Here is a 144,179-nt window from a genome sequence, read left to right on the forward strand (position 1 = left end):
CCCTACCTCTTTGGAGCAGTTTGTTTTGAACTACTCACTGAGAGGCTATCTCCCAGGTTTAGTCATCAGTAAGTCCCTGATCTCACAACTCTCATGTTGTGCATTTTTCTTTAAGTTGACAGAGGAGCTGCACATTTTTTTCAACCACTTTGTCATCTGTCTTTTAATTTTGCGCAGTTTTTTTGTTTTGACACGCAAAAGGTTTTGATGTTTATGTTGTCAAAATTATCAACCTTTCTTTGATTGATGCCTTCCAGCTTTAAATTAGGATGACCTTCCTTACTCTAATAAAGGGATTTACCTATGTTTATTTTTAGAATTTTATGCATTCTATTTTTACATTTAATCTGAGTTTTTATATAGGCTAAAGATAACAGATGCATGAACAAAATTTTTCTTCTAAGTCCTTTTTGACTTAATAAGTCCAAAAAGCTCATATGATTCCAGAGCTAGATAATTAGAGTGCTCACTCTTGGTAAGCACATTTTGATGGTATTTTTAATGTCCTCTTGCAATGAAGCAACTTTACAGATCAAGGAAAGGTAAAATAATATTATGTTATAATTAAATGTGAAATGTTAAAAAAAAAAAGACAACAGGCCCCAAATGGAATCACTTGTGCTAAGCCCACATCACCAAACCAGACGTAATACCTAAATTAATTAGTTTCAACTCTTCCCAGGAGTGGAATCTTAGACCAGTCAATCTGGAATTACCTGGTCAGCACTAGTGAGGTCATCTGCTTGACAGACCCTGCTGTCCCCTAAAGGAAGGTGACTTTGTCCCAATCATCTCCCTGCTAGCAACTTTCTAGTCCCACCCCCTCCTGCCTAGAAGTCTTTTATTTTGTATAGCTCTTTGGAGCTTCCCTCTGTTTACTAGACGGAATGCTGCCCAATTCATGAACTGTTGAATAAAGCCAATAAAATCTTTAAAATTTATTCAGCTGAATTTTGTTGTTTTAACAGTAGGATACTCAAAGAAGGATCTTGTAGCTCAAATAACCATTCTCCAAGTTGGTGGAAACTAAAGAATATTTTTAAATTAAATTAACACAGTGAGATATAATTACACACCTATCAGAATGGCTAAAACAAAAAAATTACCGACAATGCCAACTGCCGGCAAGGATGAGGAGAAACTGGATCTCTCATACACTGCTGATAGGAATGTAAAATGGTAGGGGGTCATGTTGGAAAACAGTTTCGTGGTTTCCTATAAAAATTCAGTTATCATATGACCCAGTAATTGTACTCCTGGGTATTATCCTAGAGAAACGAAAGCTTAAGTTCAAATAAAAACCTGCACACAAATGTTCATAGCAGCTTTATTCACAATAGTCAAAAACTGGAGACAATCTGGATGTCTTTCAATAGGTGAATGGTTAAGCAACCATGGCATGTCCCTATCATGGTATGGGGACCCACGTGGAACCTCAGATTCCAATAAAGATTATTCCAAGCCGAAGACATCTGAGATTCAACAGATGCAGAAAAAAGTCTTCTTATCTGACTAAAAGAAGCAACACTGGGAAATGAGGCTACTGTAAATCCCCTCCTGGGGGACTTTATGGAAAAGACCACTCATACTTAAACACTGTTATCATCTTTCTTACCTCATATCTGTTCAAAAATCTGTTTGGTCTTTCCTAAAGAACTCTATTTGTTTTTCCCATAGAATCAATTTCTCCCCCCTCCCATTTCCCTACTAAGTATATAATAAACCTTTAACTTTATTTAATGAAGCTACTTCTTTTGTTGGCTTCCCTATGCATATCAAGTAAACCTTTTCCCCAGGTTAATCTGTCTTCTGTCAATTTAATTTGCAGGCTCCACACGCTAAACCCAAGAGAGAAGTTTTTTCCTCCTTTACAATGGAATACTACTCAGCAATAGAAAGGAACCAAGTATGATTCAGGCAACAACTTGTTTGAATGTCATGATAATTATGTTGAATGTAAAAAGCCAATTCCAAAAGGTTACAAATACATGACTCCATTTACCTAATAATCTTGAAATTATACAGGTGGGGAACAGATCAGTGGTTATCAAGGGTTAGAAACAGGTGGGGTGGCGGAGTAGGGATGTTGTGTAGTTATAAAAGGGTAAAACAGGGCTTCCCTGGTGGTGCAGTGGTTGAGAGTCCACCTGCCGATACAGGGGACACGGGTTCGTGCCCCGGTCCGGGAGGATCCCACATGCCGCGGAGAAGCTGGGCCCCTGAGCCATGGCTGCTGAGCCTGCGCTCCACAACGGGAGAGGCCACAACAGTGAGAGGCCTGCGTACAGCAAAAAAAAAAAAAAAAAAAAAAAAGGGTAAAACAAGGGCTCCTTGTGCTGACAGAACTGTCCTGTAGTTTGACTGTGGTGGTGCATACATGTGATAAAACTGCACAGAAGTGTACAAATTTATGTGTAAAACTGGAGATAACTGAAAAAGATTGATGGTTTGCATCAATGTCAATTTCCTGGTTGTGATACTGTACGATTTTGTACGATGTTACCTTTGGGGCAAATTGGATAAAGGGTGTGCAGGATCTCTTTGTATTAGGTCTTATAACTGCATGAGATTCTACAATTATCTACTGAAAATAAATACTTTTAAAGAATTGTATCACTCCTCCCCCACACCCAAAAAAGTAAATTAAATTACTTTAAAATTAGAGAAACCAAATGTTGTAGCTTTAAAATTATAGGAATTGGTATGGCTTATGAGAATTATATCAATGATTTAGAAGAATTAATGAATAAACATTTTATTTCTTATGCCAAATACTGTGTACTGGTTGTTTAAAAGACATATTTAGGAGGTATTCCAAAAAGGAAGTAGTAGTAGAAAGAAGGTCCTTCATGTCAAGTTTTTATATAATAAATACGAGATTAAACACCAATGTGCTTAATTATGCTCATCGCTTGTTACCGCTTTAGGGTAATTAACCTAAGCAAAATGAGAACAGTGATTTTCTGATGCTTTTATGCTCCGTGGATGTAAGGGTTAACATTGCATATAAACAGTTCTGCAATAGGCCAATATTTAATACAGAATTTAGATTTGACAGCTATGGCTCACTGTGTAATCAGTAGATGTCAGAACTACACTGGACACACTTTCTCCTACTGCCTTAGGTGCTGAGGTAGGCAGTCATGCCGAGGCAAATTTCCCTTATATCAAAGAATGATGATGAGGAGGTGTGATGAGGATTTGCTTATAAAGGGGAGCAGAATATGCCACCCCCAAATATGCCACTTTGGCACACTGATCATTTTTTTAAAATAATTATTTATTTATTTTTGGCTGCGTTGAGTCTTCGTTGCTGTGAGCGGGCTTTCTCTCTAGTTGCAGCGGGCGGGGGCTACTCTTCATTGCCATGTGAGGGCTTCTCATTGTGGTGGCTTCTCTTGTTGCAGAGCACAGGCTCTAGGCACGCAGGCTTTGGTAGCTGTGGTGTGTAGGCTCCAGAGCGCAGGCTCAGTAGTTGTGGCGCACAGCTTAGCTGCTCCGTGGCACATGGGATCTTCCTGGACCAGGGCTCGAACCCGAGTCCCCTGCACTGGCAGGCGGATTCTTAAAACACGGCGCCATCAGGAAAGTCCCCACACTGATCATTTTGAATTAAAGATACTTAAGAAATAGCAGTGCAAGAAGGATACTGACCTCCTCTGTCCCCCCTGAAAACAGGAAATAATCTCTCCTGTGAAAGGTACTCTCCCTGCACCAGGAGGGTAGAGGGCATCCTCATCAGCAGGACAGGGAACTGAGGGCAGAGGAGGCTGTATGAACAAAGCTTGTTACTTCCTCGCTAATTAGCTACCCCAAGCCCAAACCTCTTTTTCTTGTCAATTCTTCACAAATGTACCAAAAGAAATGTTTCTTTGTCTAAAGAGCATAAAAGCTGCAGGTTTTGGTCACTTCTTTGAGTCTCATATTTTTTATGGGCTCCTTTAAGTACAAAATTTGTTTTTCTCCTGTTAATCTGTCATGCCAATTTAATTATCAGACCAGCTAAAGAACCTAGAAGGGAAAAGGGGAACAGTTTTCCTCCCCTATGCTTATTAATGCTGTTTTATCCTTCAGGGTTTATATGTTCTTTTGTTCAGTAAATTACACAATACTTATTTCTCTATGCCCTAATAGTTCAAGGACTTCCAGTCTTCTACTAAGCAACACTTTACTGAATTCTGACTAAACCTAGGATGTCCATTTTAAGATCTGACTTAAGTACTGCATACCTGACTTTAGATTTTAAAAGTTGATCCTGGGGCTTCCCTGGGGGCACAGTGGTTAAGAATCCGCCTGCCAAAGCAGGGGACACGGGTTCAAGCCCTGGTCCAGGAAGATGCCATATGACGCGGAGCAACTAAGCCTGTGCACCACAACTACTGAGCCTGCGCTCTAGAGCCCGCGAGCCACAACTACTGAAGCCCGCGTGCCTAGATCCCGACCTCCGCAAAAGAGAAGCCACCGCAATGAGAAGCCCGCGCACCGCAACCAAAAGTAGCCCCCGCTCTCCGCAACTAGAGAAAGCCCGTGTGCAGCAATGAAGACCCAACGCAGCCCACCCGCCCCCCAACCAAAAAAAAGAGTTTGATCGTTTCTGTTTTCATATGCCCAAGCCAAAACTTTGGCACCAGAATCCCTCTAATCCCTGCTTGCTTCCTCCCGAAACAGTAGCTTCTGTTCTCAGGTGTTCTCGAAAACTACTAAACAGGTAACCTTTCCCTTCCATCAGTCTCAGGCTCCTCATTCCAGCCCCTAGTAGTTCCTAACAGTATCACCACCTTCTAGAAGAAGAGTAGACTGCCTCGGGAGTGGGCTAAATAAACCAAGACAGGGTACAGTGCCAGGAACCAGCATAAAGGAGACCTGTTTGCCTTCCGTGTGACCTTAGCCAAGTCAGCAAGTTCTCTTTCCCAAACTACCAGTGTACAAAAACGAAACCAGAGACTAACTTCCCTTTATTTCCAGAGGCATCTTAAAAGGTGGGATTATTAATGAACTTTTTTTTTTTAATTGTGCAATTAACTTGGGTCCAATACCTTACCAGGTACTGGGAATTTCTTTGACCCACCCTCCTTTTCAGGGAAACCAGGCTGGTAGCAGAAAGAACAGTTAAGATAGAAGTAAGGACACCTGAGCTCCAGACCAGGTGTGGCATATTCCAGTGCCCCCAGGTGAACACCAAACTGAGTCAAGGGAGCACCAGAACCTCAAGCAGTTCTTCATGGTTCAATGGACCAAGTTCATGTGCTGCCTCAATTGTGAATCCGTATCTCCATAAATTGACCCTGGGTTACGGGGCTGTACTTTGAACTTCTCAAAAAACACTTGCCTCTGCTTTCCTTGGGTTGTTTCCTTTACATGGCACAAACTCTGCTTGTACTTTGGCTCTTAAGAAAGGACTGAAATATCCCTCTACTTCTTTTGCTCCAATTCTGAATAAAGCATGTTTGTCACAAAGCCTCCTCTGATATCCTACATTTATTCTCCTTTTGCTTTGCCTTTCTTCACCATTTACCCAGAATGGTCTGTAATGTACTCCAAAGGCTGACTTGTACCCTCCTGTGCTTCCATTCCCTCAGACGCCCCATCCCTCATCTGTGGCTTTGCCTCTCTCCTACTTCTCTAGCTCTTATTTTTCTGCTGGTCTCCAGATCCTCCTCCTGTCCAGCTTCCAAAACTCTCCAGGGGTACATTTTACTGACACTTTTTAAAGTCTAAAAGAGAATTAATTAATTTTCCTTCTGTTCCCCCTAAACTACGTTTTCTCCAGACATCCCAATCTTTGCCCACCACTAAGCCACTCCATTTAGAAAATGTGGAGTCCATCTAATTCCTCCATCTCAAGATAATTATCAGCTCTTCTCAAGTCTATTGATGTATCTTCCTCGCTAACCGTCAGTGGTATCGCCCTAGCTGAGGGCCTCATTACACCACAGGTGAACTTTTGAAATGGGTCTAAGTGGTAGCTGTGCTTTTGAGTTCCTTCTGCAAGCTACTGACCATTTAGCTTGTAAAACTCTTTGGCAAACAGCACCTCAGAATCTCAACCGCTCCTGTTGGAATCTTGAAGATCGATTCGTATAGTCAACAAACTGGGTACAGCAAATAGGTTGAGAGTTTTTTACCAGGTTGTAAGGAGAATGGTCCCTTCTTCCCACCTTTCTGGAGCACACAATAGTACAGGTCTACACCAGCTGGTACTCAATCAGGGGCAATTTTGCCTTTGGTTGTCACAACTCCGGGGTGCTAAACATCCTACAGTGCACAGGACAGCCTCCCACAATTGAGAATTATTTGGCCTCAAATGTCAACAGTACCAAAGTTGAGAAACCCTGGTCTAGCACTTAGGAAAAAAGGAATCAAGACAAATAGGAAATGTAATCATTGGGGAAAAGCGACATCAGAGAAATGACATCTCTACAAAATGCCTCGAAAGATTCAAGACTCGGTAGCTTTCAGGACCCAATGGCCTGCAAAAGATATCTTGCAGCTGTGTCTCTCCGACTCCATACAAGGTGATTGCTCCGTCAAAGAAGCTTCTAGACCAGCCCCTAGCCCCCTTCTCATCAGCTGCCACTCCCAGCCCTCCTTACAGAAACTGAGGCCGCCTCGGCTAGAGCCGGAGAGAGGTCGGGGTCGTGGCCGGCCCGCGGTGAGGGGTCTGAGAGAGACCCGGCGGAGGGAGGGAAGCGCGGGCCCGGGACGTGGACCGGGCGCCCCAGTCCCGTCAGGGGAAGACCCCGCTGCCGGGGCCAAGGTTATTCGGGGCCCCCAAGACGCCCGCTGCGAGCGCACTTACCAGCGCGCCGCCGCGCAGCAGCCGAACCGCGGCTCCCTCCATCTGCGCCCCAGGACAAGCGCCGTCAAGGATCCCGGGAAACGGCTCCGGCGGGCCTCCGGGCCGCACACCAATGCCTGGGGGCGGGTGGAGCCAGAGCCCCGCCCACAAACTCCCTTGTCCCGCCCCCTAGCCCTTACGGAAAGCCGAGATAGACAAACAGCTCCCTCTCCGCTTTCGCCCTGCTCACGCGAGAGTTAGGAAAGGCCGTGGGGCGGTAAGGGAACAGGAGACACAACAAACATGGCGGCGGTGACGAAGACGGAGGGGGCGACGGCGACAGCAGCGGCGTTGAACAAGGCGGTAGGGGTTACTCGGTGCGGCTGTCAGGAGGTAAGTAGCTGGTTACCGGCTCGGACGGCGGTGACACGGCTGAGGAGAGCGGTTAAAGAGGAGAGCGGTTAAGAAGGAGCGGCGGGAGGAGAGAGCAGGGTGTTCGCGAGGGGCTGACTCCGCCCTGAACTCAGCCTCAGGGAAGGGGCGGGCGTGGTCGGTTGTTCGGCTGGGGTCACGATCCAGGACCTTCCTGGCCCGAGCGCGGAGGGTGCGGTGTCTGGCCGCGGGAGCCCCGAGGAAGCGAGCGGTCCCTGCGGTGGCGTCGCCGTCTGGCAGGGGCTTGGCGGCTCCTGGGTAGGGAGCTGTCTCTCGCTCTGACAGGTGGTCGTGGTGGTGGTGGTGGGGCGCCCCGAGGTTTGCGTCTTCACCGGGTCCCGGGGCCAGGGGATCAGCCGAGGTGCGGGTCTCCTAGGTGTTCCCAATCCTGGTGAGGATGCCGCCCCGACGCCAGTTCTGGGCTGCTCGTTGGGAGGACTTTTTAGAGCCTCCGTCTTTTATCTGACGGTGGTCCTTCCTAGATCCGTTTCTACTGCTTGTGCACTTTAATTTTGGGGAGATGTGAGGTTTGGGGAGGATTTTTCAGCGAAGAACTGTTGAAGTTCGTGCAGGATTTGTCTTTTAATAAACTGTCCGGCGTGCGAGTAGTCAAGCCATGCATCTAGTAAGTGCTGGGTAAATTGAATCTAAATAGAAGTTAAACCGGTTCCAGCTGCCACTAACCACGTGGCCCATTTAGTGTCCCCTTAGTGTGCTGTTTAGGCCCGAAGAGGAGTGACAAGTGGGAGAAGTAAAGCCGTTTTAAATTGTGAGCTCTACAGAACTTCAGTTTGGAAGAAGCACAACTTCCTTAGAACAACTTTTTAAACGTCTGGACTCACAATTTTAGTCCCTAAAATCCCGTTTAATTTTGATTTATGTCGTGCATTCAGCACAGCTACAGGTTAATACAAGTTTGGGAGTTTGTTGCAGAGAATTGAGACGTTTTGTGTTTTTTGCCCCCAGGGGTCCCAAGTGTTTCCCAAGAAAACCCTAAGTGTTTTGAGTTGCGATAGAGAGGATAATAAAGATGGGAATCAGATGGGCTGTTATTGGGCGTGCCTGGTGGGTTTTCTTTTCTAAACCTTTTCTCACAAATGTTTCCCTGTGGGGCTAGGCTAGTACCTTGTTTTTATGCAATTGTAACTGTTCAGCAGTACTAAGCCTGAGCCCCTGAGCCTCTTAGAAGTGTACTACAAACAAATGAAGTTTATAACTTAATTTGGAAAGACAGTAACATTTTTGCCAAAAAATGAAATCCACCAGTGGAAAAAAAAACGATAGTCGCACTGATGCATGTTACTCTTTGGTGATTACTTGGAGCTTTTGCTGAAGTGAACCTGCTGCTTTGTTGTTTGTCTGTTAGCTTAGTTTTCTTTTCTGGTAGTGGTAAAATTGGCACAAGTTATTTTGTTAGCTTATTAAACCCGTAGATCCTAATTTTTTGTCACAAAGGTTTTGATTTGTGGTGTATTTTTCTTTGCAGACCTCTGTATGGCTTTTCAATTTTAGTTGAAATTCCCTCCATGGCCTTTTGGAGTCCTTTGGTGTATCTCCAGAGTAAATTTCGATTACTCTACATTTCATCCATGTTGGAGTGGCAAGAAAAAGGAGGAACTGATTTGGGGTGAAAAGGTTAGATTGTGTAACTCCTCTTTTTTATTTTTCCCAGCTTGTATTTATTTAAGTTTTGCTTTTATATTATGTTTTCTGATTTCTCAGCACCTCATAATGTCCCTTTTTGCCTTCAGAGAATTGATTTTTTGATGGTTATGTAATCAGAGGAAATGTGTTCTAATTCTTTTTGAAGTCCATGTTATTCTCTGTACAAACGAAACCTCATTTGTTAGACTTCTCCATTGATACGTATTCTATGGCAGAGTAAATCTTTCAGTGACCATAATTATTAAGCTATAAAAGTAAACACATTCAGGGGCTTCCCTGGTGGCGCATGGTTGAGAGTCCGCCTGCCGATGCAGGGGACACAGGTTCGTGCCCCGGTCCGGGAAGATCCCACATGCGGTGGAGCTGCTGGGCCCGTGAGCCATGGCCGCTGAGCCTGCGCGTCCGGAGCCTGTGCTCCGCAACGGGAGAGACTACAACACTGAGAGTCTCGCGTACTGCAAAAAAAAAAAAAAAAAGTAAACACATTCAATAGAACTGCAGTCACTTAATGTGTATAGGCCTGCCTAAACCCCAAATTAAGTTACTGTATAAGGAAGTTAGTTGTTAGTTACCTTATGTTTAATAACCCTACCAGAAATGGTAGATGAATAATAAAATAGATCCTACTATTGCCTAATCATGTTGTTCTCAAAATCTAGAGTTTGGGAGGAGGGTAGGTTAAAGAGCCCTTTCTGGTTCTTATATCACCTCTACTTCATAGTTGTGGTTGTCTTCTAATTTGCATCATGATGCCTCTGTTTTACATTGTTTGCTCCTGCTTAGGAGGGGTTGGTTGTGTGTGTATTGATGGACAACTTGCCTTTTATGAAACTGAAGATCAGAGGACTTGAATATCAGAACCCAACGAAGGTCAAGAATAGTTTGTTACCTGCTTAAAGATAAAGAAGTTTTTGTATTCTTTGTTCTTTGGGGATATCAAAGCTTATTTCTCAAATGCTTCTTTCTTCACTAGCATGGGTAGTCTCTGGTTGTTTTCTAAGAACCTTATTTGTGAGTTTTGAATGGATAGTTTGGGAGAGCTATTGGCATAAAAATAATTTAGGTGCATTCTAGCCAGTTTCTTTATAGACATGTATCTATACCCCATGGAATACCATACCAACTTAACTTTAATCAGAGGGATCACAGGGAAGACTCAGAAATTTTGCTGTATCATAAGAAATGATAATCATAAAGTATGGGAATGAGAGTATTATAGTTTGCTGATTCCTAACGTAGATTTTTATGTTACATTCACAAAGGTTTTAAAATTTATCACTGTCTTAGATGCATCTCTAGATACCAGTTAATTTATGGAGTTCTTAGATTAAACATTTGGTCCTAAGACTGATGATTACTTTATTAAAGACAGGAAGATGGTTTGGATACAAAACTTTTTTTTTTTGATATCAAGAAGTCTTCTGTAGTTTCAGAATTATTCTTTTTCTATTTATTGTGCTTAGAAATACTGACTTGAGATGGAGAAAGCTGGGGTTTGAACCATAGAGTCCATCCGGATTTAGGCATCTTTCATGCATACTCATCTCTTCTGCAGACTTGAGCACTGCAAGCGCCTGTAATGCTGCATGGCGGGGAGGTGATGTAGGTCAAGTGGGCACAAAAATGCTTAGGGATGGAAAGACAAATTTTAAATCATTGCAGAATGTCTACAACTATAAACCATATCAGTATATTTAAAATTCTTAAGAATAGAGTTTCTCTCAAGTTTACAATGTATCTTCCCTTTTTTCATTGGCATGCTTTATTGTTGTTTTTTTTAAGTCCATCATGCATTTTGATTGAAAATCGGCATGCAATTTTTGGCGGGGAACACAGTGAAACTTATAATGTGACAATGTGATAATAGCCAAGACTGTCAAAATATGCCAGTCGTTCTCTGTGATTAGGCTTATTTGAGTTTTTAAAACTTGAGATGCATGTATAAAAATATCATTTTCTTCTTAATGGCAGTCCTGTGCCCTTTTTTTCTGCATTATCACACGTACCTTAGCAGTGTTATGCTTTCTAATCAGGATTTGGTAAGATTGATCTTGCTTATTGAAGCCTATCAAAGTATGTTCAGATATTTTCCAGTGGCAACATCAGTTTTCATGTGAACTGATTGGCAAGAGGTGATGCAAAGTTGCAATGAAATACCAGGATTTCTTTCTAAATTATAGGTTTTATAATTAGAACACAGACAATCTGTAGGGCCTTACAGCTTTTACAATTTAAAAAACAACTTCCCACATCTTATTCTTTTCTTTTTTGGGGGGGCGGAGGGAGAGGTATCTCCCTGTCCTTACACCTTTTATTACTTTTTTCTTTTTTATATTGTGGGGTCTTTACCTGCTGCAGTACTGTGTTGAATAGCTGTAGTGATGCAAGCATGCTTGCCTTCTTGATTCTAAAGGGAATGCATCTAAATTTTCTCCATTGTGATGTAGATTTTTGGAAGTTAGCCTTTAGCAGCTTGAGAAAGTGAAAACATTCTAAGTTGGAGTAAATTGCTCTGTTGTTTCCTTGCACCCAGTGTTGCCTTTGATACTCAATATCCGATTGTTTTTCTTATGTGGGTGGGCTGCTCTTCCTCACTAGAAAGTTTCATATTATTCTCTTTGACCTTGAGATTTTAAAATTTCACAATAATGTGTCTAAGTGTTATTTATTGTTATATAATCTATTTTGCACTCTATGAACCCTTTCAGATTGAATTGAAAGGAATCTTTAATTCTGGAAATTTCCTGACCATTTTTTTAAAAAGCATTTCTCTTCTTTATTTTCTCTGTCTTTTCGGAACTCATTCTTCATCTTTATCTGCTATATTTCTTACCTTTTTATGTATACTTTTACGTTGCTCCCCATTCCTGTATGTTTTGAGGTGTGGGTTTTCTTTTTCAGTTTTGTTGAGATATAATCTTATTATAGATTATTTTTTAATTTTATCCCCCCCGCCAGCAGTACATGGGCCTCTCTGTGTTGTGGCCTCTCCCGTTGCGGAGCACAGGCTCCGGACGCGCGCAGGCTCAGCGGCCATGGCTCATGGGCCCAGCCGCTACGCGGCATGTGGGATCTTCCCGGACCGGGGCACAAACCTTATTCTTGGTAATCTTTTTCATTGGAGCCGACTGGCCCACTTTTTTTCCCCCTAACCAGAGGGCAAATTTTAAAGGACAGATAATCAGCAGAATCAAGTATAGTCATAAAACGAATACTAATCAGTGATTAGATAACAGAGGAGCAGTTCAAGTCAACAAAGTAAGATGGGAAAAGAAGCAACTGAAACAAACTTGTTCAGAAACCAGTAGTAATCCTTAAGATTGAGAAAGCAGAGCCAGACTAAAGCAAGTGATTTAAAGAGGTGGCCTCAGAAGAGTTTGGGAAATTGCAAATTGCCATATGTGAATAATTGAGACTAAGGTGGACCATACCATGTTTGTTTCATTGTAACTGAAAAAGAGATATATACAATGGTAACATAAGACACTTGGAATCTGGGACAGTGAGGAATTTCTTAATCCAAGGTATAACCATTTTTGGCTGCAGAAATAGCTACTGTCGTCTGAGAACATGCCATAAACTACACATCTTGCGAGATACTTTACACGTATCTGTAAAACTTAAAACAGCGCTGCAAATTGGTATTATTATCTCATTTTACGAAGTGGGAAACTAAGGCTAGAGAAGACCCTGTTCAGAGTCTTTAAGCTAGTAAGTTTGACCTAATAACATACTATTCTGTTGATGCAGAGGACAGATTTTCAGTAGCTTCAACTTTCTAGAAAACAGTGAAAAGAGATAGTAATAATAATAAACCCCTAGGCATCTTCTAAGAAGGGAGGAAAGGAACTATTCATACGTGTTGCATCAAGAAAAGTGAGAATTTGGTCACCTGCAGGTTCTTATTTGGCTAAATGTGTTCAGAGTAAAGAACAAATTAAATATAAGAAGAGAGGAAGACAAGAAATACAAAAGTAAAATATATCAGTCTGGGGCCAGTAAACAAGGGAAACCAAAGTAGTCCTGTGTTCCTTATTAGTTCCTAATAAGGAACTAATTGTTATACAGTTCAATGATCTATAGTAGCAACACAGTCAAGGTAGTCTGTTTCCAGTAGATTTCTAGTTAAGTCAATTAAAATAGAAGTCTTAGTTCTTAAAATGTTGCTCAAGATTTTGTTAATTAGAAAATGTGCTTTTATCTCATTTCCACAACCCCACATTTCTTGCCACTAAAAAACTTAGGCTGAAAAGGACTCAGAGTAGTCCAAATATTCTTGAAGAAGAAAAACAACTGGTGGACTTAAATTACTGAGATATTAAGGTTTTTATTATTAAGACTGTGTGGTGTTAGTGTGAGGATAGACAAAAATAGACCAGTGGAACAGAACAGAGAATCCAGAAGTAGAATCACATATGTAATCACCTGATTAGAAAGGTGATAAAAGAGTCTAGTGGAGAAAGGCTGGTCTATTAAATGCATGTTGTTAGGACAGTTGGATATCTCATTGGGGAAAAAATATATTTTGATTCTTACTTCACCATACACAAAGCCCAATTCCAGATAAAAATATGAAAGGTAAAAAAAAATAATAAAATTTTTAGAAGAAAATACAGGAGAACATCTGCATGTAAAATATAGGCAAGGACACCAACAACTAACTGTAAAGGGTGGTGGTGGGGAAATGGGTAAATTGGACTATATTAAGAACGTCTGTTCATCAAAAATTACCATTAAAATGAAAAGGAGGCAACCACAGAGTGGGAGAAGTACTTAACATATACATATCTAATAAAGAACCCATATCCAGAATATTTGATGAACTCTTACATATTACTTAGAAAAAGATGGACAACCTAATAGAAAAATGAACGTGAACAGATACTTCACTGGGTATGAAATAGAGGTTATCTAAGTGGGTAATTGAAGTACACAGCTTAATTAATTGTCAAGCCATACAAATTAAAACCAGTGCGATACCACTGTACACCCACCAGAGTGGCTAAAATGAAAAAGGCAAAAAAATACCTGAGTGTTGGTGAGGACGTGTAGCAACAAAACTCTTGTCCCCCACTGGTGGGAGTGTAAATTGGTACAGTCACTTTGAAAAACTATTTGGCATTATCTAAAGCTGAATATATGCATACCTGGTGGCCCAGCAATTTCAGAAGTCAGGGTTGTGGAGCCCTTGCTGGTGCACGGGGGCGGATTAGTACTGGAAGGGTGCACAGGGGGGCTCCTGGGATGCTGGTAGCCTTCTGTTTCTTGACATTGGTGCTGATTTTAGGGATGTGTTCATTTTGTGATGATTCACCGAGCTCTACCTTTAGGATTGATGTGCTTTTCTGTGTGTATGTTATGCCTTGAGAAAAGGTTAAGCATATATACAGAGAAGTGACTAATTTTTAGCTTTAAATGCCTGCTACTGGCTATTAAAGATGAGAACTTGGGCTTCCCTGGTGGCGAATGGTTGAGAGTCCGCCTGCCGATGCAGGGGACACGGGTTCGTGCCCCGGTCCGGGAAGATCCCACATGCTGTGGAGCAGCTGGGCCCGTGAGCCATAGCCGCTGGGCCTGCGCGTCCGGAGCCTGTGCTCCGCAACAGGAAAGGCCACAACGGTGAGAGGCCCGCGTACCACAAAAAAAAAAAAAAAAAAAAGATGAGAACTTTTTTAGACAGTAAATTACTCGTTAAATAGTTGGGTTTAGGGAAAGAAATTTTTAGCATATGGCATATTTAAGAAGACCATATACATTTACATAAATATATTTTTATTGGAAGAAAAAGACCTGTTGTCTCCTAGGTGCTAGACTTCCTCAGCTTGCTCTTACTAGAAAACTTTTTGGTTATTTGATTTGCGAATTTGGGCTATAAACCTATGTGAGGACCAGTTTAGTTTATGACTGCAAAATCTGACATGAGGCTTATTCTCTGTACATCAGCATCAGGGATATTTTTGTTTAATTTTTTTTTTTCCTTATTGTCAGAATGAGTAGGATGATGGGTGGTGGCAGAGGTAGTGATTTGGATTTCTAGGGCAGGGGTCAGGAAACTGGAGCCCATAGGCCAAACCTGGCTCTGTTCCTGTTTTTGTAAAGCTTTATTGGAACACGGTCACACTTATTCCTTTACATATTGTCTATGGCTGCTTTTAACTATAATGACAGTTGAGTGGTTGCAGCTGAGACCGCATGACCTGCAAAGGCTAAAATATTTACTGTGTGGTCTTTTACAGAAAGTTTGCCACCCCCTGTTGTAGATCACCTACTTCTAGAGTACTCATTCATGTGAACCCTATGTTTTAAGAGCCTTTGCTGTCCGATATGATAGTCACTAGCCACGTGTGGCTATTTCACTTTTAAATTAATAAAATAAGAAACTCAAGTCATTTGTATTAGCGACATTTAAGCCCTCAGTAGCTACATGTGGCTGGTAGCGACCGGATTGGACACGCAGGTATGCTCCATATCCATCATCCACAAATGCTCTGCCACAGCCCCGATTGAGCCACTTGGTTTCTCTGCTGTCTCATTCATTGATAATCCCTGCTGATATTCCTTTTTATTTCTTCTGAATTTTTCTTTTTTCCGCTCTTTGTAATTTCTTTCTATCCTCTAAAAACTAAGTTTGAATCCCAGTTTATTTAAATATTAAATATATTAATTGTTCACCATTTTGTGTTTCTTTAGTTCATCAGGAAGATTATAAGATACTTAAAGGCGGGGACTGTGTTCTCTGTGGCTTTGTAGTGCCTGGCACATAATAATCTTTGTCACTGTTGTTGTTTTAATATGTACTATATCTCCCTAAATAACGTAAAATTATTTCATTTTTTTCCCCCGTAGGTATAACGAACTGTAAACTAAAAAAAAATCAAAAGCAAAGATGGGTGAAAAGAAACCAGAGCCTTTGGACTTTGTGAAAGATTTCCAGGAATACCTGACTCAGCAGACCCATCATGTCAACATGATTTCTGGATCAGTTAGTGGGGACAAAGAAGCAGAGGCTCTTCAGGGAGGTAGACTTATCTTAATACTATTAAATAATTCACTTTTTATAAATATATTAGTGTTTGTGTGTCATTACCCATAGTATGAAGCCCACTACTGTTCACTGATGTGAATCATTCCGTTTTTCCTAGAAAGATAGGGGCAGTTTTTTTCCCCTTCTTGAAACATGTCAAGTTTTTGCTGAGGGACAGTAAAGCTCCAGCAGGGCTTACCGTGGCCCAGAGATGCATTATGGTCTTGTGGGAAGGTTAGGGGTTCTAAATTCCCTTCCCATTCTCCTGGTTCTGTTAACTAACAGCAGACACAAGGAACCAAAAGGGGGTCCAGCTTCATTACACAAGGGGTTTGGCCATTAGGAAATCTGGGTTAGACCTGAGACAAAATAGGGGTTTCTGTTTCTTCTCTTAAAATGAAGAGAAGGCCAACCGTGTATACCCACCTAGGAGGAGAAATCAGAGTAGAGAAAGCAGTGACCTACTTGAGCCTATTCTACCTGACCTACAGATAGACTGTCTGGTTTGCTTACTACACGAAGACTGGAATCTATTTGTGAACTTAGCTCAGGAGGTAGCAAACTACAGGCAGTGGGCCCCATCTGGACTGCTGTTTTTACACGACCTGCAAGCTAAGAGTGGTTTCTACATTTTTAAATGGTTGGGGTGTGGGGGAAACAAAAGAAAAATAATGTCATGATGTGAAAATTATATGAAATTCCAACTTTAGCATCCATAAATAAAGTCTTATTGAAACATTGCCATGCTTGCTTGTTTACCTGTTTTCTATAGCTGTTTTTGAGTTAGAACAGCAGAGTTGAGTAGCTGTGATAGAGATCATGTGGCCCACAAAGCCTAAAGTATTTGCTATCTGACCTTTATAGGAAAAATTTGCTAACCCTTGACCTAGGTGGTCTAGGGCCTTGTAATCCAGGGACCAGCAACAGCAGAGACCGGGCATCACCTGGGAGCTTGTGAGAGGTACAAAACGTCAAGTGCCACCCCAAATCTCCTGAATCAGAAGCTGTATTTTAATACGATCCCCAAGTGATTTCGTATACATATTCTGTTTCAGGAGTTACTGGCTTGGGAAAGCAATGGGAGAAGGGGGGACACTGAGCCTTGCTGTCCCTCCAATGCAACGGACCTGTTGGATGTTGGACTTGCACCAACTAGCAAAGTCACTTCTCTTCTCCTAGTGAAGGATAGAGGAAACAGAGCAAAGGGCTTGAATTGTCTGCACCTGCACTGCTACCTCCTGCAGATGGAGTAGAAATGCTTTTCCCGTGAAGCTGTAGGAACAAACATTTCCCTCTTAATACTTTAGTGTACAATTCTTGGACTGAGATCCAAGAGAGCAGGGTTGTGGTCCCCCGTGTGTTGGTTTTCCAGATTATGAGCACTTGCCCCTTCAGTTTCTTTATCTATACAAAGAAGTAGTTTGACTAGGTTAAAAGCAAACAGCCAGACATCTCTTAACTCTGAAATTCTTACAGATCATAACATTCAGAGGTATCAGATACAATATTTCCCTATATGTGCTTAATTAGAATTTTAAGATCCTAAATGCACCCCAGAATCTAGAACATATGTGTAAGCTGAGTGGAACCGCAAAACTCAACATTAATTGTTTTAGATGAAATAGATTAGGATTTGGGGAGATGATCATGACTGCCCATTGTATTTGTAGAAGTGGCTAGAATCTTAAACATGTGTAACTGCCATCACTGTTTACCCCCCTCTGTCTCCTTATCTGTCAAATAAATACCATACCTTGTTACCTTACTCAAAAGTATGTTGAGGACTGATATAATTTATGTGTTAGTAATTTGAAATCCCCCAATAGAATACTGCTTTTGTATAAAGTTAACCTCAGTTCAGAAAGACTGATTTTTGTGAATTTAACTTTTGTGCTAAGCAAACTGTCAATTTATGAAAGATTTTCTACCACTGCACGCTGCTAAATCGCTGAATCGCTAAATTGAGTTGGTTCTCAGATGCATAATTTCTTCTGCTATATTTGTTTATAGCTGGAACAGATGGTGATCAAAATGGACTTGATCACCCATCTGTTGAAGTTTCCCTGGATGAAAACTCAGGAATGTTAGTAGACGGGTTTGAAAGGACCTTTGATGGGAAGCTCAAGTGTCGGTACTGCAACTATGCCAGCAAAGGCACCGCACGGCTCATTGAACACATTAGAATCCACACAGGTAACGGAGAAGTGGCTGGAGAGGGCATTTCTTTACGGGCAGGTTGATCTATCATATAAATAGTTGTGATAGTTTGAAAATGAAGGTGGATGTAAGGTTTGAATAAATGGAGAAGTGACTCCATTTTTGCACAGCAATAGCATGCAGCATCCAAGGAAGTGAGGCCCCTTGTACAGCTTCCCCTTCCTTAGCCATCTTCCTTCTGAATCTAAATAATCTCAGCATCTGTCTGCTTCTCAGGTTGGGCAGGTTAATGCTGAGGACAGCATGAAGTGATAAAATGTTTTTATCTTTATCCTTACTAAGTACGTTTCCTTTGCAGACCAGGGAAAAGGTTTCTGTACGGTTGCAGGCTACACTGCTAACCCTCAGATGTCACCTTAGCCATCCCTTCTGTGAAAGGGATTCATTCCACTAGTCCGTATAGTATAAAGGTTTATTAATAAATTTTAATAATTTTTTGCAAATGTGTCATTCTGAAAAGCATTTTATTTTTTGATCAATTTCTAAATCTAATGAATGGACAAAATATGAAACTTTTCATAAATGAGCTACTCGTGCAGTTTCTCCCCCATTTTTCTTTTTAAACAGGTGAGAAACCTCATAGATGTCACTTATGTCCATTTGCATCTGCTTATGAGCGTCATCTGGAAGCCCATATGCGTTCCCATACAGGAGAAAAACCATATAAATGTGAATTGTGTTCCTTCCGCTGCAGTGATCGAAGTAACCTGTCCCATCATCGAAGGCGCAAGCATAAAATGGTACCAATTAAAGGTACTAGGTCTTCCTTAAGCAGCAAGAAGATGTGGGGGGTTTTACAGAAGAAAACAAGCAATCTGGGCTATAGCAGACGAGCACTAATCAACTTAAGCCCACCTTCCATGGTGGTTCAGAAGCCAGACTACCTTAATGACTTTACCCATGAAATCCCGAATATCCAGACTGACTCCTATGAAAGTATGGCAAAACCCACACCAGCTGGTGGCCTGCCAAGGGACCCCCAAGAACTCATGGTTGACAACCCTTTAAACCAGCTGTCAACTCTAGCAGGACAGTTGTCCAGTTTGCCACCTGAAAACCAAAACCCCGCATCCCCTGATGTAGTTCCCTGCCCTGATGAGAAGCCTTTCATGATGCAGCAGCCCTCTGCTCAAGCAGTAGTTTCTGCCGTGTCAGCCAGTATTCCTCAGAGCTCCTCTCCCACTAGCCCTGAAGCTCGGCCATCACATAGTCAGAGGAACTATAGTCCGGTGGCAGGTCCGAGCAGTGAACCAAGTGCTCACACGAGTACTCCCAGCATGGGAAACAGTCAGCCAAGCACTCCAGCTCCGACCCTGCCGGTCCAGGACCCTCAGCTTCTACACCACTGCCAGCACTGTGACATGTACTTTGCCGACAATATCCTTTACACTATTCATATGGGATGTCATGGGTATGAAAATCCTTTTCAGTGTAACATATGTGGATGCAAATGTAAAAACAAGTATGATTTTGCCTGTCATTTTGCAAGAGGGCAACATAACCAACACTGATGGGAAACAATCACGTTATGCTTTACTTGGTTTGCCTTTTTGTGTTTTGTAGTTTACTGTTGTTTTCTGCAGGGGAGGGGTGGGGGGTGTCGTCCCTATTAAGGTGTTGCTAATTTAAAGTCTTATACATACAGAGTATAAATCTGACAGTGGAAACAAAATTTTTTTCTTTTTTTTTTTCTTCCGTAAAAACCTCATCAGGGTCATTTATGTATTAGAACAGTTGGACACGTTGGTGTCTGTTTTTTCCTTTCATTTAGACATTTGAGAATTGGAGTGCAATGATAATCTTACAAGCGGTCATTTAAATTTCTCATATTTATGGTCCATAAAAACTTCAAGGCTGATAGATACCCTTGATTTCAACATCTACACTGCAGCTAGATGTTATTTCTGCCATAATTTCAAAATGGTAAATTACTTTCTCTTACAAAATCTGTCACAATTTATTTCAACGTTTAGTGGAGGAATTGCCTTTAAAATTGCCATTAATTAAAAACTATTTAGTAAACATAGCTTAGTTGAATCAGTAGTTTAATTTCAACTGATAATAGTAAAGCAATTTCAGTGTAGTAAATCTTTCTTTTTTCCATAAGGGAAAATATAAAACACTTAATTCTTTTAAAATTAAAGTTATAAAAATAGGTAAAAGTTCTGAAAAGAAATGAAACTTAAGACTTTAAATTGAAAATGGAGTTTAATATTTAAAATACCTGCCTATTCAACTTGTAGTTTAAACACACAGCAATTTTCCATTGGATTCTTTTTATCATACTTGTAATTTATTTTAAAAACTACAGGTAAATACATGAGAACGCTAGAAATATCAGAGGATTATCTATGAAGATGCCTTTTTTCCTTTTAATCTGAACTGTTCATTTAAATCTTCATTCTGATGTTACACGGGAGGTTGATAACGATACTGAGAATCTGTTATTCCTTCTATTCCTTTGATGACCAAAGAGGTACAGTGGAAGTCATCCGTCTTATTCCTAGGAAATGCGGTCCTTCCCGCCAAAATCTGAAGTTTCCTTTTCCTGCCTTCTATCCATATATTGCCCCATAATTTTCAAGAAAAGGTAGGTATAGAAACACATGGGAAAGTGTGATGGTGAAGTGATATTTACAAAAATGAGAACATATGTCCAAAATGAATTCTGGACTCCTCTTCAGAATTGGCCGTTTAAGATATTTTCTGTGAATTCAAGTTGTAATGCTTATTTGCAGTTTTACCAGTCTTTAATGTACAGCAAGAAAACTATATAAAACTGTGAATTGAATCATCATTAGTAGAAGAGGATAAAAAAAAGTATGGAAATAGATATAAAAATGAATTTAAACATGATAATTTGTTTACAAAAATAAAACTTGCTATATAAATCCACAGTAATTAATTTTGATTAGGAGGCTGTTTTTGTGTAATAACTAGCGTACTCTGAGGACAGCTTGGTCAAACAATAAAATATATTGTTACTAACTGTTGGTTTCTGTGTACTTTGCAAAATTTTTATTTTTAATTTGGTTCAAATCTTGAAAGTTACTAATTGGCTTCTTAAGCAAGTATTCTAACTATTAAGCATTATAACTAAGAAGGACTTCTACACTTAATAGTAAGTGAAAGGGTAATGTTGATGGTATAAGTCCACAAAAACCCCCCAGTGCCAAGTTAATGCATCTTCTGCCCTCCCTTCCAAATGCTAGAAAGCCATTAAAATGAGTTCTGTGGTTTAATATCCAATCTAAACGAATCTCCATCGCATTGTTGAAAAAGCAGCATCAAGGAGTTTCTGCAAACAAATCTTGTCGATCTGAGGCTTGTGAATCTAAAGTCTGCAGCCTGTTCTGCTCTGTTGCTTGGAGCGCTCGCTGCTCAGATCACTTTTAGTGCGGCCATTTCCCAATGTGTAACTTGGCCCTCATATGTATATATTGTCAGAAACAAGTTGCTGTCATTTGGAAGCTTTTGTGGTTATTTTTTTCTTCTATTTTATTCTTCATATAAAAGCAATACCACAAAATAGAAAATGAAAGTTTTCATTAAACAAAAAAGAACTCTCATGTTAAAACCAGTCTATTAACTGTATATTCTGGGCCAAATAGTGACAAATACATTTTTTTTCTGACAACTAAAGAGAGATGTTTTGAAAGTACATTTTCAAACAGATTTTTTTTCACAATTGCAAACTAGAATGTATAATTTTAAAATTCCTAGGACTTAAAGAGCACAGTTGTATTCCAAAGGTATCGATGCTTGAAAGCTGTAGTTAATTCTAAATGCACTAAAGTTTTTGAAGCAGATCTACCTTAGAAACTTTTTTAGTATTGTATTTTAAAAAATATTTAGGATTTTATTTAAATTTTTTGTGAGTTAAATTCTGTATTGGAAAGATGTTAGTATCTTCTATTAAGTATTGAATATGTTTCTCCCATTTTATTTTTAATCAAATATTTTATAGAAATGAGTTCAGAAAAGTTTAACATGCACTATTTATAATACTTTGCTGTTAACAGGCAATGTTCTGAAACTAAATTTATTTTTGTTCAGTGAACATAAGTTTAGATTTTTAAAGTTGGTAGATACTTTATCTCCACTAATATTTTTTTAAGAAACTGTGAAGAGATTAACAGGGAGTAATTTTATTTCAGATTTTATGAATATAGTATGTAGCTACAACTTCTTGAAATTCAAGTAAAGGTTAGACTTTTACTTTGAAAAAATTTCACTGGATATTTTCCAGTGCTATTTCATTTTAGAAATAAGTGTTTGCCATTCATCTGCAGAACTGTTTGACAAAGGGAATATTACTAAAAGATGTTCAGAGATAAACCTCATTTAAGTTCTACAAAAATATTTATCAAATGGATGTATTATTTTTTTTAAAATTCCCTGCTAAGGACTTTTCATTAAGTAGTCTTAGAGGGTATATGGTTTCTAGAACTTGGTTTTGTTAATATGTACTTTGATGTCAAGAACGTATTTTGTATGTAAAACATAAAACTTGAGTATGGTTGCAAAACACACTATTGTTTAGGGATTCCAGAAAGCAGTTTAATGCTGAAATAACTCTATCTAGTATGTAGTTCATAATGTGAATGAAGCTTTGCTTTTGTAATATATGAATAAAAAATAACACTTTCTAATGACCTCGATTTTTCTTTTTTGAAAACTAGGATCCAATTAGTTTTTTAAATAATTTTCCAGTGTGTAAAATGTTAATTTTTTTTGATTTTATGGCTACCTTGGTTTGGATTTGTAGAGTGCCTTACCCATGAGAAGATGTTGCATGAGTTAAAAGCAAAAACAGTTCAATAGTGAGCATCTTGTCTCCTTCCTAATTTCTTCTCTTTATTTAAGGTGTGACCCCTGCCCCCGCAACTGTTTTGGCACATAAATGAGGAAGGCTTCATGCTTCCTGATGCTTAATTATCCATGTCACATCTGACAAGTGACTGACTGAAGTAGTTTCTGTTATGACAAATGGATCTTTTAGAATGGACTGATTTTTTTCCCCCCTCTTTGGCAATTCACATCATTGGCCTAGAAAACACCCAGTAATACAGAATTGTTTAAATTAGTTTGCAAAATCGTAACCAAAATGGCTTTGATTGGAAATCAAGTTTTAATGCTGCTTTGAAAAATACTTCCGTACAATGTTATCTTTCTCATAATGAAAAAAAGAAATAACATCTGATAAGTCCATGGTTTGTTGAAAGCACAGGTATTTTTTGTTTCCTTGTCTTAGGTCTTCCAAAAACTCTGCTTTGAGCTTGTTAAGTTCTTCGGCTAGAAGTTTCAAGTTGTACGGAAACACCTGTTCACCTAAAATAAAGATATTCTCAAATTATTTGTGTAAATTAAATCAAGCTGGACTGATGACAGCAGGAAATTAATTTGATTACTTCAGACAAACCATTCAGATTCTTCTATAAATCATAATTGAGTTGGTGTAATATATAGACAAAGGTCACATTAATGTGATACAGGCAGATCATTTAAATAACTTGCTATGACATGGCACGAGCAGAAAAGACAAACCTGAAAGGGACTTTTGACAAAATAACTTGACTTAGTCTTATTGAATTAACAGGTAGGAAGGCAAAAAAGCAGAGCTAGAAAATGACAATTTGGCTTTGAAGCTCTGATAGACAATACCTAGAACAGTTGTCCAATATAATTTTCTACAATGATGGAAGTACTCTATATCTGCCCTATTCTATCCAGCAGCCACTAGCCATGTGGGTAGTGTGACTGAGAAATGATTTTTTTGTTGAACAGCTTTACAGAGATATAAGTCACATAACATACAGTTTACCCATTTAAACTACAATTTAGTGGTTTTAGTATATTCACAGATATAAGCAACTATCACCACAGTCAATCTTTGAACATGTTATCATCTGTACTCTTAGGTATAACCCTCTTAACTCCATTCCCCCTCTCTCTGCCCTCAATCCCTAAGCAACTGTTAATTTACTTGGGGTCTCTAGATTTCCCCATTGTGGACATTTCACATGACTGGACTCATAATGTGTGGCCTTTTGTGACTGGCTTCTTGTACTTTGCATAATGTTTTTAAGGTTCATCCATGTTGTAGTACTTCATTCCTTTTTGTGGCTGAATAATCCATTGTATGGATAGACCACATTTTGTTTGTCAGCCGATGGACATTTGGGTTGCTTCTACCTTTTGGCTATTAGGAATAATGCTGCTATAAGCACTTGTGTGCAGATTTTTATAGGAACATACGTTTTCATTTCTAGGTCCCGTGGTAATTGCATTTAATTGTCTGAGGATCCGCTAGGCTGTTTTCCAAAGCGGCTGCAGCACTTTACATTCCCAGCAATGGCGTAGGTGGGTTCTGAGTTCTCCGCATCCTACCTCTTGGACTTTTGGATGCTAGCTGTCCTAGTGGGTGTGCAGTGGTGTCTCACTGTGGTTTTGATTAGCATTTCCCTGATGACTGATGATGTTTTCATGTGGTTACTGGTCATTTGTATATCTTCCCTGAAGAAATTTCAGATTCTTTGCCCATTTAAAAAATGGGGTTATTTTTATTACTGAGTTGTGAGAGTCCTTTATGTATTTCGGATATAAGTCCCTTATGAGATGTGATTTGCAAATATTTTCTCCAATTCTGTGGGTTGTCCCTTCACTTCCTTGATGGAAGGAGAACTGAATTTCTTTTCCGTTTTTTTTTTTTTTTTTTTTTTTTTGTGATACGCGGGCCTCTCACTGTTGTGGCCTCTCCCATGGGCCCAGCTGCTCCGCGGCATGTGGGATCTTACCGGACCGGGGCATGAACCTATGTCCCCTGCATCGGCAGGCGGACTCTCAACCACTGCACCACCAGGGAAGCCCAGGAGAACTGAATTTTTAAATTTTATTTAAGCACAGTTCTAGAAGCTAGTACCACCTCCTTCACACACACACAAAAAATTAACGGGTAGGAACAGAGTCAAGAGTAATTTGGGCATAACCCTATTCCCCCTTCCCTTCATTTTATGGACAGGCAAATAGTTGAAAGAACTACAACTATTTTTGTTTTCATTCTGATCCGATGCCATTTTTGTTCCAGCTCTCTTTTTCAAACTTTGGATTGCAACGCATACTAAGATGGAATCAAATAGAACACAGTTCATTAAACATGTGAAGGTTTTGTGAAACTTGTTTCTATGCAGGAGAGTGTCTGTGTACTGGGCTACACACTAGGTTACAGTATTAAAACCTGCTTATGGATCATGGTTCAAAAAAAGTCTGAAAAACAATATGGTTAGTATATTGTTTATTTTTCCAACGTTCTAAGTTTTTGCAAAGGTATTAATAATAAATGTTGGTGACGTGGGGGAACATGACCGAAAGCGCCAACGAGAACCAGACTTAGCTCAGCAACAGGTTGCCCAGGTACAGTATTTAGCAGGTGTTAACTTCAGCCTTGGGCAAGTTACTCATCCTCTCAGACCTTCCATTTCCCCATTTGTAAAGTTACACTTACTTCATAGGATTCTAAAGACTAGAAACAGTATTTATAAGGCACTTAGCATATAAAAGAAGTTCAAGAAATGTTAAGCTGCTGTTATTTTTTAAATCAAATTTTAAATATAGCAAAGAGTTCAATATTTAAAACCTGAAGGAGGGCTTCCCTGGTGGCGCAGTGGTTGAGAGTCCGCCTGCCGATGCAGGGGACAGGGGTTCGTGCCCCGGTCCGGGAAGATCCCACATGCCGCGGAGCCTGTGCTCCGCAACGGGAGAGACCGCAGCAGTGAGGGGCCCGCGTACCGCAAAAAAAAAAAAAAAGAAAAAACAGAAAGGAATTATTTTATAAAACTATAATTATCACATATTTCATCTAAGTTCAGACTGACAGTGCACTAAGCCTGTTCAAACTCCATGCTGACTTTACACCTGGTCCCTGACTACCTCTCCCCATCCCTTCACCCCAGACTCAATGGCTTTTTTTCTGTTCTAGAACATACCAACTTTACCTGCAGGAGGTAAAGGCTCCACTGCACTTGATGTGTCCACAGCCTAAAATGATCCTGCAGGCATCAGCATGGCTTGCTCTTTCCTTTCATTCACATCTTTGCTTCAATGCCATTTCCTCTGAGAAGCCTTCCTGATTACCCTTTTAAAAATAAATCCTCCCATCACTACCTTGCCTTACCCTACTTTACTTTTCTTCAGAGCACCGGCATATATTCACGTATTTATTTTTTGTCATGTCTCCTCACTATGATGTTCTGCTCCCTCTCAACTCCCCAGTATCCAAAGTAAAGCCTAGTACAGAGTAGCCACTCAATAAAAACCTATTGGATGGATGAATGCCTGGTTCCAGAGGTAGAAGTTTTAGCTTAATATAACCAAGTTGCATGTTTAAACTGAAAACATGATGTAAACTTTATGAATGAAAGCAAATAAACTACCCACATCCACGGAACAAGAGTAGCAGGAAAGAATAGTCTCAACTAAATAGAATCTTAACCACTCAACACACCTTTCGCTTCCTTCATTGTCTGAGAGACAATTCTTCGGAGGGTCTGATCAGCTTGATGAAGAATGTTAGTTGAACAAATAATTCTGTCTGTTTCCTAGGTAAGAGACATTGTTATTGGAACAGTTATCTTGTTTTACAAAAGAAATAACTGAAGTGTAGGGGATGCATAGGTGAAGAGATACAGAAAAGGAAACGTGACTCTTCTGTTCCAGTTATTCTTCCCTAGGAGAGGGTCTAAACGAAATACATCCAGTTGTAAACTGGGTTCCACGTAGGCAGTATGCTGGTAAATGTCTAAGAATGGGCTCTCAAAGAGAAAAACACAAACCTATCCATAGCATTTTGTCTATTTCTACGATGTAAATATTCCCATCCATGCCCACTTCGAGCTACCAACATGTCAACAGGTTCCAACGTTTCTGAAGATTAAACAGTCGTCTTTGACCAGGCAGTGCGAGCTCCCTCCAGAGTACCACTGCATCCAGGTGTCAGGAGCTGAATGCTGGTAAGAAGATGCCAAGGCAGGGACAAAGTGTCTCCCATGTGTTATTCATGTTTTACACTCAGGTCAAAAAGATCTTCCTACAAAAAGTTCCTTCTCATTTATACTAAATCTAAACTGGAAGACTTACCTTTTGTTCCACATTCTCCTCCACGTATTTTATTGGATTTTCCAAAGCAGTAAGCAGTAAATCAGTCAATTTCAGTCTATAAGAGAAGGTAGGACAAAATAAATCCTTATATCAAACACCTGTTTTTAAAGAACTTGTGTTTATGGGTACTAAGCTGAATTCTAGAGGAATGAAAGCGGTATATCCAAACTCCTGGACAAAAGGGGAAAGCAAAGTGATTTGGGAGCTACCTTCTACTTGCAAAATTAAAATGAGAAGCTCAAAACAAGTCATAAGTCCCCCAAATCCCCTCATGTAAAAAATGTTAATTTCCTAAGACTCCTATCAATAAGGTTTTAAAAGACATTCTCTCTTTTCCCTCATTAACTGCTGAACTTTAGGCTCCTAGAACTTTATATTCCCTAAAGAAGGAGGCTTAGTCTTTATTTTCTGGCTTCTGCTCATTTACTGGATGTGAATTTGCCAAGTTCCCCACAGGACAAGAGGTCATCGAGGGTTGCAGTAGAATTCATTTATTCATTTAACAAATATTTATTGAGCATCTTCATATATGAAAAATGTTGTACAACTATGTATGTGAAACTATGTGCTAACCTGGGGGTGTAGCAAGATCCCTACCCTCTCTAAGCCTGATAACGTAATGGAGAGAGAGAATAAATAAATAAGCAAAAAATAATAGTTTCAGACAGTGACAAGTGGAGAAGTGAGTGAAGATAATGAACAAAATGATCGTAAGAGAGTGACTGGCTAGCCTACTTAACACCCTTCCCGCCGGGTAGGACGGTCAGGGAAGCCAGTGAAGCTTACATACGTGGGAAGGGTAGAGGGGACGGCAAGCACTATGGCCCCGAGACAAGAACAAGCTTCTCGTGTTCCGGGGACAGAAAATCGACACATACACACTACCACATATAAAATAGGTAACTAACAGGGACCTACTGTAGAGCACAGGGAACTCTACTCAGTACTCTGTAATGGCCCAGATCGGAAAAGAATCTAAAAAAGAGTGGATAATATATATTATTAAGTGAGTCAGGTATAACTGACTCATTTTGCTGTCACCTGAAACTAACACAACATTGTAAAGCAACTCTACTCCAATAAAAATTAAAAGCAAACAAATTTAGGGATCAGATTTAAAATTCCAAAAAAAGGAAAAAAGAAAGTACTGAATGTCATGTCTCTGAGAATATAAATTATGAAGTCTGTCACTCAAACATCATGTACATGACAGGCAGATTTTCGTCTGATGAGATTTTTAATTATACGAAGTGAAAACTTTTAATGCAATCATGAGAGAGTTACATGTCAAAGTAAAGCTCTAATTTAAGTTTTCCAGAATAGTCTCATCTTAAAACACAAGATTCTTTTCCCCCCAGCGTTCCACTCTCTATTTTTGCTGACCTAAACTTTTCCCCCTATGAGTCACCCAACTAGAAAAACAAAACACCTTCCTTGAATGGACATATTTTTAGTAAAAGAATAGAACGTTAAAAAAAAAAAAGAAATCAGGGTTAGAGTGTGCAGGTTATGGTAAGGAGTTTAAATTTTACTCAGATACAAGGAGTAGCACTGAAGAAACGTAAGCCAGTGAAGTCACTGAATTAAACCTTCACCTCAACGTGATCTTTCTCACAAAAGAGCCCAGGTTCTGGAATGAGTGAGACTGCAATGGGTCCAAATCTTGGCTCTGCCATTTACTATCTGCATATGTTACTTTACTTACCTGGGCCTCAGTTGTCCCATCATGAAAGGGGGATAATTGTATCTGCCCTCAAAGGGTTGTTGTGAGGACTGAATCAGAGTATACGTATAAAGTGTCCAGAATTTGCCCAGGACATAGTATCTGCTCGACAGCTATTCCTGCTAATAGTAGTACTAGTAGTAGCATTAGTAGTGGTAATAGTAGGGGTAGTGGTAACAGTAATAGTAGTGGTAATAGCAGTAGTGGTGATAGCAGTATAGTAGTGGTAGTGGTAACAGTAATAGTAGTGGTAATAGCAGTAGTGGTGATAGCAGTATAGTAGTGGTAGTGGTAATAGTAATAGTAGTGGTAATAGCAGTAGTGGTGATAGCAGTATAGTAGTGGTAGTGGTAACAGTAATAGTAGTGGTAATAGCAGTAGTGGTGATAGCAGTATAGTAGTGGTAGTGGTAATAGTAATAGTAGTGGTAATAGCAGTAGTGGTGATAGCAGTATAGTAGTAGTAGTGGTAATAGTAATAGTAGTAGCAGCAGCAGTAGTAGTATTTCACAGAAGCCTGGGAAAGGTATATTTGTCACATCATCTTTCAACTTCCAATTCAGGGCCACCAGACTTCAGACTTCAGTCATAGCCATGCTATGACTATTTTGGACCATATTCTTAAGACCCAAGACAAAACTGCAGATTATGTTCAGGGTTGGTACTGACACTGGCAAAGCTCACACTCTTCCTTGCTTCTAGCAAGAACTGGCCCCCCAGAGCAGTGATGCTAACCTTAGACTGCTCTCATGGGGGTAAAATGGGGTATCTCAATGCCTCAACCAGCCATTCACTTGCAAAGGAAAACATCTTCGGTACTCCAGAAAGAGTAGCCATCAACTGGCTACATGCTCGCCTTCTCAAAGTTTCAAGATATCATGAGAAGTTAAAATTAGAAATCTCAGCCATAGCTTATTTCATTAACCCTATAAACAACAGTTACTTAAATCGAACTTTTCCTTAGAATGTTAGAGTATTACAAAATCCATGGAAACTGTATCCTGGGAACAAAACATTTTGAGGAATGAGTTTAAAAAATTAGCCTTTTAAAAACTGCTGATCCCCTCTGGACAACAGTCAGGCAGGAACTAAGGAACTGCGGGCAATATACCTCTCGAACTGCGCTGTCCCATGCAGCAGCCGCGGGCCACATGCAGCCAGTTAAGTTTAAAGTGATTAAAATAACATTTAAAATTCAGGTAGTAAGTTGCACTGGCTACACTTCAAGTGCTCAATGGTCAGTCGCATGTGGCTAGCAGCTACCACACTGGGCAGGGCAAACAGAGAACATTTCTATCATCAGTGAAACTTCTATCAGAAATGTGCTGAACTAGAACTCTCCAGAACTCTAGAACTCTCAAGACCTACTTTAGGAATGAAATGCATTAGACACCATAGCCACAAGCCTCATATCTACACAAGCAGTGTAACTGGAGTGAGGTTTTAGGCAAATTAGGATTTAGTACCAGTTCCACTCCTTTTCTCTCTATAAGAAGACTACAGGGCAATCTATTTAGACTATGCTACTTCAGCAAGAGTATCAGAGATGTGCCCTACTCTGAGCTCCCTGCCCTGACCTCTGGGAAACAATATAATTTTAACAAGAGTACACATTTGCAAACAAACCTGGGTTCACGGCTCAGCTGTAACTTACAATCTCAGTGACTCTGGGCAAACTAAACTTCCTCACTCAGTTCCCTCTTCTAAAGAAAGGGGAAATAATGTCCTTCTCCAAGGCTTGTGTGAAGAGTAACCGGGTGGATACAGGGAAAGCATTCAGCACAGTGCCTGGCTCAGCAAAGCAGCTAGTGAAGGACACCTTTGAGTAGGCTACCTGGCCTCTGAAGTACACGCTGGGCTCTGAATTGTGAGGCTGTTGTGTTCCCAAGCATTTTTCTCAGGGTTGGGCTTTTCTATCTTGCTTCCCATCAGGTGGATGGTCTTGGCAGGCACTGGAAGTGGTCTCTGGCCATTCCTCTGTAGACAGGTCTCGAGAGAACACTCTAAAAAGAGCTGGCAAAAGCCTAATGAATCTGAAAACCATTCAAAAACCACAAAATTACTAGGGTACTATTTTTCCAAAATGTGAAATAAACGTACTTAGACAAGTTATCCCACCTGCAGCAGGAAAGACCATTTGCAATACTGAATGTGTAGCTTTGAAAATTAAGTAAATCCATATAAACCTCCTAATCCAATCAAGTTCTCACTAAAGACAGTAGTGATTTTGATATGCGAATAAATGTCTCTGAGTGTAAGAAAAAAATGTGTTAATTACATTTCCGAGCCAGCTGATAGACTTCATATCTCATACTTTGATAATAAAAGTTGTCGTCTAAAATCAAAAGCAGAGGTCTGGAAACAGCAGTCTTCGTTACGAGATAGTGAGACTGGGCCTCGAGTGCTGAAGCAGATATCAGATCTTGATCCTTCAAGCAGGTTAGAAAATCCTCCCACATGGCTTCAGTCCTGCTGGGCGGGGCAGACATCTGACACCCGTTAATGACAGCCAGAAAGAAGTATTCAAGGTACTTCAACAGTTCCTGGCGATGCGATTTCCACTGGGATGGCTGCAAAATACCGCAGAATTGCAATTTATATTAGGCTTTGGCCAGCAGGGTGGTCATGCCTCGACAACCCCCTGCTCCATGTGATAATTTCTGAACCATTTGGAGTTCTCTAGACAAAACTTGCTTTCTCATCCTCATGTCTTCATATACGCTGTTCCCTCTGCCTGAAAAACTACTCAGTGATGTTAGTGCTCTGTGAACTCTTCTCAGACTCAACCATGCAGAGGGCAGCTCAGATCGTCCCTTGCCTATCATGACACCCTGTTCTGTGCATACTGGGTCTCCACTCTAACAGGGTTTACATTGTTTAGGTATCTCTATGTCCCTGCTAGATCAATAGTCTACTGTATACCCAGGCTTCAGCAGAGGGTCAGACACCTAATAGATGCTCCAGAAATGTATATGAAATGACTGAATGAATAAGTGAATAGATGAAAGAATGAAAAGCTGTTACCATCCAGGAGAAAGGAGGAACCAAAATCAATACCTGGGACTTCCCTGGTGGCACAGTGGTTAAGAATCCACCCGCCAATGCAAGGGACACGCGTTCGATCCCTAGTCCAGGAAGATCCCACATGCTGCGGAGCAACTAAGTCCGTGCGCCATAACTACTGAGCCTGCGCTCTAGGGCCCGTGAGCCACAACTACTGAAGCCCACGCGCCTAGAGCCCGTACTCCGCAGCAAGAGAAGCTACCGCAATAAGAAGCTCTCGCACCGCAATGAAGAGTAGCCCCCGCTCGTGGCAACTAGTGAAAGCCTGCATGCAGCAACGAAGACCCAACGCAGCCCCCCCCCCAAAAAAAAAATCAATATCCTGCCAAGATAAAATAGTCTAGCTAAGATATAGCAATGCTCATTTGCCCTTGAAATAAGAAAAGTTGTAGATAGAAAGAGGATCAGCTGAAAGGTCCCTGGGTCCAGATGAAAAGACCTCAGGCTAACAACAGGATTGGAATGGGATCGGGAAAGATAGAGGAAGCAGACTGAGGAGAAGAGAATAAATAGCTTGAAAATATAAGTAGTCTTGCGCTACTCAAAGGCTCTGGTGAACACTGACATAGTTATGAGGTCAAGGCTGGAGGGAAAACACAAGGACAGGAGATCAGGATCCCTCTCCTGTCTGTCCATGCTCTACCACATCACTGAGATTATGGCACATAAAACAAATACATCAGCAAAACCCACTCAAAAGGAAACAGAAACACGATCACTTCCTAAAAGGTGAGATATCCTACTCGTGGTGACTGGATGAGCTCCATGGCCTTGGTCTGTAGGGGGAGAGTGGAAAAAAGATAATAAGAAAAGTGAGGGAAAACCCCAGCAGATACAACAATCCCTATCAACAACTTCCAGCTTTCTCCATAGTGGTAAAAATACTATTACTTAAGTAAATCCGGTGCTACCAGGGGCCTGATACTGTATTTACCTCACAATTAACCAAGAATGAGGAAGTATATAACTTTGGTGGAGAAGTTCAAAATTCTTCTATGTGCCAAATGTACTGTATTTTTGCATATATACTTAGAGTGGAATCACACCATATGTGAATTTTATTTATGTGAATTCATCTACATTCGGCACTAAATGACAAAAATAACTTTAAAATTTTCAGAATATGTTAATCAAAGAGTATTTTCTCTAGAGTGAGCATGAGATGGGTGACGTGAATCTACTCTTCCCCGCGGAAGTCTCAGTTTTCACATGCTTCTCAAGAGGATGCATCTCACAGCGCTGAGGGTGATCGGAGGGCTTAAAGAGAAGTATGTACTAGGAACCCAAGCTGACCCCTAAATACAAGCCTATTACTTCATCTGATGGTCAACTAAGAAACAGCCATCTTTTCCTATTCTGGCAGAAGCAGGTTTACCCTCAGTTGAATGAAGATCCAGCTTCAGAGGCCAAGTCCTTCATTTGTACAGAATCTATTGTCACAGGAGGGGCCCTAGTAAGTACCCTGTCACTTATAATTTTGTACCCTTTTTCTTTAAAAGGGTTTCCCCAAACCGCATAACTTAAAGCCCCACAATACCTGGGTTCGCCTGGCTGAATGTTAAATTGGCTGTGCTGGAATTTTTGAGAGATTCTGTCCTTCTTTTCAGAACAACCTTCCCAAAGGACTTTCAGGAGGATATTTGATTATGGGGGACTTCCACCTTGCACGCTGACTTTAGACCCTAACCTTATGCTGGTGGCTGTTTGCATCGTTTTCTATTTCTAGTCAACTCATTCTATGTTAAGCCAGCTCCCCATTCCTCGAACTCCTGTCTTTCCTCTATCAGAGATCCACCTCCCACACCAGGTATTACCCAGTACAAGTATCGTGGAGTTTGTAGATTTCCCTCCGCTACAGCAGTCTAGGCCCCGCCCCCTCCGTACTGACCAATGGGCGAGCGCTCGCCTCCTCTAGGAACGAGTCCGGCATGACGTCATCATAGGCGACGACGCCCACGGCCCAGCTACTCTCCTGCCGTAGACGGTGGCTGAGGGCACGCGCGAAGGTCGACTTTCCTGCTGCGGGAAGTCCGCAGAGGACGCAGAGACCTAGCTTCTTCGGCTTCTCACTGCGCGCTCCTCTGGCGTCTTCGCCTGCCTTCATGCTGTCGCGAGAGACCCGAGGTGGCTGTGAGCGTTGTCTGCGGAAATGTCCGCCAACTGCGCATGCACACTCCCACCGCCCTCTTGCGCCGCCTGTTGGCGCAGTGGAGGAATGGGCGAGCCTTCGGCTCCAAACACCATGCGTGGTCGCGGTTGTATCTGAGGTCGTCCCCTTGGTCGCCTGAACCCCTGGTACTGAGCTTTCTGTGAGGCGAGTCCTCTAGTCTGGTAAGTCCACGGGGATGCGTTTCGTAAAACCTGGACGTTTCCTAAAGGGTCATAAAGTTAGACAAACTTCAGTTAGAATCATCCTTCCTTCCGGAAACTTGCAAACCATTAGGATCTGCGCCTCGGGTTTTTGTTTGTTGGCTTTTACGATGAAGTCCCTTGTCTGGGAAAATCGCTGAAGGGACTTCGAGTCTTTTCCTCCAGCAGTCTTTGGAAGGTCAATTACTGGAAATCAAAAAATAGGAGTCGAATCTGGGTCCGACGACTGTGCTCCGCTGCCCCTCACAGATGTGATAGGTGGAAGGGCGAAGTAAATAGTAGTCATTGCATCCTAACGCCGCCAGTCGGCAGCAAGTGTGAGGAAATAAAGGCAGGAAAGGAACATCCCCAGACTTCAAGTCCAGTGCATTCATGCAGAGCACCCTAGGTATTTTAGTGTTAAAAAAGAAATGCTAAGCTGTGAAGAAGCATACAACAAATTCCCTCTGTGGGGATGTGGTGGAGAAAAATTGAATTCATGTTCTAGCTTTCACCTCATTTTAGGAGATTACTTCTTAGTCATATGAAGTTATGTTTAAAATGTGAACAAGTGAGTGAAAATCAGTGTATACTGGGACAAAATATAATCAGTAACCCAATGCTAAATCTGATATATTTGTGATTAGAGAGCACGTACACATACATTATCTCATTTTCTTTCTCTTGGATCGAAGGTGAGCATTGAATTAAACATACTTTTCATTTCATGACATTTTATTGTCATAGGCCCAGTGCAAGATCCCTCTCCTTAATTTATTATTTTTCATCACTTACCCACACTCACACTCATTTCCTCCCCTTTTCCTAGGCAACCTTTTTTTTTTTCTCGTTTAAACATGGTTATTGTTTGTTTACTTAAGGTAGACTTTTTAAAGAGCAGTTTTGGGTTCATAGCAAAATTGAGCAGAAAGTACAGAGAGTTCACATATACCTCCCGCCGCCCCCAGTCTCTCTGGCTATCAACATCCAGTGTGGTACAGTTGTTACAATCGATGAACCTACACATACTATCGCCCAAAGTCCACAGTTTAGACAGGGTTTACTCTTGGTGTTATACATTCTATGAGTTTTGGCAAATGTATGATGATATGTATCCATTATTATAGTGTCATACAGAATAGGTTCACTGCCCTAAAAATCCTCTGTGCTCTACTTATTCATCTCTCCCTACCTCAGCAGCTGGTTATCTTTTTGCTGCCTGCATAGTTTTGCCTTTTCCAGAAAGTTATATAGTTGGAATCATACAGCCTTTTCATATTTGCTTCTTTCACATCTTTCATGGCTTGATTGCTTGTATCTTTTTAAGCACTGAATGATATTCCACTGTCCGGATGAATCACAGTTTATCCATTCACCTACAAAGGTTACCTTGGTTGCTTCCAAGTTTTGGCAATTGTGAATAAAGCTACTATAAACATCTGTGTGCAGATTTTTGCATGGACATAAATTTTCAACTTATGGTATCTGGGTAAATACCAAGGAGCGTGATTACTGGATCTTGTGGTAAGAGTATGTTAGTTTTGTAAGAAAGTGACAGACTGTCTTCCAAAGTGGCTGTATCATTTTGCATTCCCACTGCAATGAATGAGAGTTCTTGTTGCTTCATATCTTTGTCAGCACTTGGTGTTGTCAGGGTTTAAAATATTCTAATAGGTGGGTAGTGTAACCAAACAGGACCCTATGGGGCCTTCCCAGAACAGACCCCGCCCCCCCGCCATGTCCTCCGCCTGCCTCTTGTCTGTAGAAACACTTTAGCCTCCTAGGCCTTCCCCAGGTTCCAAACAGTAAATTTAATCAGAGAAGTGAGAAAATGCAGAAAGAAAGGAAAACAGTCAAGCAAGACAAAATAATAATAGTTTAGTCATTAAACAAAGTCAAGGACCTTTAGTTCCTCCTCAAGGGTTATAGATAATATTCTGAGCCAAGTCCTTTGAGCTGTTTTGCAGATACTGAAATCCCCACCAGGTGGAAGAAGTTAACTCTATGCTGCTAACAAGCACGTATGCATGGGGGTCCTGGAAGCAATCTCCAGCAGACACTGACGGATGACTATCTTCTCTGGTGAGGTTTTTGTTCATATCTTTTACCCATTTTTAAACTGGGTTGTTCATTTTCTTACTGTTGAGTTGTAAGTGCTGTTTGTATCTTTCGGATAACAGTCCTTTATATGTCTTTGCAAATATTTTCTCCCAGTCTGTGGCTTGTCTTCTTGTTCTCTTGACACTATCTTTGGCAGAGTGGAAGTTTTTCATTTTAATGAATTCCAGCTTACCAATTACTTCTTTCATGGATCGTGTCTTTAAAGTATCTAAAATGTCATCACCAAACCCAAAGTCATCTAGATCTTTTTTCTATGTTATCTTCTATAAGTTTTATAGTTTTGCATTTAGCATTTAGGTCTATGATTACATTTGAATTAATTTTTGTGAAAGATAAAAGTCCTGTATCACATTTTTTTTTTTACATGTAGTTGTTTGTTCTACCTCCATTTTGTTGAAGACTGTTTTTCCTCCATTGCATTGTCTTTGCTTCTTTGTCAAAGATCAATTGACTATACTTGTGTGAGTCTATTTCTGGGCTCTGTATTCTGCCCACTGATCTGTCTGTTCTTTTTGCCAATACCACACTGTCTTGATTACTATAGCAGTAAAGTTGGGTAGTGTCAGTCCTCTGACTTTGTTCTTCTCCTTCAATACTGTGTTGGCTATTCTGGGTCTTTTGCCTCTCCATATAAACTTTAGAATAATTTTGTTGATATCCACAAAAGAACTTACTGGACTTTTGACTGAGATTGTGTTGAATCTATAGATCAAACTGGGAAGAACTGACCTCTTGACAATATTAAGGCTTTCTATCCATGAACATGGAATATCTCCTTTCATTGAATCCTTCTTTGGTTTCTGTCATCAGAGTTTTGCAGTTTTCCTCACATAGACCTTGCACAAATGTTGTTAGGTTATACGAAGTATTTCATTTTTAGGGTGTAATGTAAATCATGTTGTTTTAAATGTGAAATTCCACTTGTTCGTTGCTAATGTTATGAAAGCAGTTGACTTTTGTATGTTAATCTTGTGTCCTGCAACCTTTCCAATAATCACTTATTAGTTCCAGAAGTTTTTGGTTGATTCTTTGGGATTTTCTACATAGACAGTCAGGTCATCAAAGACAGTTTTCTTTCTTCCTTCTCAATCTGTATACTTTTCATTTCCTTTTTCTTATTACATTAGCTAGAGCTTCCAGTATGATGTTGAATAGGAGTGGTGAGACATTCTTGCCTCGCTCCTGATCTTTGTGGGAAAGCATCTTGTTTCTCACCATTAAGTATGATGTTAGCTGTAGGTTTTTTTGTAGATGTTCTTTTTTGAAATTTTATTTATTTATTTTTGGCTGCGTTGGGTCTTCGTTGCTGCCCATGGGCTTTCTTTAGTTGCAGCGAGCGGGGGCTACTCGTTGCAGTGCACGGGCTTCTCACTGTGGTGGCTTCTCTTGTTGCAGAGCACAGGCTCTAGGCACGCAGGCTTCCGTAGTTGTGGCACGCGGGCTCAGTAGTTGTGGCCCACAGGCTTAGTTGCTCTGTGGAATGTGGGATCTTCCTGGACCAGGGCTCGAACCCACGTCCCCTGCATTGGCAGGTGGATTCTTAACACTGCTCCACCAGGGAAGTCCCTGTAGATGTTCTTTAGCAAGCGGTAGTTTCCCTCTATTCCTAGTTTGCTGAGAGGTTTTTTTTTTTTATCATGATGAAAATGTAGGATTTTGTCAAATGCTTTTTCTGCATCTATTGATATGATTGTGACTTTTCTTCTTTAACCTGTTGATATATTACATTAATCAATTTTCAAATGTTCAGCCAGCTTTGCATGCCTAGAATAAACCCCACTTGGTTATGGTGTCTAATCCTTTCTATACATCGCTGGATTTAATTTGCTAATATTTGGTTGAGGATTTTTGCATATGTATTTATGAGAGATATTGGTCGTTGGTGTTTTTTTCTTGTAATATCTTGTAATGTCTGGTTTTGGTATTAGGGTAATGCCGGTCTCATAGAATGAGTTAGGAAGTATTCCCTCGGTTTCTATCTTCTCAGAGATTGAAAAGAACTGCTATAATTTCCTCTTTGAATGTTTGGTAGAATTGACCAGTTATTATGGACCAGTTATCTTTTTTAACAACCTGTTTTGGAACAAAATGATTTTTTTAAATTTTTATAAAAATTGTTTTATATTCCAGAACATCAAAATGAACTATTATGACTTCAAGTTTAGGTGTCCACTGTCTAAAAAGACATGCTTTTCAAGGACAGGTTCAAAAATAAGCATGTGATGTTGGCATAGAGCCATAATTAGAGTACAACCCTGAATTTGTAAAGCTTTCTTCACAGACCTCACTCCCACCTGAGACCCAGAAAAGGACAATCATGTGATGAGATACTTACTGAATATGTGGTCTCCTAAATTAGCAGGGTGCCAGCATGGTAACATTGCATTTAGTACCAGAGACAGAATATTTGAGAGTCCGGGTGGGTGAATTTTTGGGTCAAATAATGGGGCCCAGACCACTTGGGTATGTGAACTATGTCCTGCTTCACACACTCCCTTCTTCCCTCAGCCCCAGGACTGACCACTTTGCTCTAGGGAAGGGAGCTACTCTTGGCTGTACTTCAGTGGAGGAAATACTACACACCTCTGAGAGTGTAAAGGTGTGCCGTAAAACCATTCTCTTCTTGAGAATGATCTTAAGAATATAGTATCTCCTTATCAAAGAAAGCAAGTGATAACTCACATATATCTAACTCAGAGTTGCTGCCTTTCCTCCAGAATTTATATAGTCAAGTGACCCATCCTCAAGAGACATCTGTGACCCATTTTCCCTCACATATAAACACATAACGTGAAGGCACACAGGTCACTCCTGTTTAGGATTTATTGTTAAACTTGATTTAAATCACTGTTAGATTGGTTATGTCACATGGGCAGTGTTAGCTGTCATCATCCTGTTTCTTCTGATCCTCAGAAGAGAATGGAGGCTGGTCAGTAATCCTTCCTGCTGGAGCAGTCACTCTGCTTTGAACCTGGGGTGAGACTGCTTGACTGACCTTACTTTGCTGGTTCTCTTCTATCAGTTCTGCCACTCACAGCCACAGGCACTGCATGGGACTCTTGCCTCACCTAGACGACCACATGGGCTATAGGAGGTACCCAGCACCCAGTTCCAATTTTAGCTTTAGCTAAATCTTCCCATGTTGGGGGTGTTCATTCTGTTCTTCTCATGAGAGCTTTCAATTCGCTGTGAGCCAGCTGCCTGTTCCAAACATGTTAGTTGACCTTAAGGGGAAGTGTATTCATCTGAGAGAAATTGAGCAGAAAAAGCAAATGTGTGACGACTCTGGGTTTAAGTTTCCGATCTGTATAATGAATGAAGTCCTCTTAAGGGGACTTAGAAAATCTGAGATTCCACCTTCTGACATCCCCAGTATCTTCAGAAGCAGATTTTCTCCTCTGGTTACTTTTAACACTGTTTCCTACCAACTCAGCACTCAAGTTCTTTAATCACTAACAGAAATTGCTAACAGTCTAACTGCCAAAGCCCAGGTTTATTTAAACATAGCAAGAGCCATAAGACCTCATCCCTCACCACTTTTGTCCATCTTCTCTTTTCTTTACTGATCCTTAGAGCTAAGCCTTCTGGAACCCCTTTCTAGTCACAAACAGATTTTTACTATTAAAAAGACCTTGAACTGCTTTACCTTAACCTCAAAATGACTCTGATAGCATGGCATCGTTCACAAACTCTCCAAAATCTCACTTGTAGTTGCTGAGAAGATTAACTAATACGTGTTTACTTTGTGGCCTAGGAGACACTTAGTAAATGCTGGTCTCCTTGGCTGCCACCCGCTTATAGGTCCGTGAAAATGAACTTCCTTACTTTACTCTCCAATGAGGTATTACTCATACCCATTTCAACAACTCCTCCTCTGAAGTTTATGCCAAAGTAAAATTATAAGCTTATTTGCTCCTTTTCTATAATCACCATCAATGTCATTTCCAGTTGAATCATGTCACCAGTCTTATCTTCCTTCTTAGCTTCTTTAAAAAAGCCTAACAAAGATGGCCTAAAGTGTGGGCTAGATACTCAAATGTTACCAAATCTTGAACTAATTTTACAGTATCTAGCGTTTTTCTGATTTCCCAAAGACCACTTTGCTCCTGGTATTGTTAGGATGAAAGCAAAGTAAATGACCTAATATGCTGAAAGTGGGTACTTAGACCCAGAATAATCATCAATCTCACTAACGCTACGAACCACCAAAGTGTCTGAGAAAAGATCAAAGGCACAAGAAGCAGTTCTGCTAAGAAGAATCTGAATGCTACCAACCTCTGGCTCACAGATGAAACAGATGTCAATTCCTTGGTTTCTTAAGCTTCCAAAATAATTTTCACAGAAGAAAGCAATTCCTAGAGATTTCCAACAGAGATTTTCACTGTTTCCTTACTTCCATCATGGTGTCATATGTTTAAAATTATTATAAAGATGTTTAAAACAATCAGCCCCCTCGAAAGCCTAATAAATGAGCCTCGTATTTTAACACTGCAAAAGTTAACCATTCATCGTTCACTTGATATTTGTGTACCAAATACTGCCTTAAATGCTGGGGATTCACACATAAATAAAGACATCGTCTGGTGTTAAAAACAAAGCTCATAATTTATTTGAGGAGAGAAAGTGAGAAAAAATGTGCACAGCACAGAGATAAACATAACTACAAATTTTAAAAATTTACATTGGCTGTTCACATTACGTTGTATATAAAAGCACAACTCTCAAAGGTAAAACTGGTAAAAAGGATTCTATAGCTTCCCCTTAACCTGCAATCTAATAGTACAACATATCCCTGGAAGGACTTTAATAAACATACCTCAAAATTCTACAATTATACATAAAGACAGGTAATTTTTATAAAAAATACACAATATTCAAAATGAGTTGTGAACATACTATGTAGAATTTTTGCTCAGTTACTTCTTCACAATGTACAAGTGTCACAAAAACATAACAAAAAATAATAAAACACATCCAGGGCTTCCCTGGTGGTGCAGTGGTTGAGAGTCCGCCTGCCGGTGCACGGGACACGGGTTCGTGCCCCGGTCCGGGAGGATCCCACATGCCGCAGAGCGGCTGGGCCCGTGAGCCATGGCCGCTGAGCCTGCGTGTCTGGAGCCTGTGCTCCGCGACGGGAGAGGCCAACAACAGTGAGAGGCCCGTGTACCACAAAAAAAAAAATAAAATAAAATAAAAAAATAATAAAACACATCCAATAGTTGATTTAGCTTGGATACTATTTTGTTTCATTATTAACTTACCAAAAGAAGAGTTAGTTCACGTAGATCTTAAAACTCTAGGTAAGCAGTCTAAGACCCCAAGAATGCAGGATAAAACAATCCCATGAAATGGGTTCATTATGAAAGTTCTTTTTAAGCCAGGTATTCTGAAGCTGGAGCGGATTTTTCCGTAGATGATACCATGTTATTCATGCTGGTTACTTTTCAAGCCACTCTTTTTTCTGGATTCGTTCACATTAGTGTACATTGCTGTAGATCCAAGCAGAATAAGGTTGTTAATATTTTTTAATGTAGAAGATAAAACCCACTTAAACAAAAGCTCTTTGCAGTTTTCAACAGTTTAAGGATATAAAGAGGTTCTGAAACCCAGAGTGTTTAAGAATCTGTTATAAGGCATGTACAGTTAGCAGTAAAACATGGTTATGTGATTACCACCTACCTTATCCCCAATACCTATATGTGTATCTTTAAAGAAATCTTTTCCCCAATTTTAATCCTTCTCTTTACTAAGACTCTAGGGTAGTGACAGTGGGCACAGACAGTGAAGCGAGAAAAGCATGTAACAGTAGTGCAGGGCTCTTTTTTAAAGCTGCACACACTATCTCCAAATAAAACTCTACTACTTTCCCCACTTATAATTAACTGCTGTTACTAATGGAAGAATGCACGATTCTTCACGTCTTGTTGTTGTTTGTGCCTTACAACAGATTCTTAAACAGGAAAGGATACAGACTAAAATTAGCAAAGCAAAGGCACATGGAGCAGAGTCCAAGAGAAACCAGGTGCAAACATCCAGCAATGATGTGTGACAGCACAAGCAGAGTATTGCCAACCAAGGAAGCTCACCTGAGTCTTGGTGTTCAAGGTTTTTATTGGGGGTCAATCAGGTAGGCATGGAGCATCAATGTGCTGACATTAGTTTCTCAGTCTTTACCCTCTTCAGAGGCCAAACTAAAAGAGTATAGCCCTGGGGGCTTCTCTGATGGCGCAGTGGCTAAGAATCCACCTGCCCAGGCAGGGGACACAGGTTCAAGCCTAGGTCCGGGAAGTTGCCACATGCTGCGGAGCAACTAAGCCCGTGTGCCACAACTACTGAGCCCACGTGCCACAACTACTGAAGCCCATGTGCCCTAGAGCCCATGCTTTGCAACAAGAGAAGCCACCGCAATGAGAAGCCCACATGCCACAACGAAGAGTAGCCCCCACTTGCCGCAACTAGAGAAAGCCCGTGCCCAGCAACAAAGACCCAAAGCAGCCAAAAATAAGTAAATAAATTTATATTTAAAAAAAAAAGGGTATAGCCCTCACCACACATCACACTGTTAGCACAACCTAGCTGGTGGGGCTGAGGCCCATAGTTAAAAAGACAATTTTATTAAGCAGATATTCCAGCAGCTTAGAGAATAAGACAGGAGTTGGTCAGGAACCAGGTCTTTCTTTGGAATGTGGGCAAGTTTTGACCATCCCACGCTTCACAGGTTAACCCTTTACTACAAAAACAGCTTTAGGATAAGAAGGTGCCACACAGGTGATAATCATGGATGTAGGCAGATTTAGCTACACATCAAGAGCTTCCCCATAATTTCTACATGTCTTCAGAAAGGCTGAAGCCAGGCTGTACTGAAAACTGTATACAGTCCAGCAATGTTGGACTAACCAGAACAGAGGTTATAAATGATGTGGCGGTAGCGAGCAGCTATAAATGAAGTTGGGGAAAAAGGGGTAGGAAGGTTACTCTTTCTTTCCCGCTTCTAACTTAATTGCAGGTCCAGCATTGAGGCAGGGTGAGAAGAAGGAACTCCAGGCAACCATAGGGCCTGCAGGGACCAGAAAGAACAGGAAGGGCGGAGAAGAGGTACAACTCAAGTGGTACCAGCTGGGAGGAAAGTTAAGTTCCTATAACCACCTTGCTGGGAAGTATACTCCTGGGTAAAAGGCAGGGCAAATACAGTAAGAACTCACTCTACTTAAAATTAAGATGGTCAATACCTCAACCGTCATATTACTAAATGAATGGGCCCAAGAAAATTAATACCACAAGTCACTTCTTTCTAAAATGTACCTTTCAAATATGCATTGGTTCATATCCTGAAAACAGATTGGAAATATGCCTCTAAAGAGCATATTGAGTTCTTACACATTAAGCTGTAATAAACTTTAAAATAAGTGAGTGAAAGAATTGCATAGTACATGCTAGTGATATTGGTGGTAAGTTTCCAACATCTATTTTATGATTTATTTCAAGGGGAAAAATAGGGCCAAAATATCAGTTGCAATTCATGATGAGAGCAATTTATCGTATTAAGAGTGAGGTCAGTTCTGAACAACCACCACCCTGGCTGTGAAGAAAAAAGCATAAGCTTGAATTTACTATTTTTGCCTTTTTCTGCATCTCTTATTTTGTGATAAAGCTGCCAGCCAACTCTCACCAATCTATCAATTCCATACAACAAACCTGTACTCAACCCCTTTACCAGGCATAAAATAATTACTAACCTCAGCAAGCCTACATAGTAGGGAACACAAATATGTAAACTGATAAAGTCGGAAACCATAAGAGAATCATAAGAGGTACTATGGTACCTGACAAAGATTCTTGCCTGGCCAAACTTTATTCAGGCTCCTGAACCTTCTCCTAGGCTCATCTGGGCATTTCCTTGTAAAATCTAGTTTTAGCAAGAACACTGCTAAGTCAATTTAGTCAACTTATTTTAATTCCAAATCCCCCATCCTCCATATCTGACCACCCTTGATAGCTAATCAGGTTCCTCATCTTCCATCATCCCCTGGGTGATGTCTAATAACCCTGGCCTCTCACCAGCAAGAATTCTGTTAGGTTCAGGCACAATCATCTTGACCCTTGAGGTTTCTCATTAGTAATTTTCTATCCACTGACCCCCCTACCCTGCTCCTTGGCTTTAAATTCTTACTTGTCCATGCTGTGTTCAGAATTGATCCTGGTCCTACACTGAGGTCTTTTCCCCTATTATATAGTTCTGAATAAAATCTGCTTTTACTGTCCAGTTTGGGTTTTTCTTTGACATAAATTAAAAGTATAAGGGTAGTACAGAGAAATGGGTTTAATTCTATAGCAGAGTGGGGATCTGCTTCATTTTGAACGATGCACAGGATTTTCCCCGTTCCAAAAGAACAGGCGTTCCAGAGGGAAAAGGCTGTGCAAAGGTGGGGGAGATGGGAGGGCAGGGAGGCAGGTGGGAGCAGCAAGCACCGGAAGGAAAAGAGGGCAGTGCAGAGGATGGAGTGGAAGTGGTTGAGAACGAAGGCTGATGACAGTAAAGAAGCTCCCGGAACTGTTCAAATGAAAGCTAGTGTTTGAAAACAGAAGAAGCAGAGATGAAGAAAGATAGAACAGGTTTCCCCTAAGAAAACCAAGATTTGGTGATTTACTGGCTGTGCGGAAAAAAAAGGGGAGACAATAGGAGTGTAGTTTCCTGACTCTTGGTCCTTCAGCCTTATTCAAGAAAGTCAAAGTCCAGGTGATAGTACTGACCTGGCTCCTTAAAGTGGAGATGGGTGTTTCTGATAAAGAGCCTATTTTCTTTGGGCTGTCCAAAGCTGGTCCTGTGAATTAAAGTTAATATATAGGAAGCAGGAACTATAAGACAAAAATACTGATGTAGACAACCGAGAATGCGTCGGCAGTATTAAAACACCTTTGCAAATTAGGCCCTTTACACTCAAGGCCTTTGGAACTCTGACATTCCACTTTTCTATATTCTAACTCCCTTTTTTCTTTCAAAAGGTGGAAAACTCACCTGCACAGGCCTCTTCAGGAAGGGGACAGATAGTGGTGGTGGGGAGGGACCATCTACCTTCCTATCCAGGGGGCATCTGGGAAGAGCCACCCGCTCCCACTTCCCCGGACCCAAAGCTTCAGGGTCTTTCAGCTCCAGCTCGCATTCTGCTCCACCGCAGACCCGAGGCCGCCGTCCTGCTCGCTCTTCCCGGGGCCGGGAGAGCAGACCCCACCCCCCTTCGGGCCCAGGCCTTTCTCCACCTTCCACCCAGCCCGGGGGACACGAGGACGGCCCAGGCCAACTGACAGGGCGAAGCGCCAGGGCCACAGACCTTCCTCAGACGCCACCCGCCCCGGCCCCACACCAAGGGCGACACCGTCCCAACCTCCTCCTCAGCTAAAGCCGAACGACCGGCACCCACCTGACACCCTCGGAGGAGAGAGCGCGTGTGCGGAGCGGGCTGAGGACTTTCTGAAAAGGCGACTCCACTGCCCGGCCGCCGCGTCCCCAGCCCCCCGCACCCCACCGCAGTCCGCGGAAAGGCTCGGCGTCCGCGACACAGACAGCAAGGGTCGGGACGAGGTCCTTCAGGTCTCGAGAGCCACGACACCACACCTACCTCACGACGTACTCTCCTCACCGGACCGACCCTGCGGGTAGGTCCAGACACCGGCATCCACACGACATCTCCGGGTCCAACGTCAAACTACCACTGGGTTCCCACGCGCACCGCATGGCGCCTGCGCACAGCCCAGCAGCTGGACCAGGCTGTCAGTGCGCATGCGCCTGACTCCAGCTCTGCCGCCGCAGATTTTGCATCATCTGCCCAAACGGGCCGTCGCGCGCATGCGCGTTTACGGTAGCTGGTCTCTCCCCACCCCGGCGAGAAGCTGCGGCTCTGGGGTTTGCAGCCGGACGAGGGGGAAGTCGCTCCGTTCCTTTACAGTCCCTCAGTCTGGCGGAAATTAAAGAGCTGTAAGAGAGGTTCCGGAGCTGGCCTGGCGTGTAGGTGGCCAGATGGAGACCGAGACCGCACACCCGCCACTGACCCGCCCTCCGCCGCTGGCCTCTTCCTGGGATGCCGCGTGCGGAGCCCTGGCCCAGAGTCTCCATCTCACCCGGTCTGATCTCGGCGCCCGGGACGCCGACTGGGAGGAGCTGCTGGCGCCGCCTGCCACCGGGTGCGCCGGGCCGGCGGGGACTGGGATTGTGCTCGGTGCCAGCCACGCTCCTGGGGGAGCCTGGAGGGGAGGCGGGGGCCGTGAGGGGAGAGGGTTTGGGCCCGGAGCCGAGCCGGTGACGGGTCTGTGCGGGCGGCGAGGGCGAGGGGGCAGGTCCCGGGTGGCGGGCCCGCGGGAAAGAGGAGGCGACTCTGGCGTGGGCGTCGGGCGCAGGGGACGGGGGGCAGGTGACCTGAAGACTCGGCGTTTCACCCCCTTCCCCCTTGCGTCCGTCACGTCGGCTCCTGAGGCCCCCTGTCGGGATCAGAACCGCCTTTCTGTCCCGAAACAAAAATCTCCTGTCGACCAAAAGAGGCATTAAAAAAAAATCCAGATGTCGAAAATCTTCCTCAGCTTAGTTTTGAAAATGGCACACTTTGGTCCTTTATTCCATTCTGCACCCCGCCCCACCCCCACTTCTGAACTGTTTTTTAATTTACACTAGCTGCCCAGTACATATATTTCATTAACTGGACAGGCAATTATAGGAGGTCGCTTAGAATGTATTACAGAAGTCGAGGGAAAAGAGAGTGGAGAGCCCTCACCTATAAAGCATCATTTCCTTGAGAATTCTGTATTGAGCATTTCGTCAGTGCTTTGCAAGGCGCTTGGACTCCAAATGCAAATGTAAATGAATAGGATAACATGTCAACCCCTGTGGCCCATTAAGTGGGAATGACAGTGTTCAGAGAACTGTATAATATTCTTCATTTTCTTTTCAGCCAGGATCTGGTGATTTTGAAAAGGAACGTGAACAGCCAAGATGAAAACCCCTGCTTCCTTTACCTGAGATGTGACCCTCCTGGAGGTGAAGAAATCGTTTCTATTGGCATTTTAAGTTCAGCAAGAAATATGGAAGTATACTCAGGAGAGGAGTACTGTGGAACCAGTAGGGGCAAGAATGTTTGTAATGTTCTGGATAACAGGTTTGTGACGTATGCGTGTGGAAGTGTTCTTCTGAAGTAGTGTTTTATTTTCTTGAGCTTTTGTGATATTTATTGATTCTCTGACATTGTATCTGACATTGGTGCCAGATACTAGGGGAGAGAAGATAAAAACATAACAGCAGACATAAATGTTTAGACCTTTAGGGATCTTAAAGACAGTCTAGATCAGCCTAGTTGTTCTTATAAACGTGAAAATTGAAGCTAGTGGAAGAGAGTAGTTGGTAAAAGATCATAGCTAGTTAGTGGAAGACTGTGATCAGATGAAGTTCTGGTAAGTGTTTCTTGTCTGTTTTCTTTAACTCACAGCGATCTGTTTTCCAACAATTAAGTTGTCTATCAGTCTGGAACTTTGAACATTTTCCTGTAGGAAACGCTTTACACATAGTGCGTGAGCCCAACACTGTGCCATACCCGTATAGTTATTTAACCCATTTTTATACTTCTTGATTTTTTTTTCTGATTTCTTACAAAGATTCTGACCTAATCTCTCCTTAATATGAATCAAAATACGAAGTGTTTTATATACCGTGCATGTTGGACATAATGGGTATGTTATTGAGCTTTACAGTGTGCTCTGTGCCACGTAAGTATACATTTGATATCTAATTTCATTTTCTTATACAGCTAGTAAGTGGCAGATGTTTTCTTTGTAGTCAGTGCACTTCAGTAGGAAGTCCCAGCTATTTATGCCTCACCAGGAAAACTGAATCCAAGGATTTAAATATTGTCCTGGAAACTTTTAATTTTAAATGTAACCGTTAAAAGTGATAATATGTAAATTTTTTTAATAAATTAAATCTTTTTTATTTTTAGTGAACATGAAAAGATTATTTTGTACAAAAAATATCTAAAATTGGAGTCTTCCACACATGCTTGTAAAATAAAGGTAAGTCATTGCTAAATTTTAACTAATTTGAAAACTACAGTTGTTTTTCTACTATATATACTTATTATCTGTAGGTTTGGTAATGTAGTTAGTCCAGCTTGGTCCCTGGTTTTAGTTCAGAAATACTTAGTAAACATGTAAAAAGAAATTCTTTTCTAAATAATTGTCTACCTCTTTCAAAATTTGAACATTTATTATTTACAGCAATGTCATTACATGTACGATTGATAATACAGTGGTATTGTACTTTTAAGCCTTGAAAAACTGTGATAAAAAATATTTTTAAATCGAGGTATAGTTTATTTACAATAATACATACGTTTAAAAGATTTTTTGTCTTTATATAAAACTTAGGTGCCAAAAAAAAAGCACAAGCAGTTTTGGTCCCAAAATATGGAGAAAGATAGAATATAGTTAGAGAAGTTTCGGACAAGGGCACCACAAAGTTAAAGGAATTTGGACTGCTGTCTTCAGCATGAAAAATATTGTTAAGGTGAACTTTCCTGATGTTATCAGATCTAGGGAAAGGGTATGGAGCTGGAAATCATAAGCCCTGACTATTAAGTGAGCTCTTTTGCTGACTAGCAGAATAACCTTGGGCAAGTTTCTTCACCTGTTTGGACCTACTTCATGGGTAATATTAGGGGACTAAGGAAAATAAATCTTGGATTATTTTTATCTCTAAAATTCTATGCTGATTATTACTTAGAGAAGAGCACAGAACTGATTATCCCAAGATGTTGTTTTAGGTGTATATACTAATAGCTTCTGAAGTCATTTAAATAAGGTGATTCATTCATCCAACAAATACTGGAGTGCCTATTGATGCCAGATACTGTACTTGGCATTCAGGAATTGGCAGTTATGAAATAAATTGGAATGGAGCCCTCACATTGCTAATATTATAGTGGGCAAGACAGATAATAGGTTGACTCAGTGTGTAAAATAGGTACTACATTCGCTAGTGAGAAGGGCTTGGGGGTTAAAAAGCAGAACAGGGATAATATGGAGGTTGGAATGTGGGTGTTTACATTTCATGAGGTATTTACTTACTTGTTGATGACAGTCACATCTTTGGTGCCACACTGAGTTTTTAGATCATGGGTCTGTGTTCGCCTGTGTCTTTGTGTGATATATGGGTTTGTTATGTCTGTGAAGGTGAATGGTATTTGAAACTGTGCTGTGGAAGTACCAGGGAGTGAAAGAGTGTTTCATTTAGGGAAATCCTTGGGTTTGTATGAAGGCTTCTTCTGGGCCAATAGTATATGTAAGTTAAAAGTAATAGTAATTGATGCATATGTTTGAGCACTTACTCAATGATATATACTGGAAATTTTAACACATAATCCTCATAACAACCATGTGAACTCATGTTACTCCTGACTCAAGTTTGGCATTTGCCCGTGGTCACCCGGGCAGAGCCATCACTGAACACAGGTCTCTCTGATTCTAAATGCTGTGTTTGTTCCACTTTGCTACTTTGTTGTCCTACACCACACATGAAATGTCTTTTGGTTTAGAAGCATGGACAACGTGAAGAAGCATAAAGTATTGGAAAAGCTACTGGGATAGAAGCCAGATGAGCTAGGGTCAAAGCTTGACCTTTATTTACTCTTTTCACAAGTTAGAAAATCATCGTGAACTCATCTTTTCTATATGTAAACCATTGCGCTCTCTTAAGTCATCTGGACATTCTCTTAGAATTCCTTTAGAATTCATTTTAAGTTCTAAAATACTGACTTATGTTTAGTATTTCAGCAAATACTTGCATGGGTTTCTAGAGAGTCTTATTTTGTATTAAATAGTATTATAGCAAGTTTCAGTATGTTAAGGTTTCAGATTGGTATAGTTTATCCTTAATTCCTCAAATTATTAAGTAAAACATTATTTACACTTAATTTTTTAGTTGCAGTAAGACTTTTTAAATTCATGTAGTACTTTTTAGCCTTTTTCTGACTATGACTAGAGAAAACTTAAAAATGTACTTGAAGTTAATTTTCAGATTCTTGAATGCTTCAGTCTTACCGCAGTATTAACAAGAAGTGACCTTAAATAATGATTGTTTTTATTAGCATTATTAATTTTCCTGAACTTTTGTTTTATATTAGTTGCTCTCCTTTGGTGAAAAGCAGTGTGTGTTTATCAGTAAAGTTGTGGTACACATGAGGCCAGTTTCGGCAAATTCTTCAGCAGGCTGTCCTGCTCTAGGATCAAGGATAGACCTGGAGAGGGTCCAAACCATCATGGAGTCCTTGGGGTCAAAGTTATCACCTGGAGCTCAGCAACTGATGAATATGGTTAGATTCCAACAGCAGGTGAGTAGAAATGGATTTCTTTCCAAATACCATTAACATTCTTTAAACAATGGATTCTTACAAAGACGTGTGGTGACATAAATTTTTTCCTTTCAACTTTTATTATTTTTTTTAACAATTTATTTTGGTTCAGAATTCTTTTTTTTTTTTTTTTAGTTTTTAAATTTTGTATTTTTTTAAATAAGTTATTTAATTAATTAATTTTGGCTGTGTTGGGTCTTCGTTAGTGTGCGTGGGCTTTCTCTAGTTGCAGCAAGCACGGGCCACTCTTTATTGCGGTGCTCAGCCTCTCATTGTGGTGGCCTCTCTTGTTGCAGAGTGCGGGCTCTAGGCGTGGGGGCTTCAGTAGTTGTGGCATGCGGGCTCAATAGTTGTGGTTTGTGGGCTGTAGAGTGTAGGCTCGGTAGTTCTGGCACACGGGCTTAGTTGCTCCGTGGCATGTGGGATCTTCCCAGACCAGGGCTTGAACCTGTGTCCCTGGTATTGGCAGGCGGATTCTTAACCACTGCACCACTAGGGAAGTCCCTCAACTTTTATTATTGATTTGACTGTTACCTTTACTGACTTAGGTAAAAATAGCATGTTGCAAAAAAAGTGTTTTTGGTACAGACGTCACAGTTTCCTGTGAATTCTCTTTGCTTATTCATTCAGCAAGCATTTATTAAGCTCCTTCTTGAAGTATAAGACACTGTTTTGGTTAACTTTCGAAGATTCAAAGATCAGCCTGTCTTTAAGGATCTTTATTTGTAGTCTTATTAGGAGAGTCAGGGTATCTAAGTGGGGAATGATGAGGAATGCTAAGAGAGGCTTATTAAAGGAAGTAGCGTTTTGTCTAGGCCTTTAAAGAGGAAGGGTGGGGTTAGGCAAGTAAATTTGGAGGGATGCAACTTAAGAGGTAGAGAACAGTATGGATTAAATCTTCAGTGCTAGAGGAATAGGATGTAGCTAGGAAATGAACAGAAGTTCATTTCTCTGGAGTGAATAAGTGAGAGGGGAAGTTTCAGGTAGACTGGGGCTGGATCTTAGAGGATTTTGAATGATGTTACAGAGTTTGTGGGTGTTTTTTAGCTCTGTTTTAATAAATTTAACCCGCTATTATGTGTAAGATGAGTCAGTAGGAAAGATGCGTCAACAGAAAGTGAGGCTACAGGAAGGAAAGCAGCTCTGTGTTACTTCCATCATCCAGAGGACAGTTAATGAGAGTCTGAACTTGGAAGGAGTAACCTGATGCTGGATTGTGAGATGCTACAACAGTGGGGCCATTGGGACTTGACAACTAACTTAAGATGGGTTCTGTGGGAGAAAAACAGAATCAAACGTGAAACTAAAGTTTGGAAAATGGTGATACCATAATATACATGGAACCCAAGGCGGGGAGCGACTTGGGGGAAAGGAGTTTAATTTGGGAGTGTTGAGTTTTAGGTGTGAATAACACATGGCCTGGGATGATGATGTGAGGCTATGGAAACACAGGTGGGGCTGGTGGAGTGGAGGGAGGTTTGGGAGGAGCATGCCTAGTAGATGATGGGGAAGGGGGTGAGGGGAGAGACCGGAGCCAGGAAGGAAGACCCTGGGAGAGTAGGTGCGTTTGCTAAGAATACGGGGAGAGGAAAAGGGAACCAGAAGAGCAGGACACAGCAGTGCTTAAGAGTCGCAAGAGATCTGATGTCAGGAGACCTGAATTCAAAGCTCTTAGTTCTGTGTTATTTGGCATCACTTCCTCTTTTTGAGGATAAATTTCTTCGTGTTTACAATCTAAACGATAATACTGGTAAGATCATAGGATGAAAGCTTGAAACCAATAATATGAGTTTAAAAACTTACATAACTTTTGTGAGATTTGCCAATATTAATTTAGGACGAGGATCGTTGGATCGACAGGCAGACACAGGAGAGCAGGAGAGTTGCTGATGATCTCGGAAAGCATGGAAAGGAGAGCTGTGAAATGAACAGCGTCCGTTCTCTCCTTGCTCTGGCACTAGCATCTCACCTCCATACCTCAGGAGGCTCCTAGCTGGTCCTCCTGCACCACTCTCCCTCTCCACAGTGCAGCCAGCATGACCTCATCGGACTCCACGTCCCCTGTGTCAAGTCCCCTGACAGCTTTCCCTGACACTCAGAACTAATCCAGGTTCCTTACGCTCTCATCTGAGATCTGGGCCCTCGTTACCTCCTCAGCCTCATCTGCTGCTGCATCTCCTTAGATGCCTTGCTCTAGACATTCTGATGTGGGCATTCCACAAACATCCAGACGTACTCCCACCTCAGGACCTTTGCCCTCTTAACTGTTCTCTTTGGCCAGAATCCTCTCTTCCTGGCCTTAGCAAGTCTGCCTTTTTCTTGCTATTTCAACCTCATCTTAAACGTTCCATCTTGAATGACACCTTCCCTAACCACCCTGATTAAAATATTAGCCTCTTCCTCCAAATCTGTATCATATATGTTCATCAGCGCTTTCTTGCCTGTTTTTGTTTATGTGTTGTTCTGTGTACCTCATTAAGATACAAGCTTTGTGCAAAGAGGACCTGTCTGTCTAGTTTATGGCTCCGAGTAAATTTTCTATAATATATATGCCCTTTGGATTATCAACTAAATACCCCTTGGAGATCTTCAGGGGGTCAGTTTGAATAGTGATGAGATAGAAACCAGATTTTGAGGGATTAGATAGTAAATGGGTAGTTAGAATGTGGAGGTAGCCAGGGTAAAGTGGGTTGTTTCAAGAATGATGGGGATAAGGAACCTGCTGGTATCAGAATCCCTTGGCATGTTTATAAAGTGCAGAATCCTGGCCCTCACCAGTGAAACACTGGTTGTGATCCAGGACTCACCCTCTTATACAGGCAATGCCAGATGAGTCTTATGCATGGCATATTTTAAGAACAGATGTTTGAGGGGAAGGATCCAGTGGACATAGAGATTAAACATTTAAAAACAAAGTTTTTGTGTGTGGAAAATTTTGGAAACATTAGAGAGGGTTAATGAATTAAGTAAAATCAGTTCATGGACTGATTTTTATGTTTTAAAACCTTGACTTTGGAAAAGAAATGACGTGAATAGTAGTTTGTGGGGGGTTTTGCCCATGTTTTTAGGGTTTTTTGTTTCATTCCCAAAATAATACATTTTCTTTGCTATGAATTTCCGTCCATTCACAAGTACATAAGGTCTATTGTAAGAGGGCTCTCCCAACTCTCATCCTATTCCCAAGCTTGGTGTGTGTCCTTGTCGCATTTTCTATCATATAGAAACACAAGTCCTCCAACCAACAGCACGTGTGTTGTAACCCCCCAACACACGTGCTAAATCATTATCTATGGGGACATTTGGGAAACCCCCTGGGGAAGAAAGAAGGTGATCCTGTTAAATCGTCTTTTAAACATGCTAATAAAAGTCTTCTTTCTCGTGGGGAGGCTATATTTATGAATGATTCTCACAGGATATACCTGGTTCTCTAGGATTGCTTTTGTCCACAAACAAGGAATCCATGGGACGTCTTCCTGGAAAGTGTCATATAAGCTCTGTAACTATCTGTTGAGTATAAAGTAGGGATGTTTCATGATCAGAACCTCTCCTTCTATGGAAGGGGTGTAAACCCACACTGTTTGGAACCTTCATATGTTAATTGGGGCAGGGCCTGTCCTGATGAGGAAAGAAAGGACCTGGGGAGCAGCTTTCTAGACTCCCTGCTTCACCTTTGCCTTGTGGTTCCTTGTTTCCTGGAAAGTTTCTTAAAGTGATTTCTTATTTCCTTGTATTTAAAGTTCACATGTGCTGACTTTCATTTGTTTTTGCTTTAGCAATTTAGAATAATTGAGTAGGAATTCTGAATCAAAGTGCCTGGCATAGTTGTCATTTAATGTTATCTGAGGGAAAGCTGTGCCCCATTTTCTCAACAGAAATATATTCAGTTCTTCAAGGTTTTCACTGTTTACCTTTTTCATCTTAAAAAAGTAAAAAGATCTTTTTTCTTGCATTTTCAAGGTGATACTTGTTCAAATTCTTTATAATTAAAAAAGTTAAAGACAGTGTCTTGAGAAATCCTACAAGATGTTCAGAGATAAACAGTTTTTCAAAAATCCAGGGGTCTATGTGTACATATATGAAATGAAGTATACACATGGACAAGTATGTGGACACAATTCTACATAAATGCTTTCATGTTTTTTTAGGCTGCTCTGTAATTTTTTTTTTCACATAAAATGACACGGACCCTAAACAGTAAGTACGTATGAATTATTTTATACATATTCTTCTGCCTACTTCTAAAAGGGTTTGAGGTGCCTTGCAAGACAACATACGACAGCTCAAGAAAATTAAGCATTGAATAAAGTCAAACAAAAGGAGCAGAAGAATAGTCAGCAGCAACTGAGGTTGGGTCACTTACCGCACTGCCATTGAGATTAACCTGTGAATTCCTTAACATTTAATTCAAAGTGAAAAATAATCACCGTGAGAGCTTTTATCTGAGAAAACTATGACTAATTTTTATAATCAGTGAATTTATTATAATAAAATATTACTGTATATCAAAATAGAAAAACTCATATAGCATATGTCTTAATTGCATTTGGATTTTTAAATTATAATTTCTGCCAAATTAATTTTCGTGTACGATTTTGACATTGATTCCACTATTTATGTGATTGCTGTTTTGTAGCATTTTCAATTTTCTATCATAAAGTTTTTTTGCAGTACCAGAATTTTGCCACTACCAAAAATAATTGAGTGTTTCCTTTATGACTGAGCAAAGCTCCTTTTCACCTAAGGAGAGTTGTCTAATTTTTACATTTTGTAAATATAGTTGTATGTAATCCTCGTTTTTAGGAATAATTTAAGATTTTTTCAAAACTTGCATTCAATAGAAGAAGGTAAGATTTCTTTATAAAGAGAGTTTCTCCAACAGGCAGTTCAGTAGAAGTTCCGTGGGGCCTTTGTTGTTCCCACCCTACCAACGACCCTGCTCCCGTCATTCCCCTATCCTGCTATATTTTCCCTGAAGTATTTATCACCATCTCTATTCACAGGATGTATTGTCTTTCTTTCTTTTTTTCTTTGTTGTTTGTCTCTCCCTGCTCCCTAGATTGTAGTGTCCACAGATCAGCAATTTTCATTTGTTTTGTTCACTGGCTTATTACCAGTGACTGAGACAGTACCTAACACAGAGTAGACTTGTGGTGAATATTTGTTGAATGAATGAGTTTGGGGCTGGCTTAATCCAAGAATCATTTTTTAGAATATCCAGAAAATATACGGACTGAGGGTCTTCACCCAATCTTGTGTAATTTTCTCAGTCTCTCTCACTAGATACTGAGCAACATTAAGTATGAGATGATATCCCCTATAAGAATCCCTAGTAGAGTTCTGTGTTTAGAATTTAGGATGGAGGTGTATAACTTAACAGTTAGATAGGCTAGAGGTACTTTTGCTTTTCTCTTGTGGAAAAATCGAAGAGCATAGCAAGAACATGGCCCTGTGTAGGAGACAGTGTAACCTGCTCTCAAAGGTGAGCCTGAGTCTTCTCAGGAAATAATATAGCATAGCCAGTTGAGTTGAGGCCACAAAACATAATCATTACCCTACAAATTATTAAGGCAGACTTAGCCAAAAGGTAGGTCATCTTAGTCATTGAAAATGTCACAGAAGTACTCATGTAACATCATACTTTAAATATGTAACTATCTGGTCTGTCTTCCAGTGAAAATAAGTTGCATATCCTTAGGTTGGCTTACCATATGTGACGCTGGGCAGATGATTTTTTTTTCCTGTGTATTTTTTTTTCTTTTAACATCGTTATTGGAGTATAATTGCTTTACAATGGTGTGTTAGTTTCTGCTTTATAAGAGTGTGAATCAGCTATACATATACATATATACCCATATCTCCTCCCTGTTTCGTCTCCCTCCCACCCTCCCTATCCCACCCGTCTAGGTGGTCACAAAGCACCGAGCTGATCTCCCTGTGCCATCTGTTTTACATTTGGTAGTATATATATGTCGATGCCACTCTCACTTCGTCCCAGCTTACCCTTCCCCCTCCCCGTGTCCTCAAGCTCATTCTCTACGTCTGCATCTTTATTCCTGTGCAAGGCAGATGATTTTTAATTCTATGAAAGTTATCAATTACTGTGACTGAATTGAGAGTACTCGATTTTATTACCGTAAATTAAGGAAACATTAAAATAAGGCCGTGCAATTTTACTAAGTATGTTTGTATTTATTTGAATATTTTCCTTAGCAAAACTAGTGAAATGATTAGAAGTCCTGACTCTGGAGTTCGGTGGCCTGGGTTCCAGTCCTGCTTCTGCCACTGACTAGCTGTGTTACCTTGGCCAAGTTAACTTTAGTCTTGGTTTCCTAACTTGATATTGGGATAGTAGCTATAGCCTGCTCCATGTGAAAGTTCTGGGGATCAAATGAAAGTAGGCAGGTTGCCTGACTCTGAGTTACTCCAGAGGTTACCTGTCATTATCACTCATGTTAATAATAACATTTTCTTATTTCCCTTGCTTAGAATTGTATTCCCATCAGACAGCAGCTTCAGTCAGTTTTGGGAAGCACTGGATACAAGCACATGATCGGACTGCAATCATCATCTGTTTCAGGGGCCTTCGACAAGTCAACCCCCACACCTTTCCCTTCCAGGACTGGATTGACATCTGGAAACGTGGCCGAAGACTTAAAAGCTTACATTGATAAAAGTACGCAGCCAGCTGGTGGAGGAAATATGACAAGCCTCCAAAAGTGTAAAATTGTCTCACAAAACCATTCTCTTCCTGAGAATGATCTTAAGAATGCAGTGTCTTCTTTGTTACCAAAGAAAGCAAGTGACAACTCACATATACGTAACTCTGAGTTGCTGCCTGTTCTGCAGAATCTGTGTAGTCAAGTGAACCATCTCCGTGTGGGACCCAACACCAAGTGGCAGGAAAGCATCACCAAGCCCGGCGAAGGCATTGTTGGTGTTACGTGAGTACCTAAGACAAGTGTGGTTTAGATTGGGGACAGGAGCGGGGAGGCAGGTGGAGGAAAACAGGTTTGTTTCAATAACTACTGCCTGAAAATGTTTCCAGAGAGGATTTTAGGAGCTTTTACATTTCACCATTAACACATAGGAAAGAAATACTCAGCAGAGTAGGATGGATTGCTTTGAAAGAAGTGGGTAAAACTGGAGGTGCCGAGCACTTCTCAGGCATCTGATGGAAGGGGTACAAGCAGCAGATAGGGTCAGAGTAGAGAGCTGTCTGCATGAATGGAGAGGAGCTGTGGTGACCATGATATGTACATTTTTTGCCTGATTGTATGAAGTGAGCCATTGTAACAGATTTCCTCTGTAGATCGTGTGTGACCTAGGCTAATTTCGGAGTCATCCAAACATTTTTCAGCTCTGAATTATTTCTAGTGTACAGGCCCTTATCCCCTGATCTCATAATTCCAGTTTTTTCCAGTCCTGCTTTGATTGAGGGGTGGCTGAGTGTTTAGTATGTTCCCCATCCTTTATATAGATGTAATGTGTCCAAATTTTGCGCTAGATTGGAATTCAGGACTCTAATCATAGTTCTAGCTTAACTATTGCTTTACTGTTTAAATCTCTTGGCTTAGCCTTTTCTCCCATGTAAAATGAGGGAGTTGTATTGGCTGAAACTTTCTTAATGTCTCCAGTAGCATTCAATTTGAGGAGTTGACGTTATTGAACAAGTGGTTCTTATTTGGGAAGGATAAGGAAAGATAACAATAGTCTTTCATTTTTTTGTTGTTGTTCTTTTGTTTTGGCTGTGCTGCGTGGCATGCGGGATCTTAGTTCTTAGTCTCCCGACCAGGGATTGAACCCGTGCCCCTGCACTGGAAGCGCGGAGTCTTAACCACTGGACCACCAGGGACGTTCCAATCTTTAGTTGTTGATAGTCTAATCAATGTTAACTTGTGATATAGCAAAACAAAGCAAATGAACAATAAATCCCAAAGGAAAAAAAAAAAACCCTAAACAGATGTAAAAACTGCTCCTGTGTCCAGCTGAGGTGGAATGTCCCCATTTCTCTCAGATCCCCCACTTTACCAATAAAAATCCCTGGACATGATCCAGCAAACATACAAAGACTGTAAAAGGTGGAAAGAAGTCAGATTGCTCAGGGACTGTGAGGCTTAGTGTTCCTTGGTTCCTAGTTACCTGGGAGTTTCTTTCATCATAGATGGGTATAGGATTTTGTCAAGTATTTTTCCTATGGCCATTCATATGATCATGAATTTTCTTCTGTAGTCTGTTCATATGGGGAATTACATTAATTTCAAAAAGGGAACCTGCCTTGTATACCTAGAATAAATCCCACTTGGTTGTGGGCTGTAATTCTTTTTTACACAATGCTGGATCTGATCTGCTAATATTTTGCTGAGTATTCTTGCATCTAATTCATTAGAGATACTGGTCTGTATTTTTCTTGTACTGTCTTTGTCCGGTTTTCACGAGGGTAATACTGGCCTCATAAGATGAGTTCTACATCTTAGAAGAGATTGTGTAAAATTGGTGTTATCTCTTCTTAAGATGTTTGGTAGAAGTCTCTAAGGAAAGCAGCTGGGCCTGGTTATTTCTTTCCTGGAAACTGTTAAATTACCAATTCGATTTCTAACATAGTAAAGTTGTCAGTTCTCCCTGTTGATATGCAGGCTTAATATTATGCATATTGAAATCCCACCACAATATTTGGCAGACATAAGCAGGATCATTTTAAAAATTATATGAAAAACAAAAGAGGTAGAATAGCTAAAACAACTTTGAAAAAGAAGAATGAAGTGGGAGGAATCACTCTTCCCAGTGTCGAGTCTTATGTAGTTAGAGTATTCAAGATGATGTAGTGATGGCAGAGGGACAGACACGTAGGTCAATGGAACATAATGGAGGGCTCAGAAATAGACCCACAAAAATATGCTCAACTGATTTTTGACAGAGTTGCAACAGCAATTCAATAAAGGAAGAATAGTCTTTTTAACACATGGTGATGGAGCAATTGGATATCTGAAGGGCAAAAAGTGAACCATGACCCAAACCTCATACCTTATACAAAAATTAAGTCAAAATGGATCGTAGGGCTTCCCTGGTGGCGCAGTGGTTGAGAGTCCGCCTGCCGATGCAGGGGACACGGGTTCGTGCCCTGGTCCGGGAAGATCCCACATGCCACGGAGTGGCTGGGCCCGTGAGCTGAGCCATGGCCGCTGAGCCTGCGCGTCCGGAGCCTGTGCTCCGCAACGGGAGAGGCCACAACAGTGAGAGGCCCGCGTACCACAAAAAAAAAAAAAAAAAAAAAATGGATCGTAGACTTAAATGTAAAACATAAAGCTATAAAACTTTTCTAATAATACATAGGGGACAAACTTTGGGGACCTAAGACAAGACTTCTTAGATATGACACCAAAAGCAAGGTAATAGAAAATTTGATATATTGGATGACATGAAAATGTAATACTTTTGCCCTGTGAACGACTCTGTTAAGTGGAATAAAATATGAATTACAAAGTGGGGAAAAATATTGGCAAATTACCTATCCAACAAATGACATATCTAAAATATAGAAAGAACTGTCAAAACTCAACATTAAAAAAATCCAATTAGAACATGGGCAGAAGACATAGACATTTTATCAGAGAGGATGTACAAAAAGCAAACAAGCAAATGAAAAGATGTGTGACTGACCTCATGGCTATTAAGGAAACGCATATTAAAACGACAATATACCACTATACAGTTGTTTAAATGGCTAAAATAAAAAGTTTAAAAGTGGTAACGACAGCGAGTACTGATGAGGATGTGGAGAAACTGGATCTCATTTTAAATCCTGGGAGGTTTTAGAATGGTACAGCCACTCTAAAAAATATTTTGGGGCTTCCCTGGTGGCGCCGTGGTTGAGAGTCCGCCTGCTGGTGCAGGGGACACGGAAAGATCCCACATGCCGCGGAGCGGCTGGGCCCGTGAGCCATGGCCGCTGAGCCTGCGTGTCCGGAGCCTGCGCTCCTCAACGGGAGGGGCCGCAGCGGTGAGAGGCCCGCGTACCGCAAAAAAAAAAAAAAAAAAAAAAAAATGTTGGCAGAGTTTCTAATAAGTAAACGTACAGTTGTGCTCCTGGGCACTCATCCAGAGAAATGAAAACGTCTGTCCACACAAAAGCCTGTACACAGTTGTTCATAGAAGCTTCCAGTAATTTAATAAAGTTGTGTGGATTAAAAAAGAAAAAAAACGATTTATATTGTACAGTTGCTTGGGGAAGTACTTGGAAAACCTTAACAAAATCTTGCAAGATTACTTTAGATTTGGAGCTCAAAATCAAAAGGACCCTTTCTAAAGAGCCATTCTCTGAGGGTAGAAATTCCATCATCTTCATTTTCATATTCTTAAATGTTTAAAGAATTGAAGAAATAGAATGCTTTGGGCATTCAGGATTGTGGTCACCTGTTGAGTGTGTATTTTAGAACCTGGAAATGTGTTGTATGGAGACAGTATAGTTGTGGAGACAAATTTCAGCAATGTGTGTTGGCTGCTTTATCTTACTACAGTTTGGTTGTTTTTGTTATAATATTAGGGAAAATTGTTACATTATTATTTTTTAAATTTACTTTTAGAATGGAAGAGCAATCCATTTGTTCCTACTTGGAAAAGATTCTTTCTAAAAATATGGAACTGATGGAAAAGAAACTTATGGACTACATTGATCAGCGAATATATAAACTCCAGGAGCACATAGATAATAAGATTGCTTTGTTAGTGGACTTGCTGCAAAGTCCCAACTCCCCACCCTCTGGCATGCCTCTAAGACATTATGACTCTGGAGAAAGACTTTCAAATGGAGAAAGATAGCACTGAACATGTTCAAAGTACTACAGATATTTATTACATATTTATTACAAATCCAAACCCCAAAAAGTCAAAGCAACTATTTAATGTCAGTTGAGGATCACCGTTTACTTACGTAAAGCAATCTCAGTGTTCATTTTAACTGACTGTTACTGTAAATCTCATCCTGTACACTAAGAGTTAACATGATAGGGTCAAAAATTATTTTTGTTTTCCATATTTTTCACTTTTATAAGAAATTCACATATACCTCTGGGTTGCTTAAAGTGTTCAAATTTTTTAAGGATTTCTAATGCTTTTCATTAGTTGGTAGTTTATATGTGTTTGATTGGAATACTCTTAATTTTTAGGAAGACCTTATGTTTTACGGGTATACAAAATGCTTAGACTACTTGATTGATATTGTTTCTTTTTCTAATTGATCTTAGAAAACTGGGTACTTGAGACTTGCAACCTTTAATTTCAGATCACCATATTACCTTTTTTATTGTTTATTTCAGATAAAAAATCAGATGTGATATTTGGCATGTGTAAAATTGGTTTACATTGGGGCCATTAATTTTGTGTTGTCACACTGTAGTTATGGATAGAAAAGTAAAAATTAGAACTGACCTATTCTTTGTTAGGATTATTACTTTAGATTTTATGTTTGATGTAAAATGAGAGAAGTCATCTTGTTTGATCTCCATCAACTCAGAAAGTAGAAGGAATTCTCTCCTTTTCTGAGCTGATACAGGTTCTTCTTTCCGGAGCCCTTTTCTGATTAAAGTGTGAAATGCTGAGGTTCTGCATTGAAGGATTAAGGCATATGAATCAAGGAGACTGCAGTTCTCTCTGGCAGACATGATTTTCAGAAATTATACCTATTGTATATGTGTTGTAAGGTGATATATTTGCATCTGAAAAATAAATGCATCCACTCTGGAAAGTACTTGTCTTAAACAAATAAAAATATATTTTTTTCATCTAATATTTAAGATGAAAAAGGATGGTTTACACTCATTTAGTATGTTGTATTTTGATGAATTTAGTTCTTTGAAGTGAAAACTAATATAAAGTGTGGTCATTTATTAATCACTCTGACCTTAGGGACATGAGGACTTGTATATTACTTTTATCAGTCTTTTCCTAAATTATTAACAACATATGTAGCCATTAGGTAGCATTTCTTTCAGCACTCAGGAGAAATGTGTCTCATTTAAAGCTGAACCCTTTCATTAATAGTTTATACAATTTCTAAAAAAAAAAATAGTTTATACAGTTTCTGATTATTGTGGTCTGTTCTTTGATTCACAAATTGCTTTAATATAATTATAACTAGAACACATATGCTATGTTTTCTAAAGTAATTAAAATAAATACAATATTCATGATTATAGTAGTAGAAATAATTCAGATGAGCTTTAATTCCTGATCATCCATTTCTTAATTTCTCCATGTTAATAAAAACCTAAATTACATATTATATATATTAGAGATTCATAGGTATTGATTTTCTTATACGTACAAATTGCTATACGTATGTATATGTAATTGCTTTATTAAAATTATTATCACCTAAGAAAATACTGCCTGAATTTGCTCAGATAGGAGGAGCAGACCACAGTATGTACAAAATCTCTATTAAGTCTTTTTTTTTCTTGTAACTTTTCTGCCCTTGTATGTGGCACCCCCAGTAAGTCAAGTCTGGGAAATCAGGGCTGGCAAATGCACCTTCAGAGGTGTCAGGGTAACCACTGCAGTTTGAGGTGGCTGCAAGGGGTGTGTGGGTGATCAAAAATTAAATCAAGATACAGGTTACGGGGAACTTCCCTGGTGGTGCAGTAGTAAAGAATCCGCCTGCCAGTGCAGGGGACACGGGTTCCAGCCCTGGTCCGGGAAGATCCCACGTGCCGTGGACAACTAAGCCCGTGCGGTGTAACTACTGATCCTGCGCTCTAGAGCCCGTGAGCCACAACTACTGAGCCCGCACGCCTACAGCCCGTGCTCCACAACAAGAAGCCACCGCAATGAGAAGCCCACGCACTGCAACGAAGAGTAGCCCCCCACTCCCTGCAACTAGAGAAAGCCCGCGCACAGCAACGAAGAGTAGCCCCCCACTCCCTGCAACTAGAGAAAGCCCGCGCACAGCAACGAAGACGCAGTGCAGCCAAAAATAAATAAATTTATAAAAATAAAAAAAGATACAGGTTACGTATTTTAATTTCCACATTGCCTCCCCTTTGAGTATTAATTCATCTCTTTCTTTCCTGTGGTAGCATATTAAGTTTTTCATCCCTCTGTCATCAGTGGACTTTGATCCTTTTAGGTTCAGGGCAAGGAGTGCTTTGTGTGCTGCTGCCACGTGGCTCATAAACAGACGACCACGGGAGGCTCTTCCTCACTTAGCCCCAGCCTGGCTTTCCGGGCTCACTGGCCACCACCACATGACCTGCGTCGCAGCCCACCCTTTCTTCCCAAGTCTCCTCAAGCTGTTGCTTCCGGCAGATGAGAGTCCTCGTGCACTGATCCCCACCTCTTCCTGCCCTAAATCACACTACTGTTCAAAGCTTAGCTGAGGTGCAGCCTTCATGAGCTGCCCTTGGTCTCTCCGTTCCTCAGCAAGCGACTGGACACGTGAAACATGAGAAAACAACACAGAAGGCTCTTTTTAGGGGTAAGTAAAACAGGTTAGATTGGCTCAAGCGTGTGACGCATGCCAGGTAGAGGAAAGGCTTGAAAAGGCAGCCTGGGTCTGGCCTGGGAAAACCATCACTGCTCCACTCGGGATTTGTTAGCACCAAATAATCAGTGGCTCAAGCAGGAGGGTGACATGATTGCTCTGGGCCTCAGAAAGGAGTGGAGCTTTGCTTGTGACCTCACGTGCAGAATTTCTTGGCATTCTGCTTTGGGTGCTATGAATGTACAACCATGTAACATCTGATTGCCTGACAAAGGTAAGTCAGTGTTGCTCTTCATTTGCTCTCCAATCTCTGTCAGAATCACCTGGGGAAGTTGTTAAACATGAAGGTTTAACAAATCGCACCGGAGGGAGAAGCGGTCCCTGAACAGGCATTTCAAAAGATCTCAGGGTTATTATTATTTAGATAACAGGCTGAGCTTGGGGAGGCTGCTTTGGTCTCTTATCATAGCACACGGCACAGAGCCATCTGATCAGCCCCTCCCATCTGCCTTACCTGGGAGCTGGTTAGAAAGGCAAACTCATGAGCTTTACCCCAAAACCAATGTATCAGAATCTCTGGTGGGGCCCAGCAGAGACCCTTCGGTGAAGGTTCCATCAAAAACTTAATGTTTTCACTATCACACTTTCCATCTGGATCAAGCCTGTGAACAGAACACATCTGTGGTTGGAGAAGAGCCACCGTCAAAGGGATCAACTGCTCACGTTGGCATCACAGTTTACAAAGTGGTGACACCTCTGTTCTCACTGAAACCTCTGAGACTTTAATAGCCACCACCGCCATTGTCAAACCACACATTATTCATTATCTTTTCACTTTCGAGAAGAAGCCACAGGCTTGGGGAGCTGAACCGCTTTGCCAACCATTCTATCAGGTAAGTGGGGAAGATGGGCCTGGAATCCAGGACTCCTTTCCTTCTCTTGCTTCCATTCTCTGTTCCCTGTGCCCATGTGGGTTTTGGTATAGAACCTTCTTACTTGGAACTGATCCCCTTTGACATTTGAAATCCAAGGCTGTTGAAAGGAGAAGTGACTCCTCTTCCATGGCCACCTCTCTCAAGGTAAAGCAAGTACAGCATCTTCCTAGTTGTCCCTTCCTTTCCTCACATCACTACTTCCTCCTCCTTTTTTTTTTGGCTGTGCCATGCACAGCATGTGCAGCTTGTGGGATCTTAGTTCCCTGACCAGGGATTGAACCCATGCCCCCCTGCAGTGGAAGTGTGAAATCTTAACCACTGGACCACCAGGGAAGTCCCACTACTTTCTCCTTCAGGACAGTCCCATGCCCTGCATTGGACAGCAGCCCAGGATTTCAGTTTTCTACCATTTTGACATTTTCTCTCCAAATGCCCTCAGAGACCATATTTCCAAGATGACTTAGAGAAAAAATCACAAGGATAGAAAAACCTGAATTCTCTTTCCATCTTAGTTATTCCTGCTGTGTAACCTTGGATGAGTGGCTTTACCTTTCTTGGCCTCAGTTTTCTCTTCTGTAAGATTGGAGATATCACAGCTTACTCATTCTCTTGTATGAAGTTTATATGACTTGCCTAGCACAGGCCTAGTATATAGGAGATATCCAGTAAATGTTAAATTTTTCCCTCCCTCTTTCTACTCTTCTGTTCTCTGTCTTCTTAAGTAGCAAGAGTGGGACTTCCCTGGTGGCCCAGTGGTTAAGAATCCGTCTTGCAATGCAGGGGACGCCCGTTTGATCCCTGGTTGGGGAACTAAGATCCCACATGCCGCAGGGCAACTAAGCCCAGGTGCTGCAACTACTGAGCCCGTGCACTCTGGAGCCCATTGGCCACAACTAGAGAGAAGCTTGCCCACTGCAACGAAAGATCCCGTGTGCCGCAACTAAGACCTGACACAGCCAATAAATAAATAAATATTTAATACATAGCAAGAGTGACACGTGGTTCTTAATATCATTACTATTCCAGTATGTTTGAAAGTCCCTCCTCTCTTCCATCTTAGGTGCTACAGGGAAGTCACATTCAAAGTCAATTACATTGAGCAGTCGTTCTTGAGTCTGGTTCCGGAAGCAGCAGCAGCAGCATACCCCGGGAACCTACTTGAAATGCAGATTTTCAGGCCCTACCTCACAATACTGACTCAGAAGCTCTGGGGCTGGGCCCAGCTATCCATGGTTCATCAAGCCCTCCAGCTGATGTAGATGCATGCTCAGTTTGAGAACCGCTGGTCTACGTTTAAAAGCACAGGCTCTGCAGCCAGATTGCATGGGTTCCTTGCGAAAACCCCACTGACACCCTCCAAAGGTGTTCTATAACAGGCAGAAAAAAAATCTAGACTTTTTACTAAGAGCTCTAAACCCCCATAAGATTTTGTCCTTGGCTAATTTTTCCAACTCCGTCTCCTACCACCACTCTCCCCTGGATGCATCCCACTAGCCACAATGGCCCTTTTCTTGTCCCTTGAACACACCAAACCCACTGCAGCCTTGGGATTCAGTTACTATTTTCTTTGCCTGGAATACACCTCCTCACTTTGCTCCCCCGTTTTTCTAGGCCTCTGCTGGAATGTCACCTATTCAGAAAGTTATGTCAGCTATTTTTACTTTCTTTTCCTTTAACTGTCCTTTAAGGGGTAGATCTTTTCAGGACAAATTCTATTAGTTTTCCTTCATCCGAGAATGTCCTTTTTCCTCCATTCCTGAACGATAGTTTTGCCAGATACAGAATTTAACAGTTGTTTTCATTCAGCACTTGGAAAAATGTCATGTACTACTTTCTTCTGGCCTCCATGGTTACAAACAAGAAAGAAGCGCGCTGTCATGTGAATTGGTGTTCCTCTGTAAGGTGTTGTTTCTAGCTGCTTTCAAGTTTGTTTCTTTGTCTTTAGTTTTCAGAAGTTGAATTTAGAATGTGTCTTGCCGTGGATTTTCTTGGCTTTATCCTGTTCAGGATTTTCTCAGCTTCTTGAATCTGTCTTTTGCCAAATTTGGGAAGTTTTTAGCTATTATTTCTTCAAAACCTCATCCCCATTCTCTCTCTTCTTTCCTAAGACTCTCATAACATAAATGTTGGAACTTTTGTTATGGTCCCAAAGGTCCCTGAGGCTTTGTTAATATTTGTTCAGATTATTAAATTCTCTTGTTCTGTCCTCAAGTTCGCTGATTTGGTCCTGTCGTTTCCATCTGCTACTGAACCCTTCCAGTGAGGTGTTTTTGTTTTGTTTTTTAATTTCTGTTAATGTACTTTTTAGTTGTATAATATCTATTTGGTTTTTCTGTTGTAACTTCCCTTTCTTTGCTGAAATTTCAATATTGTCATTATTTCAAGAAGATTTGGTATTGATCACCGAAGGCTTTGTAGGATTCTGTCTTCAATTCTTTCTGGATAATTCCGACATTTGATTCATCTTGCTGTTAGCATCAATTCGTGGTCTCTTCTCATTCAGGTGTTACCTCTCTGGTTCTTGGTCTGCCAGGTGATTTTCCATTGAATCCTGAATATTTGGGCTATATGGTAGGAGACTCTAGGTCCTATTTAAATCTTTAATTTTGTCAGGTAGTCACCTGCCTTAGCTTTAGAATGCAGATCCTGGCCTATTTTCGTGGGATGAGGTTCCAATGACAATTTAATGTTCAGAGGCTTTTCAGTGCTACTTTGATCTGCTTAGTTTTTTTGGTGCCACTGGGGCTCCCCAGCCTCCAGCAGTGCTGCCTGAAGGAGCAGGAGATTCCCCAGGCTACAGCCATTTGGTGCATCTAGGTGTGAGAGGGAATCTCTGGCCCACTTCCACTAGCCACTGTCCGCCTTGCCACTGGGCTAGCCTGGGCTTGTCAGCAGGACTCGCATTAAATCCAGGGAGAATCAACCCTCCAGAGCCACCCTCTGTGCTGGATTCAGAGTTGGAGAACATCGGGCCTGGGCTACCTTCTTCTGTCCTGATGCTATACTGCTCATCCAGGCCTAGGGTCCCTAACCAGTTTGCTTTCCTCTTTCCAACTTTCACAGTTCTCCTTCGTTTGACCTTTGTTGTGTGTTCTTTTGTTTCTTACCTCAGGTATTAGTTATTCTTTGCAGAGAGGAGCAGGGAGAAACAAATCTAAGCTTTCTTGTCTGTATCTGGAGTCTCTTCATTTAATGTTACTAGATTGGCTGGGTATGAGTACCTTAAATCATATATACTTGACTTAGAACAGGTATCCTATTCAACTTTCATTTTTGTAACCCTTTTAACTATAAAGTATGAAAATCTTGCAATGTCGATGAGCATATATGCTTGAATCCTAGTAAATGGCTCTGTATTATTTCATTGTGTAGCTAACATAAAGTCGTCTATAATTGAACTCCTAAGTGTAAGACTATTTTTAATCTCCCCATTTCTATCTTTTTCCTTTATTTTTTAAATTGAAATTTTAAATCCTTAAAATTATCGTGAGGGAAATAAGACCTGCAAAGTTAAAGACTTAGAATTAAGTGATTCAAAATAGTATATCTGTTTCATGGGAGCTAAAATATACCTACACATGGAACAGAATTCGGAACTCCATGAAAGAGCTGGTGTCCAGAGAGTTGATGTCACACAGCCTATGGCCTGATAGGCATACAAGTTGGAGCTGGACAGAGGCTGTGCTTCTAAAGTGAGCTCTTCAACCTTGGATCTTAATTCCTCCTAACGGGGATGATTCGATCCCTGTTTCTCAAATTACAGGTTTGATAAAATATCCTGTTCCCTAAAGTTTTTTTGGTTTTTGTTCAATTTTTTTCCAGTTGGCCTTCATCCAGATCTGGATGGTTTAACTGTAGTCAGTATGTTTAGCAGTGGAATTGTTTATGCTTCTTTCCTGGCTCATGTTCCCCAATTTCATTGTGTTAGATTAAGCAAATTGCTTATTCCAGACAACCCGGATTTCCTGGGAGGATTTAGGGGGGAAAATGGCAGAAAGGCCTCTGGTCTCCTGTTGAGACAGAATGAGGGACAAAGTCTCCTAGAATCTCCTTAAACCATGAGATGGCATGACAGCTGTCAGTGGGAGAATTAAAAACTCTCTTTCCTTAAAACATAATCACTTATGAAACGGGTTTGTGTATTCTATTACACAGCATGGTATTTTTTAAAAAGTCTTTCCCTTAGTCATTCCCATAAAACAGTATTTTTAAGTTTGCTGAACAGCAAGGGGTCAGTCCCGACTCTATCAGTAAATATATTTCATGAGACCCAGGTGCTTGGGAATAAAACCATCTGCTCGAGTCCAGGCCTGTTTTTTTTTTAAAGATTTTACTTTTTAAATTTTATTTATTTATTTATTTTTGCGGTACGCGGGCCTCTCACCGTTGTGGCCTCTCCCGCTGCGGAGCACAGGCTCCGGACGCGCAGGCTCAGCGGCCATGGCTCACGGGCCCAGCCCCTCCGCGGCATGTGGGATCCTCCCGGACCGGGGCTCGAACCCGCGTCCCCTGCATCGGCAGGCGGTCTCTCAACCACTGTGCCACCAGGGAAGCGCCCAGGCCTGTTTTTTACTGACAGTTGCACATTACTGCCTGTGAAAGGGAAAAGATTCTTCTCAATTGTTCTATTAATTTCCTTCTCTCTGGACTTTGTATTTCAGTCTTTTTTCATCCATGAATAAACCTTTACCCAACCTGGACCAGCTTAGGATTCTGGGCTTCTCTGGGAAGATCCATTCATGTTTTAGATGCATAAGGAAGGCTCTGTGGCTTGGGTTCATTCTTTTTCCACTGAAGGAAGCATACCGAGCTTGCTAAGTGACTGTGGGCAGGGGGAACTCACACTCACTGCTTGCCTGCACTTCTCTGCCCAGGTGTGTGTAAGATGTTTGACCTCAAGATTGTGACGTGCCATTGGTGGCGGCTTACTGATGACCGCATTTGTGCTGATAGGCGTTGTCATCTGTCTTTACTTCAAAGTAGCTGACACATTAAAGTGAGTGATGTGGGTAAGAGCGGCTAACACCCCCCCAGATGGGATCCTGGGGCTCTGTGCTGAGCGGGGTCATCCCTTGTCCTATGGCCGCACCCTGGGTGAGGTCAGGAACAGCAGGAGGGTTTGAGACGACAAAGGCAGTGCGTGTAGAATCTTGGCTTCTTCCCCTTCTGGTTTGGGGCTGTGAGCTCATAAGTAGAATGTTCTCAGCCAGGTGGCTCTGTGCTGCCTTGTCACTTAACCTCATTGAGTTTACCCTCAGCTGGTTGGTTGCACACTGGCTGGCCCCGCTCTGTTCGGGCTCTGCAGACTGGGGACTGTCGGGGAGACTGTGTGAATGAGTCTCTGCTTCTGTTCACCCAGAGGACGGGCTGAGCTGACCTCCTCTTGCCTGAGTTGGGGAGCTCTCAGGGTGTCCTCTCACTTGTGGCCTTGGGGACGGTGAGGGTGGCCTACAGGACTCTGGGGAAGCACCTGAGGAAGCTGACAAGGGAGTGTAGATCAGACAAGAGAGCATTAAATTGGGGGGAAAGAAACCTTCAAACATGGGAGAGATTGGTTGTCAGAAGCAGTGGTGTTCCCATTCTAGGGAAGTTAGGCCTGTGTGCTGGAAGGTGAATCCCAGCACCCAGGGGACGGCTGACTTTGGCACCTGTCATGCTCTGCACTTGGAGGACTTGCAGTGACCATCTCGTGACCCACACTTGCAATTCACTCTCCCTTGTTTGCTGTAACCTGATTATACATTTCTGGCAATCATAGGAGAGAAAGGGATTAGACAGGAACTTGGGACAGGGGCAGAGCACTTTGGGCTGGTGTCATGTGTTTGATTGGCTCCAGCCCCAAACTTTCCAGATACCCCTGACAATTGTAACAGATGGACTGAAATGAAAAATTCTAATTCCATGCTTTGTGTATACTTTTCTGAAGTGCTGCAAAGGCCCCTGTTGCTATGACCATAACCAAGAGCAATCGAGACAAGGTCGCCGAGGCTACAACCTCCATCTCTGAGTCTTATCCCAGCCTCCAGTGCTGTGAAGAATGTAGCTTTCCTGCTGACTTTGACCCCCTGCCATCGTGCTTCTGTGACATAAACAAGGGACTCTGAATACAGAATGAGTAGTAGAAGGTGTCTATAAATACCAACTGCTACCATCTGAGCAGTTACAGAAACAAGGATTCTGTCATATTTCCTCCCTATTTGTTATGAATATATTATGTGTGTATTTACATATATTAAGAAAATATCTTTGTTTTCTTTCCTCTCTTATTTCCATATCATGTAACATAAGATATATTGACTTTATATCAGCATTCAGTATTTAATTTTACATCATAGTATTTAGGTTACAGGATATCAGGAAAATAGTGAACATCACTCAAGGACTTCCCTACTATTCTGGAGAAGGAACTAGTGTGTTTTGGGTTGCACGCAGAATAGTTGTATCATGCTAGGTGGAATTAAGACCTTATTGTTGTCTTTATCTGGAGATTAAGTATGCTTTAAGAAGATGCATACGAGTGCCACAGTGCCACGTTGACTCAGGGTGGACTTGTGGTGGTTAATTTTATGGGTCAACTTTACTGAGCTGAGGGATGCCCAGACTGCTACTAAACCATTATTTATGGGTGTGTTTGTGCGGGTGTTTTCAGAAGATATTAGCATTTGAATCAGTAGACTGAGTAAAGATCTGTCCTCACCCGTGTGGGTGGGCGTCATCCAATCCCTTGAGAAACTGAATAGAACAAAAGGCAGAGGAAGAGCAAATTCATTCTCTCTCTTCTTGAGCTGGGACATCAATCTTCTGCCCTCAGACATCGGAGCTTCTCTTGGACTCGGGGACTCACACTAGCAACCCCGCCACCTCATCCCCCCTCCCCTGGTTCTTAGTGGCCTCGGACTGGGAGTTACACCACTGGCTCCCCTGGTTCTCAGGCCTTCAGACTCAGACTGAATTACAGCACGGGCTTTCCTGGTTCTCCAGCTTGCAGCAGGCATATTGTGTCATATCTCATTCTCCATAATTGGGTGAGGCAATTCCATTATACGTGTCCTCTTATGTATCTGTATATATCCTATTCTGTTTCTCTGGAGAACCCTGACTAATAGAGTTGGATAGGACATGAAAAGCACTTGGAAACTAAAGCATTTTTAAGTAATATGAAAAGCAAACAAAGTCCCCTTAATTCTTCTCAGTGTACATTTTCTTGAGCACCTCCTGCGTCTAAAATGGTGGGTTCAGCAAGACAAAGTACAGACACAGAAGCTTTGGTTCCTGAACTCAAGTATCTGTCCACAGTGTAAAATCATACCCTGGAAACCTGTAGGTCAAACAAAATCCAGGTTTCATTAGAGGCACAAGCAAAGGGCATGGAGATCCAGTGGAAGGAATAATTAATGGTGGGGGAGGCGGGACAGGTGAGAGCCTCGGGGGAGGCTTCCTGGAGAGAAGACATTAGGATTCCAGCAACTGTAGGAGGAGATGGAGGGCAGGCCCAGGCAGCGAAACGACGCGGCCCAGACGCGGCCCAGGCTCAGAGGTTTGAACACGTGTGGGCTGTGGGATGTACAGCGGGAGGTGAGGCCGGATAATAAGCTAGGCTGAGACAGAGATGGTGTTGGAGGCCATGCTAAGGGGTGTGCCTTCCATCCTGCCCTGTGGAGCTCCAGCTTCAAGCTCCTGGGGGCTCTCCACCGAGTTGAGGGTGGATCTGTTAGGGGAACCACAGTCCGAAACCGCCCGCCCTGGCCAGACGCAATAGTAACCACTCGCATGAGTTATCTTACAACAGGAGGTCCTGGTAAGAAATGCGGAACTAACATTCCTTACCCACCCACCCACAGGAAGAATTCAGGAAAGGTCAAAAGGAGACAGGAGACGCCAGTCCATGTCCTACCAGCCTCCCAGAATCCTTCTCGCTGGAATCCATCTCGGCTGAGCAATGCGCGCGCCACCAGGAAGGACCCTGAGTCAGACCAGATACGGGCCAAGCAAAATGATTGGCCAGAGACCACCCCGAAACTAACCCTATCACCATAAACCCTGAGACTGCGAGCCACGTGGCAGAGCAGTTCTCCTGGGTTCCCTTACACTGCCGCTCTCCGTCCGGGCGCCCCTTCCCAATAAAGTCTCCTGTGTTGTCAGCACATGTGTCTCCTTGGACTATTCATTTCCGAGTGTTAGACAAGACCCCGCTCTCGGGCCCTGGAAGGGGTCCCCCTTCCTGCAACAGATCCAACACTCCCACACGAACATTCCTCCATCTCAGCCTCCTGCAGCTCTGAGTTAGCAGGTCTGGCTTTGCCTCCGCCTCGCTTACCCTTGTGTGTGGCATATAATTCCTCCAAACCCCGTTTTCCTTGTCTGTAAAATGGAGGTAATAGGACCCACTTGATGGGCTTGTTCTGAAGATTCAATGGGATGTTGAAGAGGAAACATCTTAATTGAGAGACAAATACGGTAAAAATATAAGTTTCTCCTGAGAGGATAAGCCTCCAAGCGACACAGGGCTTACCACTGAGACCGAATTTGCAGTAACTTTCGGAGCCGTCTTTTTCTCAGGCTTCTAAAATATATTTTCTTGAAAATGAGAATTCTCCTAGTAGTCTGCATGACATTAAACTCTTTTGTCATTTTAGTGTTTGCTTTTGAATCACATCACATAATTGTATACATAAAATTAGAGTGAATATGAAAATTCGCTCAAGTTTCACTTTTGATATAAAAGATTCAGGAGTACCTAAAGCTTTTCTTAAGAAGACATTTTCTTCAAACCTTGTAAAAGCTCGGTTTTTCTTTTCCATGTTAAGTTGAACAAACCACTTGACTATTTTATCACTTGAGATTAGGTGTGATTATAACAAAATCTCAAAATAACAGTGGCTTGAACAAGTAAGAATTTGATTTTTCTCCTCTTCAAGATGCCCAGCAGCAGACAGTCAGGCTGGCTGCCTGTCCCATGTCAGGGGCCGTGGTGCTCTACTGTGGTGTGTGGTTTTTTTTTTCCCCAAAGTCATATCATGGTCCAAGATGACTGCTGGTTCTCTAACCTTCATGTCCAAATCCTAGACAAAGAGGAAGGAGGCTGAAAAAAGCTGTGTGTTCCATTTCTCTTTAAATCCCCTGTGCTAGACAGAACTGAATCACATAGTCTCACCTAGCTGCAAGGGAAGCTCATAAATGTAGTTTTTATTCCAGCTGTGAATGTGCCTGGTAAACATCAACGTAGTAATAGACATTGCATGTAATGAGCGATCTTCACCTCAATCGTGAAGTGAATTCTGACAGTTTATCTTCTAAATATTCATATAAAACAATTTTGATTATGTTAATTCACATCTTTGCGGTAATGCGTTAACATTTAATATAATCCTTATCATCAGAGTCATTATTTTCCCCCATTAGTGAGCTATTACATCTCATAAATGAGTGAAAGCATTAACACTTAGAACAGTGCCTGAGAACGTGTCCCATAAACGTTAGCCTGACTAACACACGTTCTGTGTGTTAGCACAGAAATGGGCAGCAAGATGCACTCTTGACTGTTCTGGCGCCTTCCACTGAGCCTCCAGCATCCCTTTCTAAGCACAGACTCCCCATCTGTAACCACAATTTGTACTTCCTGCGACAACAGAATGCTTGCTTTATAAGCATCACATGTTTACTTAGAGTTAACTAGTGACAGGTGATTACCTACTAAAAGGGGTAAGAAAGATAACTCAGGAATGAAGGAAACAGCTACTCCCTCTGAGATGAACATAGAGCTCAGCATCTTCCAAAGGCCCCCTCTCTGCTGAGTTTCAGTCCTCTCCACACAGGGTTTGGCTGATGGAATAGTCAGCATTTCAGCGATGCTGAAATTTGCCAGAAGGGCTGATGGGGACAAACTTCCTAGAGGGTGAGCGCTCCCAGCCCCAGTACAAGTTTTAAGCAGCAAATTTAGAATTGCATCTTCCCTGGAGGCTGCTCTGAAACGCTCCACTTTGAAATGACCTGTCCATCTTGAGTTCCAGGACACTTTCTCTGCTCCTCTCCTGGCATCTATTCCCAGGTTCATCTTAGGTGTTCACATGCCTTCCAATTTTCTCTTGCTGCCAGGTAGTTCCATATCAGACATGAGGGCAGGACTGTGTCTCTCATATTCAATTCTGTATTCCAGGCCCTAAAACAGTAACTAACGGATATTTTTTGAATGGATGAAAGAAAGAAAAGGAAGAAGGCAACACCACACACACACTTGCTCTTTTTAGTCCCACCTTTGACACCAGGATTCCTTTCTATCACCTGCAAAATGTAGTGCCTGAGGGACTTTAATGTGCCTTCTTCAGGCTCTCTGGACATAGTAGTTTGAAATTCCTCCAAACTGAACCTGGATCTGCACTTTCCTTTTCCTCCTGATCCTGTGCCACCTCCCCACCCCCTCCCCCTCAGGGTCAGCACCCTGGCAGGCTCAGAGGAACCCAGCTGGACCCAGAGTTTGTCCAGGTGCTACACTACCTGCCTCACATGGCTAATCCCTTAGACTCCAAAGGCTTTAATTTTGCAGAAGAGCAGTGAAGGCTTAAGAGGTCAATGGTGCTACCCCCTTCATGATCTGAACAAACAGTAAGGCAAAGGCACAGTCCCAAGTCAGTGCCACGAGGAATTAGTTGTGCCTACTGTGTGCCAGGTGTTGGAGATCCCCTGTGAAGAGCTTTAGCTGGGCACCTCCTGCAAACCTTCCAGGAAAAAAAATCAGGGAGAGCAGACACTCACTGTTTGGGATCGTTGATAATAAACCAGTCACACAGAAGCTATATTCTCACATAAATCCACCCTTTGCATAGTCAAACTGACACATTTCCCTAGAGGTGGCCAGGAGGCTTATGAAACTAGATAAGTTATGAAATGCAAAAAAGTATAAAAGTCTGCTCACCCTCAAGGCTGCCTCCTCACAAAGATGGAGGCTGTGAGAAGGGTCATCCCTTTGGCCCTTTTAACTGAATCATGTTTGGCGGAGTTGGATTTGACCAAGTCTGAAGGTAAGAAAATTGAACCAGGTTTTTCAAACAAAACAGGGCCATTCAAGAGGCACCTGCCAGAGACTTAAAAAATTTTTTAATGTTCTGCTGCCCTCAGTGTGGAAAAATTTACTCTTATATATACTTAGTGGAATATTAATTTAGTACCAGCTTTATTCAAGGTGATATAACAATATTTATAAAAATATAAAAAGCATAAGGAATTTTACCAGGTATATTACTTCTAAAAGTTTAATCTTTAAAGAATTAATACCAATCCTTCTCAAACTCTTCCAGAAAACAGAAAAGGAAAGAACGCTTCCAAACTCATTTTACAAGGCTAGCATTACCCTGATCCCAGAGGTAGACAACATAAGAAGAAAAAGTAACAGGCCAATATCCCAGATGAACATAGATGCAAAAATCCTCAATAAAAATACCTCAATAAAAAATACCAGCAAACTGAATTCAACAGTACGTAAAAAGGATCATGCACCATATCCAAGTGGAATTTATCCTTCTGATGCAAGGATGGTTCAGCATATGTAAATCAATCTATGTGAGACAACACATTAATGAGTGAAGGATAAAAATCATATGGTTATCTCAATAAATGCAAGAAAGCGTTTGACAAAATACAACATCCTTTCATGACAAAAGCTCTCAACAAATTGGGTATAAAAGGAACATATCTCAACATAATAAAGGCTATATATGACAAGCCCACAGCTAACATCATACTCAGTATGAAAAGCTGAAGGTTTTTCCTCTAAGATCAGGAACAAGTATGCCCACTCTTGCCACTTTTATTCAACATAGTACTGGAAGTCTTAGCTAGAGCAATTAGGCAAGAAAAGGAAATAAAAGGCATCCAAATCAGAAAGGAAGAAATAAACTTGTCTCTGTTTGCAGATTATATGATGTAATATATAGAAATCTCTCAAGACTCCACAAAAAACTGTTAGAACTAATAAATTCAGTAAAGCTGCAGGATACAAAATCAACATACAAAATTGTTTGCATTCCTCACACACAAACTACCACAGAAATTAAGAAAACCCATTTGCAATAGCATCGAAAAGAATAAAATATTTAGGAATAAATTTAACCAAGAAGATGAAAAATCTGTACACTGAAACCTATAAAACACTAATGAAAGAAACACAAATAAATGGAAGAAGACACAAAAGAAGAAGAAACACACACTAATGAAGAAGACACAAATAAATGGAAAGATATTCCCATGTTCATGGACTCGAAGAATTAATTATGTTAAAACATCTATACTGGGCTTCCCTGGTGGTGCAGTGGTTGAGAGTCCGTCTGCTGATGCAGGGGACACAGGTTCGTGCCCTGGTCTGGGAGGATCCCACACGCCGCGGAGCGGCTGGGCCTGTGAGCCATGGCTGCTGAGCCTGCATGTCCGGAGCCTGTGCTCCGTAACGGGAGAGGCCACAACAGTGAGAGGCCCACATACCGCAAAAAAAAAAAAAAAAAATGTCTATGCTATCTCCAAGCAATATACAGATTCAATTCAATCCCTATTAAAATTCTAACAGCATTTTTCACAAAAATAGAAAAAAGAATTCTAAAATCCATGTGGAACCCCGAAAGACCCCATAGAGTCAAGGCAATCTAGAGAGGAACAAAGCTGGAGGCATCATGCTTCCTGAGTTCAAACTATATTACAAAGCTGTTGTAATCAAAACAGTAAAGTATTAGCATAAAAACCAATGAAACTAATAGATAACCCAGAAATAAACATATATATATTTAATTAATTTTTGACAAAAGAGCCAAGAATAAACAGTGTGGAATGTATAATCTCTTCAATAAATGGTTTTGGGAAAACTGGATATCCACTTTCAAAAAAATGAAACTGGATACCTATCTTACAACATATACAGAAATCAACTCAAAATGTAGTAAAGAGTTGAACATAAGACCTGAAACTATAAAGGCCTAGAAGAAAACACAGGGGGTAAGCTCCTTGGCATTTGTCTTGACATTTTTTTTTTGGATATGACACCTAAAGCAACAGCAAAAAAAGCTAACAAGTAGGACTACATAAAACTAAAAAAAATTATTCACATAAAACAAGTCAAAATGAAAAGGCAACCTATTAAATGGGAGAAAAATATTTGCAAACTACACACCCAATAAGGGATTAATATTCAAAATATACAAGGAACTCATACAACTCAGTAGCACAAAAACAAACAACCCAATCAAAAAATGGGCAAGGGCCTGAATAGACATTTTCCTAAATACTATATACAAATGGCCAACAGTTATATGCAAAGGTGCTCAACATTACTAATCATTAGAGAAATGCAAATCAAAACCACAGTGAGATGTCACCTCACACCTGTTAGGATGGCTATTATCAAAAAGTCAAGAGAAAGAAAAAGAATCTTATTTAAAAAAATGTCAAAAGATAACAAGTGTTGGCCAAGATGTGGAGAACAGGGGACCCTTGTACAATGTTGGTGGGAATGTAAATTGGTACGACCATTAGGGAAAACTGTATAGATGTTCCTCAAAAAATTAAAAATAGAACTACCATATGATACAATAATCCCACTTTTGGGTATACATCCAAAGGAAATAAAACGTTAAAGAGACATCTGTACTCTCGTGTTCATTGCAGCATTATTCAGAGAAGTCAAGATATGGAAACAACGTACGTGTCTGTCAACAAATGAATGAATAAAACAATGTGAGATATATTTATATATATAAAATGGAATATCATCCAGCCTTTAATAGGCTATTTGTGACATGAATAAACTAGGATAACATTATGCTAAATGAAATAAGCCAGACACAGAACGGCAAATACGGAATGATCTCACTTATGTGGAATACAAAAAAGTCAAATTCATTGCAACAGAGAATACAATGGTGGCTGCTAGGGGTAGGTGTGGGGGAAATGGGGAGATATTAGTCAAAGGGTACAAACTTTCAGTTACAAGATGAATAAATTCTGGAAACCTAATATACAGCACGGTGATTACAGTTAAGAGTGTATAGTATGTAACTGAATTTTGCTAAGTGAGTAGATATCAAGTGTTCTTGCTAGACACACACACACACACATACACACACAAATGGTAGCTGTGTGAGTGGTAGATATGTTAATCAGCTTGATTTTGGTAATCGTTTCATAATGTATATGTATATTAAAACATCATGTTGTATACCTTACATATATACAATTCTATGTGTCAATCATACCTCAATGAATAAAATAATACTAGTAAAAGTGTAATCTTTATTAAAAACCTATAAAATACTATTTTTATAAGGATATTACTCATCAGCCACAGAGAAGAAAAATAAGTTTTGTTCCTCTACACGTGGAGTTACTAACCATTAGATTCCATTGTAAAGTATGTGTTTGTTCACATTCAATTAAAGTTTCTTTTTAAAACCATCGTTCTTCAGGTCCTAAGAGATTTTTACTCTTTATGAACGCTATGTAGAGAAGTCATACATGTTTTTCTCCCCAGAGCTTCACGCTGGGACGTAAAGTCCTGGTAGCTAACCATGATGAGAGAAATACAGTTCACTTTTAACAACATGGCTGAGTGGGGGTCTCACGTGGGTAGGGCAGGCCCACAAAGCCCTGATCCTGAAACTCGGTCCCAGTGAGGATTGCACCTGAACACTAAAAGACCAGAAAGCAAAGCATCAGAATCACCTTTGCCCACTTTCAGCAAGTAGAGACTTTGGTCTCCTAACAAGGGTGGTTGAAGTCTCTGGCCATATTGAAAACTGTTAGAAAGTCAGCTGCTTCTAGATGATGATGATAGTCACGGCTGATAGTCACTGACTGATGGCTGTGCCCCCAGCTCGGGCTCACGGGGACGTTGAGAATTTGTCTCAGGTCATACAGTTTGTAAATGGAATGACTGGGATTAGTACCCAACTAGTCTAGTTCCAGATTCTAGGCCCTAAGACACTAAACTTCTAGTTTGGGACTTTGCTACGAATTATAATCAGCCAGGGAGCTTCCCCAAACCCAGATCTGCAGGCTAAACACAACAGAATTAGATCACAACCTCTGGGGGTGGGACCCACGCATCAGTGGATTATTTTCAACTTTTTATTTGGAAATAAATATACACTCACAGGTGTTTTTGTTGTTGTTGTTTTGTAAGTGCCCAGGTGACCTCAGTGTGAGGCCAAGCTGAACAGGGCAGTGAACTGCAAGACTATCTCCAGGCCTCATGAGAACTGCCCCAGTTAATCCTCTCAACAGCCCTTGGGGGTAGATGCAATCTAATCCCCAGTCAAAGAATAAGAAAGTCCAGAGAAGTCACTTAACAAGACCAAAGTCACATACCAATGGAAGTGGGAGAGGATATCAGAAGCACCTGGAGAGTTTAAAGTACAACTGCTGTGCCCTACCCCTCAATTAGCTGATTCAGATAAGGTGGGTGGGGCCTGAGAATTTGCAGAGGTTAACTTCCCAGGTGATACTGATGCTGCTGGTCAAAGAACCACACATTGAGAATCATGGCTCTACAGCGTTGATATTGAATTCACTTCTCTTTATCTCTCAAAGAAATAAAAGAAGGGGGACTTTCAAATTTCCTAGAATTCTAGGGTTATTAAGAATCATATACATTATTCCTGATGTGGAAAGAGAAAGAATAAAGCATGGAAAGAGTGAGGGGAGAGGAAGATTAACAAGTAACGTTTATTGGACACCTACTGTGTGCCTGGCCTGTGCTAGTTGCTTCATGTTCAGAATATTATAAACCTCACACAAGATGGAAACTGTGATAGACCCATTTTACAGAAGGGAAAACTGAGGTTATAAAATATTAAATCACTCACCCAAAGTTATACAGCAGTTAAATGACCAAGATGGAAGAACTCAGACTTATCTATCCTTGTGTTTTTTCCTCTAAGTCATGTTGGAAATATGTTCTCCAAGAACATTTGGAGAGAAAATGTCAAAATGGTAAAAAACTTAAATCCTGGGCTGCTGTCCAATGTAGGGCGTAGGACTGTCCTTAAGGAGGAGGAAGTAGTGATGTGAAGAAAGGAAGGGACAACTAGGAAGATGCTGTACTTGCTTTACCTTGAGAGAGGTGGCCATAGAAGAGGCGTCACTTCTCAACAGCCTTGGATTTCAAATGTCAAAGGGGATCAGTTCCAAGTAAGAAGGTTCTATACCAAAACCCACATGGGCACAGGGAACAGAGAATGGAAGCAAGAGAAGGAAAGGAGTCCTGGATTCCAGGCCCATCTTCCCCACTTACCTGATAGAATGGTTGGCAAAGCGGTTCAGCTCCCCAAGCCTGTGGCTTCTTCTCGAAAGTGAAAAGATAATGAATAATGTGTGGTTTGACAATGGCGGTGGTGGCTATTAAAGTCTCAGAGGTTTCAGTGAGAACAGAGGTGTCACCACTTTGTAAACTGTGATGCCAATGTGAGCAGTTGATCCCTTTGATGGTGGCTCTTCTCCAACCACAGATGTGTTCCGTTCACAGGCTTGATCCAGATGGAAAGTGTGAAAGTGAAAACATTAAGTTTTTGATAGAAACTCTACAAAGGGGTCTCTAGTTAGTGAAAATCTGCAGTAAAAATGACTGCATTCTGTTGGAATCATTTTGTTTCATCATATTTCAAGAATTCTGACTCTGAAGAAGTCAAAGAATTGTCTTTGTCTTCTACTACTTCTCTTCTGGAACACATAGTTCTTGTTTAAAATTAAAACTTCAGGAGGTACAGAAGGACACAGGGTTTTTTCCCCTCCCCCTCAATTTTTTTTAATGTGTTAGAATAAACATAATAACCATCTTAACCATTTTTAAGTGTACAATTCAGTCGTATTAAATGCACTCATAGTATTGTGCAAACATTACCCTCATCTATCTCCATAACTTTGACCTTGTGAAACTGAAACTGTATACCCATTAAACGGTGACTCCCATCACGCTCCCCCCAATGGTAGAACGGCAACTACCATTCTACTTTCTGTCTCTGTGATTTTAACTCTAAGTACTTATAAGGTGTGGCTGGCTTCTTTTTCTTAGCATAATGTTCTCAAGGTTCATTCATGTTGTAGCATGTGATAGAATTTCCTTTCTTTTCAAGGCTGACTAATCTTTCATTCTCTGTATATACCATATTTTGCTAATCCATTCATCCATGGATGGACACTTGGGTTGCTTTCACCTTTTGGCAATTGTGAAGAATGCTGATATGAACACGGGTGCACAATATCTCTTTGAGACACTGCTTTCAATTCTTTTGGGTATATACCCAGAAGTGGAACTGCTAGATCATATGGTAAATCTCTTTTTAATTTTGGGGGAAACCTCCATACTGTTTTCCATAGTGACTATACCATTTTACAGTGTACCAAAAGCGCACGAGGGTTCCAATTTCTCCACATCCTCACCACTTTCTGTTTTTTCAATAGTAGCCATCCTAATCAGTGTGAGGTCATATCTCATTGTAGTCTTGATTTGCATTTCTCTAGTGATTAATGACACAGAGCATCTTTTCATGTGCTTATTGGTCATTTGTATATCTTCTTTGGAGAAACATCTACTCAAGTCCTTTGCCCACTTTTGAATTGGGTTGTTTGTTTTGTACCGTTAGGTGTTCTCCATATATTCTGAATATTAATCCTTTATCATATATATCATTTGAAAATATTTTCTCCCATTGTGTGAGTTGCCTTTTTATTATGGATAGTGTCTTTTGATGCACAAAATTTTAAAATTTTCATGAAGTCAAATTTGTCTATTTTTTCTTCTGTTACCCATGGGTTTCATGTCATATCGAAGAAACCACTGCCAAATCCAATGTCATGAAGTTTTTGTCCTATGTTTTTTTCTGAGAGTTTTACTGTTTTAGGTTTACATTTAGGTCTTTGATCTATTTTTTTTAATGTCATGTTAGATAACAGTCCAATTTCATTCTTTTGCATGTGGATATCTAGTTTTCCCAGAACAATTTTTTGAAAAGATTGTCCCTTTCCCATTGAAGAGTCTCGGCATCCTTGTCAAAATTCATTTGACCACATACTTGAATGTTTTTCTGGGCTCTCTATTCAATTCCATTGATTTCTGCATCTGTCTCTATAACAGTACCCCATAGCTTTGATTACTATAGCTTTATTTCTTTTCTTTAAATAAATTTATTTATTTATTTTTTGGCTGCGTTGTGTCTTTGTTGCTGTGCGTGGGCTTTTTCTAGTTGCGGTGAGCAGGGGCTACTGTTCGTTGTGGTGCACGGGCTGCTCGTTGCGGTGGCTTCTCTTCCTGCAGAGCATGGGCTCTAGGTGCGTGGGCTCAGTAGTTGTGGCTCACGGGCTCCAGAGTATGGGTGCAGTTGCTCCACGGCATATGGGATCTTCCCAGACCAGGGCTGGAACCCGTGTCCCTGCATTGGCAGGCAGATTCTTAACCCCTGAGCTACCAGAGAAGTCCTGCCATCAGGTCTTTTTCAACACACACATACACACAAAGACAGATACATAGGTGATAGATAGGCAGAAATAATGTAATTTAGATCTTCAGAACTTGGAAAGATTAACAAGATGAAAGAGAAATTAATGCTCATCTGAATTATTTTTAGTATTATAATCACAGAATGTTATAAAATTTACTTTTATTATCTTACAAAACGTGTACAAATTACGATAAAACATTTCTATAACTACAGCTGTAATTACTAGAATTTTAAAGTGTATTTTAATTTTTATAAAGAAGGCCCTATTTGTGTTTTCTGTTTTAACTTTTTTTAAAAGACATTTTCATTGTTTGCAACAGAAACCAGGAAAATTAATTCATTTGTGCTGTATTTTGGTAATAAACAGAATGTCATCAATCTACAAAATATATGTGGCATTCTAAAAAAAAAAGAGGTGGAATAATTCTTTTAAAGTGGTTTCATGGTTTTCTAAAGCTAATGGATTTTTTTTTCTTTTTTTAAAATATATCTCGCTAGAGTGCAAGGGGAGCATTCAAATCTGGCCATTCACTCTATGTAATTAGGAATGGGTCCTAGAAAAAAAAGTCAAATAATACGAGTTTAAAGAACTTTTCTTTTTGAATTTTATTTATTTTTTTATACAGGTCCTTATTAGTCATCAACTTTAGACATATTAGTGTATACATGTCAATCCCAATCTCCCAGTTCATCCCCCCCCACCCCCCCGCTGCTTTCCCCCCTTGGTGTCCATACGTTTGTTCTCTACATCTGTGTCTCAACTTCTGCCCTGCAAACTGGTTCATCTGTACCATTTCTTTAGGTTCCACATATATGCGTTAATATACGATATTTGTTTTTCTCTTTCTGACTTACTTCACTCTGTATAACAGTCTCTAGATCCATCTACGTCTCAACAAATGACCCAATTTCGTTCCTTTTTATGGCTGAGTAATGCTCCATTGTATATATGTACCACATCTTTATCCATTCGTCTGTCAATGGGCATTTAGGTTGCTTCCATGACCTGGCTATTGTAAATAGTGCTGCAATGAACATGGGGTGCTTGTGTCCTTTTGAATTATGGTTTTCTCTGGGTAGATGCCTAGAAGTGGGATTGCTGGGTCATATGGTAATTCTATTTTTAGTTCTTTAAGGAACCTCCATACTGTTCTCCATAGTGGCTGTATCAATTTACATTCCCACCAACAGTGCAAGAAGGCTCCCTTTCCTCCACACCCTCTCCAGCATTTGTTGTTTGCAGATTTTCTGATGATGCCCATTCTAACTGGTGTGAAGTGATACCTCATTGTAGTTTTGATTTGCATTTCTCTAATAATTAGTGATGTTGAGCAGCTTTTCATGTGCTTCTTGGCCATCTGTATGCCTTCTTTGGAGAAATGTCTATTTAGGTCTTCTGCCCATTTCTGGATTGGGTTGTTTGGTTTTTAAATATTGAGCTGTGTGAGCTGTTTATATATTTTGGAGATTAATCCTTTGTCCATTGATTTGTTTGCAAATATTTTCTCCCATTCAGAGGATTGTCTTTTCGTCTTGTTTATGGTTTCCTTTGTTCTGCAAAAGCTTTTAAGTTTCATTAGGTCCCATTTGTTTATTTTTGTTTTTATTTCCATTACTCTAGGAGGTGGATCAAAAAAGATCTTGCTGTGATTTGTGTCAAAGAGTGTTCTTCTTGTGTTTTCCTCTAAGAGTTTTATAGTGTCCAGTCTTACATTTAGGTCTCTAATCCATTTTGAGTTTATTTTTGTGTATGGTGTTAGGGAGTGTTCTAATTTCATTCTTTTACATGTAGCTGTCCAGTTTTCCCAGCATCCCTTTTTTTTTTGCGGTACGCGGGCCTCTCACTGTTGCGGCCTCTCCCGTTGTGGAGCACAGGCTCTGGATGCGCAGGCTCAGCGGCCATGGCTCACGGGCCTAGCCACTCTGCGGCATGTGGGATCTTCCCGGACAGGGGCACGAACCCGTGCCCCCTGCATTGGCAGGTGGACTCTCAACCACTGCGCTACCAGGGAAGCCCCCAGCACCACTTACTGAAGAGACTGACTTTTCTCTTTGCCACCTTTGTCATAGATTAGTTGACCACAGGTGCATGGGTTTATCTCTGGGCTTTCTATCTTGTTCCATTGATCTATGTTTCCGTTTTTGTACCAGTACCATATTGTCTTGATTACTGTAGCTTTGTAGTATACTCTGAAGTCAGGGACTCTGATTCCTCTACCTCCACTTTTTGCCCTCAAGACTACTTTAGCTATTTGGGTTCTTCTTTGTCTCCATAAAATTTTTAAGATTTTTTTGTTCTAGTTCTGTAAAAAATGCCATTGGTAATTTGATAGGGATTGCATTGAATCTGTAGATTGCTTTGGGTAGTATAGTCATTTTCACAATATTGATTCTTCCAATCCAGGAACATGGTATATCTCTCCATCTGTTGGTATCATCTTTTATTTCTTTCATCAGTGTCTTATAGTTTTCTACATACAGGTCTTTTGTCTCCCTATGTAGGTTTATTCCTAGGTATTTTGTTCTTTTTGTTGTAATGGTAAATGGGAGTGTTTCCTTAATTTCTCTTTCAGATTTTTCAATGTTGGTGTATAGGAATGCTAGAGATTTCTATGCATTAATTTTGTATCCTGCAACTTTACCAAATTCATTGTTTTGCTCTAGTAGTTTTCTGGTGGCATCTTTAGGATTCTCTATGTATAGTATCATGTCATCTGCAAACAGTGACAGTTTTACTTCTTTTCCAATTTGTATTCCTTTTATTTCTTTTTCTTCTCTGATTGCCATGACTAGGACTTCCAAAACTATGTTGAATAATAGGGGTGAGAGTGGACATCCTTGTCTTTTTCTTGATCTTAGAGGAAACGCTTTCAGTTTATCACCATTGAGAATGATGTTTGCTGTGGGTTTGTTGTATATGGCCTTTATTATGTTGAGGTAGGTTCCCTCTATGCCCAATTTCTGGAGAGTTTTTATCATAAATTAGTGTTGAATTTTGTCAAAAGCTTTTTCTGCAACTATTGAGATGGTCATATGATTTTTCTTCTTCAATTTGTTAATATGGTGTATCACATTGATTGATTTGCGTATATTGAAGAATCCTTGCATCCCTGGGATAAATCCCACTTGATCATGGTGAATGATCCTTTTAATGTGCTGTTGGATTCTGTTTGCTAGTATTTTGTTCAGGGTTTTTGCATCTATAGTCATCAGTGATATTGGTCTGTAATTTTCTTCTTTTGTAGTATCTTTGTCTGGTTTTGGTATTTGGGTGTTGGTGGCCTCGTAGAATGAGTTTGGGAGTGTTCTTTCCTCTGCAATTTTTTGGAAGAGTTTGAGAAGGATAGGTGTTAGCTCTTCTCTAAATGTTTGATAGAATTCACCTGTGAAGCCATCTGGTCCTGGACTTTTGTTTGTTGGAAGAATTTTTATTTATTTATTTATTTTGCAGTACGCAGGCCTCTCACTGCTGTGGCCTCTCCCGTTGCGGAGCACAGGCTCCGGACGTGCAGGCTCAGCAGGTATGGCTCACGGGCCCAGCCATTCCGTGGCATATGGGATCCTCCTGGACTGGGGCACGAACCCGTACCCCCTGCATCGGCAGGCGGACTCTCAAGCACTGTGCCACCAGGGAAGCCCCTGTTAGAAGATTTTTAATGACAGTTTCAATTTCATTACTTGTGATTGGTCTGCTCATATTTTCTATTTCTTCCTGGTTCAGTCTTGGAAGGTTATACCTTTTTAAGAATTTGTCCATTTCTTCCAGGTTGTCCATTTTATTGGCATAGAGTTGCTTGTAGTAGTCTCTTAGGATGCTTTGTATTTCTGCAATGTCTGTTGTAACTTCTCCTTTTCCATTTCTAATTTTGTTGATTTGAGTCCTCTCCCTCTTTTTCTTGATGAGTCTGGCTAATGGTTTATCAATTTTGTTTATCTTCTCAAAGAACCAGCTTTTAGTTTTATTGATCTTTTCTACTGTTTTGTTTGTTTCTATTTCATTTATTTCTGCTCTGAGCTTTATGATTTCTTTCCTTCTGCTAACTTTGGGTTTTGTTGTTTCTTCTTTCTCTAGTTCTTTTAGGTGTAAGGTTACATTGTTTATTTGAGATTTTTCTTGATTTTTGAGGTAGGCTTGTATAGGTATAAACTTCCCTCTTAGAACTGCTTTTGCTGCATCTCATAGGTTTTGGATCATCGTGTTTTCATTGTCGTTTGTCTCTAGGTATTTCTGATATCCCCTTTGATTTCTTCAGTGATCTCTTGGTTACTTAGTAATGTATTCTTTAGCCTCCATGTATTTGTGTTTTTTACGATTTTTTTCCCTGTAATTCATTTCTAGTCTTATAGTGTTGTGGTCAGAAAAGATGCTTGATACAATTTCAATTTTCTTAAATTTACAGTGGCTTGATTTGTGACCCAAGATGTGATCTATCCTGGAGAATGTTCCGTGCGCACTTGAAAAGAAAGTGTAATCTGCTGTGTTTGGATGGAATGTCCTATAAATATCCATTAAATCTATCTGGTCTGTTGTGTCATTTAAAGCTTCTGTTTCCTTATTTATTTTCATTTTGAATTATCTGTCCATTGGTGTAAGTGAGGTGTTAAAGTCCCCCACTATTATTGTGTTACTGTCGATTTCCTCTTTTATAGCTGCTAGCAGTTGCCTTATGTATTGAGGTGCTCCTATGTTGGGTGCATATATATTTATAATTGTTATATCTTCTTCTTGGATTGATCCCTTGATCATTATGTAGTGTCCTTCCTTGTCTCTTTTTATTTTAAAGTCTATTTTATCTGATGTGAGTATTGCTACTCCAACTTTCTTTTGATTTCCATTTCCATGGAATATCTTTTTCCATCCCCTCACTTTCAGTCTGTATGTGTCCCTAGGTCTGAAGTGGGTCTCCTGTAGACAGCATATAGATGGGTCTTGTTTTTGTATCCATTCAGCAAGCCTGTGTCTTTTGGTTGGAGCATTTAATCCATTCACGTTTAAGGTAATTATCGATATGTGTGTTCCTAAGACCATTTTCTTAATTGTTTTGGGTTTGTTTTTGTAGGTCCTTTACTTCTCTTGTGTTTCCCACTTATAGAAGTTCCTTTAGCATTTGTTGTAGAGCTGGTTTGGTGGTGCTGAATTCTCTTAGCTTTTGCTTGTATGTAAAGCTTTTGATTTCTCCATCGAATCTGAATGAGATTCTTGCCAGTTAGAGTAATCTTGGCTGCAATTTCTTCCCTTTCATCACTTTAAACATGTCATGCCACTCCCTTTCGGCTTGTAGAGTTTCTGCTGAGAAATCAGCTGTTAACCTTATGGGAGTTCCCTTGTATGCTTTGTTGTTTTTCCCTTGCTGCTTTCAATAATTTTTCTTTGTCTTTAATTTTTGCCAATTTGATTACTATGTGTCTTAGTGCGTTTTCCTTGGGTTTATCCTGTATGGGTCTCTCTGCACTTCCTGGACTTCGGTGGCTATTTCCTTTCCCATGTTAGGGAAGTTTTCGACTATAATCTCTTCAAATATTTTCTCGGGTCCTTTCTCTCTCTCCTCCTTCTGGGACCTCTATAATGTGCATGTTGTTGCATTTAATGTTGTCCCAGAGGTCTCTTAGGCTGTCTTCATTTCTTTTCATTCTTTTTCCTTTCTTCTGTTCTGCAGCAGTGAATTCCACCATTCTGTCTTCCAGGTCACTTATCCGTCCTTCTGCCTCAGTTATTCTGCTATTGATTCCTTCTAGTGTAGTTTTCATTTCAGATATTGTATTGTTCATCTCTGTTTGTTTGTTCTTTAATTCTTCTAGGTCTTTGTTAAACACTTCTTGCATCTTTTCGATCTTTGCCTCCATTCTTTTTCTGAGGTCCTGGATCATCTTCACTATCATTATTCTGAATTCTTTTTCTGGAAGGTTGCCTATCTCCACTTCATTTAGTTGTTTTTCTGGGGTTTTATCTTGTTCCTTCATCTGGTACATAGCCCTCTGCCTTTTCATCTTGTCTTTCTGTGAAAGTGGTTTTCGTTCCACAGGCTGCAGGATTGTAGTTCTTCTTGCTTCTGCTGTCTGCCCTCTGGTGGATGAGGCTATCTAAGAGGCCTGTGCAAGTTTCCTGATGTGAGGGACTGGTGGTGGGTAGAGCTGACTGTTTAAGCTAATGGATTTTAACTGGACCACCATACTGCACATTAATAATGGCAAGCAGGTGAGGAAAAGTATTCAAATTCTAATATAGGTATCATTTTTAAAATTAATTCATGTGGATTCAGAAATTTAGGCTTAGGGGAATTTTGCTATCTTGCAAATCCAAAGTCTTAGCTTACGTTAGTCTGAACTGAAGACTTTGTCTCTTTAGAGAGATTTTGGCTTCTACAAACTGGAAAATTTAATTTAAGAATATTTTGTATCATCTCTTTTCAATATTGTACCTTTATACATCTTTTTGACATGACCATATTTCTGTTTCAGATGTAATCACGATGAGACTTGTAAGATGAATCATGTATCTGGAAGGAGGCATTTTGTAAATCAACAGACTACAACCACCAGAAGCTGTAAAACTTAACTAAAGGGTTCAGCTTGCAGTGAGACAGATTTCTCCTGAACAACAAAGGAAATACTATCTTACAGCTATGTATGTTGTGAATGTCCCATAAATTAGAAAAGACTAGAAAAATATGCAAATTTTCAAGTGGCTATAGTGACAGTATGTTCTATATACTGTGTCACCTTTGTAGTATGATACAAATTAACAAAGAGTATACAAATTAGCCCTCATTTTAAAGAACTGACCAAAATATCAATTGTGAAACACCCTTTTTCATAAAAATATATAGCATTTTAAGCAAAGATTAGTTGAAAATTAAAAATTTGTATTTACTTAGACAAGTAGTTTCCAGAGTGGATACATTTATTTTTTAAATGCAAATACATCACCCTTCAACACATATACAATAGTTATAATTTCCAAAAATTAAGTCTGCCTGAGAGAATTGCAATCTCCTTGATTCATATGCCTAACCCTTCAAAGCAGAACCTCAGAATTTCACACTTTAAACATATAGAAGACGGTTCTGGAAAGAGGAACCTGTATCATCTCAGAAAGGGAAATAGTTCCTTATATTTTCTGGGTTGACTGAGATAAAACAAGATGACGTCTCTCATTTTACATCAAACATTAAATCTAAAATAATATTCCTAACAGGGAATAGGCTAGTTGTGATTTTTACTTCCCTATGTACTGCTACACTGTACTGAAACAAATAATATTAACCTCAGTGTAAACTCATTTTATACATGCCAAACACTGCACCTTGTTCATTAACTGAGAAAAACAATACAAAATGTAAACTAGTGATTTGAATTAAAGGTCTTAAGTATCCAATTTTCCAAAAACAATTGATTAGAAAAAGAAAAATTATCAAATACTCTAAGCATTATTTTTCAGATGCCTAAGACTATAAAGTCTTTGTATAAATAAAAAATGTACTTCTATGAAACACATACAATACGAACTAATGAACTGCTTTAGAAATCCTTAAAATCTTAAACAGTTAATCTAGAAGTTTACATAAATTTCACTGAGAGTGAAAAATATTGCAAACAAAAATAACTTATGATCCTATCATGTTAACTCAGTGTACAGTACTGGATTCACGAGTGCAGTAAAAATGAACAGTGAGGTCACGTTAAGTAAGTGGTAATATTTCAAAGGACATTAAATACCTGCTTTTCATAAACTTTTTTGGGGGGTTCGGCTTTGTAATAAATATGTAATAAATATCTGTAGTACTTTGAACATGTTCAGTGCTATCTTTCTCCATTTGAAAGTCTTTCTCCAGAGTCATAATGTCTTAGAGGCATGCCAGAGGGTGGGGAGTTGGGACTTTGCAGCAAGTCCACTAACAAAGCAATCTTATTATCTATGTGCTCCTGGAGTTTATATATTCGCTGATCAATGTAGTCCATAAGTTTCTTTTCCATCAGTTCCATATTTTTAGAAAGAATCTTTTCCAAGTAGGAGCAAATGGATTGCTCTTCCATTCTAAAAATAAATTAAAAAATAATAATAGAACAATTTTCCCTAATATTATAACAAAAACAACCAAACTATAGTACCATAAGCAGCCAACACACATTGCTAAAATTTGTCTCCACAACTATACTCTGTCCCCTTACAACATATTTCCAGGTTCTAAAATACATATGCCACAGGCAACCACAATCCTGAATGCCCAAAGGATTCTTACTTCTTAAATTCTTTAAACATAAATTGAAATGAGAATATAAATATGAAGATGATAGAATTTCTACCCTCAAAGAACAGGTCTTTAGATAGAAAGGGTCTTTCTGGTTTTGAGCCTCAAATCAAAAGCGATCTTACTGACTTTTTTTAAGGTCTCCATGTTTGTCTTCCAAGTCCTTCCCCAAGCAACCCTACAATTTAAACAGTTTTCTCTTTTTTCATCCAAACAACCTTACTAAAGCAGTGGAAGAACAAGGACAGTGAACTTCAGAGTGTGGTCCACAAAACCCTGGGGTCTCCACGACTTTTTCCAGGGGTTCCATGAGGTCAAAAGTATTTTTATAATAATAATAAAATATTATTTGAACATGAATCGTACAATGAATGTACAATGAATTATCCAGAGGCTATACCATGTATAATGTCATTACTGTGATAACTAATAGCATGTATGGTTGTATATTCTGTTTCCTAGAATTCCTTAAGGTAGTAGGTTTACGGTACAGATAAATGTTTTTTTCAGAGGTAACTCAATTTGTTCTCAGTATTTCTACTGTGGTCTTACTAGCTATGTATGTTTTTACATGCTATAATGCAACATATGAGAATACAATCCAAAGCTAATAAAGCTTTACATAAATTTAAAACAATACCGAACTTCCCTGGTGGCGCAGTGTTTAAGAATCCGCCTGCCAATGTAGGGGTCAGAGGTTCGATCCCTGGTCTGGGAAGAGCCCACATGACATGGAGCAACTAAGCCTGTGAGCCACAACTACTGAAGCCTGCGTGATCTAGGGCCCGCGTGCCACAACTATCGAGCCCACGTGCTGCAACTACTGCAGCCCACGCACCTAGAGCCCATGCTCTGCAACAAGAGGTCACCACAGCGAGAAGCTCGCGCACCGCAACGAAGAGGAGCCCCCACTCACCGCAACTAGAGAAAGCTGGCACACAGCAACAGAGACCCAATGCAGCCAAATAAATAAATAAAACTATACAATTCTCACTAAACTTTTTAAAAAGAAAATATGGTATTTTTTCATAAAAATGTTTATGTTACTAGGTAATGAGCTTATTGTTATTTCTAAACTAATAAATATTTTTATATAGCCTACATAAATAAAAGTTCTTTGGAGTGCTCAGTTATTTTTAAGAGAGTAAAGACCAAAATGTTTGAGAACCACTATTGTAGAATATACGAGGAGCTTTTTATTTTTCTCTTTATTTTCAAATAATTATAGATTCACAGGGGTTGTAAAGATACTATAATTCGCCAATGGTCCCAATCGTTACATCTTACCTAACTATGGTATAACATTAAAACCAGGAATTTGATGTTAGTACAATGTGTGTGTGTGATGACATTTTATCACATGTACACACATTCATGTAAACATCACGTTCTTGACAGAATCAAGTTCTGAGACAGTCAAGAGACAGAACTATTCCTTAACTACAAAGATCTCCCTGCTGCTACCCTTTTATTGTCACATCCACTCTCCTAATCTCCTCTATCCTTAACACTTGGTAATCACTAATACAGTCTTCATCTCTATTATTTTGAGATTATTATAATAATCTCTATTATTACACAAACAGAATCATATAGTATGTGACCTCTTGAGATTCTCTTTTGTCAATCAGCATAATGCCTTTGATAGACAACCAAGTTATTGCATGTATCAACAGGTCATTCCTCTTTATTGCTGATAGCATCCCATGATATGGATATACCAGGGTTAATTTAACCACTCATCTATTTTCAGACATACTGGTAGTTTTTGGCTTTTACAAATAAAGCTTCTATGAACAACTGCGTACTGGCTTTTATGTGGAAAGAAGTTTTCATTTCTCTGGGATAAACGCTCAGGAGTATGACTGCTGAGTCACATGGTAACTCTATGTTTAGCAATTAGAAACTGCCAAACTTATTTAGAGTGGCTGTACCACTTTAAATCGCCACGAGCAATGTACGAGAGCTCCAGTTTCTCCACATCCTCATTGGTATTTGGTTTTGTTACCATTTTTAAACTTTTTATTTTAGCCATTCTGTGTAGTGGTTTCTTGTGGTTTTCACGTGTGTTTCCTTAACAGCCATGAGGTCAACAGCACTTCTATTCATGTGCTTATTTGCTTTATGTACATTCTCTCTGGTATAATAGCTCTTTATGTCTTTTGCCCATGTTCTAATTGGATTTTTTTAATGTTGAGTTTTGAGAGTTCTATATTTACGATATAAGTCATTTGTTGGATATGTATTTGCAAATATTTTCCCTCACTCTGTAATTTGTATTTTATTCCTCTTAACAGACAAGAGCAAAAGTTTTACATTTTCATGGCATCTAATATATCAAATTTTTGATTACTCTGCTTTTGGTGTCATATCTAAGAAGTCTTGTCTTGTCTTAGGTCTCCAAAGATTGTTTCCTATGTATTATTAGAAAAATTTTATAGCTTTATGTTTTACATTTAAGTCTATGATCCATTTTAAGCTAATTTTTGTATAAGGTATGAGGTTTGGGTCATGGTTCACTTTTTGCCCTTCGGATATTCAATTGCTCCATCACCATGTGTTAAAAAGACTATTCTTCCTTTATTGAATTGCTGTTGCAACTCTGTCAAAAATCAGTTGAGCATATTTTTGTGGGTCTATTTCTGAGCCCTCCATTATGTTCCATTGACCTATGTGTCTGTCCCTCTGCCATCACTACATCATCTTGAATACTCTAACTACATAAGACTCGACACTGGGAAGAGTGATTCCTCCCACTTCATTCTTCTTTTTCAAAGTTGTTTTAGCTATTCTACCTCTTTTGTTTTTCATATAATTTTTAAAATGATCCTGCTTATGTCTGCCAAATATTGTGGTGGGATTTCAATATGCATAATATTAAGCCTGCATATCAACAGGGAGAACTGACTTTACTATGTTAGAAATCGAATTGGTAATTTAACAGTTTCCAGGAAAGAAATAACCAGGCCCAGCTGCTTTCCTTAGAGACTTCTACCAAACATCTTAAGAAGAGATAACACCAATTTTACACAATCTCTTCTAAGATGTAGAACTCATCTTATGAGGCCAGTATTACCCTCGTGAAAACCGGACAAAGACAGTACAAGAAAAATACAGACCAGTATCTCTAATGAATTAGATGCAAGAATACTCAGCAAAATATTAGCAGATCAGATCCAGCATTGTGTAAAAAAGAATTACAGCCCACAACCAAGTGGGATTTATTCTAGGTATACAAGGCAGGTTCCCTTTTTGAAATTAATGTAATTCCCCATATGAACAGACTACAGAAGAAAATTCATGATCATATGAATGGCCATAGGAAAAATATTTGACAAAATCCTATACCCATCTATGATGAAAGAAACTCCCAGGTAACTAGGAACCAAGGAACACTAAGCCTCACAGTCCCTGAGCAATCTGACTTCTTTCCACCTTTTACAGTCTTTGTATGTTTGCTGGATCATGTCCAGGGATTTTTATTGGTAAAGTGGGGGATCTGAGAGAAATGGGGACATTCCACCTCAGCTGGACACAGGAGCAGTTTTTACATCTGTTTAGGGTTTTTTTTTTTTTCCTTTGGGATTTATTGTTCATTTGCTTTGTTTTGCTATATCACAAGTTAACATTGATTAGACTATCAACAACTAAAGATTGGAACGTCCCTGGTGGTCCAGTGGTTAAGACTCCGCACTTCCAGTGCAGGGGCACGGGTTCAATCCCTGGTCGGGAGACTAAGAACTAAGATCCCGCATGCCACGCAGCACGGCCAAAACAAAAAAACAACAACAAAAAAATGAAAGACTATTGTTATCTTTCCTTATCCTTCCCAAATAAGAACCACTTGTTCAATAACGTCAACTCCTCAAATTGAATGCTACTGGAGACATTAAGAAAGTTTCAACCAATACAACTCCCTCATTTTACATGGGAGAAAAGGCTAAGCCAAGAGATTTAAACAGTAAAGCAATAGTTAAGCTAGAACTATGATTAGAGTCCTGAATTCCAATCTAGCGCAAAATTTGGACACATTACATCTATATAAAGGATGGGGAACATACTAAACACTCAGCCACCCCTCAATCAAAGCAGGACTGGAAAAAACTGGAATTATGAGATCAGGGGATAAGGGCCTGTACACTAGAAATAATTCAGAGCTGAAAAATGTTTGGATGACTCCGAAATTAGCCTAGGTCACACACGATCTACAGAGGAAATCTGTTACAATGGCTCACTTCATACAATCAGGCAAAAAATGTACATATCATGGTCACCACAGCTCCTCTCCATTCATGCAGACAACTCTCTACTCTGACCCTATCTGCTGCTTGTACCCCTTCCATCAGATGCCTGAGAAGTGCTCGGCACCTCCAGTTTTACCCACTTCTTTCAAAGCAATCCATCCTACTCTGCTGAGTATTTCTTTCCTATGTGTTAATGGTGAAATGTAAAAGCTCCTAAAATCCTCTCTGGAAACATTTTCAGGCAGTAGTTATTGAAACAAACCTGTTTTCCTCCACCTGCCTCCCCGCTCCTGTCCCCAATCTAAACCACACTTGTCTTAGGTACTCACGTAACACCAACAATGCCTTTGCCGGGCTTGGTGATGCTTTCCTGCCACTTGGTGTTGGGTCCCACACGGAGATGGTTCACTTGACTACACAGATTCTGCAGAACAGGCAGCAACTCAGAGTTACGTATATGTGAGTTGTCACTTGCTTTCTTTGGTAACAAAGAAGATACTGCATTCTTAAGATCATTCTCAGGAAGAGAATGGTTTTGTGAGACAATTTTACACTTTTGGAGGCTTGTCATATTTCCTCCACCAGCTGGCTGCGTACTTTTATCAATGTAAGCTTTTAAGTCTTCGGCCACGTTTCCAGATGTCAATCCAGTCCTGGAAGGGAAAGGTGTGGGGGTTGACTTGTCGAAGGCCCCTGAAACAGATGATGATTGCAGTCCGATCATGTGCTTGTATCCAGTGCTTCCCAAAACTGACTGAAGCTGCTGTCCGATGGGAATACAATTCTAAGCAAGGGAAATAAGAAAATGTTATTATTAACATGAGTGATAATGACAGGTAACCTCTGGAGTAACTCAGAGTCAGGCAACCTGCCTACTTTCATTTGATCCCCAGAACTTTCACATGGAGTAGGCTATAGCTACTATCCCAATATCAAGTTAGGAAACCAAGACTAAAGTTAACTTGGCCAAGGTAACACAACTAGTCAGTGGCAGAAGCAGGACTGGAACCCAGGCCACTGAACTCCAGAGTCAGGACTTCTAATCATTTCACTAGTTTTGCTAAGGAAAATATTCAAATAAATACAAACATACTTAGTAAAATTGCACGGCCTTATTTTAATGTTTCCTTAATTTACGGTAATAAAATCGAGTACTCTCAATTCAGTCACAGTAATTGATAACTTTCCTAGAATTAAAAATCATCTGCCTTGCACAGGAATAAAGATGCAGACGTAGAGAATGAGCTTGAGGACACGGGGAGGGGGAAGGGTAAGCTGGGACGAAGTGAGAGTGGCATCGACGTATATATACTACCAAATGTAAAATAGATGGCACAGGGAGATCAGCTCGGTGCTTTGTGACCACCTAGACGGGTGGGATAGGGAGGGTGGGAGGGAGACGAAACAGGGAGGAGATATGGGTATATATGTATATGTATAGCTGATTCACACTCTTATAAAGCAGAAACTAACACACCATTGTAAAGCAATTATACTCCAATAACGATGTTAAAAGAGAAAAAAATACACAGGAAAAAAAAATCATCTGCCCAGCGTCACATATGGTAAGCCAACCTAAGGATATGCAACTTCTTTTCACTGGCAGACAGACCAGATAGTTACATATTTAAAGTATGATGTTACATGAGTACTTCTGTGACATTTTCAATGACTAAGATGACCTACCTTTTGGCTAAGTCTGCCTTAATAATTTGTAGGGTAATGATTATGTTTTGTGGCCTCAACTCAACCAGCTATGCTATATTATTTCCTGAGAAGACTCAGGCTCACCTTTGAGAGCAGGTTACACTGTCTCCTACACAGGGCCATGTTCTTGCTATGCTCTTCGATTTTTCCACAAGAGAAAAGCAAAAGTACCTCTAGCCTATCTAACTGTTAAGTTATACACCTCCATCCTAAATTCTAAACACAGAACTCTACTAGGGATTCTTATAGGGGATATCATCTCATGCTTAGTGTTGCTCAGTATCTAGTTAGAGAGACTGAGAAAAATGTTATACAAGATTAGCTGAAAACACTCAGTCCATATATTTTCTGAATATTCTAAAAAATGATTCTTGGATAAAGCCAGCCCCAAACTCATTCATTCAACAAATATTTACCAGAAATCTACTCTGTGTTAGGTACTGTTTCAGGGACTGGAAATAAGACAGTGAACAAAACAAATACAAATTTGCACGCATACCCTCAGATTTCTGAAAAAAATAAGTATCTCTGAACATCTTGTAGGATTTCTGAAAGGTCTGTCTTTAACTTTTTAAATTATCACAAAATCCAAAAAGTATCACCTTGAAAAAGCTAGAAAAAACGATGTTTTTATCTTTTCAGATGAAAAAGGTAAACAGTGAAAATCTTGAATAACTGAATATATTTTTGTTGAGAAAATGGGGCACAGTTTTCCCTCAGATAACATTAAATGACAACTATGCCAGGCACTTTGATTCAGAATTCCTACTCAATTATTCTAAATTGCTAAAGCAAAAACAAATGAAAGTCAGCACATGTGAACTTCAAACACAAGGAAATAAGAAATCACTTTAAGAAACTTTCCAGGAAACAAGGAACCACAAGGCAAAGGTGAAGCAGGGAGTCTAGAAAGCTGCTCCCCAGGTCCTTTCTTTCCTCATCAGGACAGGCCCTGCCCCAATTAACATATGAAGGTTCCAAACAGTGTGGGTTTACACCCCTTCCATAGAAGGAGAGGTTCTGATCATGAAACATCCCTACTTTATACTCAACAGATAGTTACAGAGCTTATATGACACTTTCCAGGAAGACGTCCCATGGATTCCTTGTTTGTGGACAAAAGCAATCCTAGAGAACCAGGTATATCCTGTGAGAATCATTCATAAATATAGCCTCCCCACGAGAAAGAAGACTTTTATTAGCATGTTTAAAAGACGATTTAACAGGATCACCTTCTTTCTTCCCCAGGGGGTTTCCCAAATGTCCCCATAGATAATGATTTAGCACGTGTGTTGGGGGGTTAAAACACGCGTGCTGTTGGTTGGAGGACTTGTGTTTCTATATGATAGAAAATGCGACAAGGACACACACCAAGCTTGGGAATAGGATGAGAGTTGGGAGAGCCCTCTTACAATAGACCTTATGTACTTGTGAATGAACAGAAATTCATAGCAAAGAAAATGTATTATTTTGGGAATGAAACAAAAAACCCTAAAAACATGGGCAAAACCCCCCACAAACTACTATTCACGTCATTTCTTTTCCAAAGTCAAGGTTTTAAAACATAAAAATCAGTCCATGAACTGATTTTACTTAATTCATTAACCCTCTCTAATGTTTCCAAAATTTTCCACACACAAAAAACTTCTGTTTTTAAATGTTTAATCTCTATGTCCACTGGATCCTTCCCCTCAAACATCTGTTCTTAAAATATGCTATGCATAAGACTCATCTGGCATTGCCTGTATAAGAGGGTGAGTCCTGGATCACAACCTCAGTGTTTCAGGTCACTGGTGAGGGCCAGGATTCTGCACTTTATAAACATTCTAAGGGATTCTGATACCAGCAGGTTCCTTATCTCTATCATTCTTTTTTTTTTGTTTTGTTTTTGTTTTTTTCCTTATCTCTATCATTCTTGAAACAACCCACTTTACCCTGGCTACCTCCACATTCTAACTACCCATTTACTATCTAATCCCTCAAAATCTGGTTTCCATCTCATCACTATTCAAACTGACCCCCTGAAGATCTCCAAGGGGTATTTAGTTGATAATCCAAAGGGCATATATATTATAGAAAATTTACTCGGAGCCATAAACTAGACAGACAGGTCCTCTTTGCACAAAGCTTGTATCTTAATGAGGTACACAGAACAACACATAAACAAAAAGAGGCAAGAAAGCGCTGATGAACATATATGATACAGATTTGGAGGAAGAGGCTAATATTTTAATCAGGGTGGTTAGGGAAGGTGTCATTCAAGATGGAACGTTTAAGATGAGGTTGAAATAGCAAGAAAAAGGCAGACTTGCTAAGGCCAGGAAGAGAGGATTCTGGCCAAAGAGAACAGTTAAGAGGGCAAAGGTCCTGAGGTGGGAGTACGTCTGGATGTTTGTGGAATGCCCACATCAGAATGTCTAGAGCAAGGCATCTAAGGAGATGCAGCAGCAGATGAGGCTGAGGAGGTAACGAGGGCCCAGATCTCAGATGAGAGCGTAAGGAACCTGGATTAGTTCTGAGTGTCAGGGAAAGCTGTCAGGGGACTTGACACAGGGGACGTGGAGTCCGATGAGGTCATGCTGGCTGCACTGTGGAGAGGGAGAGTGGTGCAGGAGGACCAGCTAGGAGCCTCCTGAGGTATGGAGGTGAGATGCTAGTGCCAGAGCAAGGAGAGAACGGACGCTGTTCATTTCACAGCTCTCCTTTCCATGCTTTCCGAGATCATCAGCAACTCTCCTGCTCTCCTGTGTCTGCCTGTCGATCCAACGATCCTCGTCCTAAATTAATATTGGCAAATCTCACAAAAGTTATGTAAGTTTTTAAACTCATATTATTGGTTTCAAGCTTTCATCCTATGATCTTACCAGTATTATCGTTTAGATTGTAAACACGAAGAAATTTATCCTCAAAAAGAGGAAGCGATGCCAAATAACACAGAACTAAGAGCTTTGAATTCAGGTCTCCTGACATCAGATCTCTTGCGACTCTTAAGCACTGCTGTGTCCTGCTCTTCTGGTTCCCTTTTCCTCTCCCCATATTCTTAGCAAACGCACCTACTCTCCCAGGGTCTTCCTTCCTGGCTCCGGTCTCTCCCCTCACCCCCTTCCCCATCATCTACTAGGCATGCTCCTCCCAAACCTCCCTCCACTCCACCAGCCCCACCTGTGTTTCCATAGCCTCACATCATCATCCCAGGCCATGTGTTATTCACATCTAAAACTCAACACTCCCAAATTAAACTCCTTTCCCCCAAGTCGTTCCCCCCCTTGGGTTCCATGTATATTATGGTATCACCATTTTCAAAACTTTAGTTTCACGTTTGATTCTGTTTTTCTCCCACAGAACCCATCTTAAGTTAGTTGTCAAGTCCCAATGGCCCCACTGTTGTAGCATCTCACAATCCAGCATCAGGTTACTCCTTCCAAGTTCAGACTCTCATTAACTGTCCTCTGGATGATGGAAATAACACAGAGCTGCTTTCCTTCCTGTAGCCTCACTTTCTGTTGACGCATCTTTCCTACTGACTCATCTTACACATAATAGCGGATGAAATTTATTAAAACAGAGCTAAAAACACCCACAAACTCTATAACATCATTCAAAATCCTCTAAGATCCAGCCCCAGTCTACCTGAAACTTCCCCTCTCACTTATTCACTCCAGAGAAATGAACTTGTATTCATTTCCTAGCTACATCCTATTCCTCTAGCACTGAAGATTTAATCCATACTGTTCTCTATCTCTCAAGTTGCATCCCTCCAAATTTACTTGCCTAACCCCACCCTTCCTCTTTAAAGGCCTAGATAAAACGCTACTTCCTTTCATAAGCCTTTCCTAGCATTCCTCATCATTCCTCACTTAGATGCCCTGACTCCCCTCACAAGACTACAGAGATCCTTAACGACAGGTTATCGACTAATTCATCTTTGAATCTTCTAAAGTAACCAAAACTGTGGTATTCACTAAAAAGGGGCTAAATAAATACTTGCTGAATGAATAAATGAGTGAATTCATGGAAAATTGTGAAGTCTGTAGTAGAAATATTTTTTTGCAAGAGAGTAGGTCTACATAATGTTATTTTTAGAAAAGTTAGTAAAGCTTACAGTTAAATCAATAACAAAAGTTGAAATAAAAAGATTTACGTTTCTACATGTCCTTATAAGAAGACATCATTTAAAGAATTTTAACAGTATCTGGAAAGAAATCCATTTCTACTTACCCGTTGCTGGAAAATAACCATATTCATCAGTTGCTGAGCTCCAGATGACAACTTTGACCCCATGGACTCCATGATAGTTTGGACCCTCTCCAGGTCTATCCTTGATCCTAGTGCAGGAGAGCCTGCTGAAGAATTTGCTGAAAGTGGCCTCACGTGTACCACAACTGTACTGATGAACACACACTGCTTTTCACCAAAGGAGAGCAGCTATTATAATACAAAAGTTCAGCAAAATTAATGATAATAAAAATAATCATCATTTAAGGTCAGTTCTTGGCAATACTGAAGAGTGAAGCATTTAAGAATCTAAAAATTAACTCCAAGTACATTTTAAAGGTTTCTCTAGAACAGTCATAGACAAAAAAAAGACTCAAGAAAACAATATAAATGCAAAAAGTCCTTTTTAAGTTAAAGATTATGTGTAAATAATGTTTTACTTACTTAGTTTAGGGAATTAAAGATAAACTATACCAATCTGAGATCGTAACATACTGAAACTTGCTATAGTATTATTTAATACAAAATAAGACTGTCCAGTGTCACATGCAAAGTGTTTGTGAAATACTAAATATAAATAAGTCAGGATTTTAGAATTTAGAACTGTAGGGAATATCAGTACAACCTAAGAGAGCTCAATAGTTTACACATAAAAAGAGGAGTTCAGGGTGGTTTTTTTAACTTGCAAAAGACACCCAATTAGCAAAGTTGAGCTCTGAGCTTGTTTCTTCTGGCTTCTATCCCAGTAGCTTTTCCAATGTTTTATGCTTCTTCATGTTGTCCACGCTTCTAGACCAAAAGACATTTCATGTGTGGTGTAGGACAACAAAGTAGCAAAGTGGAACAAACACAGCATTTAGAATCAGAGAGACCTGTGTTCAGTGATGGCTCTGCCTGGGTGACCACGGGCAAATGCCAAACTTGAGTCAGGAGTAAAATGAGTTCACATGGTTGTTATGAGGATTATGTGTTAACATTTCCAGTACTTATCATTGAGTAAGTGCTCAAACATATGCATCAGTAACTATTACTTTTAACTTACATATACTATTGGCCCAGAAGAAGCCTTCATACAAACCCAAGGATTTCCCTAAATGAAACTTTCACTCCCTGGTACTTCCACAGCACAGTTTCAAATACCATTCGCCTTCACAGACATAACAAACCCATATATCACACAAAGACACAGGCGAATACAGACCCATGATCTAAAAACTCAGGGTGGCACTAAAGATGTGACTGTCATCAACAAGTAAGTAAATACCTCATGAAATGTAAACACCCACATTCCAACCTCCATATTATCCCTGTTCTGCTTTTTAACCCCCAAGCCCTTCTCACTAGCAAATGTAGTACCTATTTTACACACTGAGTCAACCTATTATGTGTTGCCCACTATAATATTTGTGATGTGAGGCCTTCATTCCAATTTATTTCATAACTGCCAATTCCTGAATGCCAAGTACAGTATCTGGCATCAACAGGCACTCCACTATTTGTTGGATGAATGAATCACCTTATTTAAATGACTTCAGAAGCTATTAGTATATACACCTAAAACAACATCTTGGGATAATCAGTTGTGTGCTCTTCTGTAAGTAATAATCAGCACAGAATTTGAGAAATTAACAATAATCAATCCAAGAATTTTCTTCAGTTCCCTAATATTACCCGTAAGGTAGGTCAAAAAAGGTGAAGGAACTTGCCCAAGGTTATTGTGTTAGTCAGCAAGAGCGCTCATTTAACAGTCAGGGCTTATGCAAAAAAGAGTGGATATATGTATAACTGATTCACTTTGCTGTACACCTGAAACTAACACAACATTGTAAATCAACTCTACTCCAATAAAAATTAAAAAAAAAATAGGGCTTTCGATTTCCAGCTCAGTACCATTTCCTTAGATCTGATGACCTTAGCAAAGTTCACCTTAATACTATTTTTCAGGCTGAAGGCACCAATCCAAACTCCTTTAACTTTGTGGTAACCATGTCTGAATCCTCCCTGATTGTGTTCTATCCTTCTAGATTTGGGGACCAAAACTGCTTGTGGTTTTCTTGGCACCTAAGTTTTATATAAAGATGAAAAATGTTTTTAACTCAGTTTTTTAAGGCTCAAAAGTACTATACTGCTGTACTAACAACAGTACATGACATGACTAGGAAATGGAGCAGGACCCTATGGTCCTTGCCCCCCTTGTCCTCAGCCGGCCTTTGGTCTGTGGAAAAACTTTAGCCAAAGAATAAGTTTAATCAGACAAGTGAGAAACTGCAGAAACAAAGGAAAACAGTCAAAGGAGACCAAATAATAATAGTTTAGTCATTAAGCATAGTCAAGGACCTTTAGTTCCTCCTCAAGGGCTACAGATCATATTCTGAGCCACATCCTGTGAGCTGTCTTATAGATACTGGAACCCTCACTAGGTGGAGGAAGTTAACTACATGGTGACCAGACTGTAGCCACGACAGAAGTTGCCACAATTCCGAGAACTGGCCTCAAGGAAAAGGGAATAAACCAACCCTGGAACTGAAGAACAATCAAGATGATGCTGGTCAGGCCACCACATGACCAATTTCAAGATGACTGTCAGAGGTGGCTGTGCTGTTTCTGCATGCAGCCCCCTCCCTCTGTCTATAAAAGCTCTTTCCCCATGATGGTCAGTGGGAGCAGTCGGCCTTCAGACAGGAGTCCAGCACCCCCAAAGCCCCACCCCTGCTGTTGCCGGCATCCAAAACAAAGCAAACTTTCCTGTCCACCAACAGTGCCTCTTTATTGGCTTTTGAGTGGCGAGCAGCTGGACACCACTTTTGGTTACAACCACAGCTAATAAATGGTCAAATTTTAACAGAAGAATGTTGACAATTTTTTAGAAAAGAATTTCTTTTTACATGTTTACTGAGTATTTCTGAACTAAAACCAGGGACCAAGTTGGACTAACTATATTACCAAACCTACAGAAAATAAGTATATATAATAGGAAGACAACTGTAGTTTTTAAATTAGCTTAGGAATGACTAAATGACATTTAGGAATGACTTACCTTTATTTTACAAGCATGTGTAGAAGACTCCAATTTTAGATATTTTTTGTACAAAATAATCTTTTCATGTTCACTAAAAATAAAAAGGAATTAACTTATAAAAAATTTCACACACTATCACTTTTCATAGTTACATTTTAAAATAAAGGTTTCCAGGACAATATTTAAATCCTGAGATTCAGTTTTCCTGGTGAGGGATAAACAGCTGGGACTTCCTACTGAAGTGCACTGGCTACAAAGACAACATTTGCCACTTACAAGCTATATGAGAAAATGAAATTAGATATCAAATGTATACTTACGTGGCACAGAGCACACTGTAAAGCTCAATAACATACCCATTATGTCCAACATGCACGGTATATAAAACACTTCGTATTTTGATTCATATTAAGGAGAGATTAGGTCAGAATCTTTGTAAGAAATCAGAAAAAAAAATCAAGAAGTATAAAAATGGGTTAGATAACTATACGGGTATGGCACAGTGCTGGGCTCACGCACTATGTGTAAAGAGTTTCCTACAGGAAAATGTTCAAAGTTCCAGACTGATAGACAACTTAATTTTTGGAAAACAGATCGCTGTGAGTTAAAGAAAACAGACAAAAACACTTACCAGAACTTCATCTGATCATAGTCTTCCACTAACTAGCTATGATCTTTTACCAACTACTCTCTTCCACTAGCTCTCAATTTTCACGTTTATAAAAACAACTAGGCTGATCTAGACTGTCTTTAAGATCTCTAAAGGTCTAAACATTTATGTCTGCTGGTATGTTTTTATCTTCTCTCCCCTAGTATCTGGCACCAATGTCAGATACAATGTCAGAGAATCAATAAATTTCACAAAAGCTCAAGAAAATAAAACACTACTTCAGAAGAACACTTCCACACGCATACGTCACAAACCTGTTATCCAGAACATTACAAACATTCTTGCCCCTACTGGTTCCACAGTACTCCTCTCCTGAGTATACTTCCATATTTCTTGCTGAACTTAAAATGCCAATAGAAACGATTTCTTCACCTCCAGGAGGGTCACATCTCAGGTAAAGGAAGCAGGGGTTTTCATCTTGGCTGTTCACGTTCCTTTTCAAAATCACCAGATCCTGGCTGAAAAGAAAATGAAGAATATTATACAGTTCTCTGAACACTGTCATTCCCACTTAATGGGCCACAGGGGTTGACATGTTATCCTACTCATTTACATTTGCATTTGGAGTCCAAGCGCCTTGCAAAGCACTGACGAAATGCTCAATACAGAATTCCCAAGGAAATGATGCTTTAGAGGTGAGGGCTCTCCACTCTCTTTTCCCTTGACTTCTGTAATACATTCTAAGCGACCTCCTATAATTGCCTGTCCAGTTAATGAAATATATGTACTGGGCAGCTAGTGTAAATTAAAAAACAGTTCAGAAGCGGGGGGGGGGGGGCGGGGTGCAGAATGGAATAAAGGACCAAAGTGTGCCATTTTCAAAACTAAGCTGAGGAAGATTTTCGACATCTGGATTTTTTTTTAATGCCTCTTTTGGTCGACAGGAGATTTTTGTTTCGGGACAGAAAGGCGGTTCTGATCCCGACAGGGGGCCTCAGGAGCCGACGTGACGGACGCAAGGGGGAAGGGGGTGAAACGCCGAGTCTTCAGGTCACCTGCCCCCCGTCCCCTGCGCCCGACGCCCACGCCAGAGTCGCCTCCTCTTTCCCGCGGGCCCGCCACCCGGGACCTGCCCCCTCGCCCTCGCCGCCCGCACAGACCCGTCACCGGCTCGGCTCCGGGTCCAGACCCTCTACCCTCACGGCCCCCGCCTCCCATCTTGGCTCCCCCAGGGGCGTGGCTGGCACCGAGCACAACCCCTGTCCCCGCCGGCCCGGCGCACCCGGTGGCAGGCGGCGCCAGCAGCTCCTCCCAGTCGGCGTCCCGGGCGCCGAGACCAGACCGGGTGAGATGGAGACTCTGGGCCAGGGCTCCGCACGCGGCATCCCAGGAAGAGGCCAGCGGCGGGCGGCGGGTCAGTGGCGGGTGTGCGGTCTCGGTCTCCATCTGGCCACCTACACGCCAGGCCAGCTCCGGAACCTCTCTTACAGCTCTTTAATTTCCGCCAGACTGAGGGACTGTAAAGGAACAGAGCGACTTCCGCCTCGTCCGGCTGCAAACCCCAGAGCCGCAGCTTCTCGCCGGGGTGGGGAGAGACCAGCTACCGTAAACCCGCATGCGCGCGCCGGCCGGTTTGGGCTGAGGGTTCAAAATCTGCGGGGTGGGGGGGAGAGCTGGAGTCCGGCGCATGCGCACTGACAGCCTGGTCCAGCTGCTGGGCTGTGCGCAGGCGCCATGCGGTGCGCGTGGGAACCCAGTGGTAGTTTGACGTTGGACCCGGAGATGTCGTGTGGATGCCGGTGTCTGGACCTACCCGCAGGGTCGGTCCGGTGAGGAGAGTACGTCGTGAGGTAGGTGTGGTGTCGTGGCTCTCGAGACCTGAAGGACCTCGTCCCGACCCTTGCTGTCTGTGTCGCGGACGCCGAGCCTTTCCGCGGACTGCGGTGGGGTGCGGGGGGCTGGGGACGCGGCGGCCGGGCAGTGGAGTCGCCTTTTCAGAAAGTCCTCAGCCCGCTCCGCACACGCGCTCTCTCTTCCGAGAGTGTCAGGTGGGTGCCGGTCGTTCGGCTTTAGCTGAGGAGGAGGTTGGGACGGTGTCGCCCTTGGTGTGGGGCCGGGGCGAGTGGCGTCTGAGGAAGGTGTATGGCCCTGGCGCTTCGCTCTGTCAGGTGGCCCGGGCCGCCCTCGTGTCCCCCGGGCCGGGTGGAAGGTGGAGAAAGGCCTGGGCCCGAAGGGGGTTGGGGTCTGCTCTCCCGGCCCCGGGAAGAGCGAGCAGGACGGCGGCCTCGGGTCTGCGGTGGAGCAGAATGCGAGCTGTAGGTGAAAGACCCTGAAGCTTTGGGTCCGGGGAAGTGGGAGCGGGTGGCTCTTCCCAGATGCCCCCGGGATAGGAAGGCCTATGATGCCTTTCTCCCCCTTTCAACCGCACCTTGTGAAGAAGTGCAAAGTAGAGTAAAATACACTTGTAATGTCAGCATTCTGCAAATTTGGCCCGTCACTTCTGTAGTTCTGGTGGTGTTCTGTGTAGGAAATAGACATCGAACTCTGCTACGGCAATTCCCTGGCCGTCCAGTGGTTAGAACTCGGTGCTTTCACTGCGGTGGCCTGGGTTCCATCCCGGGCCGGGGCACTAAGATCCCAGAAGCCGTGTGGCGTGGCCAAAAAAAGAAAAAAAAAGAAAGAAAGAAAAAGAAATCTTTCCTCACATTAATTTTGTCTTAGTACTTCCTACTATGGGTTTTCTGGTCAAAGTAATATTTATTTTCTTTTTCTTAAGTTTTCATCTGAGTTGTTATGTTGGGATATTTACCTAATGAGAATGCAGTGCTCTTTGGCCTTCTTTGTACGTACTTGTGGAGTGGTGCTAGAAAAATTATTAATGTATTTTTCTATAAGTAATTATCCAGAGTGTTTGTTAGATGGACTTAGGAAGATTGAAAGAGAAACCTACCACAGATTTGATAGGTACAGAATTTATAAAGTTAAAAGTCCTTAACTGTAAATGTTCTGGTTTTAATGATTGCAAAGATTAGTCCCCCAGACTTAACGGTAAGCAGTGTATTTGTCATGTATGTCCTGCCTCTTGTGGTCGTAAGGTAACTTTGATCCGTGTTAGACTGTTTGCACAGCCCGAAGGAAAACTGGCTCTTCTTCAGAAATACCAATCTGCAATTTATGCGCAAGGTCAATATTAACAACTGGATCTTGGCTTCCTTAAATAAAGCTGAAAGACCATAGGTCAGAAAACTAAAGACTTCTGTGGTCCCCCCTCTTTTATTCCCATATATCCAATAAATCACTGTCTTGATTTCCCCCCTCCTTTTTTTTTTTTTTTTTTAAGGAAAACTTTCCTCTTTTTCTCCATCTCTGCATTTTCTGTTTTCCAGCACTGACTTAAAGCTGAAAAGTTCCAGGATTTTCTTTATTGGTCTTTTAGCCTTTTTTTTTTTTCGGCCGCACCACACGGCTTGCAGGACCTTAGTTCCCCGACCAGGGCTCGAACCCGGGTGCCGGCAGTGAAAGCGGGGAGTCCTAATCACGGGACTGCCAGGAAATTCCCGAACCTTCATTTTAATTACCTCCATTTTATCCTCTGCACTGCCCTCTGATCCTTCTGGTGTTTGCTGTGCCAGACTGAGTCACGTCACTCATTAGCATGGCATACAAAGCCTTTGGTACTCTTACTCCTGCCTGCCTCCCATTCTCCTCCACCTTTGCACATGCTTTTCCCTCTGTCTGCAATGCTTTTCCTTTTGGATAGCAGGGAAAATTCTGTTCATGTTCAAAAGCAAGTACAGACCTCCACTGTGCTACAGAATTAATCACTAATTCCTCTGAACTACACTTTTTAGGTACTATAATTCTCTTGTGGTTTGGGACTTTATAAAATAATTCTCACATTTGTGTTTCCTACCGTGTGTATACTTATGGAAATTAGGAAGTATTTTACACCTGGTAGAGGGTTTTTGTATGGAATTGATAGGGATAACAATAGAAGCCCTTCCTTGTTGGCCCAACACCCCCGCGTCACTTTTATGCCCATTGTTTCCACTGACTCCTTACTGGACTATGGGACGTTGGGGTTTGGGGGAAGGATATGGTCCTAGACTGAACCAGGAGGATCCATTCCTAGTTGTAGCCAGGTGTTTGGCAGCATGCTTGGTGTTGCCATGGCAAAGCTAGCACCTGTGATACAGGGGAATGTCATGCCCATGAAGAACTTGGGAGCTTGGAAGTAGACCCCTGTAACTTCCCTTGGTTCTTTACTGTTGGAGAATTCTTGGGCTGGCTGCATACAAGTTGAGGACTGGATGTCCTCGTGAGAGTAAGTAAGCAGGAGGCGTGACTATGGCATGCAGACCCTTCTGATTCCTAAGGGCTGCTTATCCTCAGCTACGTCCAAAGATACTCTGTTTATCTCTGCTCTGCAAGTAGTCTCACTACTCTCTAGTTTCACTACCTTCTGTGTACTGTGTGTATACATTCCGTGTATATATTTCATGGTGGCCATCAACCCAAATTGGGAAAGATATTCTCATCTTTTATTTTTGTTAACCTCCTACTGAAATGTAACAGTTTAATGATTAGTAAAACTAGCCACAGTAGAATTAGTAGACTTAGAAACACCTATCGCCTTGTCACTAAAATAAATGACGTTTTCACATCACAGTATTCTTAGAGCTGTCTCAAAATTTTATCAAAACCTCAAACTTATAGTTATTAGACTACCACTGTAAATTTTTATTTTTATAAGTCAGCTTCATTAAGGTATAGTCAACATAAAGAGTCACAAATTTTAGTGTATACTTCTTTGCCTTTTGACAAGTACATACAGTTCTATAAAGAACTCTACAATGCCATGATTTGTGTGTGGTAGTTATTAGACCCGTCAGTGTTCTGGGCATTGAATCTAATTGTAAAGAAGCACATATACTACTATATTATACATTTGGTTTTTAAAATATTTTGTGATGATTTCAATTTGCTTGATTTCATTTGTAATCCTATGTATTTAAATACTTAAATGTATTATTCTGAAAGGGTCCATAGGATTCACCAGACTAAGTTTCTCCATGACACAGAAAGATTAAGAGCTTCTATTACTGTCCATCTTCCCACCACTATCTTAGGGTATGGTAGAATATAGGCACCTTTTAAGCCTTTAAGGTCTAGTTGATTAGTCACTGACGAGGTCGGAAAGTGGCAATATGGTGACAAGTTTGCAGTTTGTTCTCCTTGATTTATTTTAGCCTCATTGCATTTTGTAAAACAGTTAGGGGAGGAAGGGATTGGATAGGAATTGAGAGAGGTCACATGGTATGATTTGCCTCAGTAGAAAACTTCCAGACAGAACCCCCCGATGAATGTAACAAATGGACTTAGAAAAAACTCCACAAATCTAATTTTAAAAAATATATCTTTAGAGCATTGAAGAAAAATATTGAAAGCAATGACTTTGACACAAAAGGCATATAACAGAGTTTGGAAGAAGATAATCCTGAAAAATCTGTTATCTCCTAACCCTTTAGTTGTTAGATACTTGTTATGTAGCCTTAGAGAATAATATTGTGGCAGTTCACCAAATACAGGTGAACTCCCTTGTGCCACCCCTGCCACAATTCATTTGTGTGAAGGATGTCCTGTCTACGCCAGGCTCCATTACTTCCTGACATGCTTCTGTCACCAAAGTGAAAGAGTCTAACCTGGAAATGCTGGGAACAGGTATCTTCATAATATCTTTATGGTTTACATTTAATTTCTTTTTAGTAAAATTTTTTAGAATTTCAGTTAAAGTATATTCTTATTTCTTCATTTGCTTTAGAAGGTCATATTTACATTACCTCTGATGTCTTTTTCAGTAAATATGCAATTATGAAAAAAATTTCTTTGCTCTTGTATCCTTTTCTGGTGACGTTTCTTTTACTTTTTTATTTAAAAAGTTTTTATATTATCCACTTTGGGACTTGAGACAGCTGGTTTATTTATTTATTTTTTCATATGTATATGAAGCTGGTTTTTAATTTTTTTAGTTTTTATTGGAGTATGTTTGCTTTACAGTGTTGTGCTAGTTTCTGCTGTACAGCAAAGTGAATCAGTTATACGTATACATATGGACATATCCCCTCTTTTTTAGATTTCCTTTCCATTTAGGTCACCACAGAGCCTTGAGTAGAGTTCCCTGTGCTATACAGTAGGTTCTCATTATTTATCTATTTTATACATAGTAGTGTATATATGAGACAGCTGGTTTAAAATCACGACAAAAGAACAGGTTGAATAGAAATTAAAGGAGGAGGTGTAGCAATTTGAGAAGATATATCTGGTGCTAGATAGGGATTAGCCAACTTTTTAAAGGGCCAGATAATCTTTTAAGCTTTGTGGGCCACTTTCTGTTGACACTACTCAATTCTGCTGTTGTAGCATGAAAGCAAAAATAGACAACTTCTGAACAAACGAGTATCACCATGTTCCAAAATCTTTATGGACACTGACATTTGAATTTCATGTAATTTCCATGTCATGAAATATTATTTTGAATTTTAGCTCAACCATTCTTAGCTCATGGACCATACTAAACAGTGGGCTTGTACTTACAAATGGAATTTGTACTAAAAAGAATTTTTACTATTCTGTACTGTTAACTTTGTACTATTACAATTTGTACTATTAAAGAGAAATTAAGAAAAGAATCCCACTGTCATTGTGTCTTGGCATCCTTGCACCTTTCCACATAGGCCATGCAAGCAAAGGCTATTCTGAGTTTTGGCAGAATGCTTTGTATTCCTCCTAGATCAAGAGACGATGAGAGGCTTGTAAGGAATCGTTATAGGACCTTCTGTCACTTCCTTCTCTCCTCTGGGAGTTTGTCGTGAGACAGTTTCTCATTGTCTCTGGATTCTGATGAGTTCTGAGGCTTTCTGCCTTGCCCCCTCCCTGCCCGTTTCCCCCCTCCAAAATAAAACTTCAGAATATAGAACCACTTAGCTACAGGCTAGTACTGACTCCTCAGCATCGAAATACTCCACAACTTGCACTGCAGGCATCCAGCCTCTCTTGCTTTGGTCTCATCCTTTTTGGAGTGTGGAACAGGGATTTGGCACATCTTTCACTGTCTCTGTAAATAATAAACTGTCTGAATCTAGAAGTGGATTGTTTTATCTTTACCAGCAGAATCAGTCGGGTCTCCCCCTGTCTTATGAGTGTGTGACAGTGCCCTGCTACTTACCTTCATCCAGGTCAGTCCTTTGACTCTTAAGAATTTGCATTTTGGGGGAAGAGCAGAGAAGGTTTAATCAACTCATTTATGATCTTAACAAACAGAAATGCAAAGCAGCCTTATCAATTCCACGAGTAATTAATTACTCAATGCCTACTCTGTGCTGTGTATTGAGATACCCCAGTGAAGGGCTTTAGTTATAGTACTCTCTGTAAACCTCCTGTGAACGAGTGGGGTAAAGGGAACACTCCCTTTTTGGGAATTGCTGATAATAAACCAGTCATACAGCTACGGTATTCTCACATACATCTGTATATGGCTGGAATTGATATGTATCCCTGGAGGCCAGCAGCAAACTTATTCATCAGATGGTGTGAGAGACCAGAATTATAAGACTGTTGGCCCTCAGAGCTGCCAAGCCATTTGCCGTGATGGAGGCATTAAGAAGCCTTGTCCCTTTGCCCCTTTTCATTTTACCATGTTTGACAGATGAATTTGACTGAGGCTGAGGGAAAAAAAAATTTAACCAGGGTTTCAAATGAAATCAGTTAAGTTCTCCTTTCAAAAGGCCACAGCCAGAAATTTTAAAACTAAATTATCCACTGCTGGACATAATATGGAGAAACATTTTCTGTTATACACTCTTAAGTGGAAGATTATGTTAGTACCACATTTCTTCAGAGCAGTTCGACACTATATAAATATGTGGAACTTGACCTGGTAATTCTAGTTCTAAGAATTTATCTTTATGAAATAATCAGATATATGCATAAACTTGTGTATCAAAGTGTTAATTATGGCATGCTCATTATTGTAAAATATTAAAGAGAACACACATTTGTAAACCCATACAACCCATACAAAGGATTACTCCAAAGTTAATTCTTTTTGTTTTTTTGCAGTACGCCGGCCTCTCACTGCTGTGGCCTGTCCCGCTGCGGAGCACAGGCTCCAAACGCGCAGGTTCAGTGGCCATGGCCCACGGGCCCAGCCGCTCCACGGCATGTGGGATCCTCCCGGACCGGGGCACAAACCCGTGTCCCCTGCATTGGCAGGTGGACTCCCAACCACTGCGCCACCAGGGAAGCCCCAAAGTTAATTCTTTAATTGAGGCATATTTGTAGGAAAGATACCCATGATTCTATATATATATATATATATATATATATATATATATATATATATGTATGTGAAGTTGTTAACAGCTATTTTCCATAAGTAGATTGGATTACGGAATTTTTTTCTTTTAATTGTCTTTGCTTTCTTATTTTTCTGTAGCAGACATGTATTGCTCTTATGATAAGAGTTGATTTTAAGTAAGTAAATAATTTAAAAGCCCTTATCTTCAAGGCATTACCCTTCAGCCAAAAATAAGAAAGAAAAATAAAATGGGGGGACTTCCCTGGTGGTCCAGTAGATAAGATTCCATGTTTCCAAGGCAGGGGGCACAGGTTTGATCCCTGGTCGGGGAACTAGGATCCCACATGCCACGTGGTGCGGCCCAAAAGTAAAAATAAAAGAAAATGATTGTTTTTTTATATGTGGTGATTACAAATCACAAGTTAGGTTTCATTACAGTTTTTTTTTTAATGCAGTTAAAGAATCTTCTAGTAAATTCATCTTTTCTTCTTCTTTTTTTTTTTTTTCCCTTTGGCTGTGCGGCATGTGGGATCTTAACCACTGGACCGCCAGGGAAGTCCCAAACTCATCTTTCTTTACATAGAGAAATCATAAATGCTTTTCTCCCCAAGGGCTCCAGGAAGGAGAAATCAATTTTGGTGGCTTACTTTGTGAGGACATAAGTACACTTCAACATTAGCTGCGTGGTTGTTAGGCTGTGCCCTCCAGACCTGCAGACCTTGTAATTGCCCAGCCGAGAGACTGAAGAAAGAGCCCGGAGACAGCGACACAGAGACATTAATGGTTTATTGGATAGGGAGTCTTACAAGTCTTACAATTCAGTAGATGTGAAAATTGATGACCAGAGAAGTCACTTAAGACACAGTTACATAGTAATGAAAAGTGGAAGAGGAATCAAATCTTAGCACTCTTGGCTCCAGGGTCCATGTTCTTAAACATAGATCAGTGGTTCTTTAAATAAGCTTGCATTCCAGTGAGCTAGAGGGCTTGATGAAACACAGATGGCTGGGTCCCACTACAGAGTTTCTGACTCAGAAGTTCTGAGCTGAGGCCTGAGAACTTGCATGTCTAACAAGTTCCAGATACGGCTCCTGATGCTGCTGGCCTCAGGCACACTTTGAGAACCACTATATTATTATCTTAATTAAATGTTATTGAAGTGACCTCCATTTGACTCTCAAACTAGGAAATAAAAGAGAAGAGGGGCTTCCAAATATTCTGGAATGGTGATGTTATTAGGGGCAGTACAAAATATTTTTGCTGTTTTAAGTAGAGGAGAGAGATCAGAGCATGGGAAGAACAAGGGAAGAGGAAATTGAGATTTAGCATTTACTGGGCACCTCTTGTATGCCAAGCCTGTGCCAGGTGCTTCATGTCCAGAATACCATCATGCCATAGTATGAAGTAGGCTGTGATATCCCCATTTTACAGACTAGAAAACTGAAGTCAAGTGATGTTAAGTCACTTAGCTAAAGTTATAGAGTGACTAAGGTAGGATAAGAATTCAGGTTTGTCCACGCTTGTGGTTTTTCCTCAAAACCACCTTGGAAATGTGTCTTCGGAGGGCATTTGGAGAGACCCTGTCAGAATGAGCAGAAAACTAAAATTCTGGGTTAATTGTCTAATACGTGGCATGGAACTATCTTTAAGAATGTGAAAGTGGTGATGTGGGAACTGGGGAGACGCTAAGTCTTGCTTTACCCATATTTGGATGAAAATGGCCTATTTAAATGATTTACCTCTCAGGTATTAACCTGGGCAAGGGAATTGCAAGAGTCTCAGGGTAGCCATGCAAGAAGAGTTACTTCACCTGACAACAGCTTTGGATTTCAAATGATAAAGGAGGTCAATTACCCATGAAAATATCTGTTTGGGGCTGAATTGTGCTCCCTCTCTCCTAATTCACTTGTTGAAGTCCTCACCCCCAGTATCTCAGAATATTATGTGTTTGAAAATAGGGCCTTTAAAGAGGTAATCGAGTTAAAATGAGGGCATTAGGGTGGGCCATAATCCAATAAGACTGGTGTTCTTATAAGAAGAGATTGGCACAAACACAGAGAAAGGAACACATGAAGATACAGGGAGAAGGCTGCTGATTTTTTTTGGCACTACTGTTATCCCCATCTTAAAACAGTGTTGACACATAGTAGTAGTTCAATAAACATTTTTCCTTAAGCTAAATTAAAATGAATTAAACAAAAAATTGAATGGAAAAATCTACACGAGTTCATTTTTACCTCATGGAAAAATATGTTGCACCCAAAACTCCCTGGTCTTGGACTCCTCCATTGCTCATTAATATAACCGTCATCTTGTTTGTGGACAGGATGATGCGGCATGAGCAAGGCCCTCAGCCACGCAGGTGTCTGAAGGTAAAGCTGAGAATCCCAGGAGCAGAGCAGAAGGAGCTGTGGAAGGGGCACAGAGCTGGGACTTGGGCCAAGTAAGGGGGCCTCACAGGGTTACTCCCAGTAGACTGGCATCTGGGCTGCTTTCTGCCACCGTAGATACAATTTGCAGGTATGAGGGTGTGCAACCAACTGACCCAGGTGTTAGTCACAGGATGGGCACTTGGCAAAATAACTGACCTGGGTAAAAGGCCTTGAGTGTGAATTACAAAGAATTTCCCACAGAGAGAAAACAAGTCCCTGTAATCACATCACAGCGTTCAGCTCACTGATTCTGAATACAGCTACTGCTTACCTTTTGTCATCTGGGACACACGGCCCCTGGTCCCCATCAGTCCGAGTACTCTTGACTAGTCATGCCATGTGAATTGCCAATGAGATAGCTCTTAGGTTGAAAACATAATGATAATAACCAGCCCCTTTCCCTAAATGAAATGCAGCTGGATCTCTTTGCCCATCTTTCAGCTCAGAGTCAAAATCAAAGACTCTGGATAATAGACTTGGGGGGACTGGAAATAGGAAACAACATATCATTTCAAACCATTTCAGAAGGCAGGGGGCTGGAAAGGTGTTGGACCTGGGAGGACAGGGGCTGGAGGGAAAGATGACAGAACCAGGCCCTAGTTCCTGTCCTGCCAGTGACTTGCTAAGTGATCCAAGGGAGTCATTTGTTCTCTGAGCTTCAGTTTCCTCATCTGCCAAACAGAGGTTTTAGTTATTTCCTCCTAGTCATCTCTAGAAAGCTGTTACTAAAACACGTTAGAAATGGTCAGGCCAATAGTTTAATGTTGGTAACACAATGTGAAATATCCTTATCAATAAATGAAATAATACTGGTCAGGGCTTACTGCTATGTCTGTCTGAATTTAGAGGCTCAGGTGGGGAAAGGTGTTACCAGATTGATAAAATTCATATTTGAGTCATCGTCCATGACATGTGCTAGCACCTAATGGATTCTAGGCTCTCTTTTTGATACTTAGGGATCCAGAGTTCGTTCCTCATGAAACTTACACCTTGCAAAAACACACTTTAAACGTACAGAGTCATCAAGTAACTCAACAGTCAAGTAACTACAGGAATAGAAGGAAACCAAGAGATGAAGTGGTCAGCTCTGTAAAGAAAGTCAACATAGCCTGCCTCCTTAATCGTGACTTACCATATTCAAGACTGTGTCCCTCAGAATCGTTACTCCTTCAATAGGAAGGAATAGAAAAGAAACTTGGAAAAATAAAACATTTTTGAGTGAGATAAAAAGTCGAAGGAAACCCACAGTTAATTTAACTCAAAGTACTGGGTTCAGTGAGTGTGAGCATAGTAGGTTCCTTTACTCAAGACAAATGTCTGTTCAGAGTTAAAGCAGGAGCTGGAAAACCTTAAGGCAAACAGAAGTCAAATTTTCAGAGAGGTACAAACAAAGGTCATGATACAGAGGGAAAGGAGCAATTAACATGGGGTGGGGGGCAGATGGGAATCAGTGAAAAGTTTACAGATGACATGGCATTTTAGTGAAGCTTTGCAGGATTAGTATTTCAGCTGATAGAGGAGGAGAGAGACTGGAGAGCCATCTAGCCAAAACTCAGGCATGAAAATCCATTGGGTGTGGGGAAATGCAGTGGGGAATGAGGCTGGAAAGATAAGCTATGATGAGATGACAGGGCCCAGTCTAGGATGACACACGTGAGGTGCCTGGGGTGCACAATTTAAGGAGGCATTCACTCTCAGGGTCGGACAAGCGGGATTGGCACAGTGGCTTTGGTCATTAAGTAGAGGGTTGATGTCAAAATTTCCCACATGAGAGACTTCTGCTTCTGGTAAGATGGAGTAGATGTACCTTTCCTTATGCTTCCCACTAACTGCAACTAAAAACCCTGAACATATAAAACAAACATAAGACTCTGACAGATGGAGAGACGAAAACAGACAAGCTTAGTAACCTTGAGATCCAAGGAAACATGGTGGTGAGTCCCCTGGATTTTGTTTTTGCTTCATATTTCCAGACTTGGAGCCGAAGAAGCTGGCAACCTGGAAACACCAGTGGGTGCAGACAAAAAAAGCCCAACAAAAACCTGCTGTTTCTAGCCAAAGGACCAGGAAACAGGCAGCCTAGAAAGAAGGAAATAACTGCTGTGTTCCAGCCAAATGCCACAGAAAAAACTGGTCTCACTTCTCCTCCCCTTTCTGTCCCCCACAGCAGAGACTACATGCAGAAACTAGACTTCCATTATCACCAGGCTCTAAAGAGGTGTCCCAACCCCCTCTCTCCAGGTTAGTGCCCGAGAAGCCTGAGTAGAGCTGAGACCTGCATCCCTTCCCAGCCCCTGTGGTGTCAGTGGAGACCTTGGGAAGTCTGGACTTCCGCCCTCATCTGGTGGAGATGAGGCGCTGTTCCACCTAACTGATGCAGTGATACCAGAAGAAGCCTAGTGGAAATTCAAGACTTTATCTCCCAGCAGTAATAAAGCCACCTCCAATGTGGTGTCATTGGAGACCAAAGCACGAGGGGTTTTTTCTTCAGTCTTTACCATAAGAACCTAATTGAGTTCCTAGAGGTAACGTTAAATCATGAAAGTGTGCCCCCCACCACCAAAAACAAAACAAAACAAAACTGAGCCTCCAGGAGGTTTTTGGTTTTGTTTTGTTGTTTTTGTTTTGTTTTGTTTGTTTTCTCTCTTAAGCTAGTCCTCATTCAGTAATTCATCAATTACTATTTAATTGTTCCTACCCATTGCTGGCTCCAGCAGTGACTTCTTCTCCTGGTGTACTGTATGCCATGATTCTCTGTATTCACCTGTCTCTTAACTTTTGGGGGTGGCTATTTTCCATGTGACTTCAATCCTCTTGTTAACTTAAGAAGACTTGTTGATTTTCAATTTGTTCCATTTTTTTTTCTTGTTTTGAGGATGACAGTTCCCGAGCTGTTTACATTTTGGAATGGAAATTGGAAGGTCCATGATTATTTTTATTTATTTTTTCTTTTGGTTCCTTAGACTGGATAATCTCAATTGACCTGTCTTCACTTTCTTCTCCCTGTTCAAATCTATTGTTAAGCCCCTCCAGTGATTTTTTTTTTTTCAGTTATTGTACTTTCCAACTCCAGAATTTCCATTTGGTTCTTTTAAAAAATAATTTCTCTCTCTATTGATATTCTCTATTGGAGACATTATTCTCATACTTTCCTTTAGTTCTTTAGAAGTGGTTTACTTTGGGGATTTCCCTGGTTGTCCAGTGGTTAAGATTCCACGCCCCCAATGCAGGGCTCCTGGGTTCGATCCCTGGTCAGGGAATCAGATCCCACATGCCTCAACTAAGAGCCCACATGCTACAACTAAAAGATCCTGCACGCGGCAATGAAGATCCCGTGTGCCGCAACTAAGACCCAGTGCAGCCAAATAAGTTAATTAATATTAAAATAAAAAGTTTTACTTTGGTTTACTTTGGACATGTTTAAAATAGCTGATTTAAAGTCTTTGTCTAGTAGAGCCAACGTCTGGGCTTCTTCAGGGAAAGTTTTTTTTTTTAATTTTTATTGGAGTATAGTTGATGTACAGTGTTGTGTTTCAGGTGTACAGCAAAGTGAATCAGTTAGACATATACATATATCCACTCTTTTTTCTTTTCTTTTTTTTTTTTTAGATTTCTTTTCCCATATAGGCCATTACAGAGTATTGAGTACAGTTCCCTGTGCTATACCACAGGTTCTTATTAGTTATCTATTTTATATAAGGTAGTGTGTATATATCAGTCCCAATCTCCCAATTTATCCCCCTCCCCCAGGGAAAGCTTTTATTGATTGCTTCCCTCCTCCCCCTTTTTATGGGCCATACTTTCTTGTTCCTTTGCATATCTTACATTCTTTTGTTGAGAACTGCACATTTAAAATAATATAGATAATAAAGAGTTCCCTGGTGGCCTAGTGGTTAGGATTCCAGGCTTTCACTATCATAGCCTGGGTTCAGTCCCTGGTTGGGGAACTGAGATCCTGCAAGCCACACACCATGGCCAAAAAAAAGCAAGAAAAAGTAATATAACATGGCAACTCTAGAAATCAGGTTCTCCCCATTCTCCAAGGTTTGTTGTTGTTGTTTGTTTAGTGACTTTTCTCAACTAATTCATTGTAAAGTCTGTATTCTTTATTGTGTGTGGACACTGAAGTCTCTACTGATTAGCTTAGGAGTCAGCTAATGATTGGCTACTAAGCATTTAAGATTACCTTAAATGCCTGGAACCAGTATACCTCCCAGTCTTTCATGAGGGGCTCTGTGTGCCTACTGGGGCATGTCTTCAACAGTATCAGCCAAGCAGTTGAAAACTCTGCCTTTGCCTTCACTTCCTGCTTGGGAAAAGCTTCACGGTCAGCCGGGGTTGAATGCATAGGGCCATCTCATGTCTTTCTTGAGCGTGCTCACAGCCCTGCATGCACACGGCTCTATACATGTGCGTGGACTTCTAGACTCCTACGGATATGTCAGAGCTGTTCAGAACCCCTATGGACATCTAATTTACCAGCTTTTCCTTTAAGCTTTTTGACTAGTCTGTCAGTTGCCGCAAATAATCCAATGCCTCAGAGAGCCAGGAAGTTAAAACATTTTGTCAAAAGTTTTGCCAAAAGTTCTGTGAGGAGAAGACTTTTTTTGCACTGAGTGGACTCCAAGTTAGGTCAAATGCAGATAGCTTTGCAAGCAAGTGACGTCTTCCAGAAAACCAGCAGATGAGTCAGATAATGACAGTTCTTTGGGAATGAGACTCTGAAAGGGCTCTACCTCTATTCTGCTCCCTCTGGTGACTGCGTTGGAATCTAGGCTGTTGAAAATAAGGCTACCATGGAGCCGGAGAGTGGATGATGGAACAGTGCCACAAAGCATGCTGTTCAATACTGAGATTCAGTTGTTCTTAAATAAATGTTTCCTGAGCTGCTGAAAGCTTATAGTTAGTATCCAGAGTCAGAAAAACCTGATTCTGACAATTTCTTTTTTTGCCAGATTTTTCATTGCTTTTACAGAGAAGAGAATTTTCAGAGATCTTATGCCACCATTTTGGGTTATATCTCCCCTGCAGTTTGTAACCTCACCCAGGGTTTGGCCAGAGCAGCAAGGAATAACCCTTTGTAGTTAAAGTAATTCCCTCATTTAATGGAACCAGCTTTGCTGGTGTGAGTACCTTGAAATCACAGAAACCCGATTTAAAACAGATATCCTATCTTTTTGTCTTAACTATAAATTATGATAATATTCTGAAGTCAATGAACCTATATCCAAATCCTGTTCAAAGCTACAAGTACATACTATTTCATTGTGTTACTAAAACATAAAGTCTAACCAGCCTTCTATGACTGTACTTTTAAATATGAGTATTTTTAGATATTAGCCTCCCCACATAACTGTCTTTTTATTTTGTTGAAATCCCAAATTTGCTTTTTTTCCCCCCCCAAATTTGCTTTTGATTAACAGTCAAACCTTAAATGGTCCTCTGAGAGAAACAAAACCTGAAAAGGTGAGATTGAAATTAAATGATTTAAAATAGTATTTGGGCATTCACATTTCCATTGGTGCTAAAATATATCTGAACATGGAATGGAATTCAGAACTCCATGAAAGAGAGCTGGTGTCCAAAGAATTGATGTCACACAGCCTAAGGCCTGATAGGCATATAAGTTGGAGCTGGACAGTGGTTGTCCATTCTGGTCGCACTGGTGGAGAGTGTGCTTCTAAAAGCAAGCTCTTCAAACTTATATCTCAATTACTCCTAACAAGGATAATTAGAATCTTCTTTCTCAAATTAAGGGTTTGAGAAATTCCTGATAAGATGTACTGTTCCCTAAAGTTGATTTTAATTGTAATTTTTTTAAACTGTCAGCATGTATACAGCTTTGGCAACTTAGATACTGGTAAGTATGCTTTGGCAGTTGGATTGTTTATTCCTCTCTTCTGGCTCACTTTTCCCCAGTTTCAGGGAGTCAGATTAAACAAATTGCTTATTCCACACAAATGGGGCTTCCTGGAAAGATTTAGCATTTAGGAGGAAAAATGGCAGTTGTCAGAGGGAGAATTGAAAGCTTCCTTTTCCTGAAACACATATCACAAAATAGATTAGTATATTCTTAGTATTTCTGAACATAACATTTAAAAAAAGTCATTCCCTTAATAATTGCCATAGAAGATTTTTAAGCCTGATGTACAGGGAAGAGTTTAATTCTGACTCTGAAAGGGAACTTATTTCAGGAGGCCCAGGTGTTTGGGAATAAAACCATTTGCTCGAGTGCAGGCTGGTTATTTACAGCTGCACTTTACTGCATGTGAAAGAGAGAAAAAGATTCTTCCCACTTTCTTTCCTTCCTTCTCTCTGGACTTTGCATTTCAGTCCCATCTCATTTAGAAATGAACCCTTTCCCCCATCTCTGGGCCAGCTTAGGGTCCTGGGCCCCCCCCCCCGGGAAGACTCATTTGTGTTTTACACGCATAAGGATCTGTGGTTTGGGTTCATTCTTCCTCCACTGAAGGAAGCATATTGAGGTTGCTAGGTGGCTGTGGGGAGGGAAGCCACATTCACTGCTTGCCTGCACTTCTCTGCCTAGGTGAAGCTTCCCAAGTTAACACGATAATTATGTTCTGCATTGGTGGTGGTATCCTTTTGGCTGTGCTTGTGCTGATGGCTGCTGTCATCTGTCTTTACTACAAAGTAGCCAACGCATTGAAGTGAGTGATGTGGGTAAGAGTGGCTAACACTCCCTCAGATGGGATCCTGCGGTTCTGTGCTTGAGTAGGGTCATGCCTTGCCCCATGGCCGCACCCCGGGTGAGGTCAGGAACAGCGGGAGGGTTTGAGACGACAAAGGCAGTGCGTGTAGAATCTTGGTTTCTTCGCCTTCCTGTTTGGGGCTCTGAGCTCATAAGTAGAATGTTCTCAGCCAGGTGGCTCTGTGCTGCTTTGCTGTTACTTGGCCTCACCTCAGCTGGCTAATTCCACACACTGCAGACTGAAGACTGTGTGAATGCGTCTCTCTGCCTGTGTTCACTCAGAGGACGGGCTGAGTTGATCTTCTCTTGCCTGAGTTGGGGAGCTCTCAGTGTGTCCTTGGCCTTGGGGACAGTGAGGTGGGCCTATAGGACTTGGGGGAAGCTGAGTTATGTGAAGATCCTGGGGTTTGCCTAACAAGGGAGTGTAGATCAGAAAAGTGAGCATTAGATTTTGGGGAAAGGAACCTTCAAATATGGGAGAGATTGGTTGCCAGAAGCAGCGGTGTTCCCATTCATTAACGTTCCAAGGAGGCAGCGTAAGTTGTTGAACAGAGTCCTGCATCAAGCTTTCAATGACCTGCCTTTTATTTACAGCTCCTCCTCTGCTTGTATGTGTTTGATCAAGGCACTGTGTTTCTCCATGTCTCAGATTCCTTATCTAATAATGGAGAGAAAAAACAAACAAAAAAGCAGTGGTTTTCCCATTCTAGGGAACTTAGGCCTGTGTGCTGGAAGGTGAATCCCAGCACTCAGGGGACGGCTGACTTTGGCACCTGTCATGCTCTGCACTTGGAGGACTTGCAGTGACCATCTCGTGACCCACACTTGCAATTCACACTCCCTTATTTGCTGTAACCTGATTTTACATTTCTGGCAATCTTAGGAGAGAAAGGGATTAGACAGGAACTTGGGATGGGGGCAGAGCACTTTAGTCTTGGGCTGGTGTCATGTGTTTCATTGGCTCCAGTCCTAAGGTTCTGAGATACCTCTGACAAGTTGTGACAAATGGACTGAGAAGAAAAATTCTAATCCTATGCTCTGTGTATGTCTTTTCTTAAGAGTTCCAAAGGTACCTAGTTCTTCAGCCTTAAAAGATAATCCAGCCATGGTCACCCAGGACAAGGTCACTGCGGCCATCACCACTGGGTCTTATCCCAACCTCCAATGCTGTGATGAATGTAACTTGTATGCTGGCTTTGATGCCCTGCCACCGTGCTTCTGTGATACAAACGAGGGACTCTGACTTGGGTGGGCACAAATATCTTTGTGAGCAATATTTCTTTATTAGTAGAATGTTTTTATTATTCAAGTCAAGTTTTATACCATTTACATTATATCATGTGCTATGTAACATATTTATGTACTTTTGAATAACTGAAATATTGAAAATAATCCTCTCTGCCTCCAGTGTTGTTGTTGTTAGTTATAAAAGTACTTAAATTTGTGTAGTACCCACTTTGGGACTTGGGGCAACTAGCTTATAAAGTTATACTGCAATATAAGGAGAGTTAGAGTAGAAAATACACCTATATATCCAACCCCAGAAAAAAAATATTGACCTTAGAGTGTTTCTAGTTTCAGACCCTGCTAAACTTCCCACGGTCGGCCCTCCTCCTTCTAAGGGCTTCATTCACTCTCATCCAGCTACTCTACCATGGGCAGTTGTTACACTGCCCTGGAGGGAAACTCCATTCATCCCAGAGGGAGAACAGCCAGATGGGCTACCTCTGGGTTGAGGTTGCCTGATATGTGCAATCATGGGGTTGAGCTCTGTGGTGTCAAAAGGACATTTTAAAAACCTGAGATTCCTCCTCCTGCTGTCCTCCAAATCTTCAGAAGCAGACTTTTTTCTTCTTTTTGGATCACTTTAACGCTGATTATTGCTGACTCAGCTGTCAGTGTCTTTAACTGCAAACAGGAACCTCCCACTGAATGGTGAAGCCCAGATCCTCCTGGTCTCAGCAGTAGGCAGGAGGGTGCACCCCTTGTCACTCCTGCTCGTCTGCTCCCTTCTGTTCCTGCTCTTTCCTCTGAACCTCTGGAACCCCCTTTTAACCATAGACTCTCCATTTGTAACCACAGTTTGTTCTTTTTTTTTTAAAAAAAAAAATTTGAAATGTTGATAGCACATATTTAATTTATTTTTATTTATTTATTTTTTGGCTGCATTGGGTCTTCATTGCTGCGCGTGGGCTTTCTCTAGTTGCGGCGAGCAGGGGCTACTTTTTGTTGCGGTGCACAGGCTTCTCATTGCGGTGGCTTCTCTTGTTGCGGAGCACGGGCTCTAGGCGCATGGGCTTCAGTAGTTGTGGCATGAGGGCTCAGTAGTTGTGGCTCGCGGGCTCTAGAGTGCAGGCTCAGTAGTTGTGGTGCACGGACTTAGTTGCTCCGCGGCATGTGGGATCTTCCCAGACCAGGGCTCGAACCCGTGTCCCCTGCCTTGGCAGGCAGATTCTTAACCACTGAGCCACCAGGAAGTCCCCGCAATTCATTCTTTCATTAACAAAACCCTTGCTTAGTGAGCATCATGTGTTTTACTCAAGGTAAAGAATTGACTCGTAACAGGTGGTTGGTTACGTGCTAAAAGGGATGGAAAGGGTAACAGGAAATAATGATGGAAACGGCTACTATCTCTAGGCTAACAGGGAGAGAACAATGGTAGGACTAAGCATTTGGAAGAGGCCACCTCCTGGCTGAGTTTCAGTCCTCAGCAGAGGGCTTGGCTGATGAGGTAGTGTTCAGCGCTTTAGTGCTCGTGAAATTTGCCAGAAGGATGTGGGAGCTGGAGCTGCTCTCACACAGTAGCCCTTGGAATGTCTGGGAAACTCGATGGAGGGTGAGTGTCCCCAATCTCAGTAAGAGTTTCAAGAGGCAAATTCAAGGCTGCACCTTCCCTGGAACCTGCCTTCCAGCCGGACGTGACGCGTCCTTCTTGAGTTCCTGGAGCACTTCCTCCCTCTCCTGGCACCTACTGCTTTCTGCCCCTTCTTAGGAGTTCAAATGCAGTTCTATTTTCTCTTGTCGCCAGCAAGCCCCTGAGCACATCCAATTTCCCTCTGAACCCTACCCAGTGGGCAGCTCAGTGCCCGGCATCTGGGAGGCCCTGCACAAGTGTGTTCCAAATGTGGGGAATATGCCGTAAGTCCAGGCATCGCAGGGTCCTTGAGGGAGGCAAGATGGAGTAAGGGGTCTTTGAGACAAACCCCTCTGGTTGGCAGTACGGACAGAGTGTAACACAGGGGCTTTAGAACTGGACACAGTTGGTTCCAATCCAACTCTGCCTTTCACAAGCTAGTGCCACTGGAGAAGTTTCTTAACCTCTCTGAGCCTGGTGGCTGGGGGCTGCCAAACAGGCAGCCACATTCCTGATGTCCAGAGGCCCTCTCTTTACTCCTGTGTATGAGTATACAGTATGCTGGGGATACACCATGGATACAACAGCATCTCTGCCCTCAGCGAACAAGTTCTTAGGGGCCTGATTGAATTCCAGCTCCAAATCAAAACAGATTTCCCCCATTTTCTTCTTAATATTTCCATGTAGATCTTCCAAATACTTGCCCCAGTGGCCATGCGGCTGAATCTCCTCTGCATTCGTTCATATAACGAATAAGATCTTTTCTAACCCAATGTGAAGACACTTAAGAACTTACTTAGAATGGGCAAATCAAATTAAGTATTTAAAAACAGCGCTGAAAAATTATCTGGTTACTGGCCCGTCAGTCATCCCTCTGTCAGGAACTGACTAAACATCCACTGGTGGCCGTGCGAGGGGCGTATTCAGAGGTGCGTCAGGTGCCATAGTGTAATACGAAGAAAACTGTCAAATACTGTGACTCACTAGAGAGTGTAAAATCATATAACCAGGAATAAAAAAACCTTTGTGGTGCAGCTATCGAGCTGTACAATGCACTATCAGCATAGGATAATGTATCAATGTTGTTTTTTCTTTAGTCTTAGCAGACTCAAAGGGGTGCCTCAGACCTGATGGGTGGAGCTGGAAGTCCAAGCTCCCCACCTGGCCTCCACCTGACTCGGGGGTGCAGGGTGGCCCTCCTTGCTGCCTGGAGGTGATGAAAGTCCCAGCTCTTCACTCTGCCTTTTCTGGCATCACCCTGGGGAAGGGAAGGGAGGGGAGGACAGGGGATGAGATGGGTGTGGGGCACGGAGAGCAGGTGGAAGTCTAGGCTCCCTACTTCACCTTTGCTGCCTGGGCTGGGGGTGGGGCATAGTTTCACCTATGGTGTTTAGAGCAGGTAGGTTATTGCCTAAAAGTTTTCTGAATTGGCTGGCTGCCCCTTTGCTGCTGGTCCTTTGGCTAGAGGGAGCAGGCTTCTCTTGGGCTGTTTTTTTTCCGCACCCATTGGAGTTTCCGGGTTGCACGCTTTTCCCTGTTAAGTGCATTTTGATCCATGGGGCATAAGATGCTGAACAGCGGCCTTGGTTTGCAAACTTCGTCATTCCTAAGAATCACCTGGGTGCTTTTGGAAAGGGCAGCTTCCTGGCTCCCATCCACTGAACTACACCCAGAGTACCTGAAATGGAAGTTCATTGGACCCTTATTTATTTATTCTTAAAAATTCAGTCCATTCATTGTCAACACTTTTCACATTAGGGATTTGCTAAAAGCCATAAGATGCTAATTTTGGAAACTGTTACCCTCCCACTTTCTCAACAAGATTTGGATAGGTACCAGTTAATGGGCAGATGAACTTTTCAAAGTGGAAACTCTAGCAACTCTTGGTTACTTGGAAAAATTCCCTTTTTCATCTGAAGCACTTGCATGAAATAGATGCCAGATGCTAAAATCATTGTTTCGTGTGGTTGAGAATGAAGCTACTCATGAGAGATAATTAACTTTAGATACAAAGATTGCCATCTTCATCAAATTGACCGTTAATCACATATCGTCAGCTTCCACTGTGTATCAGCAGGAAACTTACTTTTACCAAGACAGTTGTTGGTGAAGGGCATGTTTGTAATCAAACTGACATGTCTCCCTTTAAAGGCAGTGTCCCTCCTTGGGTCACTTGTCAGATTTTCACCTCTCAGGAATTTGGGGTTCACTCCCAGGCCCCACCAAACCCTGCCTCCTCCCTGGGGGACTTGACAATACTGTATTCTCATCTCACACATGCTGTTTATTGACAAAGATGGGAACGATACCCTGGACTTGAGGGCTCATATTTTAAATATTGTTACTGAATATTTCTAAAAAATTTTTATTGGAGTATAGTTGCTTTACAATGTTGTGTTAGTTTCTACTGTACAGCAAAGTGAATCAGCTATATGTATACATATGTCCCTTCTTTCTTGGATTGCCTTCCCATTTAGATCACCACAGAGCACTGAGTAGAGTTCCCTGTGCCATACAGTAGGTTCTCATTAGTTATCTATTTTATACATAGTATCAATAGTGTATATATGTCAATCCCAATCTCGCAGTTCATCCCACCCACCCACCCCCCTTCCTCTTTGATATCCATACGTTTGTTCTCTACGTCTGTGTCTCTGTTTCTCCTGTGTAAATAAGATCGTCTATACCAGTGTTTTCGGATTCCACATATATGCATTAATGTAGTTACTGAATATTTATTGAAAAACAAAAACAAAAAAATCTGGCTGTGTCCAAGTCTGTTTCTTTAAAGACAACTTTGAGTGTACTGAGCCTAGTGCAGGCCTCTTTCTGTTAAGGTATAAAAAGATTAAATTAAGTGGGTGCTGCCCTTCTTTTCTGGGAGCGTGTGGGAATATGCTAATCTTTCTTTGCGTGCTTTTCAGGTTTCCTGTAATGCTTTGAAGATCTGGGAAACAGACTAAGTGCGTGGTAGCTCACAGAGCAGTCCTGAGGGGTTGTCGTGATTGTTAAGTGTCTCATTTGCAAGCTTAACCCAAACTCAATGAAGCCAAGGCCCAATTTGTTCCCTTTGAAACAGACAAATAAAGCTTGTTTTGAGTAAATGGCAACTGATTCAACTGACCAATTATTGTAGTTTAAAGAAAAAACAAAAAAAAAAACAGCGACTTTCTGACAGACACTTAAGTTTATTCTTCACAAGACCCTTGGCAAGATCTGAAAATAAATTCTCACACCATCAGAGGGACAGAAGCAAAAAGGTACACCTACTAGCATCTAAACATTAAGGAGTCAAAGATATCTTTAAGTTGGCAATGTGGTATCAAGAGATAACTTTTCTTTATAATATGTTGCACTGTTTAAGACAATGATCAAGTTCTTGATAGTGAAGAATTATAAAATGCAAGACTTCTAGCTGCAAAGAGAGCAACTGCCTTAGAAGTTGAATAATCGGAGAAGAAGACTTACTTAGCAACAAACCTCAGAGAGAACCTCTTTAGCTATTTCTTTTACCTGTCTCTACATGGACAACCTCAGATTTGTCAAACTTACTATTTTGCTGAGCAGAAATAGAATTTACTTCTAATTTCTAACAGATTGACGTGAAACTTGGAGAAATCACACAAGGGTCTTTCTTCAATCAGTTCCTTTGTGGATCTCCAGTGGCCCCACCATTTGGAAATACTCAGTGTGCTCTACTGTGGCCTCCATGGGGCCTGCGCCCCTCTTACTCTGCCCTGCACAGCCCTGGGAGCAGCGGGAGGCGTGGTCCCCCACTTTGCACACGGCAACTTTACACTGCAGATAGATCACATTAATGCTGGTGAGAAAGCTGAAGACGTTGAACTTGAACTGAGCTATGTTCTTCTGTCGGGAGTGGAGGTTGGCATAAGTATTGTCTTTGATGCACCTGATGGCAAGAAAAACCCCAGGCCAAGAGGATTAACTTAAAGCATGGTGTGAATTAATTCTGGCTCAAATAATCAGGCTTGGACACAGACCTTTGAATTTCAACTGGAGTTCTCCCCACAACCCACTCTTCCTTTCGTTTATTAAAAAACCATATAATACTACCATGAGGGGAAAAACCACCATTCCTGGCCAAACCACCATTCTTGGCCAGAAACAGAAGGGAACTGTAAAATAAAATAAAAACAAGACAAAGTAATTAAATTATAGCTAGAGCTGTTTCCTGCTCTACTTTTTTCAAAAGTGGAGATTAAAGGTGGTGGCTGCATTATTTGAAGGTGAACTTCAATTATTTTAAAATGTATTTTGTAAACCCTAGTGCAACTACTGAAAAACTTAAGGAAAGCAGTAAATGATATATCAAGAGAGGAGATGAAATGGAATAATATAAAATGCTCAGTTAAAACCAGCATATAAAGTGTTATATTAAAACCTGAGAAGGGACTTCCCTGGTGGTGCGGTGGTTGAGAATCCGCCTGCCAATGCAGGGGACACGGGTTCGATCCCTGGTCCAGGAAGATCCCACATGCCGCAAAGCAACTAAGCCCGTGTGCCACAACTACTGAGCCTGTGCTCTAGAGCCTGTGAGCCACAACTACTGAGCCTGTGTGCCTAGAGCCTGTGCTCTGCAATGAGAGAAGACACCACAATGAGAAGCCCGTGCAGCGCAATGAAGAATGGCCCCCACTCGCCGCAACTAGAGAAACCCCACACACAGCAAAGAAGACCTAATGCAGCCAAAAAAACCCAGAAACCAGAGAAGGCAGCAAAAGTAGAGTGGGGGGAGAAACAAACAAATGCAACAGGTAGAAAACAGTCACTAAGATGGTAGATTTTAATCCAGCTATATCAATAATCACTTTAAACATGAATGGACTAAATATACCAATTTAAAGACAGAGACTGCCAGAGTAGATAAAATGAAACCAAGATCCAACTATATGCTGGCTATAAGAAACCCACTTTAAATATAAAGATTAATTAACAGTAAAGGGATAGAGAAAGATTTACCATGCTAATACCAATCAAAAGAAAGCTGGATTAGCTACATTAATTTCAGACATAACGGTCTTCAGAGCTAGGATAATTATTAGAGATGAAGAGGGGCATTACATAATGATGAAGGGGGATCAGTCCTCCAAGAAGATGTGGCAATCCTTAATGTATATGTGGCAAACAATAAAGCATCAAAATATATGAGGCAAAAACTGATAGAACTGCAAAGAGACAGTGACAAATCCATTATTATAGTTGGAGACTTTAACACCATTCTGTCACTGATTGACAGATCCAGCAGGCAGAAAATCAGGAAAGATACAGATGACCCAAACAGCACCACCAATCAGCCAGACCTAACTGACATTTATAGAACACTGCAACAACAGCATAATACACATTCTTCTCCAGCCCACGTGGAACATTCACCAAGATAGACTACATTCTGGACCATAAAAAACCACCATAACAAATTGAAGAGAATAGGAATCACAGAAAATACATCTTCAGATCACTTTGGGATTAATCTAGAAATCAATAACAGAAAGGTTGCTGGAAAAATCCTAAATATTTGGAAATTAAACAACACCAAGTAACCCAAAGATCAAAGAAAAAGTCTCAAGAGAAATTAAATCTTCCAAACGAAGTGAAAATGAATATACAATTTACCAGAATTTGTGGGATGCAGCTAAAGCAATGTGTAGAGGGAGATTTATAGCATTAAGTTAATGTATTTGAAAGAAGAAAGATCTAAAATCAATAATCTAAGCTTCCACCTTAGGAAACTAGAGAAAGGAGAGCAAATTAAACCTAAAATAAGCAGAAGAAAAGTATGTCAGTTGTTAAATTCCAGCCTCTCTCCTATATGTGTATAATATTTTTTTGGCTGTGCCACGTGGCTTGCAGGATCTTAGTTTCCTGACCAGGGGTTGAACCTGGGCCATGGCAGCGAAAGTGCTGATCCTTAAACCACTGGACCTCCAGGGAACTCCCTCTCCTTGATATATTTTGAAAAGGGAGAATTGAAAATGGAAGAGCTTTCTCACTCTGACTCAGTGCCGTTTAGTGCCACATCTGTGCACCTCCTGCACCATGGCTCACACTGCCTCTGGAAGGTGCTGCCTCTTGCCCCTCACTGGCTTTTTGGAAACAGGCACCACGATGCTTCTCACGGGCTTTAGGCTGCTGTGGCTCTGACTACTCTGCAGCTGCCATCAGTAAGTGATGAGTTTTGTTATCTTCACACTGGTTGCCAGTTACCCATCCATAAGCGTTTTGCCTTGGTTGGGGGACATGGGAGCTATAAAGGCAAACAACTTGTCAGAGTTCTAACTTGGCAAATCCTTTGTTTAACCAAAGGCACCAGAATAAATCTCATCACTATAAGAGCCTAGCCTGGGGTAACCCACCAGCCTATCAGTGTAGGCCAAATATCCTGAGGAATGGGGAGTGTAATACAGTTATAAAGCTTAAAGAGAAGGGGGGCATGGGTATGAAAGGCTGGGATGAGACAGCAGAGTCTGAGACAGCGAGGGTTCTGCCCAGGACTCTTTGGGGATTCAAGGGAAGTTGTCTAGACTTCCTGTGATTATTTGTCCCCAACTAGAATGAGAGGGATGGTGAGGGCCCGGGCTCTGCTTCTGGGGCATGATGAGGACTCTCTGCGCAATGTTATGGTTTAGGACTACCAGTTAAGAAGCCACAGGTCCCCAAAAGAATGCCACGTAAATGTAACAGTCAACCAGCGAGGGCCTTCTATTTTCCTTACCCTCGTTGGATCAAATCATACTTGACAGTTGTAAAATCACCAGGATCTGGAGAAGCCACACAGGTATCCACAAAGAGCCGCAGGCAGGGACTGGGGCTATGGAGTGTGACCTGGAGGAAGACCTCTTTGCTCTGGCTGGCGTAGTGCGGCCCCATGCTCCCCACGTGCTGGGACGTGGGCAACTCGAGAAATGATATGGACACATCGTAGCTGGCATTCTCCCTTGGGACGTCAGCCCCAGGGACGATTTCACCTGCTAACGGGCCATCCACCTTGCAGGTGAACGTGAGCTGAGGCATCTTGTGCCGTACAATGACTTGGCCAGGGTGGCCCTGTGTCTGGCCTCTGATGGAGTTGGAGTAGCTGAGAGAGCCGAGGCTTTCCTGGGAGGAGAGAGGCAGGTTGGTGACCAGTGCTCCTGGCTCCCTGACAAGTACTTTCTTCATGAGCAGAGACCCCTGCTTCATGTCCCCCACTTGGAGCCAGTTTTCTGAGAAGCTGGAGGGCATGAGGCCTCGGGCATGACCTTGCAGGTACCTGAGGCCGTGATGGGTGACCTTATGTCCTTGTTTTTGGGAGTTGGGGGTGCATGCAGCGAGCCCCTAGTGTGTGAGTCTGGACTCCCGTCTTCCCTCCTGCAAGGGCCAGGCCGTGGGATGTGAAGTGGGGTGGGAGGTCCACGCTGGCTGCTGGATTCTTCCAATGCTCCTCCCTGCTCTTGACCCCAGGTCGTCCCTGGCTGCCTGTGAGCTGTGGGCCTGGCCCTGCTGACCTTCATGCTCAGCCATGTTCCTTTAAATCCAACATGACTTGAAGGGGCCAAGGGGGTGCTGAAGGCTGATGAGCAGGGGCCACTGCCTCTGGCAGCCTCCTTCCTGTAGCCTGGTGGGTCGCCAGAGACTCACTCTGCCCAGGGACGTTTGTTCAAGGAAGCGTTGGCTTGTGCAACTCAGATCCAGTGACAGTCTGCCTCGAAACCCTCCAAGGACTGCCCTGTCAGCTTACAGCAGTGTTTCTCACTGTTCTGCCTTGTTTTCCTTTTTTTGCTTCTAAGAATCAATGTCTCTCTTCCCCCTTGAAGGGGATGTCACCCTTGTTGAGAGGACGCAGCTAAGAAGGAAAGCTAAACTCCAGGACCACATGGCCCTGCCCACTTCGAGCCGAACTTTGGGCTTCCCGTGGCTGCTGGGCCTGAGTCTGTCCCTCGAGCTCTCCAAGCTGGCTGTCGGCTTGGGGGCTCGGCACTGGCTGACCCCCTGCCTGGAGCCCTTGTTCCTCTGTACTTGGCTCCAGCTCCTTGTTCAGGCCTCGGCTCTTTGACCACCCTATTCAGAGTGGCACCCCAAAGCATTTTCTAGCCTCTTCCTTGATTGATTATCTTCTTAACCCTTTTCACTGTAAAGGACTCTCATCTGTGTGTTTATCCAGTGCCTCTCTCCCTTCTCTCGAATGTAAGAGCCATGGTGCAGTGGCCCTGTCGGTCTTGTTGGCTGCTGTGTCCTCAGCACCTGAAAGGTTGCTCATTCACTGACTCTGAAATCAGATGCAGGAGGACCTTTTTATGGTGGTGTTTTTCCCATAGGTGGCCTGGGGCTGGTCACCACTGCAGGTGGTTCCTGACTTCTGTGTCCTCTGGCCCCAGTGCTGTGGTCATTACATGAGGTTTGCAGGGGGAGCTGGGCCAGCCAAGGCTAGAGAGGACAGCTGCAGGGTTCTCCCTGCTGGCCTGGAAATGTCTGGGGCCTGCTCTCCTCCCAGACACCCGGGGGGTTCTAGCATGGTTTCTGGGGCAGAAACCTCTGAGATGAAAACTAGAATTTTTAGAGCGAAAGGGATAAGAAAGACCATGGTCTGCACAACCAAAGAGACAAACTGCGAAGCATGGAGTTGAAGTGGTCACTTAGCATCATGCAGGTGGTTTGAATGAATTCAACCTCCAAAAATACCAAGTATGTTGGTTTTGGGTTTTCTTGGCATGTGTCTAAACAGGGATGTGAAAGAATAGATGAATAGCCTAGGGATCTTGCTTTGGGACATGTTACATTGTTAAATGCACCTACAAAAATGATTTTGTGGTTATACACTCTTCCTGGAGAAGGAGCCGGACAGACTTGAAATGACTCCCCCACAAAAGTGACTTCCTCCTGTGAAAACAAACGAGAGAGCCGGGGCTGGGTTCTTCAGGCACGCAACGTGCATTTTCCCAAGTACAGAATCCAGAACTCCAGCAAGCTCGGAAGTGAATCACAAACTGGGAGGGGATCGTGCTGGTGTAGACGCGGTTGTGGCTTGGCTGGTGTAGACGTGGTTGTGGCTTGGCTGGTGTAGACATGGTTGTGGCTTGGCTGGTGTGTGGCTGTGCCCTGAGAGGGGGTGAGGGAGGAGGAGATATGTATGACAGGTAGGCAGGACCCTACGACTGTAGGTGAGACTGGAAACGGATTGGATACGTACATGGCAGGTGTGGGGTGTCCAGTGACACATCCTTAATGCTCTCCCCAGCTTCCTGTCATGCAAACCAGCCCAACTAAGATGCAGACAATCCATCTACTTGTGAGGGCTCCGTCCCACCACCTCCTTCCCCTCATGCAGGCAGGACAGCAGACGTCTATTCTACTTTTATGAATTATCACCAGGATTCCACCCTTTATAGGTTATACTTTCAGTGGAAGAGTTACCTTGTGGGATAGGTGCTTGGGGAACGGCAGCTGCAAAAATCAGAACCAAAACAATCAGGAAAAAGCTTGGCACGATAACATCACCTTATATCAATACCTAGGTACAAATGAATGAAGCTGCTACTACCCTTGAATCTTAATATATGGTGTGGACACACTCCTTCCTCTTTCCTCCCTGATCTGAGATGCAACCTCTCCCCTTCTTGCAGTGATTCACCAGGAAATCACAGACAACACACAGTCACATGATTTGTTTTCTCTTCTGTGCTGGGGTCCACCAACCCAAGGGCTGTCCTGAGACTGACCAGTCATGAGGCATCACCTACAGTAACATCTGGGCTTATGAACACGCCACAGTGCCTGTAGAAATTTATCAGGTGCCAAAATGCAGAGGGACAATGCAGCTTTCAGACCCGGAAAGCTGAGAGCCATGGTGGGGAAAGGTAGGTTGGACAAGTATTCCAATGAAGTAAGATGGGCCCCTTCCCATAGTTCTGCCTCTGCAACCCGCACCAGAAGGGCAACCTACAAGGGATGGCAACTTTCACCTGGGATGCCCTCGGAACCTGGACTGGAGTGGGTAAGAGGCTCCCAATGCGTGTCTCTCCAAATGCACCATAGTGGTGCCAGCCCAAGGTAGGGACAGCTGCTAGCCACCTCACTTGGCCCCCAAACACTGCAAGGAGCACCCCTGACCCCGACTTTCCCCGACCCAGGCCACCACTGAGGGCAGAGAGTGGCACCAGTCACCAGGTAAGGCTGGGAGGAGGGTGTGTGGGGCCCAGGGTGCCAGTGAGCAGGGAAGCAAGCGGCTGGGAACTTGTCCTGGAGAGGCAGGCAGATGCAGGAGGCAGGACCGTAGGTGCTCTGATGCAGCAGGAGTCTGAGTTAGGAGGTCACTGCTGCACATCGACTTTGAGTAGGTTACCTGAGGAAGGTGTACCTTTCTCTATTCCTGCTGTGTTGGCTGAGCCAAGAGGCCCACAGAGGAGCCCCAAATGTTTTCACTTCCCCAGTCTGCTTTCTACCCACTGGGAGAGTTCGACATTCAGTGCTTCTTTGTTTACTTGCATGCTTTCACTCTCTAATTCGTATCCCTGAGAGGTAAACCTTTCCTCCTTCCTCTCTTTATCAACCCTCTTCTCAGCCACTGTGATGGAACCATCCTCTTTCCGTGCCCTCCCGCCGCTCTGTGATCTGTTGTCCAGAGAGGAGAGTTTCAGATGCCATTTCATTTTTGAAATGTGACTTTTAGCTCGTTGACCATGCTCCTGGTTCTCAGCCTCGGCTGCATGTTGGAATCACACAGGAAGCTTTAAATACCACTGATGACTGACTGTGACCCCAGAAGTGCTGATGTGACTGGTCTGGGGTGCAGCTTGAGCATCGGAAGTTTTTAAAGCTCTCTGGGTGATTCCAGTGTCTGGGTCCAGACAGAGGTTAGATTTCTTTTTTTTTCTTTTTTAATATAAATTTATTTATTTATTTTTGGCTGCATTGGGCCTTCATTGCTATGCACGGGCTTTCTCTAGTTGCGGCGAGCGGGAGCTACTCTTCGTTGCGGTACGTGGGCTTCTCATTGCGGTGGTTTCTCTTGTTGGGGAGCACGGGCTCTAGGCGCGCAGGCTTCAGTAGTTGTGGCACATGGGCTCAGTAGTTGTGGCTTGCGGGCTCTAGAGTGCAGGCTTAGTAGTTGTGGCGCACGGGCCTAGCTACTCCACGGCATGTGGGATCTTCCCAGACCAGGGATCGAACCCATGTCCCCTGCATTGGCAGGCGGATTCTTAACCACTGCACCACCAGGGAAGTCCCAAGGTTAAATTTCTTATTCACTTTGCAGAGATAATGGGTTCAGTGTCAGACCTACCTGGGGGTGCAGGAATCACATCTGGAACCCAGTCCCCTGCATCTGCATGCATTAAAAAGAGGTAAATTTAGGAAATCTAAGTTAAATTTTATAAAGACAAGTGGTGGCTTTCTAGTGTGGGCAAGTCCCAAACAGGCAGGCTTCGTCTTACACAAGCAAGAACAGGGCATGTTTAGACTCTGGAGAAGCAGTTCCAGACCTGAGAGAAGCTGCAAGGAACAGGACCGGAAAATTGTGTGGCCCTGGAGTGTGTGTTCAGAAGAGAGCGTGGCTCTCAGCATTCTCTGCCAGCCCGGCTGAAGGGACATTCATCTGTCTGGTCACCTGGCCCTGCTCTGTGCACACCTTCCACCCGAGATGCTGAAAGACCAGAAAGAACCTGCCGCAGGAGGAGAGGTATCTGAGCAGATGACGCCAGCATCCTCATGCTGACCACAGTTGTGGTCTACCAGCCAGAGCTGGGACACTGGCCAAGGTGGTTCTCGCTTCCCGAACACTGAATGTTATCCAGGGGGATGTCTCCAGAGCTCAGGCTGAAGTGGGCCGTTCCAGGGGCAGCGACGGCCCTTCCATACCCCAGCTGTCGGCACACGACCTCAGCTTCATTCAGGTCCCATAGGTGGTCACACACGGTGCCCCAGGCCCCTCATGGAGGATCTCCAGGCGTCCTGAGCACTGTCCAGAACCACCCACCAGCCGCAGCTCCGGTCCATCTTCTAAACAAAGCAGGATTTTATTTATTTATTTATTTATTTATTTATTGCGGTACGCGGGCCTCTCACTGCTGTGGCCTCTCCTGTTGCGGAGCACAGGCTCCGGACACGCAGGCTCAGCGGCCATGGCTCACAGGCTCAGCCGCTCCGCGGCATGTGGGATCCTCCCAGAACGGGGTGTGAACCCGTGTCCCCTGCATCGGCAGGCGGACTCCCAACCACTACGCCAGCAGGGAAGCCCAGGATTTTATTTTTGAGTGTAGGGAGTTTTAAGTAAGAAGGATTTCTAGCTCCTGTATTTGTGGCTAAGGGAAATAAATGCAAGAATGAAGCCTTAAGGCTGTCTTGATTCCGTAATACGTTGGGCTGAAGGGCTTAAGAGTGAGACAGAGGCGGGTTTGGATCCCAGCTCTACTGCTCCCTAGTTGTGTAACCTTTGACAAGTTATTTCATCTCCCTGGGCCCCAGTTTCCTCATTTGTAAAATGGGGCTTCTAGCAGCATGTATCTCAGAGGTGACAAGCCAACAAGAGTGTGGCTATAAGGCACAGTGCTTAGCCCCAGCACACCTTAGGTTCTGCAGATCTTGCAAAGCTGGGTTCCTGGGGAAATGGGTTCCCAGCTGCTTCTTTGGACATGTCTTGGATAAGTGCTTGGATAAGTGTAGATTTAGTCCCCTGAAGGCACTTGGTCACAAGGGTGTCTAGGACTTCATAAAGCCCAAAGGGAATGGCTTTTTCTGGACTGACGGGCTGTGTCCAGCTGGAGTCACCTGTGGTCTCCTGGAGACGCCCTAGGGACAGTCTTCCCTTACTGTGTCCACAGGCTCTGCCACCCTGGCCTTCTTTCAGTTTCTCTAATATGTCCAACTCTTTCCTCCCTGGGAGCAGCCCTTGCATTGCTATTCTCTCTGCCTAGAATGCCCCTTCATGGTCACTCATCACATATAACCTCCTCAGCAAGGCCGCCATCCCCATTCAATCCACAATAGCACCTCCTCCACCCCAGGCACTGTCTTCTATCCCATCTGGCTCTGTATTCCCAGCCTTATCACTACCCCCCAAATCATCTTGTTTATTTACTTGTTTCTTATGTCTTGATCCTTCCCCACTCACCCAAATCCACGCTACTGTAAACTCCACGAGGGAAGGACATTGTACTGTTTACTGTGTCCCCAGCACTTATAACTGGGCCTGACACAGAGTAGGACCTTAGTGAAGATTATTGGATGAGAAAATGATGATCTTGAGTCAATGAATGGTCTGGATTTCAAATGCTGGACCTTATTTAGCCTCCCCAGGGCAAGATCTCAAGCATGCTTTTGAAGGTAAAATATATAAGGAATTCCCTTACTCAGAAACAAACACCCCCCTGCTTCAAAATACACCCAGGGAGTTTCCACCTGAATTCCTAATGACCTGAGTTACTGGGGCCCTACAATCGGCAGGTAAGTATGCTTTCTGGGTGCAAACTGGACCTGGTCCTGGAATGAGAGGCTATAGCGTCCATCCATTAAGGAGTCCCCAAGCCTCTTATTTGGGTGAGTCTAGGGTCCAGTGCAGGCAAGATGTAGAGTGAACCAGCTGGTGGAGGGAAGAGAATTCTTGCAAGTTTGACTTTTACATTTCAGCACCCTGGACAGTTCCCAGGCAGCCGGCAGTGCCGGATGCAGCTGTGGAGAGGAGCCGCCTGCCCGTTCGACATACAGGCTGCACGTCACTGCCTTATTTCATCGCTCATGAGGCCCTCTTAATGGAAAAATCTAGCAGCGATGCAGCAGGGCTTATGTGTGTGTGTGTGTGTGCTTTTAAAACTGAATCCCAGGCCTCTGCTAATAGGGGAATCCCTTAAATTAGAAAACTGTTCTGTCTTTTCAGGGCCAAAAACCTGCTTGAAGCTTCCCACCTGACTCTTTCGCCCTGCGGAATTGCATTGAAAAGAGCATAAAAGCCACTGTTGGTGATCACAGAATCACTTCGGAACACCACAGTCCTGATGTCGGAGGAGGAGAAAAACATCACAGCTACTGAGGCACAGAATTTGCCCATGGACAGCAGGCAATCCTGGGGCCGTCAAAGATTTCAAGTGAGTCATACGGACATCCAAGGATGTCTTCCAGCCTGGGGGAATCACAGCGGAGGGTTAGCGGCAGGTTAGGGCATCCTAGATCTTAAAGTTTGAAAAGTATGACAATCACAGGATTAAATAGTTGGATTATACTTTAACTTGCATATTAATATATAAAATATCAATTAACTTTTTCAGATGCCTTATTAACAGAACTCTTATTATCTTTGTCTGAGGAATGTGTGAGGCTTATGGTTACAACTTAGTAATAGAAATTTAAAACTCATAACGGTTTTGGCCAATCACAACTTACACGGAACATTAGGAAATGCGAATATACACTGCAAATAAAATCTGAACAGTAAAATCATCCCAGTGATCAGCATGTAACCAACATCACAGCCTGATTTTCCTACCTCTGTATCTCACAACATTTTTCATACCCAAATTCTTGGGGAGAAAAAACTTGATTTTAAAATAAAAATAGGGACTTCCCTGGTGGTCCAGTGGTTAAGACTGCGTGCTCCCAATGCAGGGGGCCCAGGTTCCATCCCTGATCAGGGCACTAGATCCCGCATGCCGCAACTAAGAGCCCGCATGCTGCAAGGAAGATCCTGCGTGCCACAACTAAGACCCGGCGCAGCCATAATAAATAAATAAATATATATTTAAAAAATAAAATTAAAATAATATCAGCATGTAGAAAAGAGTATTTGCACTTTGGCAATTATCCAAAAGGATGTGTATGAGAGCTGATTTTGAAGAAATGGATAACTGATAACATGACAGGCTTTAGAGTTTTGGGTTCAAGGCTCTCACTTCATTGTGGGCTGTGTCCTTAGGGTTTTAGTCAACAAAGATAACGTGTTTCTAGGATATCATTTGTCACAGGGCATGTTGGACTCCATGGACCGAGCAACAATTCAGTGCATGATAAAGGGGGATTTTCATAGCATTTCGCAGTATTGTTGTGTTTGTAGCATGATGTGTGTCACAGACAACAAGAAGGGATTTGTACAGACTCTGCTTACAGAACCATATACTGGTGAAGAGCTAGGCCATTTACAGCCAACAGAACTAGAAGGTTGGCCTTGGGCCAGTTAGTTAACCTCTCTGAGCCTCAGCTTCTTTGTCTCTAATTGGGATGAGAAGGACATCTATCGTAGGGCTAAAGTGATGCTGGAACATGACAAAGCATACACAATACATAGTACAGAATCTGAGCACACTAAAACAAGTCAGCTATTACTTTATGTCCTGAAGGTTAAAAAATGGCAATGACTTAGGAAATTCTATCCTTTTTATATCAGAGATGAGGCAATGACTCTACCATCCCCTTTCACTCTGTGGCAACATTTAGAGGATGTGGGGCTCAAGGCTGGAGTAGCCAGCTAATGTATGTGTATGGAAAGCCTCTTAATTTTTAAGCTTCTTTAAAATGTAAAGAAAAAGAAAGTCTAAGAGAATAAATATTGGTGCCCAGTGTATAGTGAGGGCAAAGCTGATAAGGATATTTTTAGAAAAAAATCAAAAGAAAAACCATCATAGGAATGTTAAGTCAAATATGTTAATAAACCACTTATTGAATTTTTCAAGCTAGAAGTAGCTCATTGGATAGCACTACAAAAACAACTCCAGCTTCAAACTGGAAGGAATTTGGCATTCTTCTGGTTTTGCCCCTAAATGTTTCCCACTAAAAGAAACATCTTTATTATGATTTCACAAGGCCATACTCTTATTTAGGTGGACTCTTCCCTTTAAAAGTTGTTTTCTTACTTCAAAGTTGGAATCATGAGTTCTATGCGGAATTTTTTATCCACGTGGATCTCCCAAACACACTGGACGTCTGCTGGGTAGTCTCCTGGATGCAGCGGACTGGAAAATGAGCCAGAGACTCTAGAACTGACCCCTCCACAAGAGTTACTTCCTCCTGAAATGACAGGATAAAGGACGCCAGGATGTGCCTCCATGGCATCACTAACGACTGCCTCACAGCCAGCGGCCTGGTGGAGTCAGGCTGCCGTCGGATGGATCTTTAGCCTAAATGTCTCCTGGGAAGGAGAGTCCATTCAATCTAATTCTTATGGGTCAAAAAGTATTAATGCATGAGAGCTCCCTGCCTTTCTCCCTCCCTCTATCATCTGATGAAGAAAATATTATCTTTGTCCTGTCTGTTTACTCTCTCCTCGCTCTTTCTAAAGTGGAAGGGTTCTCGCTTGCTGGGAGAGAGGCAGAGCAGATCAACATGAGGGTTTGGGAAAGAGAGACAGAGACTGAGGCTGGGCATGCCTGGGGAAAGGGTGAGTCTGACGAGGTTTGGGTCTGAGGAATCTGAGATGGAGGGAATGGGGGTGGGATGGACTGTTTTGGGAGGTTATGACTGGGACCTCCCTTTCCCTACTTTTTCATCACTTTTTCTGGGTAGATTGTGTTTTCTTCAACTCAGTATCTACTGCAACTGGAACTTACAGGTTTTGGATTTATAAGAATTAAACAAGGGGCTTTCCTGGTGGCGCAGTGGTTAAGAATCTGCCTGCCAATGCAGGGGACACGGGTTCGAGCCCTGGTCCAGGAAGATCCTACATGCCGTGGAGCAACTAAGCCCGTGCGCCACAACTACTGAGCCTGCGCTCTAGAGCCTGCAAGCCACAACTACTGAGCCCACGTGCCACAACTACTGAAGCCTGTGCGCCTAGAGCCCGTGCTCCGCAACAAGAGAAGCCACCGCAGTGAGAAGCCCGTGCACTGCAAGAAAGAGTAGCTCCCGCTCGCCGCAACTAGAGAAAGCCTGCACGCAGCAATGAAGACCCAACGCAGCCAAAAATAAAGAAATAAATAAATACATTTTATAAAAACAAAAGAATTAAACAAGTAAAATCTAATTCTTCCATACTAGTTGTCATGTTAATATCAATTGATACACACACACAAACATACATACGTAAAGCAGCACGCCACACAGAAAAGTAGAGAACTTAGAATCGTCAAATTATTTTAGAGGAAATTTGGAAACGTAATGTTTTATTGACCCTGGGGCCGAGTTATGAAGATGCTTAACTTTCTTCTTTCTGTTCTCCCCTGCCCACCTCCTCCTGGAATCGCACAGATTCCTGGCCTTGCCCACGATGGGTGGTGGGAAGTGGTGACGGGCACAGAGCGCTAGTGTTGACTGCGCTTGTAGGTTACAGTAACTGGGCCTCGTCGCGCTGATGCCGAAACCCCGGGGAGCTGGCAGGGGGTGATGAGCTGGGGCCCGTCGTGGGTGTCCGCTGCTGGACAGTGCCCAGAGGCAGCGGGCTGAGAACGGCCAGACGGACCGAGCCACCTTCTCTTCAAGTCCCTTGTCACCCTCCTGCCTACTCTGACCTGGGCAAATCCACACGCCCCTTTCCCAGCCTGAAAGTCAGCATTTACAATTTTACACAAAACTTATTGTTCCCCTTCATTATATATGGATGTCGGCATTGATTCTGCTACTTCTATCCAGTTATTTTCATTAAAAACATGCTTCTTAGCAGACTCACAGATATAGGGAACAAAGTAGTGGTTACCAGTGGGGAGGGGCAATATACAGGTAGGGGAGTAAGAGGTACAAGCTGTTATGTATGAAATAAGCTACACAATGTGGGGAATATAGCCGATATTTCATAATAACTATAAATGGAGTATAACCTTTAAAAATTGTAAATCACTCTGTCATGTACCTGTACCATATAATATTGTGCATCAACTAAACTTCAACAAAATTTTAAAACAAATCAGAAACCAACAAGTCAGCATTTACAGGCATTAGAAGTACTAATGCCACGCCCCTCGGCAAGGCTGCAGTGAGGACAGAGACGCTCCTCCGATTGAGTCCTGGCTGCCCTGCCTTCTTGTGGAAGGGGCTGCAGCAGGATGGGCTTGAGCAGCAAGGAAGCAGCCCCTCAGC

The 144,179-nt window shown here is 41.6% G+C and overlaps 5 protein-coding genes across 6 annotated transcripts; 3 read left to right on the forward strand and 2 right to left on the reverse strand.

Moving 5' to 3' along the window:
• Window positions 1-7,136: 7,136 nt before the first annotated feature.
• Window positions 7,137-21,104, forward strand: IKZF5 (IKAROS family zinc finger 5). Its single transcript, XM_065894558.1, has 4 exons — window positions 7,137-7,171; window positions 15,722-15,894; window positions 17,910-18,092; window positions 18,684-21,104. Exons 2-4 carry the CDS (start codon window positions 15,762-15,764, stop codon window positions 19,625-19,627), a joined length of 1,260 nt encoding a protein of 419 aa, XP_065750630.1. The 5' UTR covers window positions 7,137-7,171; window positions 15,722-15,761; the 3' UTR covers window positions 19,628-21,104.
• A 2,077-nt stretch (window positions 21,105-23,181) lies between these two features.
• On the reverse strand, window positions 23,182-34,163 carry PSTK (phosphoseryl-tRNA kinase). Of its 2 annotated transcripts, none has more exons than XM_065894629.1 (6): window positions 33,964-34,163; window positions 31,309-31,564; window positions 30,829-31,027; window positions 27,252-27,327; window positions 26,620-26,713; window positions 23,182-23,447 (listed from the first exon to the last, which is right to left on the reverse strand). In XM_065894629.1, the coding sequence occupies exons 1-6, from the start codon at window positions 34,159-34,161 to the stop codon at window positions 23,248-23,250; spliced, it is 1,023 nt and encodes a 340-aa protein (XP_065750701.1). In that variant the 5' UTR covers window positions 34,162-34,163; the 3' UTR covers window positions 23,182-23,247. The 2 variants fall into 2 exon arrangements, with proteins under 2 accessions (XP_065750701.1, XP_065750700.1); XM_065894628.1 differs by having other exon boundaries at window positions 23,248-23,447; window positions 31,273-31,564; window positions 33,946-34,161.
• Window positions 34,164-46,542: 12,379 nt separating this feature from the next.
• On the forward strand, window positions 46,543-61,729 carry LOC136136655 (ATPase PAAT-like). Its single transcript, XM_065894886.1, has 6 exons — window positions 46,543-46,706; window positions 47,468-47,671; window positions 48,506-48,578; window positions 50,687-50,893; window positions 57,401-57,855; window positions 61,495-61,729. The coding sequence occupies exons 1-6, from the start codon at window positions 46,543-46,545 to the stop codon at window positions 61,727-61,729; spliced, it is 1,338 nt and encodes a 445-aa protein (XP_065750958.1).
• A 29,867-nt stretch (window positions 61,730-91,596) lies between these two features.
• On the reverse strand, window positions 91,597-107,529 carry LOC136136593 (ATPase PAAT-like). Its single transcript, XM_065894803.1, has 7 exons — window positions 107,445-107,529; window positions 107,123-107,294; window positions 106,155-106,358; window positions 105,249-105,321; window positions 102,215-102,421; window positions 96,619-97,073; window positions 91,597-91,831 (listed from the first exon to the last, which is right to left on the reverse strand). The coding sequence occupies exons 1-7, from the start codon at window positions 107,527-107,529 to the stop codon at window positions 91,597-91,599; spliced, it is 1,431 nt and encodes a 476-aa protein (XP_065750875.1).
• A 15,675-nt stretch (window positions 107,530-123,204) lies between these two features.
• On the forward strand, window positions 123,205-124,580 carry LOC136136594 (protein FAM24B-like). Its single transcript, XM_065894804.1, has 2 exons — window positions 123,205-123,296; window positions 124,397-124,580. Exons 1-2 carry the CDS (start codon window positions 123,205-123,207, stop codon window positions 124,578-124,580), a joined length of 276 nt encoding a protein of 91 aa, XP_065750876.1.
• Window positions 124,581-144,179: the final 19,599 nt, after the last annotated feature.

This window comes from Phocoena phocoena, chromosome 16 (assembly GCF_963924675.1).
Source record: "Phocoena phocoena chromosome 16, mPhoPho1.1, whole genome shotgun sequence".
In the NCBI taxonomy this organism is placed as follows: Eukaryota; Metazoa; Chordata; class Mammalia; order Artiodactyla; family Phocoenidae; genus Phocoena; species Phocoena phocoena.

Bases quoted from the DNA above. Each gene is read 5' to 3' on its own strand.
- LOC136136594 (XM_065894804.1), top strand. From the start codon at position 123,205: ATGTTCTGCATTGGTGGTGGTATCCTTTTGGCTGTGCTTGTGCTGATG. The intron at 123,297-124,396 runs GTGAGTGATGTG...TCTTTTCTTAAG, and splicing joins AAAGTAGCCAACGCATTGAA to AGTTCCAAAGGTACCTAGTT.
- IKZF5 (XM_065894558.1), top strand. From the start codon at position 15,762: ATGGGTGAAAAGAAACCAGAGCCTTTGGACTTTGTGAAAGATTTCCAG. The intron at 15,895-17,909 runs GTAGACTTATCT...ATTTGTTTATAG, and splicing joins AGCAGAGGCTCTTCAGGGAG to CTGGAACAGATGGTGATCAA. The intron at 18,093-18,683 runs GTAACGGAGAAG...CTTTTTAAACAG, and splicing joins ACACATTAGAATCCACACAG to GTGAGAAACCTCATAGATGT.
- LOC136136655 (XM_065894886.1), top strand. From the start codon at position 46,543: ATGGAGACCGAGACCGCACACCCGCCACTGACCCGCCCTCCGCCGCTG. The intron at 50,894-57,400 runs GTGAGTAGAAAT...TCCCTTGCTTAG, and splicing joins TGGTTAGATTCCAACAGCAG to AATTGTATTCCCATCAGACA. The intron at 57,856-61,494 runs GTGAGTACCTAA...ATTTACTTTTAG, and splicing joins GAAGGCATTGTTGGTGTTAC to AATGGAAGAGCAATCCATTT.
- PSTK (XM_065894628.1), bottom strand. From the start codon at position 34,161: ATGAAGGCAGGCGAAGACGCCAGAGGAGCGCGCAGTGAGAAGCCGAAG. The intron at 31,565-33,945 runs GTCAGTACGGAG...GGTATTTTGCAG, and splicing joins AGGCGAGCGCTCGCCCATTG to CCATCCCAGTGGAAATCGCA. The intron at 27,328-30,828 runs GTAGCCTACTCA...CTTCTCTTATAG, and splicing joins GCGTGTACTTCAGAGGCCAG to ACTGAAATTGACTGATTTAC.
- LOC136136593 (XM_065894803.1), bottom strand. From the start codon at position 107,529: ATGCGCCGGACTCCAGCTCTCCCCCCCACCCCGCAGATTTTGAACCCT. The intron at 105,322-106,154 runs GTTTGTGACGTA...TTTTATTTTTAG, and splicing joins TGTAATGTTCTGGATAACAG to TGAACATGAAAAGATTATTT. The intron at 91,832-96,618 runs GTGAGTACCTAA...ATTTATTTTTAG, and splicing joins AAAGGCATTGTTGGTGTTAC to AATGGAAGAGCAATCCATTT.